The 144,179-nt window shown below is 43.1% G+C and overlaps 1 protein-coding gene across 1 annotated transcript; it reads right to left on the bottom strand.

Moving 5' to 3' along the window:
• Positions 1-55,299: 55,299 nt before the first annotated feature.
• Positions 55,300-114,177, bottom strand: LOC147459863 (uncharacterized protein At1g32220, chloroplastic-like). Its single transcript, XM_086511054.1, has 10 exons — positions 114,020-114,177; positions 95,903-96,020; positions 95,737-95,825; positions 95,469-95,524; positions 95,286-95,341; positions 95,064-95,157; positions 69,426-69,505; positions 56,709-56,751; positions 55,815-55,906; positions 55,300-55,723 (listed from the first exon to the last, which is right to left on the bottom strand). The coding sequence occupies exons 1-10, from the start codon at positions 114,070-114,072 to the stop codon at positions 55,553-55,555; spliced, it is 852 nt and encodes a 283-aa protein (XP_086367180.1). The 5' UTR covers positions 114,073-114,177; the 3' UTR covers positions 55,300-55,552.
• Between the last annotated feature and the right edge of the window lie 30,002 nt (positions 114,178-144,179).

Raw genomic sequence — 144,179 nt, 5'->3', positions numbered from 1 at the left:
TCCAGAGTCTCTCCATATGTTTTAACTTCTTTTTTATTAAAAAAAAGTCAACTAATCTATATCATTCTATGTACTTCTTTAGCTTTAAAAAGTATGAAACAATCTTGCATACAATGTTAAGTTTTGTAACTTCATCTTAAAATATGCTCCAAGGTCGAGCCCTTCAAAACCAGAATCAACTAGGATTATCACTTGATCGATTTTTAGGCCAGATATCAAGAACCACAAGTTCCTGAGTCATCCAATAGTTTGCAACAGGTTATGCATATTCACCATCATTACACCACATTCCATAAAGAATTCCCTTTGAAGCTAAAGTAATAGCTGAACCATCAGCCCAAAGAAGTACCGACCAAAGCCAAAGAAGTATCAGCCAGGAGCCAGAGCCAGCCAGAAAGCATGCCATCTCAAATTTTTCCCAGAAATAGCCAGCTAATGAGTGTAGAGTCTATTCTAGAAAAATGACTAGTCACATCCAGAGACCAGGATTAAAGATCAAAAAATGAGACGTAGACACAGCTAGAAAAAAACTTGCTATTGAAGCATAGATAAAGATCAAATCTCAGTTTGTAAGTCAAGGCCACCAGGCTCCCCCTTGTTATAACATCATAACCTCCTCGTGTAGAAGTATTCAGCAGCAAGCTAAAGGTCAGTTTTTCTGTAGATAAACAGACTCTCCATATCACAACTGTTAAGTATGGAGCCTGATTTACCCTTGTAATTTTCTGTGGTAAAAGCGCACATTTGTAAGGCCCCCATTATGAGGAGAAGCCATCGTGCGTGAAGGAAAATCACTCACCGGAAACCAAAATTTTCACGGACAAGAATCAAGGGCAACTTTAAAGGCCTCGAGGGCGGAGGCCCCCGAGACTTTTTTTTCGCCGGAATATTATGGCCGGACAGCGGCCGGAAAGTGGTCGGAAAACAACCGGTCGGTTGGCCGGTGGCCGGTAGTCAATGGCCGATGGCCGGTGGTCGGAAGTCAATGGCCGGTGGCCGGTGGTCGGAAGTCAATGGCCGGTGACCGATGGCCGAATTCAATGGCCGGTGGCCGAATTCAAAAGCGGACTTGTCTTCTCAAGGGCGGCCACACATGGGCGGATTGGAGGGTCTGATTTGGACTTATTCGCACAAGGGCGGCTACACATGGCTGTCTCTCATAAGAGAGGGCAGCCCTTTTGGCCTATAAAAGGAGGCCATTTCTACACACATTTCATAGTGTGAAGTTGATGCAACAAGGTGAGTGTGAGGTGGTGAGAGTGAAGCAAGGCGGGAGCTCCATTAAGGGTATAATCCCTTTGTAAACTACTTCTTGTTTTGAAGTACTAAAGCCATTGAGTGGCTGCTTTCCCGTGGACGTAGCCCACATTGGGTGAACCATGTATATCGTGTGTAGTCTCTCTCTCTCTCTCTCTCTACTCTATAATCTCGTGTATGTAAATCTATCTCTCTCCATTAAGTAATCTACTCAATTATCTATTTAGCTACGTCTTATTTCCTAACAACAACATCATAACTTGTTAAGGTATTAAAAGCATCAAAACCTGATTAGTAACCATATGTTGGTCAGAATCATAGGATAAGCCAAATCCTAGGTAGAAAAGCATTAAAAACCAGAATATATATGTATATATACAATTTTTATATACTTTTTAAGGCAGCACCACCACCAAAAACCAAATGTAGTGGAATATATACATATGAATATGGTTAAAAAAGGACCAGATCTAAGCCAAACATCCAAGCAACCAGCTGAGGGTCAGATTTCTTGTTTAGTCAAAGCAAATATTCTTCCCCATATCACAATACCCTACCATACTCAGGTAGTAAAGCACCAAAACACTAGATTAGTATCTATATGTTTAAGTATTAGAACCAGATCACTATCAAAAACCAGATCGGTACCAAAGCCAGAATATGTATAAGGTTTACATATATTCTATGGCAGCATCGCCACACCAAGCTTTCAACACCATACCCACCACAAGTAGCATGTTTATGCAAAACACTAATTTTTCATAAGTTTTCATGATAGGCAACTACTACAGAGATTGCATAAATTCTCAAGTAAAGTGAGCAAGACTGGTGCCCAAAAAAACCAGTTTATTTAGTATTTTCAAGTCAAAAAGACCAACAAGAATTCAAATGCTTCCTGTATTGTGTCCAAGCTTCAGTTTAACAACTTTCCTTGAAAAAGGCCTTTCTCACAAAATAGGGCCAAAGTTCAGCCAGTGTTAGGAATCAATCTCATCGGTCTAATTATAGGCATATATCAAAGAGCAGGATTGTCGGATTATTTGGCATGTGTCAGCAACAACATAGGTTAGGTATCTTTATTCATGAGGCAAACAAAACATCTTAGATTTGAAAGCAAAGTCAGTGGGAAAATTCCATTTTTTCTTTTCATTCAATAATTAATAGGGATAGAAAAGATCTCTTTCAATATTTTTAAGGCAAGAAAAACCACTTATAATCACTCAACAGAGCAAGAGATTATCTAAGCATTGTGATTTTGAGTAAAATATACAACTTGTGAGCAGAAGTAATTTCAAAATAATCTCCAAAGTGCCAAAGGAAAGCTAAGTACAATTCCAATGTCAACTTATTCTCTCTTTCCCCTTTTAACAAGTACAATTAAATCGACAGTAACAAGTTGTTTATAATCTTGCAAGGGACAGTATGCAAAAAAAACCCAAATCATAACTGCTTATCTTGTATGCTAAAAAGCAAAAGACAAAAAGAACCCCAAATCTAAGTGAAGGGAGAAGAGCCCTCACCTTGATACAGGGGCAAAGAATGGGTATATGTCAATAAAGAAGCATATCAGCAGTGACACCCAAACGGGTAAGCCAGGTATGGCCACACCATTCAAGCTCCTAGCACATGACCTTCTTTATAGGAGGGCAGGATGATTATACCAAGCGGTGGATGTCACAAAGTCTGTGGCTCGGTTCTTAGATCGAGAAGTGTCGTGAAGCACCATGAGTGAAAGGGGAAGAGTCCCGTCGCGGCAGAGTGTATTCGCTTTATGCCAGAAAGGAAGAAAACCTGTTTTTAACTTCCTTTAAGGGTTAAATATTTTTTAGGGATTTCTCCCATTAAGCCTGTGTTAGTAAATTGGTTTACACTAAACCATACAAACCAAGATAGCAGTGTAAGTAATAATTGGTATCAAGGACCCAATTGGAATCAGCTTGTGAGTAATTTATAAGTGTGGGAACAGACATTGAATAAAAAACCTTGTATCGGATTATGCTAGAAGGAGCAATTAAAGGTTTCTCCTTCAACTAAGCAAACTAAGACAACATAGTAAGCCGGCAACAGGGAATTCAACTTTCAATTTAGTAACTTTAAACTTCAAGGTGGAGAACTTTATGCTAAGAGTAGGCTACTAGTTAACTGCCAATAGTGTGTTGGGTAAAGTGTCACTTATATACCTAGTTTGGGTAGTATTACCAATAGGTTGAGCTAGTGTAACTAGAACTAGCTATTGTGGTCAGATGTTGTGACCAAATGTGTGTGTGTGTGTGTGTGTGCGCGCACGCCTCTATAAGAAATGGTGCAACCTACATTGACAGTGAGACAACTCTATTCTAGCAACCACGAAGCTTATGGACGTACATAGGGAGGGATACAAAAGGCCTTACATTAGGGATTTAATTTAGAAAAGCCGCACCATTGACTTTTCTAAACTGAAGCCATAACCATTTGAATATCACATGCTCCCAAGTCTCGTGAAGGCAATTCATAACATGAACCGTTGCAAACATATTATAACTCTTTACAGATTTACTCTATTGTTAGCTAAATGCGAAGTGGATTTTTTTGTGTTCCTCCTCTTCTACGAGCCCAAGGCTAAGGTGAGACACAAGGATTGCTATCCTTACATTCCTCAGCATAGTTTGGTTATTTATTGTATTTCGGTTTAAGCAATTAACAATCTTATTATGGGTATCTTTTTTTCTTTTTGGCAAATCTCACAATACATGAGAGGTTATAATAATAAGAATAAACCATTACATCAGGACCTATTCAAATCAAGCCATGGCCACACAAATTCCAAACGAGATTGATGACCAAGATTTTCATAAGGAGCCCCAACCTCGCATATATCATATGATCAAAGTCTTGACAGCGAGAGTTGCTCTCTTCCACTCGTCTAAAATCTTGCCTTTTCCAATCCCCATAATAGTTTCCTTGCTTTCTTGGACAATCTCTGAGAAGTTGGAACTCGCCGGTTCTTGGTCTTCCAGATATGATGGAAGAAGAAGAATCTAACAACTTGAGTACATAACAAAAGTGCTCCACTTTTCATCCCTTTCCCTCCTAGAAGTAAATCATTCTGGGAAAAGAGAATCCTCCAAGTCCTTTGGATCCAATTGCAACCCTTACTTGGCAGGCCTCTAATCCACGGGCATTCCTTGAAAAGGTGGGGCAGGTTCTCCCTAGCCGTTTTACAACCTGACCACCTATCTGAGATGATGCCACGAGTTAGGATCTTGTCGCCTGTTGGTGGCAGGGGCCCCCATAACACCTTCCATAGAAAAATCTCCATTGACAAGGGCAATTTTTGGATTCCATATGTTCTTTATAGACACCATCCACCAAGCCTCCAGCCATTGCTTGCCCCAATGTTTGTTGAGGGGGCCAACCAATCCCCCTTGTGCATGAGGACAAGGTAAATGCCCTTATTGTGTGGTTTGAGAAAATGGCAACTCTGTGGCCAACGCTAGGCTTTCCACTCAAAATTGAGTTCATTGAGGGACATTAAGAGATTGTCCAACCTTTCCATAGCTCTGTTAATCAGCAGTCTCCCAATGCCATTAAGGTGAAACTCTGCAGCCACAAGGATGTCTCACAATGTGGTAATCATGATTTTTTTTTTGAATTCGAATGATGTAGTGCGTCTAGCACACACTTAAAGGATGCACTAAAGCTTATGGTTGTCTTTGAGAGCTTTTGCTTGCATAGTGGACTGATTGTGAATGAATCCAAATGGATTGATTGTGAATGAATCCAAAACAAAGGTTATGCTTGTGAAAACCAACCATAAGGAGAAGCCATGCATTGTATACAACAATGAGACACTTGAAGTTATTGAGAGCTTTAAGTACCTTGGACTTGAGTTTTTGGCCAATCCCAAGTGGCATGAATGTGCTATGCATTGTTTGGAAGCCGGAAAGAGAGCATACTATGCATTTGAGAACATGTGTAATGCGGGAAACATCAAGTGTTGGTTCTCAAGAAGTACCTTTTTGACACTGGTGACAACGGTTCTTCTTTATGGAGTTGAAGTGTGGGGTATGAGCATATCAAAGTCTACTTGAAAAGAGTTTGAGAATGTCCAAAAGCATTTTCTTACAAACTTTCTCCAAGTTAAGACGCAAACACCATATATGCTCCTACCGCTTGAGTCGGGGTCTCTTCCAATTGAGGTTATGGGCATGGAAAGGGTTGTGGAGTACATGATAAAGATGCATCAAAACCCCTCACATCGACTTCTTACAATTGCATGGGAAGCAAGAAAAAAAGTTCAAAAGATGCATAAAAGCAAGATCTTGAGCACGGGATGGATGCAAGACATAAAGAAGTGGTTTGGGAGATGGGATGCATTACACTTGCTACATGATGCTTCAATAGACTCTGAAGTGAATGAAGCTTTTCTACAATGCCAATGTATTACGGCTTGGGACGAATCTGGTGGGTCACGCTTCCTACATTACACTACCCATATTTGCCCCAACTATACAAAACCATGTTCTTTGCTAAAAGAGGAAACCGTACTCACCCTTACATGCTTGAGCCTATCTCCTTGTTAGTGATACGTATTATTGGAGCCATTCGACTTAGCTTTCATTCCCTTCGATGAGAGACAGGGCGTTGAGGCAATGCAAAAGAGTCAAATCAATTGTGCACATTATGCTCATTGCAAGTTCAAGAGTGTGAGTACCACACACTACTAGAGTGCTCAGCTTTTGGTCACATATGAACTTTCTTCCCCCACATTTTTAGCCATAACTTAGACCTACAAACTCCCAACCACAGTGTGGGATCTCCATCGAGAATCACTCATTAGCCACACACATACCACATCACAATAACTTTGGTCCCATAGGTCTTATTTGACCTCTGAGGACGATAATAAAATCTCTCTCTCTCTCTCTCTCTCTCTCTCAACACATTGATTATGAGGGTGCTAAGTCCCTCCCCCCCACCCTCAATTCGTTGATCATGTGGGCGCTAACTTAGCGACCACATGATCAAAGTGTAGAGAGAGAGAGAGAGAGAGAGAGAGAGAGAGAGAGAGAGAGAGAGTCCATGGATTGTCTCTTGTTATTTGCTTGTTTCATGTATGCATGTTGTGCTTTGTGAATTTCTAGTTTCGTTTGCTCTAAGATCTTAGTATGTTGTTGAGAAATTTCATCAGCATGTGGTACTTCATGAGAAATGCGAGACAAGGGAGTAGGCAATGAGTATCCATATACAATTTGAAATGGTGACTTTCCCGTGGATGAATAAGGAGTGTTGTTGTATATAAATTGAAGCGAGTGAATGTATGTATCCCAAGTTCTTGGTCTCTCACGAGTGTATATGTTCGTTAAAAATCTAGAACGGTGTTATTGGTTGCTTCGATTTGTCCATTAGTTTTTGAATGAAATGCAAAAGGGAAGTTTATTTGAGTGCCTAAATTTGTGAAAAGTGTCACCCAAAAATCATTGCAAAAACATCTATCTCGATCAGTTATGATAGATTTAGGCATTCCATGCAAAACAAATATATGCTTAAGAAACAATAGAGCCACTTGCTTGATTGAGAGGGTCTCTTACAAGGAAGAAAGTAAGCCTGCTTGCTAGATCTATCTACATTGGTCCAAATCATATCATTTTGTGCACGACTGAGTGGCAATCCACTAATAAAATCCATAGAAATGTGTTGCCAAGGAGAGCCAGGAATAGGTAAAGCACTACAAGAGGTGCTTAAGCTTAGTGACACTCAAAACTCGCGGCGATGTTATGAGCGTCGCTATAGTCGATGCTATAAGTGTTGCTATATAGCAACGCCTATAGCAAAATTCATAGTGTCGACTACAACAATGACGACTGTGTAGGTAAAAATAACCCTAGAGTGCCAAAACTGATATCTGTGCTGAGTTTTAGTGCTCTCGTGTAAACAACGACAAAAACAGGTATATGCCCTCACCTCCCTCTCATTCACACACACACACACACACACACACACACACACACGTGCGTGCGCGCACACGCGAGGAGAGGAGGGAGATCCATGCATGCTCCCTCCCTCTCCTCTCTCTCTCTCTCTCATGTTCCCTTCCCTTCTTTTCTTTCTCCCTCCAACTCACACACACACACATTGAGAGAGAGAGAGAGAGAGAGAGAGAGAGAGAGAGAGAGAGAGAGAGAGAGAGAGAGAGAGAGAGAGAGAGAGAGAGAGAGAGAGAGAGAATGTACACACGCACACACATGTATAAAGAAGCAATGTACACACACAAACACACATACATACATTGAGAGAGAGAGAGAGAGAGAGAGAGAGAGAGAGAGAGAGAGAGAGAGAGATGTGTGCGCGTGTGCATGTGCGTGAATGCATGCGCGTGTGGTGCGGTGCGGTGCATGTGGGAAGGGAAGAAGCACGAGAGTGTGGGTGGAGCAACCTCAGGAAGTGGTGTGAGTGAGGATCTCCTTATTCTTTCTATATGAAATAAGAAGGCTAAGTACACACGGTGGGCGGGTGACTGGACATCGAACGTCCGGCCCCGGGAAAAGGTGCAGCACCTTTACCCCAACAAAATCCCACAATGCACCGATAAGTGAGACCTACTAGCTAAACTACTAGTGTGTACAAGAAACGAGGTGAGAGACTCTCTCAACCTATGCCCACTGGCTCACTCAATCGGTCTACTTGCAGTCATATCAACTCTAGTGGTAGGTGAGCGTGCATATCCATGCTAGAGCCTGCATGAAAATCCCACAGACAACACTGTATGGTCTGCAAAGCTCCACCAAGCATCATGTTAGTGTCAGTCATCGTACGACTGACAATCCCAAGTGCAAATGCTCCCACTGCAACTGCTAGATCGGGCCTCGACACTAACAAGTCGAACATGAGATGCCCAAACACTGACGAAATCTGCACAAACCTGCCTGCACTCGCCTCCCCATCGCTATCTGCATGTACTGCATCATGAAGACTACTCATCGGGTATGGATGTGTCAATGCCGACACTATATGGCTACGTCCTCTCACCCATAGGTGGAACTGTGTAACCTGGCACCAACTCATCAACCTCTAACATGCACATATCAAAAAACACTATGTCTTTCATCTATGTTTGTGTCTCTAGGGAGCATAACTACTCTACCTCTACCTGCACAAGCTCTGACAATGCTTGTTGTCTCTCACTATAGCACTATCGCTCTATCTTTGTCTCTACAGAGTCTACTGGCACATCCTGCACAGCTAAATGCTCTCTCTCATGAGCATGGTGGAGCTCACCCCCACGAAGGAAACACATCTTGTCTCTTGCTCAAAGCATGCCAGCAACAAAATCGAGACTATGCCGTCTTAAACCTCAAACGCATGCATAGGATATACCAAGCCACTATGGGCTCCTATGGCAATCACTAATCAACCGCAATGCATCTGGAAAGACTCCTCTCTAAGGAGTTTCTGACAACCAAATCCGCTAACTATTTCACTGAGATCAAAATCTCTCTCAGTTGAGGAACATAGCACACATGTCATAGCATGTATGATGCACCACTGGACAATGACAAACAAACGTCTCATGCACCCTCTATGCCAAACGCCAAACCATTGACCAAGTGCACACAACCAAATCTCCCACTAGAGAAGGTGTTAAACTAGTCACGATGCATTGTGACGTGGAAAACTGCATCCTCATCTAGCAACCAACGAGGAGAAGTGTCACTCAAAGATATGTCATAAGGAGGAACACTAAAGGCAAACGTGACATCATCGTCACTGACATATGAAGCCACTACTCTAGCATGTGTCAAAACCCTGGGGGATTCACCATGGAAAACTTACCGCACCACGTAAGTGCAGGGGAGTGGGGTTTTTTCAAGTTACATAAGCGTATAAGTTAGGGGCAGGCCCCCAATAATTTATCTCCCAAGCTGAAAATAAGAGAGGGGGGTATCATATTTAAGGGGGGGGGGGGGGGGGACCTGACCTGGATTGATTACTTGTAAAGATTGGTCACCAATGTCCACTAGAACTCGGATGAATTTAGGGGAAGTTTTTTATCATGTCACACATCAAATTTTGTATCAAGCTGGTCATAGGCAAGGGACTGATTTGGAGCAGGTCAAGGGTTGATTTACACCAACTTTGGATGGATCAGAATTGGAGAGTAGCCAGATTGCAAGTTGATCAGGCACATAGTTTGAAAGTCAAACTAAGACACATTGAGGGTACATCTAGTTATCAACAGAAGTGGTTCCTTACTACATTTTTAGTCACTATGCTACACATTCTTTGACTAGTTTTACTCCATTAGATCATGTGAGACATAAATTTTATATGTAAGATAGGGATATGATAGTTTTATTCATTGATTCTTGTATAAGCGTAGAAAGGGGGGTCATATTCCCTAATATGAGTCGTACATAGGGTTTTATCAAAGTTGTCCGCTCGCAGGTGGTGTCTCATTTTGTATATATAGTGAATCCACCGAGTTCAAAGGTCAAAACCTCAGCTGCACCACGCATAGACCTCTCCTGATGTCTTATACGTCTGAAACAGCGGCGCCTAATGTGCCCCGTGTGACCACAATGCCAACAACGCAAGTATCGACAACTACGAGACCGTCGTCTCTCACAAGTCATCATTGTAGACTCAAAACTATGACACATGTCTGCAACCATAAGTCAATGTCAAGAAACCAAACTATGGCGCGAAATCGTGGGAGAAATCTGGCATAGTCTCCTCTGTAAATTGAGTAAAACCTCAAGTACAATCTCTACCATAAACCATGCTAAACTGGCAACAAAGTGGGAGATAACTCGACCTACATAATCATGAAACCATGATCAAACTGCATTAAAATCGATGCTCACATATGCATAAAACCAACTCCACAATTTGCAAACTCTACAAGCACGCAATCTAGGACAAACTGCTCAATTAAGTGTAAAGCGTATAACCATACGCATGTAGAGAGCAAACTAGCTCAAAACGCATCCCACAGAGAAACTGGCTACAAAAATATGCCAAAAAAACCTTGTGAAACGTGTGATTGTCTATTATAGCAACACAAGAATACGCTAACCTCACTCCTGTGAGAGTGGGTACAAGAACACCAAACTGTGTCCAAGCTGACAGGTTTTCCAAGCTGACAAAACCTGTCAAAGTGGGAGTCACGCTCGATCACTAAACCATCAGAGAGAAAACTGCGGATACACATAAAACATGGCGAGAATTTGGAAAAATCCGACAGAGTTTCCCCTGTAAACTAAGTAAAAACTCAAAAAATCTCACCAAATCGCATAAAGACAGACATTCAGTGTCTCAGTAAAACAGATCCACAAATGGTCTACATACGTTTCCAAAAGCCTGGCAAAACAGCTCACTCCTGACTGAGTGGCTCTATGGACGTATACCTATCCAAAAACACTTGTAAACCTGCAAACCTGCTACCTGCGAGCTATACCAATCTCAAGATGTATCCACAAATGCATACATAGCATGAAACTGCAGAAAACCGTTCGAAAAACTCTCTAGAATGCCCCACGCAATTGTACATGAGCACTACATGTGCCACATAAGCTGCAATGGAAAGACTACATAACCTATGAGCAAAACCGTCGGAAAACTGGCACATTCCGGAGCGGGTTTTCCCTTGAGCACGCTCATCTCTTGGACAGGGTTTCCAGTCGATGGGTTAACCGACCGATGTGCCATCCGAATGTGTTGGTGTGTGTTGTTGAAGCCAAAAATTGGAGAACCGTTGGAGCCAAAAACGTTGTGGAGACTACATCAGAGCCAGGTCGCTCCGGATGGGGGCTAGAGGAGAGCCGATGCCACTCTCGTTCGTTTTGTCTTCGGTTAAGTCAAGGTCGAGATGTGCATCACAACCAAATCTGCTTCAAATTGAGTGTGGGAGGGAAGTCGATGGCGAAGCTATGCTAAAGGAGAGTAAGGCCGCTCTTGCTATGTCGAAGCCAAGAAAACGCTCGATGTCGCCTTCCGCCGTCGGGGATGGAAGCGTCGCTACTGTAGCCGCCCTTGGTCGAGGCCACTGCCAAGAATAAATCGCGAATGCGGATCCGAGAAGAATGCCAAAAATGCCTAGGTTGAAGCCGTATGCACGTCGGAGGAGAGCTGATGCACTCTCTCTCTCCCTCCCTTGCTTTATGCCGAAGTCGTCGAAGGATGTTGGGGTGATGCAAGGGCTTATTCGCTCATGTTTGCATACGCCACTTGTGTGTGTGCACGTGCATATGTCGAGCGCTCTGTCTCTCTCGTTATTTGAAACTGGCTCTTCACACTCTTGCCCAAGTGTGTGAACACACCCTTACACACACTCTTCTTCTTCTTCAAAAAAAAAAGGGTTCACTTCTCTACTTACTGTCAAAAACATGTGTGAGGGCACACATTCACAATTTCTGAACAAACTTCAGCCCAGTTGTTTGACTTTGCTTTGCATTTTATTTTCACCAAATTGCAAAGCTTTACTCAAAGCTTCTCCCAAAACCTGCTCACTCACAATCGACTTTGCTTTGCATTTTATTTTCACCAAATTGCAAAGCTTTACTCAAAGCTTCTCCCAAAACGTGCTCACTCACAATCGACTGTATTATTTCCTCCACTTTGCTCTTGACTTTCTTTTCAAACTTTACCTTCAATCCCTAAGCCAAGATTGCTAAGGTGAAATCTCCCTTTTCCTTTCCAAACTTCATGGCCCCATGTCTGCACACACAAAGAACACATAAATTTTCATTTCCATTGCATATGCTCCAACTCTCCTCAAGATTCCATGTCACTTAAGAGGAGTTGCACACACGATGAGAGATCCGCTCTTGGTTGCACCAAATCTCCTCTCAATGCAGTCGATCCTTGCCAGATCTGTGTGAATTGCTTTCGATCTGACGTCGCCAAGCATCAAACTCTGTTGCCACTGAGGGAGCATCATCAATCGCTTGTGAGTGGACGCATGCACGGTGCCGTGCGATGCGTGTGGGGAAGGGGAGAAGCACAAAAGTGTGGATGGAGCAACCTCAAGAAGTGGAGTGAGTGAGGAACTCCTTATTCTTTGTATATGAAAGAATAAGGGTGACTACACATGGTGGACGGGCGGTTGGACACCGGACGTCCGGCCCCGAGCAAAGGTGCAGCGCCTTTACCCCAACAATCGATAAAAGAGAGAGATATAGAATAGAGAGAACGATATATACATATATATATATATATATATATATATATATAGAGAGAGAGAGAGAGAGAGAGAGAGAGAGAGAGAGAGAGAGAACGCGCGAGAGAGATAGAGATACGAGAACGAGAGAGCTAGAGATAGAGAGAATGAGAAATCTATGTTTACGGTTAGGTTTAGCTTTAAGATTAGGGTTTAAATTGTGAATCAAATGGTAGTCGTTTTGGATCTCCTTATCCTTTTATCATTAACATTTTTGAACTTTAATGCAGTTGTGGATCCAGATGAGTTTTATGCTTCCTTGGATCCCAAGCAGAGAAGGTGGTACGACATCCACCACGGAGCCGGCTCACATGCCCATCATTCCACTCCTTCAGAGTCTTCGTCTGCTTCGGAACGATCAACGCGTTCCGGGAGCTTGGTGTCGACTAGACGGACTGCACACTCCTCTAGGCATCGATGCTCTAGTAGTGGAGTCGGCAGTTGTTGTCGAGGAGGTTCCACTGACGCTTCCACACCGCATCGTAGTCGTCAAGGCTCCTTACCTCCCCCTTATTTTCTTGCTCCCAGATTGGCCACAACGTCACCCTCTACTCTAGCTTTTGCACGACCATCGACCACTCTTGGCTACACACCACTCGCTACTCCTTCGGGACTCACCCCACTTGACACTCCTCGCTTTGGAGCCCAGACACCTGCAGTGACACCTAGGTTCAATTGCAACAGGTGAGAGGGCTTGCCGTACCCATCGACATCAGCGGGAAGTTGATCTTGGATGAGGACGGCAAGAAGGTGATTACGCATATGCGCGGTATATGCTCTCAGGTTTTTTGGCATTACATATTAAATACTTGGAATGAACTGTGCAATGAATTGAAAGATAGAGTCGTCGGTATGCTACATGACGAGTTTCCTGTGGCAAATCAGGAAGAGCGCTTCAATGAAGACTTGATGAGGGTGCGGATGTGCAAATATTTCAAGTACAAGTGCTCCGAAGTGCAGAAAGTAATAAAACATGGGTGGAGCAGGCCAGCTTGGCTAACTAAAGAAGATTGGAAGGCTGCAAAGCGAGAAGTGCACGAAAATCTCGACAAGTGGAAGCAACAAAGAAAGGTGTCTAGAGCTCGAGTAGATGTAGGGAGCTTGTACCACTTGGGGAGCTTATGGGCATCATTTGAGGCCAACTTTGTAAGTGTTATTACATTTTTCTCTACATTTAGTAGTTTTGAGTATTTGTAATTTTAAATTTTAACATAGTTTCTCTTTGTATGTCTTGAATAGTGATCGATGACTGGACACGATCCCACACCATATGAGTGCAAGTATGCGGGTAGAAAGTGTTGGAATTAGGGTTGCAGGAAAACACACACATCTTGGAGAAGACGAAGGAAGCTCAAGGCACACAACAGAGAGTATATTACTTAGTGTGCAATGGAAAGATTGATAGCCCTAGAGTGATGGCCGTATATACAATGCACGGGGGAAAAACCTCCTAATAGGGAAAAAATGCCCCGACGGTCCTAGTGTGTTTACACACATCACTACCATATGTATATGGTAGCAAATCCCACCTGGAGTGATGTGGCGAACAAGAGCTGGCACATGAGTAAAGGGAAGTGCCATGCCCTGAGGACATGATCAGTCCACAACGGGGAGTAAGCCCAAAGCTTTGTAGAAAGCTTCGAGCTTCTCACAAGACAATGCCTTTGTGAAAAGATCTGCAAGGTTGTCCTGTGTTGGCACATATGCCAAACCGATCTCTCCTGTTGAGAGCCTCTCCTTGACATAGTGGTAATGCATCTCAATGTGCTTTGTGCGAGCATGAAAAATTGGGTTCCTCGCAATTGCCAATGCGCTCTGACTGTCAGTGTAGATAGTGTTGGCAGTGTCCTGTCCAACACCCAAATCATCCATAAGGCGTCTGAGCCATACACACTCAATCATAGCTGTGAAGATTGCCCTGTACTCAGCCTCACAACTAGAAGTGGCCACAGTAGGTTGCTTCTTGCTCAACCATGATATACATGAACTGCCAAACATGAAACAAAAACCACTTGTGGACACTCGTGTATCAAAACAACCAGCGCAATCTGAGTTTGAAAAAGCATGTAAGTCTGGCGGCAATGATCCCCCCTTGGGATAAAACAAGCCAAGATGTAAAGTGCCACTAAGGTAGTGGAAAATTCTCTTGACAGCCAGCCAATGCTTAGACCTTGGGCTATGCACAAATGTGCTGACCTGTGAGACTGCAAACTGAATATCCGGCCTCGTGTTGCATACATAAATGAGACAACCAACAATAGTTTGGTAAAGAATGACATTAGCAGGATCACCAGCATCATGTAGACTTAACTTCAAACCTGTTTCCATGGGAGTGGCAATAGGTTTGCAATCCTCAAGTCCAAACTTACATAGCAATGTCTCTATGTACATAAACTTTTTTGACACAGGCAATACCACCACCACACTGCTTAAACTGTATGCCCAAGTAATGATGCAGTAGCCCCAAATCTTTCATCTTGAAAGTAGCATTCAAATCAGCCTTCAATTCAACAATATATGCCTCATTGGGACCAATGATCAACAAATCATCCACATAAAGAACAAAAATGAGAAGTACATTGCCCTCACACTTGACATACAATGTGCTTTCTGTTGGACTGTTACGAAAGCCTCGTTTGACACAATGAGTGTCAGCTTTCTCATACCAAGCACCAAGAGATTGCTTCAACCCATACAAAGCCTTCTTACAACTGCACACTTTGTCCTCTTGTCCTTTCTTGAAAAAATTGCGAGGTTGCGTTACATAAACTTCCTCAAATATGTCGCCATTCAAGAAAGCAGTAACAATGTATGATTGATGTTCATCCCAACCAAAATGAGCTACCAATGCACATAGAAAATGCACAATAGTCATACGACAACTGGGAGCAAAAGTCTCTCGATAATCTATGCCTTTTTACTGTGCATAACCCTTTGCAACATGTCGAGCCTTATAGCGATCGATCTCACCATCCGGCTTGCGTTTCAACTTGTAAACCCACTTCGTACCAATGGCCTTTTTGCTAGGAGGCAAATCACATAAAGTCCATGTATCATTTTCTATAAGTGTATCATATTCTGATTGCATGGCAGCCATCCAACTTTTTGAATTATGTGCTTCATCAAAAGATAGAGGTTCAACATCATGTAAGCTAGACAGAGCCAAAGCATAACAATCTGATGTATAAGATGCATATCAAGAGCCTGAACGAGTACGACTAGACAAAGGTGCATCCAATTTACTGTCACGCAATGTATGCACCAACCATTTTGGCATACCTCTAGCCTACTCATTTTCAGGCCTTTCCTCATCAAGTACCTCATGTACATGTGCATCAATGATAGGCTGATCTGTAACATTTTCGAAAACCCCCATAGGCTGTACATTTGCCTCATTGGAATTTACATTCGAACTTCCACCACTGAAAAGAGGCAACAAAGTGTCATAAATGTCCTGTGAGCTTACATTATTGTCTCTAGTACATGACAGCAAGGGCTGAATAGAATCTTCCACAAACACTACATCCCGTGAAACCAAAATACACTTTTTTTTGCGGATGATACAACCTGTAACCTTTGCTTTCAGCACTATAACCAACAAAAATACTTTGACAGCCTTATCATCCAATTTTCTGCGCTGTATTTGTGGCACCAAAGCATATGCCAAACAACCAAAAACACGCATGTGCTCAATAGAAGGCTTTCTATCATGCCATGCTTCATATGGAGTAATAGACTCTGCAAAGCTTTTGTTGGACACCTGTTAAGTATATAAGTGGCACACATGATGGCCTCAAGCCAAAAAGAATGCGGCAAAGCTTGACTTTTGACCATATATCGTGTCGTTTCTCTAAGTGACATGTTTTTCCTCTTAGCAATACCATTTTGTTGAGGCGTATAAGGCACTGTATATTGGTGTTTTATCCCACAACTAGCCAGAAATGCATTGAATTCATGAGACATATACTCCCCCCCTCGATCGGAACGGAGGGTGCCCATAGTACATTTCGAGACATTTTCAGCCATAGCTAGAAATTGTTTGAAGCACATAAAAACTTCACACTTTGCTTTAAGTGGAAATACCCATGCATGCCTTGAGTAATCATCAATGAAAGTCATGAAGTAAAGATAATTTCCCAAGGACGGAGTTTGCATGGGCCCACAAACATCACTATGCACAAGCTGCAACCTGCATGTGGCCCTAATTGAACCATCCTTTGGAAACTTAGAACACTGCATTTTACCCAAATATACAGCCTTCACAAACATGTCTAACAGGTGCTTCAAGAGGCGGCAAAGAAGCAACTATATCAAACACAACAAACTGGCAAAATCTAGATGCCCAAAGCGTGCATGCCACAATTTTGTATCTGAAACAGCCCTTGAATCTACAATTGCATTTGCAAAATTTTGTCCACACTTGTCATACAAAATGAGCTTATACAGCCCACAACACAAAAGGCCAGATGCAACAATATCATCACCAAATTTGAGATCATGAACTGTACATCTGTCATCCACAAATTTGACTACAAGTCCAAGTCTAGCAAGTGCAGATACAGACAAAAGATTCTTCTTGATCCCAGGTACATAAAGTGAATTAACAAGTGTGAAAGAACTGCCAGTTGCAGCAGTAAGCACAATCTTTCCAACTCCCTGAATCGGATAAGAGGCATTGTTGGCACAAGTGACTGAATTCCCATGAGGGACATACTCGAGAGAGGTGAACAATTCATGATGTGAGGTAATGTGCTTTGTAGCACCACTATCGAAATACCACACATGTGAATCTGCAGCAACAACTGACATGCATGCATCATGGACAACAGGATTGTAAGTGCACTCTGCACTAAAAGCCTATTCTGCATCAACATCAGCATCAAAGTCTCCTTTCAAAGAAGACTCAACAATGGCCGCAGTTGTAGTGGAACTAGCACTTGCAGTGGAACCACCCTCTTTCTTCTTAGCCTCTTTGGTCTTCAACTTAGGACACTGCTTGATCAAGTGATCATTAGCTTGACAATAATGGCAATGCATCTTCTTTTTGACCTTATCACCAAACTTTCCAGACGAATTACTGCCAACAGAAGCATTAGGAACATATGCTTTTCCACTCGTAGAAGAACAATAACAAGTGGTTGCATTGCTGTTACCACCCTTTTTTTGAGAAGCAATAAAAGCCTGTTCAACTGCACGCTGTCTAGTCCTGCTTTTTTTTGGAAAGTGACTCTTGTAACAACAATGTGCACAATGCATCAAACTTGACAACTTCAGGATTTCCTTGGGTCATGAGTCTCCAAGTACTAGCCAAAGTCTGGTAAGAATCTAGTAAGGCATCAAGAACAGTGTGCACAAGGGAACTGTCTGAAATGACTTCATTTGCAGGAATAAGTTGCTCATTGATATCCTTGACACCAACAAGAAAAGTGTCCATATCATCTTCCTAATGCATAATCTTTGACTCCACCTCTTTACGCAGCACTGCAAATTTTGCCTCATTGCGGCTAGCATAAAGACAAGCCAAAATATCCCAAACTTGTTTTGCAAATTTCGCTGAATGAATGTGGGGAGTAATGGTGCGCTTTACAGACAACACAATCAATGCATGAGCCTGCACATCCTTTACATCCTAACGAGCTTGTTCTGTCGTAGGCAAAACAACTCCTATAGTAGCGATCCGTGCAGCAAGACCTGCAACATCCTCAACATCTCCTACATCCTTAAGAACCAGGATGTACATTAATGCCATGCAAATATTCCAAATGCCCTTTGACACAAGAACATGTTGCATCATGTAATTGTCCCCATCCAATCTGTCCTCAGCAACAAACATCTTGAACAGATAGGGTAATTGTCCCCATCCATATAGGGTAATTGTCCCCATAGGGTAATTGTCCCCATCCAATCTATCCTCAGCAACAAACATCTTGAACACATCTGTGTTGTTGTCAGCCATGGTAAATGCTGCACCTGATGCCCGAAAAGAGGAGAAATGAAGCGGGAACAACACCTGCTATATAGCACAAACCATAGAAGACTGTAAAACACCTGTTATGCAAAAAAATGGCACAAACCATAGAAGACTGTAAAACACCTGTTATGCAAAAAATGGCACTGATAAAAATTCCACACTAAATGACGAAATAGCCTGTGCAATACTGTCTATAGTGGAAATGGAGGCCGAAACGAGCCCGAATCAGAAATCTGAGTAGAGTGAGCTATACGAGCATGCCCAAAAATTTTGTTGACCTGAAAACTGTGCGCGTATGTCGCACGTGTCAATGCAAGGAACTTGCCGATACACCGTATGCGAGCCACAAATGGCTCCAAGCACACACCAAGCCTAAACTAGTAAGCTCAAAGATGGCGTTGGTGTGTCACTCACCGCTCTACGCTTCCGGTTGTGGAGGATTCCTCGCCACGAAGAAGAGGGAGACACCGCTACGCTGCGCTCAACCGCCTCGCCGCCGTTGTGCCGCCGCAATGCTCGATCGCACACACTCTCACACTCTCTCTCTCTCTCTCTCTCTCTCTCTCTCTCTCTCTCTCTCTCTCTCTCTTTCACCCATACACACACACACACACAAGGAGATGAAGAAGAAGAAGATGGAGATGGAGCAAGAGCACTCTTCAATTGCACAAATGAGAGAATGAGTGATTTTTAGGTTTAGTTGACTTTTTATATGAGCTCGCCCCATTCACACTTGGGCGCCCATGCTTAGCCACCTAATCCCTTGAATGTTCCAGTTAGAGTGCGTCTCTCATCGGCGATCACTCTTACCCTTTTCCTATTGGACGGATAAGCCCGGTACCTGACTCTACCAAGTAAATAATACAACGTCCGTCGTAGGTGATAGGGTGTCCGTGAGCCGTGAGGGTTAACATGCCCCCCTTCCTGATGTAGATTCCGTCCTCGGAAGCTATTGAGTTGAAGCTCGTTCGTCGATGTGGAAGAGCATTTGAGATGAATGTCCTTAGCCTTCTTCAGTCACTGCAAAATCAAACAACATTGGCACAGTAATTGCATTCTCATTAGCAATTAAAAAGCATATGCAGTTGTAGGCAAACAATTTGATTGGTAACAGAATTTTAAACCATTTGTCAGCAATAAACATTAAATTGCAATATAATCAAACGCATAAACAGTTGTAAAGATAAAAATTAAACAAGTCCGGGGTCGCTAATTTAACGGTCGAAAGGCACTAAAGATCGACTATTAATACCATGGGTAAGCTTCTCAATTTTCTCTTGTCAATTAAGTTGTTTAATCGCGAGAGCCAAGTATTTCATGTTCGAGGGCTGACTAGAGGCTATACCTAGAAGACCTTGTAGTTAAGCTACAATAAAAGGAATTTCTCATGAAATCATCGCCTAACTGATTACCTTTTCTTTGACCCCCCAAAAGTCTTTTCCCATTGATTTACTTTTGATGCGTGTGCTTATTTTGTATGCCTTGGGTTTATTGCTTTTCAAGGAAAAGTGCCCACATTGGGAACCTCTAGGGCTCTAGTACCATAGGCGATAAATGTGAGTGAAGTACCAAATCAAGCTGAGGTTTCTCTTCCAGCTTAAGATTTTACATTGTGGCACTTTGATTTTTTTAAATTTTTAACATTTTAATTTTGTCACTTTGGGGGGTCATATAACACCGTTACCCTCCCCAGGCTCATCACACTAGTAAACTCCCTTTATAATACTTAAGCTAAAGGTCAATAGGGACTAAGCCCACTAGAAAGCCCTAGTACATTTCACACAATGCTGCCTAAATCGGATTAAGAACCTAAGTAACCATTGATAATTAGGAAGGCATTCCCCATGGTATTAAGAGAAGATCTCTAACACCTAGCTTGGTCAAACTAGCTTAGTCGGACTACTTGATTTTTAAACCTAGACGAGTGATTATGACAAAAAATTACATTGAATTTAATGTTTGGTGCTAAACAAATGTGCTGAATATTATGATACCAATCACAATCAAAGCAGACAAACATAGATGCAAAAAAGATAAGGGGCAATGCTAATGGACAAGAAACACCTGTTTGTGTTGACGGTCATGCTTGTTTGAAAAGTGGATGAGAGAAAGATTCCATGAAGGTCCAAATCCTAACCACAGCAACACGTTCCTGTACACACTAGGAAACACAAAGAATACCTCTAGGAGGCACATCAGTGGGAAAGGAACTTTGCTAATCACTCAACTCTAAAACAGAAACACTCCTATCGTACTAATTCTACCTACCCTCCATCACTCGAGTGATGAGGATCAAAGGTGTTTGATGACACAGGTTTTTGTTTCAGTGTACCCGATGTGAATGTGTAGGTCTGGGTCAATGTTTTGACTTTACTGTGTATACTCGTTTGGTGATTGCTCTTACTCTTTATTATTTTTGTTTTTTGTGAGTATAAGGCTTTATATATACATTCCCTAAGATTGGGAGATTGAGAGGTCAGGGAGGAAGGTTGAGAGGGGAGTGAGTGAATGATGACTGTCAGCAAACACTCCCCCCTTCCTTCGGTAGATCATACCGTTTGAAATGTGCTCGTCACCCTTTGAAACCAATTGTTCCAGTTGGTAATAGGTGAGGATTTTTGCCAATAGTTTTCTATTATCTTAGGTGCCTCGTTGAGTTGCAAGGGTGGTAAGGTACTCTCCCAGGATCGAACTTGAAGTGGTTCAGCAAGTGATTCTTGAACACTGGGAGGTGTGGATTGCTTTGTAGCTTCATGGAGGTCCACTATTGTAGGTGGAGGCTGTGGAGAAGCTTTTACCTCTATGGATGCCTTATGGGACTCCCCCCTTCCTGAACTAGGTGGAACAACTTGTTCTTTCTTTGGTACCCAAACTAGCTATGGAGCGGGTGTGTAGCATTCTGTGATTTTTTTCTTTCCGCAATCGTCAACTTGTTTTGAAGCTACAGGATTGGGCGCACATGGGTCAGGTGATCGGTAAGAACACAATCTACGTTTTGGCACCCAGATTTGATCATTTCCTTGATAGTAGCCTTGGGCTTCCAATAGTCGTTTAGGAATCCAACACAACGTTTCTTTACATTTCTTGGGGCGAGTGGGACTTTTCTTACGAGGCTTCTGTTTTTTAGTACTAGCTATGGCCGCTAAAGAAGATTTAGGGACCCAATTGTATGTTTTCTTCGTCATATGAGGATGAATCTTCTCAGAAGATATATGCATTGATCGTAGTATATTTAAGGGTACGAGTGGTGGCATTTCATCTCCCTCAGGTGTTACCCAGGTCGTTCCCCTATTTTCCCAAGTGTCTATGGTTGATGCTAGGTGGACCCAATCCACATTGTCCGACTCAGTCATCCCAGGTCGTACATCCATATAAGGAGAATCTTCCCCAACATCAGTGTTCGCTTTACACGTGTAACAATATTGCAATGGGGCTGAGTGAACTGTGGTGTTAGATCTATGATCAATTATGAACCAATTTCCTAGAGGATGTGCTCGACCAGTTACAAGATCCACTCGAATGACAGAATCTTGACTGCAAGTAGGCATGGTTTTTAGACGAGTCATGCACCATTTTTGCTTCCCTCATGAAAGGACATCCTAAGATCATCTCCGATGCCATAGTGTGTTTGGAGAAATCCATAACAATGAATGTAACTCTTATTTTTTGTCCAAAGACCTTGATCTTGAGATCTTCTAGCATCCCAATAGGTTTAACAATAGACCCATTGGCCATCTTCACTACTATAGTTGTGGTCGCAAGGTGAGGTCTTCCCATAGTTTCCCAGCAATTTTTAGTCACAATGCTAACCCCAACACCACCATCAAGGATTCCCTTCACAGTTAATCCCTTAGTAGTGATTGGTATGGTCGCATTGGATTCATCACCCTCAAAGTATTGTCCCAACTTGTTAACAAGTATTTCTATAACAAGGTTCTCATCTAGGTTGGGTTGTGGATCTAAGTGTTCCTCTTCTATTGGCATCTCCCTAGCTCCATCCATCTGCGTAAATTGTGGTAGCACAAACTTTAGTTCTCCATTGAGGAAGGCTCGAAGAGCTGAGACTAGCTCAGGGTCTTTATATAGTTTGGACATGATGGTGGTTCTAACTTCTGAAGACATGAAATCCATCAATTTTGCAATGTTTAACGGCACCTTTTGGACTTCAGTCCCTTGACGTGGGGAAGATGGGATCTCCATTTCTTAGATAGGATCAAGTAGTCCCTCTGTAAACATTCTTTCCATCAAGAAGTGAGTACGCCCACTTTCCCATGACTTTAAGTCACTTTCTTCTTGGATGACACTAGGTATGGCTAAGGGTCTATGGACTTGGTGAGGTTGTTGTTGCGTAGGAAACACGGTGTCTGTAACCTGGATCTGCCTAGGTGCTGGTTCTAGATCCCTTTGGGTATCTTCTACCAAAATCCTTAATTGCTTGACTCGCTCAATCTCCTCTGTAGGGTTTGGATAAGTTCCTATCTTCTTCTTGGATCCTGGCCATTGTGGCTCATGAAGATCTTCCTTGTTGGTTTCTATCTTAGTGGTCATTTTGGTCTCCATGGTTTCTCCTGAATCAGAATCCTCGTCAACGTCATTCATATATACGGGGTCATCACCAACCCCTATGTTGGTCTTTGAACTGGGGTCTGACTTCATTGCTTTTTGCGATCTCTTTCTTCGTGTTTTCTTCTTTTTCTGAGATTGGGCAATTGATGCCGTATCTCTTTCCTCAAGAATATAATTTTGTTTTTGGAGCATCGTGTTACCATATACATGTGGTAGTGATGTGTGTGAACACACTAGGACCGTCGGGGCATTTTTTCCCTCTTTAGGAGGTTTTTTCCCCCGAGCATTGTATATACTCCCATCACTCTAGGGCTATCCATCTTTCCATTGCACACTAAGTAACACACTCTCTATTGTGTGCCTTGAGCTTCCTTCATCTTCTCCAAGATGTGTGTGTTTCTCTTCAACCCTAATTCCAACAATTGGTATCAGAGCAAGTCACGTCCTCCCGGGCTTAGTCGCCAGCTGCTCCAGCACACGCCTGCTCACTTTCTCCGATTTCAGTGAGCTTTGGCGAGCATTCGCAGGTCGACAAAAATATTGGGATAGCTCGAAGAGCTTGGTATGCTCAGAATTTTGATTTGGGCTAATTTCGGCCTCCGTTTCCACTACAGGCAGTACTGCACAAACTATTTCGTCATTTTGTGCAGAATTTCTATCAGTGCCGTTTTCTGCATAACAGGTGCCTTATAGTCTTCTACGGTTTGTGCTATATAGCATAGGTTGTTCCTGCTCCATTTCTCCTATTTTTGGCCAGTTTTCACATCAGGTGTAGCATTTACCATGGCTGACAACAACAACACAGATGTATTCAAGATGTTTGCTGCTGAGGACAGGTTGGATGGGGACAACTACCCTATGTGGGCTTATATGATGCAACATGTTCTTGTGTCAAAAGGTGTCTGGAACATTGTGCAGGGCATTGATGTACGTCCTGGTTCTGAGGATGTAGGCGATGTTGAGGATATTGCAGGTCTTGCTGCAAGGATTGCAGCTGTTAGAGTTGTTTTGCCTACGGCAGAACAAGCTCGTTGGGATGTTAAGGATGCGCAGGCTCATGCATTGATTGCGTTGTCTGTGAAGCGCACCATTGTTCCTCACATCCGTTCAGCAAAATCTGCAAAACAGGCTTGGGATATTCTAGCAGGTCTTTATGCAAGCCGCAATGAGGCTAAAATTGCTTTGCTGTGTAAAGAGCTGGAGTCGAAGATTATGCATGAGGAAGATGATATGGACACTTTCCTTGCTAGTGTCAAGGATATCAATGAGCAGCTTATTTCTGCAGGTGAAGTCATTTCAGACAGTTCCCTTGTGCAGACTGTTCTTGATGCCTTACCAGATTCCTACCAGACTTTTGCTAGTACTTGGAGACTTATGACCCAAGGAAATCCAGAAGTTGTCAAGTTTGATGCATTATGCACATTGCTGTTGCAAGAGTCACTGTCCAGAAAAAACAGGACTAGACAGCGTGCAATTGAACAGGCTTTTATTGCTTCTCAAAGAAAGGGTGGTAACAGTAATGCAGCCACTTCTTATGGTTCTGCTGCGAGTGGCAAAAATTATGTTCCTAATGCTTCTACTGGCAGCACTTCGTCTGGCAATTCTGGTGATAAGTGCAAAAAGAAGATGCGTTGCCATTATTGTAAAGCCAATGATCACTTGATCAAGTCGTGTCCTAAGTTGAAGGCCAAAGAAGCTAAGAAGAAAGAGGGTGGTTCCACTGCAAATGCTGGTTCCACTACAAATGCAGCTATTGTTGAGTCTTCTGTGAAAGGAGACCGTGTTGCTGATGTTGATGCAGAATGGGCTTTTAGCGCAGAGTGCACTTACAATCCTGCTGTCCATGATGCATGCTTGTCAGTTGCTGCAGATTCACATGTGTGGTATTTCGACAGTGGTGCTACAAAGCACATTACCTCACATCGTGAATTGTTTACCTCTCTCGAGTCTGTCCCTCATGGGAATTCAGTCACTTGTGCCAACAATGCCTCTTATCCAGTTTAGGGAGTTGGAAAGATTGTGCTCACTGCTGCTAATGGCAGTTCCTTCACACTTGTTGATGCACTTTATGTACGTGGGATCAAGAAGAATCTCTTGTCTGTATCCGCACTTGCTAGACTTGGACTTGTAGTCAAATTTGTGGATGACAGATGTACAGTTCATGATCTCAGTTTTGGTGATGAAATTGTTGCATCTGGCCTTTTGTGACGTGGGCTGTATAAGCTCACTTTGTATGACAAGTGTGGACAAAATTTTACAAATGCTGTTGCAGATTCAAGGGCTATTTCAGATGCAAAACTTTGGCATGCACGTTTTGGTCATCTGAATTTTGCCAGTTTGTTGCGTTTGTAGAAATCTGATATGGTTGCTTCTTTGCCGCCTCTTGAAGCACCTGTCAAACATGTCTGTGAAGGCTGTATTTTTGGGTAAGATGCAGCGTTCCAAATTTCCAAAGGATGGGTCAGTTCGGGCCACATGCAGGTTGCAGCTTGTGCATAGTGATGTTTGTGGGCCCATGCAAACTCCGTCCTTGGGAAATTACCTGTACTTCGTGACTTTCATTGATGATTACTCCAGGCATGCATGGGTATTTCTGCTTAAAGCGAAGTCCGAAGTTTTTATGTGCTTCAAACAATTTTTGGCTATGGCCATGCACCTTTGTCTAGTCCTACTCGTTCAGGCTCTCGCCATGCATCTTATGCATCAGATTGTTATGCTTTGGCTCTGTCTAGCTTACATGATGTTGAGGAGCCTCTGTCTTTTGATGAAGCACATAATTCAGAAAATTGGATGGCTGCCATGCAATCTGAATATGATGCACTTATAGAAAATGACACATGGACTTTATGTGATTTGCCTCCTGGCAAAAAGGCCATTGGTACGAAGTGGGTTTACAAGTTAAAACGCAAGACGGATGGTGAGATCGATCGCCATATGGCTCTACTTGTTGCAAAGGTTTATGCACAGCAAAAACGCATAGATTATGAAGAGACTTTTGCTCCCACTTGTCGTATGACTACTGTGCGTTTTCTATGTGCATTGGCATCTCATTTTGGTTGGGATGTACATCAATCAGACATTGTTACTGCTGTCTTGAATGGTGACATATTTGAGGAAGTTTATGTAACGCAGCCTCGCGGTTTTGTCATTAAAGGACAAGAGGACAAAGTGTGCAAATGTAACAAGGCTTTGTATGGGTTGAAGCAATCTCCTCGTGCTTGGTATGAGAAAGCTGACACTCATTTGGTCAAAGAAGGCTTTCGTAACAGTCCAACAGAAAGCACATTGTATGTAAAGCGTGAGGGTGATGTATTTCTCATCGTGGTTCTTTATGTTGATGATTTGCTGATCACTGGACCAAATGAGAGACATATTGCTGAATTTAAGGCTGATTTGAATGCTACTTTCAAGATGAAAGATTTGGGGCTGTTGCATCATTACTTGGGTATACAGTTTAAGCAGTGTGATGGTGGTATTGCCTTGTGTCAGAAAAGTTACATAGAGACATTGCTATGTAAGTTTGGACTTGAGGATTGCAAACCTATTGCCACTCCCATGGAAACAGGTTTGAAGTTGAGTCTACATGGTGCTGGTGATCCTGCTGATGTCACTCCTTACCACATTGCTGTTGGCTGCCTCATTTATGTATGCAACACGAGGCCAGATATTCAGTTTGCAGTCTCACAGGTCAGCAGATTTATGCATAGCCCAGGGTCTAAGAATTGGCAGGTTGTCAAGAGGATTTTCCGCTACCTTAGTGGCACTTTACATCTTGGCTTGTTTTATCCCAAGGGGGGATCATTGCCGCCAGACTTACATGCTTTTTCGGACTCAGATTGGGCTGGTTGTTTTGACACGCGAGTGTCCACAAGTGGTTTTTGTTTCATGCTTGGCAGTTCATGTATATCATGGTTGAGCAAGAAGTAACGTACTGTGGCCACTTCGAGTTGTGAGGCTGAGTACAGGGCAGTCTTCACAGCTACGGTTGAGTGTGTATGGCTCAGACGCCTTATGGCTGATTTGGGTGTTGGAGAGGACACTGCCAACACTATCTACACTGACAATCAGAGCGCATTGGCAGTTGCGAGGAACCCAGTTTTTCATGCTCGCACAAAGAACATTGAGGTGCATTACCACTATGTCAGGGAGAGGCTCTCAGCAGGAGAGATCAGCTTGGCTTATGTACCAACACAGGACAACCTTGCAGATCTTTTCACAAAGGCATTGTCTCGTGAGAAGCTTGAAGCTTTCTGCAAAGCTTTGGGCTTACTCCCCTTTGTGGACTGATCCTGTCCTCAGGGCATGGCACTTCCCTTTACTCATGTGCTTGCTCTCGTTCACCGCATCACTCCAGGGGGGATTTGTTACCATATACATGTGGTAGTGATGTGTGTGAACACACTAGGACCGCCGGGGCATTTTTTCCCTCTTTAGGAGGTTTTTCCCCCCGAGCATTGTATATATGCCCATCACTCTAGGGCTATCCATCTTTCCATTTCACACTAAGTAACACACTCTCTATTGTGTGCCTTGAGCTTCCTTCGTCTTCTCCAAGCTGTGTGTGTTTCTCTGCAACCCTAATTCCAACACATCGATCGTGTGAGTACGTTTATTGGTACCACAGGTGTACTTTGTGATGGCTCCTCGGTAACTTCAATCAAGTTTAATGGCGTGATCTTCGGTGCATTTTGATTATTTGGACATTGGGCAATCAAATGATCTATGCCACATCGATTACACATGAGTATCAGTATTGTAGACGTGCTCGCTTGATTGGTTTGCATTAGTGTGGCGTTCTTTTGTAGCCTAATAGGACACTCGGCTACATGATGTGGACCTCCACACTCATAGCATTGAAGAGGTGGTCTCTTAGCAGTGTAATTGATATTTTGGCCTCTTGCCGCAAGAGCAGCTACTTGATATACAGGTTTGACTTGTCCCCAATAGTCCTCCATGTAGTATTGTGGACTTTCTTCAAGCACATCCATCCCATAGCCAATATTAAGATCTATATCTTCCTCATAGCCTTCCAAACAAGAAATAGATGACTCACAACCCACTTGATTCACAAAAGTGATTCTCGGATGTGGTGGTTGTGGTCCTAGCACTGGAGGTGGTAAAGGTGTTGATTGAACAACATTTTGGGCCCTAGGGACCATGTGTTGTGATGTTTGTTCAAGAGGTGGGGCCGGCATCAATGCAGGCACTCGAAGTGTGTCTGTCCATGCTAAGGTTGGTCTATTGGCCATTGCACGCTTAAATACTATGCAGAGTCCTTAGCTTGATGACCATACCTTCCACATGCATTGCAATTCCCATTGAATTTTACTCTAAAAGTAGGGCATTCACTGGTACTATGCGGTCCATAGCATACTGAGCACCATTGTTGCTCCCTTCTTGGATACATATGATTGTTCTGCGGAGCACGATTGTCTCTAAGACTCTCTTGAATAGCCTTGGTGAGATCTGCTAAAGTCATCTAAGATATCTTTGGCTCCTTAGCAATAGGCTTTAGGGTCATTGGCCGATGCCCCGATGCTTGTGAGCTAATAGATTTAGACTCAACAGACACTCTTTCTCCTTGAATCATTAAATTATCCTCCAATTGGATCGCATTGGTGGTGACTGCTTCCCAAGTGGTGATACCTCTAATGACTAAGCCATTGTAGATATCCTCATGTTGTAATCCCCTAATGAATCTATCAAGCAATTGGTTATTGTTGAAGTGCTCATTTGGATTACATCGAGAATTCAAATGCTTCAAGCGACTAATAAAATCTCTCACCGACTCTCCTTCCTCTTGTTGGGCTTTCTAGAGCTGAGAGGCTACACCCCAAAGTACTCCCTCTCGTATGTATTCTTTTAAGAACAGTCTCCTAAGAGTAGGGTAAATCGTTTTTTCTTCCACCCTTAGGGTTCTATACAAATCCCCAGCCTTTCCACTTAAGGTTAGGCTTAAAGCATTGCTCTTATGTAGATCATTGTGTTCTCCTAGAGAATCACATATTTGTTCAAACACTTAGATATGCTTTCTCACATCCCCGTCTCCACTAAATTTTTGTGTGAGCTTGGCTATTTATACTGCCTTTCTTCTAGGCTCTCTATCAGGCGTTTACGCATATTCTCAGCAATAGATCGACCGATAGCTTGAGCAAATGTTGCCAAGTCACCTAAGTGAGTAGGCACCATGGGTGGAGGTGCTCCAGAGACTACATGTGGAGTAGGTATTGGCATCGGGCTTGGCGCATAGGAAGCCCTTGGGTTCCACGTTGGGTACGATGTTGTGCCATGTGGTGGTCCAAAGTTCATATGTGTGGCCCTAGGCATAGCAGACGTCGGATGTGACATGCTAATGCTAGCCGGTATAGTCCCATGAAAATAAGAACTTGGGTGTTGTGGTTGTGGAGCATAGGTAGTTGAAACAATGGGAGGGGTAGGGACTACATGAGTACGAGGACCCATGGGTGTATACGATTGGTACACACTTGTAGGTACTGTTGCAGGCATTGATCTACCATGTAGCGGTGCTTTACTAACAAATGAGGTCCATGGCGTGTTTCTCGGCATGCCCATCATTGGGGTAGGCATGGTAGCCGTGGTGTCATCAAGGAAAAGATGAGCTAGACTTGAAAAGGTAAAGCTATCACTTGTGGGCTTAGATTGCACCGAGACCCCTGGCGAAACAACATACGGGGGATCCATCGGACTTACCGAGGGAGTCTCCATTTGCGAAAAGGTCGGTTGTTTAGCCTTTCTTGTATCCAAGAATCTCATGAGACCCGTTGAAGGCATGTTGATCCCCTTGTTCTATCTCTCTAACTCAATGACCCTATGGATGACCTCACAAACTCTTTGTTGTTGATCCTCCACACTAGTAGCGCCAATTGTGGATTGTAGGACATCTAACCAATCCACGTGATAGGAGTGACCTGTGTATAGGTCGGTCAGAGTTTTCGTTTGTAATTCGTACTCCCAGTTCTCATTTAGGAACACTCCATCTAGGATTGAGGTGCTAGGGGTGTCCTTTGAGCTAGATGCAATGTTGCTTTCTAGGGGTTGGCCCTTAGCGGTTGCTAAGTCATGAGCACTCGATTGCTCTCTTAGCAAGGATATTGACATAGGGGCTTTCGCTTTTAACTCTCTTCGTTGCTCTGCCTTACGTAAGCTCTCGACTTCCTTTTTCCTCGCTGCAAGGATATATCGCTCAACCTCTTGCACTTCGGCAAGGCTTCTACCATCGGGTAATATGACCTCGGAGGGAAATAACTCTGAAGAGTCAGGAGGTGCAGTGAATGAAGTATTCATGTGCACATTCTCTAACGGTATAGGGTTTACGTTGGTCACGAATGGAGAATTTACTTCCCCACCCCCCTCACTTACATCATTAGCTCTATGTTCGGAGCGAGTGGCTCTACTAAAGGTTTCCTTCAGGCAGCTAAGCACGCTTGGCCCGGACCGCGGGCCCATGGCATGCATGTCTTGGCTTGAGCTATCGGGATTAGGCATTGGGAAACCCTCCATGATGTTGTAGTCAGAGGAAGAGTCACTAGCCGCTATGTTCGGGTCTTGGTTTGTACTACCTTGGGTCCCCGCCGAGGGCCCGAAACCTAAAGTAGGTGGATATTGAGAACTCGCGTAAGTCGAAATTCTCTCTAGTTGCTCCGTCTCTAGCACACGACCAGAGCGCAGATGCATGTGCCTTTGGCACCCTACAAGCGTCGGCGAATAACCTCAAAGGTTAACCGCTTACCTTTTTTAGGCGTCCGTTTTCACTCGTGTTTTTTATATATTTAATATTTTTTAATGATCGATTTTTTTGATTAAAGTGTGTGATAGCTCGAAACGAGCGCATCACTTAGAGGGTCGCTATGTGCTTTACATCACAATTTTCGGGCATCTGAAGTTCCGTTGGTCCTCAAAAAATCGATTTTTAGTTACGTGTAAAGTTAAAATTCGTAATTTTAAAAGGCGATTGAGGCCTAGGCCTGAGCGTGACCTTGGGCTTAGGTCTGGGAGATATTCCCGATCTCGGTCCTACCTTTAAAATTTTTTTTTTAAAAAAAAAAAATATTAAAATAAAAAGGATAAGGTCGCCGCGGTCTGTGCGAGAGTACACACACACACTCTATCTACCTACTTCTAACTAATACACCTACTGTTACACACTAACACACTCTATTAGCTCTCACAGATTTACTTCCTACTTACTGTACATTACATTACACAGAAAACTAACAACCTTAATACACAGAGAATAAACATAGTACCTTTGAAAACTCCATTAATAAAGAAAACTAACAACCTTAATACACAGAGAATAAACACAGTACCTTTGAAAACTCCATTAACAAAAAATATACACAGTATAACACAAAATATTTCTTCTCAACACACACCCTCCTTCCTTACCTTTCCTACAATTGAAATTGCACCACAAAAGAAGCACAGAGTGCCATTCAAGCTTAGTGTATGGCATTCCCCGACAACGGCGCCAAAAATGTGTGCGTATGTCGCACGTGTCAATGCAAGGAACTTGCCGATACACCGTGTGCGAGCCACAAATGGCTCCAAGCACACAACAAGCCTAAATTAGTAAGCTCAAAGATGGCATTGGTGTGTCACTCACCGCTCTACGCTTCCTGTCGTGGAGGATTCCTCGCCGCGAAGAAGAGGGAGACGCCGCTACGCCGCGCTCAACCGCCTCGCCGCTGTTGTGCCGCCGCAATGCTTGATCGCACACACTCTCACTCTCTCTCTCTCTCTCTCATGCATACACACACAAGGAGATGAAGAAGAAGAAGACGGAGATGGAGCAAGAGCACTCTTCAATTGCACAAATGAGAGAATTGTGATTTTTAGGTTTAGTTGACTTTTACATGAGCTCGCCCCATTCACACTTAGGCGCCCATGCTTAGCCAACTAATCCCTTGAATGTTCTAGTTAGAGTGCGCCTCTCATTGGAGATCACTCTTACCCTTTTCCTATTGGACCGACAAGCCCGGTACCTGACTCTACCAAGTAAATAATACAACGTCTGTCGTAGGTGATAGGGTGTCCGTGAGCCATGAGGGTTAACACAAACGCTCGCCAAAGCTCATTGAAATCAAAGAAAGTGAGCAGGCGTGTGCTGGAGCTGCTGGCGACTAATCCTGGGAGGACGCAACCTGCTCTGATATTAATTGTTGGAATTAGGGTTGCAAGAAAACACACACAACTTGGAGAAGATGAAGGAAGCTCAAGGCACACAACAGAGAGTATATTACTTAGTGTGCAATGGAAAGATTGATAGCCCTAGAGTGATGGGTGTATATACAATGCATGGGGGGAAGAACCTCTTAAAGAGGAAAAAAATGCCCTGGCGGTCCTAGTGTGTTACACACGTCACTACCACATGTATATGGTAACAGAAAGGGCTTAAACATCCTTCTGGACATAGTGAGGCTTGGTAATTACTTAAATTTATACTCTGAAATTTATTGTATTTTAATAACAAGTTGTTAGATTTTTTATTTTATTTTTGCAGAATCCGACAGTTAGACCATTGACACGTAGTGAGACGTCACATTGGCCGCCGTCAACTAGCACTAGTTTTACTTCTATATAACATGTATTAGGTGGTGACATGTATACGTCAATTTTGTAAATGATTCACAACATGTAATTTAGTTCTACATACTTTCATAATGGCAATGTATTGTAACTCGTACATTTTGATCCAACTTAACAATCAATCAGCATGTTCAAGTTTTTTTCCCATGATTTGTTCATTACTCTATGCTTTTGTCAATTCACTTTTGTTCACTTTTGCATCTCATTTTTGGATGTATTATGTTCAATATGGTTGATTGGGTACAATGCCCTACCACCAAAAGATTTACAATGTCCTACCACCAAAGAAAATTATCCTCAGGCATTGCTATAAGCGTCACTATTTGGGATATGTAATGTTGCTATATTGGGAACCTGCATAGTCACTATGGGCGTCGTTATAGGCATCACTATATAGCGACACTATAGAGACGCTTATAGAGATTCCCATAGCGACGGCCTTAATGATGCCGATGATAAAAATATCCCCATGTATTTTCATCATTAAGGCCGTCACAAGCCTTAAGCACGTCTAGTAGTGAAGGCATCAACAATCCATATTGCTTCATGATGACGTTTGTTTGTTGAAAAACAAAACATTGTGCAACATATGTAACAACATCTTTTCGAAGAGAGAGCCAATAAAATTGAGATTCTAAAATGTGAATAGTTGTGGCAATCCCAGAGCGGCCTATATAAGGTGGTTCATGGTACTCTTTAAGGAAAAGTTAACAAAATGCAATCGATTTTCAAAGAACAAATTCCCATGAAGAGTATTGTGCAAGAACAAATTATGTATGGTTACAAAAGTAAGCAGCGAAGTTAGATTCATGAGCATAAGTATCAACCATGTTTGAAAAAGTTTCAGTAGACACAACATATATGTTATTACTTTAGCATGCACCTTAGTGCATCTTCAACCTTATTTTCATGCCTTGGTTGATACTGAATGAGTGGATGAAACTTTGAATGAATGATGCCCATTTGATGTGACGATCATAGATAGTTGGTTGTGAAAGAAATTGATTGACAAATTTTGATCAAGAATTCATATCCCACCAAGTAATGTTTCCACAATTTCAAAGTGTGCACAACAGTTAGCAATTCTTTGTCATAAGTGCTATAATTGAGCTCATTGGGTTTCAACTTTCTACTTTCATATGCAATGGGATGATTATCGTGCATTAATACATCACCAATACCACATCCACTAGCATCAATTGAAAACAAAGAAGGGTCTTTGGTAATCAAGAATTTGTACGACAAGGGCACGTGAATGCATATTTGAGTGCTTTAAAAGATTTTTAATATTGATCATTCCAAGTGAAAGATGTGTTCTTTTTCAAAAGGTTTTGTTGCCATTATTATTGTTGTTGTGGCTATGTGGAGCCTAGTTCTATGAACTTAAGAAAGGAAAAGATGAAGGTTTAAAATCATTACTTGAACCATTGTTATTTACCTTCCTTTGTCCAAAACCGTTTTGATTGAAATTGCTTGATTGTGGTCGATGTTGTTTGTAATGTTGCATCCATCGTTGTCCATTGGTGCCACATGTAGTATGATTTTTACGTTGTGATGGTGGAAGAGAAGAATAATTCCTTCTGATCAGTTTCCTTTTTAGAGTTGGATCTTTACCGCTCGCAAATTCAGCATTATGAGCTAAAGATCAGTCTAAGAAAAGGTACGTTCATGTGGAAGATTTTAGAGAAACTTGGGGGCCAAGTGGGTTGAGAGTTTTGGTAAATTGAGTCTTGTGGATATGTACACACATTGTAGGAAACTATATGAGCAATCAACTGCTGGGGAGATGTCATTTTATGGTTCACTCCCATGTATGCCCTCTTTTTGTACCATTGAGGATGTGTGCGGAGGGCTCCAAACTTATGACCCAATTGTGATTGGAGTACTAATTGGGTCAACCCTTTGCATAAAGGAGGGTATGTGAAGAATATAAATAAATATCAGACTATAATGACTGGGTCTCTTATGGCAAAGTTGTTTGGGTGCATGATGGAGATAAAATTGAGTGATTGGGTTGAAAAAATGGCAAGCGTGCAAAAGGACAAGCGGGTTTTTGTCGATGCCATAGCACCATTGGTCATCTTGTCACTCTTCATGTTCTCATGGAGGAAAGTGGATTGGAAGGCAAGTGATTGTATTGTTGCTTTGTGAAATTTAAGGAAGCATTTGATATGATTCTATGTAACAATTTGTGGAGAAGGATGGAAGAACTCCAAGTGCCAAGTGATTTTATGCTTGTGGTTTTTCAAATCTATGAGAAGATGATGTGTCAATTGCGCATGGAAGAGGAATTTCAAAAATTTATGCAAGCACTATTGGGGTTAAACAAGGATGTCGGTTGTCACCAACTCTCTTTGGTCAATGCATAGATCAATTGGAACAAATGGTATTTGAATTTATACAAGAAGAAGGCATTGAAGAAGTCACTATTTGTAATGTGGTAATCATGCTTTTGTTGTATGCGGATGATGTAGTGCTTCTAGCACACACTTTAGAGAATGCAGAAAAGCTTATGGTTTTCCTCAAGAGCTTTTGCTTACATAGTGGGCTGATTGTGAATGAATCCAAAACAAACGTTATGCTTGTGAAAACCAACCATAAGGAGAAGCCATGCATTGTGTACAACAATGAGATACTTGAAGTTGTTGAGAGATTTAAGTACCTTGGCATTGAGATTTTGGCCAATCACACGTGGTATGGATGTGCTATGCATCGGTTGGAAGCCAGAAAGAGAGCATACTGTGCATTTGAGAACATGTGTAATGCGAAAATCATCAAGTGTTGGGTTCTCAAGAAGTACCTTTTTTACACATTGGTGACAACGGCTCTTCTTTATGGAGTTGAAGTGTGGGGTAGGAGAATCTCAAAGTCTACTTGGAAAGAGTTTGAGAATGCCCAAAAGCGTTTTCTTACAAACTTTCTCCAAGTTAAGACACAAACATTGTATATGCTCCTATTGCTTGAGTCGAGATATCTTCCAATTGAGGTTATGGACATGGAAAGGGTTGTGGAGTACATGATAAAGATCCGTCAAAGCCCCTCACATCGACTTCCTACAATTGCATGGGAAGCAAGCAAAAAGTTCAAAAGATGCATAAAAGTAAGGTCTTGAGCACGGGATGGATGCAAGACATAAAGAAGTGGTTTGGGAGATGGGATGCATTACACTTGCTACATGATGCTTCAATAGACTCTGAAGGAATGAAGCTTTTTTACCCAATTTATTACGCTTGGGATGAATCCGATGGGTCACGCTTCCTACATTACACCACCCATATTGCCCCCAACTATACGAAACCATGTTCTGTGCAAAAAGAGGAAATCGTACTCATTGTTACATGCTTGACCCTATTCCCTTGTGAGCGATATGTACTATTGCAGCTATTTGGATTAGCTCCCACTCCCTTCAATGCGAGATAAGGCATTAGGGCAATGAAAAAGAGTCAAATCAATTCTCACATTATGCTCACTGCAAGTTTGAGTACCACACACTACTAGAGTTCTTAGCTTTTGGTCACATCCGAACTTGCTTCCTCACATTTTTAGCCATGACTTAGACCTACACAATTTCCTCTCCTAGCCACAGTCTAGGCTCTCCCTTGCAACTCTTATCACCACAATTTTGGAGCATCAAGAATTGCTCACCGGCCGCACACATACTAGAAGCAATCTCCTCGTGCTTGGTATGAGAAATCCGACACTCATTTGGTCAAACGAGGCTTTTGTAACGGTCCAACAAAAGGCACATTTTATGTCAAGTGTGAGGGCGATGTACTTCTCATTGTTGTTCTTTATGTGGATGGTTTGTTGACCACTGGTCCCAATGAGGCACATATTATTGAATTTAAGGCTGACTTGAATGCTACTTTCAAGATGAAAGATTTGGGGTTGTTGCATCATTACTTGGGTGTACAGTTTAAGCAGTGTGATGGTGGTATTACCTTGTGTCAAAAAAGTTACATAGAGACATTGCTCTGCCTGTCTCACTTAACTACACTGCAATGCGTATGATACCCCTACAAGGGGTCTCTCTCCCTCTCAACTCCCTGTATGATAGCAAGAGTGGCCATAGAGGCGGCTTGGGAGGCAATAGCTACTGAGTACTTGATCGTGGGCGTCTTCACCTTGAATAGCCTGGAGGTGCTATATAAGGTGAGGGTACTCTGGCCCCTCACTTAGTCTATGGGTTTATTTTCCTCGGCGTGTGTATTTCAAGGAGAGATGTGAGGGCTTTTTTTTTGCTAAGCAACTATGGAAATTGTTGAGCTACCATCTCAGGTCGGTACTCACCTTGATACATGATGACATATATTAATGGTTTTTTTGTGCTAAAACGTGCAGTTACCCAATTGATGGTATCTAGTTTTTTTCCTTTTGATATTTTTTTGCGGCTCCATCACTAGGCAATTGAAGATGGCTTGTAGTACATAATTGTTTGATGATCATATTGATTACTTTTTTTTTGCTATTTCAGGGTAATTAGTTTCTGGCTTTTTTAGCTTGTACAAGTGCCTGTAAATAATTTTTGATGAAGGTATTTTGATAAACCATACAATTGCTGCTTGATGTGGAAATATTTGGATAAAAAATGGGGGATCTTATACGTGATAATGTCGTTTGTCTGGCCTAGTGTTGGGACTGTTTTCCACTATATCAGATGCATGAAAATATTTGCATACTACTGCGTACTGTAAAGGGGTTTAGTTTCTTGTGAACAAAAGGTTGGTGTTTTAAGCTTGTACGATGCCTATAACTCATTTTGGATGTTTTGGGAACCAATGCACAACCAATATAGTGGTGCTTTAATGTGGCAATACTCGGACAGTGAAAAATGGGGGACCTTATTCTTGATACTGTCGTTTTCCTGACCTAGAGTCGGGGCTGTTGGGACTCTGCATCAGACACATGGAAATTTTTGCATACTACTGCGTAGTGTAAAGGGGTGTTGTCCTCCTTCATGCCACTTTTGGGATTGTTACATTTACAAAAAGTCTAACGTATTAGGTTATATCGCATGAAGTTGACATAACTGGTAACATACATGGGTTTTTTCTCTTTACTAATCTTCTTAACTTAGGCTCTTTTAGTGTTTTTTCTCATTAAACTTACAAATTCTGGTAGGTTGATATTCGTAAAATGATTATGAGATTGCTGATTTGGCTTGAGAAAAGTCGAGAGTTTTTCAAAACAAGTGGAAGATATCTATTGAGGACACTTTATGGCTTCATGGTACTTAGTAAAGCTAGTGAAATCGGAGCCTAACAAAATTGGCAAAGTTGTTTTGGTATTGGTACATATCTCAAGCTGATAATTAGGTTACTTTATGCTTTATGGTACTTAGGAATTTGGGCCTAACAAATTGGCAAAACAATATCTAAAAAACTAACCTATGGGTTAAAGTAGGACACTTGGATCAAAAGGGGTAATGGCCTTTTGATCAAAATGATATATATTAAATATCTAAAGGTCTTTCAAAACATTGGGCTATAATGAGACCATACAATTACTGACATTAAATGAGATAAATAACCCGTTTTTTTACTAAAAAGAATTAAAAGACATGAACATTTTGGACAGTGGTTTTAAGTTAAAAAGGATTGTAAGTTGGACATGGATAATAACTGATATAGTCCATTGACACCTGTAATACACATCCAAGGCTAACGAATCTGTTGTCTTGTTTGGATGAATGCCAGTGAGGACTCTATCCTTTCTTGGAGTTTTTTTTGGCTGAAAGCTATTGTCTATTAGATATTATACCTGCTATTACCACTTGAAAAGTAACTCTTTATTGGATCACTATCATCATATACTAGAATGAGGCTTCATTCTCATATGCCATGTACAAAGATAATTCTAAGACTGAGTTGTTTTTGTACTAATTTTTGCCTTTTCTCTGAAGCCAGCTGTCTTTTAAATGTAAAAGTTCATTTATGCTTTATTATATAACTTAAAACACACACACACACACACACACACACACACAAATAAATGTGTGTGTGTGTAAATAAATAAATAAATATATAAAAGAGAGAGAGAGAGAGAGAGAGAGAGAGAGAGTTGTAAGCTACAAACAAAAACATATATTTGTGCATCAAGTAAAAGTTTTCTTTGTGTTCTTTTGTAATTGATTTTACTTGCAAATTGTGCTTTTTCTTATGATTATGTTCAACATTAATTTAAATGTGTGTGTGTGTGTGTGTGTGTGTGAATAAATAAATATATAAGAGAGAGAGAGAGAGAGAGAGAGAGAGAGAGAGAGAGAGAGTTGTAAGCTACAAACAAAAACATATATTTGTGCATCAAGTAAAAGTTTTCTTTGTGTTCTTTTGTAATTGATTTTACTTGCAAATTGTGCTTTTTCTTATGATTATGTTCAACATTAACTAAAATTCTTCAATTGAGGTTCAAAGTTTGGCATATAATACTACTTTTGGTTAGTTGCATCGATAAAGCCTAAACTCATTGCTTTCTATTTTCTATTATTTTCACTCAAGTACGTAGACTTTTGTTTGGGTGTGTTGTTGCTTAAGAAATATGCTTGGCACTATCGTTGTCCTTGATGCATGGTCATATTTCTCCAAGGTTTGTTGACAAATGAGACGTTGGGATAGATTTTAAAGTCCTCTAGAATATGTATACTCCTACTTGACACAGTTGGTGTCAGTTGCCTCTACCTAGGGTTATATCAAGGCCTCTTCCATTCCTCTTTGTGTCGTACTTATCTCTCTCGTTATCTTCCTGTTACTCTCCTTATTTTCATGTATCCTTTGTATTAGTTACATTATAATGATTTAGTCACTCATTCTAATGTGAGTTGTCTCTTGTCTCTTCTAAATGGTATCAAAGCGGCTATGATCAATGCTCACATAAAACTGGTATTTAGTGTATTTTTGAAGCACAAAAAGTGAAAATTCTCGATTAGTTTTGAGGGTCATCTTGAAGGATGCTAGCTAAATTTGGAAGATTTTAGTGTAAAACCCAGTAAAAACCCTAAAATTTTCTTTGCCTTTTTTCCATTTGTTCTTACAAAATTTTATGCTGAACATTGGGTATGGTAATATAATATTATCCATTTTGTATCTATCTCATGCTATTTTTCCATTGTGTTATCTCTTACACAAGCCTATTATAGATAGTCCTTATTTACAAGCAATTATCTATCTTAAGAATGGTCTATACTACGATTACATTATAGATATACTTTTCTATCCTCATAAAAAATAAGATCCTCAAGTATTTTCCCAAAGGAGCTAGCTTTGGTTGGTTGAGTACTCGTCCCAATGATCGGGTCACGGGTTTGAGTGCAGCAAAGCGACCTTGGTGGCGCTCATGGACGATTTATGACAGCTTGCACGAGAAAGTGCGATTTGCTAACCACACTTTCTTAATAAGAAAAGCCATCATTTTCTCTTCTTGAGCGCTCAAACTACAGAGAAGAGGTCCGCAAATCACAAGAAGTTTTGGACAGATTCTCACAATAATTCCCACATTATGACTTAACTCAACATCATGACTTCTGTGAGGGAGGCAGGACATACCTAGCTAGGTACGATTGGGGGCAGGGGACCGTCGGCCCTCTACTACGGTCCCCTGCCAGTAGGGGGCTGACGGTCCGTACCCCCAATCGTACCTAGCTAGGTATGTGGTGCCTCCCCAGCAGAAGCTCATGATGTTATGCATTATATGAAAAACACTGAAAAAGGCTCCCTTTTCCTACATGAAAAAATTTCTAAATCTGCCTGTGAATCATTAGCTTATTTCCTTGGGATGCTATTTCAAGGCCGCCTCCCATGAAGGCACTCACGCCGTTGCTGCTTCTGCTTATTGAGCTCCCATTGCACACAAGCTATCCTCTGTTGGCTTTGTCAACCAAGACAAATCAAGGCACGTTCTATACTAACGCTATCACCTCCTAGTGCCAAAGTTCTTGAAAAGCTACGCTCACAAACCATTTTGTTTCTAAAAACTTTTTACTATTAGAGGTCTTTTGAGGGGTAGAGCACACCATGGCTAGCATTGGAGTCTAGAACTCTTTTTAGAGGTCTTTTGAGGGGCAGAGCACACCAGGGCTAGCATTGGAGTCTCTATTATATCAGCATTGAAACATTCTCAGGTACTTGCTTGGAAGACACCAAGATGCCAGTGGCCTAAAAATGTTCGTAGCGATCTAGCTCGCCATTCAAATTGGGTAGACAAGAACCGATATACATTGGCTCTTATTGGCCTTGGCTTGGAAGACAATTTGCTTCATCATTTGGATTTTAACCAAGACAACCACAAACGGCTTGGTTACATTGTCGAACAATGTTTCAAAAAATGGGCAAAATAACGAGAGAAGCATTATGATAATCTTATTCCCAAACCAAAGATGCCGATCCATTATACAATATAGATGGAACAAGCAACGATTGGTACTATTGAGTCACCTTATGGTGAGAATTCTTGAGATTTTTAGGTCCTTCTAGATCTTAAAAAAATAAATATTTTTTCCTTACATTGCACAAATAGTTTAAAGGTTTCTTTTTTATTTTCATTTTTACCTTTACCCTGCATACAAAGCATCTAGTCCACAAAGGGTTTTGATATGTGGCAAGACCTCCCTTTGCATTCTCTTAATTATTCCTTCATCCTTATGGTATACAACCTAAATAACCCCGGGGGGTAAATTATCGATCTTTTGGTTGAAGGGGAGGGGGGAATGTTGCGGTCTTTTTTTAAGGGCATGTGTCTTTCTAACCTCCAAACCATGGAGCCATGCATGGTATTCCCTTGAGCCATGTTGGACCACCACTAAACCTTTCATTTTTTTAAAACCTTCTTTCCCCTCTTTTCAGTGGTTTTATTCCCAGTTCCTCAAGAGTCATCCCATAGATTTGATTCACCTATTAGATGAAGGGGGTCATTGTTGGCATAGGTCTTAACTTCTTTGACTCAGAACTTACTCTACATTACGTATGCTCCTACTTACCGAATCAATGATTTCACTGCCTTACTTTTCTCTATCCTTTGTATCAATTTCATTATGATAATTTAGCAATTCATTCTAACTTGAGTCGCCTCTTATCTCTCTCATGTTTCCTACATGAGATGGTCTGAATTTTGTTTGTGATGCTCACATTTGGTGAAGCCTCGACACGTAGTTGTACCTTTAACTAACTATTTCGTCGTTAGAGCTTGAGCATGAGTAATTACTCTCAACATTCTCTATTATCCTCACTTTGACACATGGCCGTACTAGGTGTATGACTACTGAAATGAAAAAGGCATATGCTTGCAAAACAACAATCATTTCTCATACTCAAGACATTCCTGCACTACTAGAATAAGTGTGGCAAGTGAAATAGGAATTGTATGGGCAGAGTGGGTTCCATCAGTTGGTTTCCATACGATCATAGATGTAAATGTGTCAAAGGTACAAGCCAAAGGTAGATACACCAAGAGTATTCTAAAGGTCGATGTAGGTCATATTTCTAGAATAGATCAAGGATAATCTGGATCACAAAAGATGGCATACATGAACTCTTTCAAAAAAGGAGCTATAATTGGTGTAACTGATAGACGAATGATATTGAAGGCAAAGAAGGATCACGATAGATCCAATTGTTTGTCTTCAAGGACTTCATCAAATGGTTTCAAAGAAGGATCATGGAAAATCCTATACGGATCATCCAAATTTCATTGCTTGTCTGCAAATACTGAGTGGTGCACTCTATGGTATGTGCATGAATAGGGAAAGGCTAGAGGGTAGAACTTTATGCCAAGAATGAATTGGCATACACACCTCACGTTTGCGATCTATACCTTGAGCCTTTGGTTTTGGAGCTTCTAGGAAAAAATCTCCAATCAAGTTGTTCCAATAGTCGATCTGGTGCATTGCTTGGTGCATAGTGGGGACAATGCACTCCCTTGTTAACATATCGATAGATGTATGAACATAGTACTCATAATTACTTCTTTAGGCACACCTGAGGTCCTAAACTAACTGTGAGACTTCTATGGAAGATAAAAGTTTACAACATATTATCTCGAGATAACTAATCCACCATTGGTACATCTTAATGAGTTTGACGTGAAATGTCAAAACATAGTTGATGAGACCTAGTAAGTAGGGTGGATTAACATTATTAGCATTCATTAAGCATTAGGTTAATGATCACACACACACACACACACACACACACACACACACACACACACACACACACACACACACACACACACACACTTACTTATCAATGCATCAACAACTTATGCAAAGTAGAGACTAGATTAACTTGAATACAATGGAGGATTATATAGCCAAAGAGGGAGCTTGGGAGATGAGATATGTGCTGATATCAGAGCATCCACTTGCATGGGGCACTAGATAGGTGTGTGTGTGTGTGTGTGTGTGTGAGAGAGAGAGAGAGAGAGAGAGAGAGAGAGAGAGAGAGAGAGAGAGAGAGAGAGAGAGAGAGAGAGAGAGAGAGAGAGAGAGAGGTTTATGGCATATGAGAGAGATATGGGTCAAAAGGATCATCTAGTGTGATCCATGTACCTTTTATGACTCATGATGGGTATCATATCATGGATAAAATATATGCCTCATGAGAGTGTAAGAGGGCAATCCCATGGCTTGAATTTACCCATACAAACTCCGCCTTAAACCTAGTCATGGGGAATACTCTAAAAAATGATTCATCTAGTCTCATTGTGATTCATTGATACATCATGGCTAGTTCTCTATGGATTTATATGCTCATGGTTCACAAGGTGATCACTTGTCTTTTTTCTAGGATCAAACCTAGAGTACATCATCATAATCGAGATAGTGCTCAATGTAATGTCATGATCCACAAGTGGTAGAAGTAGAAGGTTCATTAAGGTAGTCATGGTTGCCATCTTCTTCTTGCATAGATGATTCATATTTTGCCTTTGTATCTTGGATTGAAAGTTATCTCACTTGGTCATTGATCTCCTTCTTGGTCTTTCATGAAGCATCTGAAAGGTGGACATCCTGTTTTCTTACAAACTGCATGGGTTGAGCATGAAGCAGTCTTTTGTAGCATGATTGCTTCTCCCACACTTCTTGCATTTGTTGGATGAAGCTCCTCCAATGTCCTTCTTTGGGTCCTTATTCTTCTCATGGTCTTGAAGTGAATTGAGGGTGTATTCCAAGCTAGGTACTGGATCCTTCTCCATGAGGGATGTCACTATTTGTTCAAATGTACTATTAGGCACAACTTTGAGAAGAATGGCTAATTTATCTTCATCGTAAATATGGCATTGAATATAAGTAAATTGAGTACAAATTCTTTTCATCCTATTAACTAAAGATGCTATATCTTCTCGTGGTTCCATTGTGAGTGCATAAAGTTGCATTTTGAGTGTGATTTTGGAGTGTTGTTCTAGGGTTTAACAAGCTTCTTGCAAAATTTTGCACTCATCTGAATCGTGAATGCAGTTATTGTTGACAGACGTAAGAAGGATGATATACGCCTGTTTGTCTCTCTCTTGATACCTAGCGGTGGCTGCCATGGTCTCTATCCTTTCAATCTCCCCTAGATGCTTCACAACTCCCCAAAATTTTTCTTCATAAGGTAACCTTTTACTTTAGCTTGCTAGGTATTGAAACATTGGCCATCAAAACACATGTTAAAATTCAGGAGGTCTTACCAAGGAAAGGTTTACCTTGACAATATCTAACCCGTTACAATTTTTGGGGCACAAAAACTAGGGAACTATGATAGTGGCCTAATGATGATGCTCCCCCTTGAGCAAAGCTTTGGGATTTTACAATGAAAAATCTTTGATCCTCTGCAACCCCTCTTAATGAGATTGAAAATTAAAGAAAAATTTCAAGGGCTAAAGAAAAATCAATTTTAACAAATAAGAAAGATGGCTCTGTTGAGCTATCTGCACAAAACCGAGAGGGTCTCAAGCTTGACGAGTTGTGCTTGGCCTTGAGTTGCAGACGGCGGTCCTTGTGCTATAATTGGTCTCTTTACAACTTGATGCCTTTCCTCCTTGGTAGAGTGGCCATGGGTGGTAGCACAACACAATAGCCTTTGGGTGACGTGAGCATTGGAAATGAGGCATTGGCTATAGGTTGCAGGCAACAAATGGAAATGGAGTAGCATTAGGATTAGGGTGATGAAGATGCGCATGAGCCTTTGGGCCTTCACAAGGTGGAATGTGGTGTGCCATAAGGGATTTGAGCCAACGTAGGGTGGCGGTTTTGATGAGGGTGCATAGAGAGTGGCCGAGGAGAGGAAAAGGGCTAAGAGCGAGTGTGAGGTGCTCCTTCCTCGTGTTTGCATGATTTCGTGCAACTATGATTGAGGTTCATGGGTTGTCGACGATGGAGTGGCAAGCTCTCCGTTTGAGCACACGGGGACTATCACTTGAAATAGCAATAAGCCACCATGCATATTGACTTTGGGTATAATAGAAGCCACTTCAATTGAATGAACATCATGTGACTAAAAAAGAGACTTGGTCGATTTGCTCCAAAAAAAGCTAGGCACAAAAAACAAACAATGCTATTCTAGTGTCCCTCTTATGAGTTTAGCCTAGGGTAGTGGCACAAAGCATGAAAACAATGTACATGTCCAATCACTAAACTCATTGAAGGGAGTATCAAAATGAAAATGCATTAGAAAGTATGATTTTGATCAAGTGGTGAGAGTGGAGAGCGTCACTAGATCTAGCGGAGAGAAATGCCTACCTAACTACAAGGTCTATCACAAGCTCTGATACCACATGATAAGACCTAGAAATTGAGGTGGATTAACATTAGTAGCATTCATTAAGCATAAGGTTTATGACACACACACACACACACACACACACACACACACACACACACACACACACACACACACACACACACACACACACATACATGTCACTTTCATATGTGGCTTACTGTTTTGAGAATGGATACTTGTTGATATTTAACACTATATGGATGGTAGGTATAAGTTGAAAAGGCTTTAAGCAGGACATGGATAACAACTAATAGGTTTGTTGACACCTGTAATATGTATTCAAGGCTAAAAAATATGTTGTTGTCTTGTTTTTATGGATGTAGGTGAGGACTCTATCTTTACTTAGGATCTTTTTGGCTAAGCTGTTGTCCATCACTGTTGAACATGGCCTCTTTCACTTCAGAATAAGCTATTCTTGACAATCTTATGTACAAAACACTAGAATGATACCTCATTCTCACTATGATGTACGAAAATGAATCAAAAACCGAGTTGTTTTTGTGCTAATCATTGTTCGTTGTCTAAAGCCAATTGTCTTTTGAACTGTTATGTTTTTTTATGTATAAGTCTAAAAACAACAAAACACACACACACACATTTCACCACCTGTTGGTAGCTTTTTTAAGTATCAAATTAAACTTTCCAAGCTTAGTTCACACTTGCTGGTACACACACACATACACACACACACACATTCCACCACTTGCTGGTAGCCTTTTAAGCTGATATCAAATTGAGGTGTATTATGCCATTAGTCGACACTCTAGGTTCTATTTGAGGGGACCCACAACTTTTTGTTGCTAGACATGGCATACGACCATTAGAAGGGTATGATGGTTACAGGGCATGAGTAATATAATTACTTACTACTGTCATTTACCATGTCGTGAGGCGCTTGGGTTAACCTACTTTGCCAAATGACATCGCGGGCGGCTACTCTTCCACATTTTCCCAGGGGGAGCTCGATCTACTCAGTATACGCTACAGGCAATGAGCCATGAGTGAGGGCGGCCGTCCTTCTTCTATTTAAAGAGGTGAGGGCGCATTCTGCCCCTCACTTAGTCCTACATGTGTTTTACTTGCATTAAGAGTGAGGACTGTGTGTTTTTTCACCTCTGTTGCACCAAGCATGGAGCTCACAACTCAGCCAACTCAGGTTGGTCACTAAGCTTAGCATCAATAATCTCGTTACTGTCATTCTTTTATTATTAAATGGTAAAGCGCTGTTTTATAAAAATGCCTGTACTTAGCAAATGATGTACTTAAATAGTCGGGATGGCTATACTTAGCATGGCATGATATAACTAGTTGGACCTCTGTTTGGTTGGCTCAGTTTGACAGTAAAAAGCATTACTAAGGGGTTGTTCCTCATTCTTCAGCCTGGTAAGGATCACTAGGGTGGTCGGCTTTGACTGGCATTACATGGTAAAGGTGTTTTTTTTTGGGAGCATTACTATGGTACTGTTACTGGTCTTTTTTTACCGAAGCTGGTCATTATTCAACTGCAGGTACATAAATTTTTTTTTTTTAAAAAAAAGGGTTTTCGTACCCGATATTCACTATTTTTTTACTGTTGATGACGGCACTTAAGCAAAAATCTGAAAAACTTTTACGGCATAATCTTCCGCTTAGCCTGATGAAATAAAACCACCGTGTGGTTGGCCTTGACAAAATATGGCACTTCTGAGGATTAATGTTCCTTGCTGCTTAAACCAGGTAAAATCCATCATATCGGTTGGCTGAGTCTATATGGTAAGGGCTGGATGGCCTAAGCAAGCATACGATAATAATACCGCTACTGCTTACGATGGCGCTACATTGTACGTGGATTGGGGGTTAGCCGATTGGCTTGTGGCATCTAGCTATACCTTATTGTTTACTAGTCTTTTTTGGACTTGGCAAATATACCAGTTGCTCTCTGCCACTTAGCGCATTAATTACTGTTGAAAAGCGGGGGTGTTTTCCCAATTATGTAACCGACTTTTTGAAAAAAGTTCAATCAGGGGATTGTTCTGGGCGAGATCCTCACCGGATGCGTACTACTGCTAGACTTGGTGGTTTTTTGATGCTATATTGTTTCAGCAGTCCTATAAACAAGGCAAAATTTTATAAAAAAGCACATAGAAAACACACACACTTAATTTTTTACACTTGGTCTAGCTAGATATTGTGGTTATATCTAAAGATCTCTGCTAATTGGCTTGTTCATAAGAGAATGAAGGTAAGTAACATTTGAGGAAGGAAAATGGCATAAAACCTAATTAGGGTTAAACTTTATTTGTAAATAACAAAAAAACTTGTTGATTATTCTTAAAGGAAATGCCATTTATACTGCTTTTGCTTTATAGCAAAGTGAATATGAAACTTCATCAATGGAGCTGGTTCTAAAGGTAGTATGACCTTCTAAAATACCTTACACTTTGGGGTGATAAAATAAATACTTTGAACTAAGGCTTGAAGGTTTTAAAAGAAAACTTGTTAAAGATGGACATGGATAACAACTGGTATAGTCCACTTGATACCTGTAAAACACATTCAAAGCTAACATATCTGTTGTCTTGTTTAGATGGATGCAGGTAAGGACTCTATCTTATCTTTGGAGGTTTTTTTTTGGCTTTAAGCAGTTGTCCTTACATGATTACACATACACTTATGACAAGGGAAGTACTTATGATATCTGTATACTGGAATGAAACTTCATTCATATAAACATTGTACAAAGATGATTCTAAGATTGAGTTATTTTTGTACTTATCATTTCTTCTCTCTTGATCCAACTGTCTTTTGAATGTAAAAAGTTCAATTATGTCTTATTATTTATGGTAAAACAACTATACACACGTCCTAAACATAAGGTTTTTCATTTTATGGGGAAATCGGGACGCTGGCTTTAGATGATATTTATGAAGCATAGATCTAAGTGGGACCCACAGTCTATAAACCCTTGACCGGTTGATTGGTGTTAGGTGGCCCTTCATAGACTATGTTTCTGGTCTCCTGCTCATGGCTATCATAGTCTCTGACTTTGCCGGATTGCAGGCCCAGTCCACATGACTAATATATATTTCTATGTTTATATATTTCCTTTCAGGATCACAAACACTTCAGAATGACAGCCCGCATGAAAGTAAAACACAACCTGAAGAATCATACAAGGATTCTAGAGTAGATTAAGTTTCACCTAAAAGACCATACTCCTAAAAAAGACTTAGGTGCTAGAACCCGACCTTTTTTTTACCAAGAAAGGCCAAATATTGTATTACTTACTACACTAAGTAGTCATAACCTCATTAACTTTTTTGTATATTGCAGACCCTTGCTCTCTCTCAAGGTTTGGAATTATCCTCTGGATCCCTCTCTGTGGCTACATCTCTTGTCCTCAGATGTATTAGCAGCCTGGATGCTTCTCAACTAATTTATGACTCGACTGTTACCGCAGACAAAAAGATGTCTATCTTACATATGTTATCCTTTAATGATTGGGTCAAAATTTTGGCTACCTTGGATAAGGATTAAAAAGAGGGTGCTAATTTGATTTCCCAATACACAACACAACTTCCTATACTCTCTTTACAATATCAGCAAGAGCTTGCCTTGTTCTCGTCCTCTCGGGTTGATCTGTCCAACTTTTTGAAGAAACTATGCGGCCTCATTCCCACCTGTAAGTACCCCTACCCCGACTATCCCTCGAACAAGTGACATCTTTTGTAGGGATAGTGCTACTCTGGAAGCCGTCAAAGAATTTCAGAGCAATCTCTGCTCCCTCAATGACTCTAACCTCTTAGAAATGGTACCAAAAATCTCTAAAGTCTTTCTTTTCCTATCTGTTAGGCACAAATTGAATCCTTTGGGGTAGACCATCAGCTATGGGTCTTACCTAACAAAGCTTTTTTAGCACCTATTCTAAGTGAAACCTGAGTTTACCTTGCTAACCTCCCTGCCTCTACCATTGAAGACTGCAGACTCAAAATTTTGAAAGGTGGACAGTTCCTTGATAAAGGGAACTCATAAAAGCCCCCTTCAATCTCAACCTCATCGATCATTCCAAGTGCCCTTCCAATATAGGCCTCTACATTCGAACAAAGGGAAACATGGAGTTTGCCAAAAGCAACCCTGACTTCTACACAGAATCCATTTGGAATGTTTTTTGTCCCTATATTAAATGTGCCTGCAAGTTTCTTGACCCTAAAGCTTCATGAGAATCCAGCATCATGTGGTTCGATCATGCCATATGGTTTATTCTCAACCATCTAGACCTACTCTTCCCGGAGAAACCAGTGGACTTTCATTTCTCCCTTATTTGCTCTTGGTTAGGTGTCCAAGAAAAACAGATAGTAATCGCTCAGATTGCTTTTAACATCTTTCGTGGGCTAATGCTGGATATTGTGAAGGAACTAAAGTCTGATGAACCTGGGATCTATCTAACCACTTATGCCAATTACAAAGGTGTAAAGACTATCACTAGCTTACTCAAACCTTATATTGATGAAGATGACTCCCCTTCTTTATAAAGACCCAATTCTCTTGCTACCCCGAACTCTTTTACTTCTTTTCTGACACCTAGCTCGTCTTCTAATCGAGGGAAATCTTGTAGCTACACTAGAGGAAGAGGTAGAAACACACCAATCAGGAACCTTCTTGAATTGTAATTATTGATGAAATTGTAGGTTGTTGTGAGCCCATGTGGACGGAACTTTCTCAACAAAAAAGTTCCAAGCTAGGACCTTATTTACGTACACTGTCTCTTTCAGAATGAGCTTCTCGATTGGATACATCCTAAAACACTTTTTTGTGAGTGCTTCAACCTACTTTTTGGCAATCACACACTACTAGACAATGTACTTATCGGATGGAAATATCAAAAACCTGTTAAAAATTTGGTCTACAGTAATGATTTTCTTCGACATAACTCAATCCCTAAATGCATCTGCAATCAGTTTATCACATTTTGCAAAGACTTTGATACATATGGTATGCATGTTTATACTTGTGATCTTACCATCATTGAAAATAACAAAGTCCGCAACCTACTAATGACCAAGCGTGGAATGGATCCTCCCTGCTGGTGCTACTGAGTTCATTAGTCGGATGTGCTTCACGATTTAAATGAGGTGAGGGTTGCTCTATGCCCCTCACTTAACCTTGTCCTTTGCGTATTGTGTGTGTATGTGAAAGAGAGTATTTTTGAGGGCATCCTCTTCTGGGCTGTCTGTTGTACAACTATGGAATTGGTGGAACATGGGGATACTTCTTAGGTTGGTACCTTCCCGGAAACATCTCATTTTTTTTTGTTTTTCAAGCATAGGATCTGCTCTCGCTTGGGTGGCGATGTGATGTACACATTGAGTTGGGCACTCTCTTTTTCTCATTGCGCTGCACCGTCTAGTTTTTATATGTGGGAAGTTAATACACCATGGTTTGCAGGAACTCATTTGTTTCCTGTGCAATTGTGATTGTGACTGGGATGTTTTGATATAATGTTTTATTAAGCCATGTGCAGGAGACCAGTCCATTCAACTCACAATAATATTCATCGACTGGTTCTCTCTGGCTTTTTACTATATTAGGTGACTTTCTTTCATATGTTGTGTTGTACGCCAGGCAATGGCAGTGACTATCTGTAGGAGGGTTAAAAACACCCGGGGTTGCCTTTTGAGGCTCCTGCAAAATTACTGAAATATGCCGCGTGCTGGAAGCTATTTGCTCGTTATGATTGATAACTGGTTACGTCACAGATTTTGGCTTGGTTTAAAAAGCATGTTGCATGAGTTGGTAAGGGGAGACTCAGTATGATATACCCTTGATGTTTGCAGGCTATATACCCTTGATGTTTGCAGGCTAAAACTATTGTGTAGGCATCATTAGGTACTCCCTGCCCAAATGGCGTCAGTCTTGTGTACTTTGGGTTTTTTGACTGGGGTGTTTGCTTACTATATGTGTCGTTCTCTTACTATGGGTGGCTTTTGTTGCATTTGATATCGGGTTACGATTGGGTTGCTAGCGTAATGATAATGTCGTCTTTTGGGTTATTGTATGGTCCATCATACTACAGGTTTTTTTCACATTAGGCATGGCGACAGTACACTTGTTGATACAATCTCTGTTTTTTGAGGGGGGATACCTCTTATTCAATCTAGTCTAGATGATTTGTTTTGGCTTGATATGCTTAGCTGAATTTGGTACCTAAACCAAACGAGAAACATATGTGGTTCTTCTTGAGAGGGGCGTATCTAATGCTGAAGATTAGGCTACTATGGTTTGCCACATGGCTTTTTGGTTGAGAGGCGGTAAGAGGGATACCATGTACACTTGATTGAGGTGATCTAGGAGAGTTGTTTAACTGATTTTGCTACATTAAGAAAGTGCAAGACAACCTTGCAAAAAGTTTATGGTGCTATAAGACTTGCAAAATGACTCTGGGATGATAATGGTATTAGGACACTTGGATCGGAAGGGGTGGTGGCCTTCCCATCACAATGATATGTATGTTAATATCTATTTATGGTCTAATAAAAATAGGGCTATATAAAAACCTTACATATAGCTATTACCATAATTCAAAAGGATAATAACTTTTTACAAGAATTAGAAAGAACTTAAAAAAACACACCTTGTACTTTACAAAATTGGAATACATGTACACTTTAAACATTTGTTTTAAGTTAAAAAAGTTGTAAGTTGGACATGGATAACAACTAATATACTCCGTTGCACCACCTGTAAAACCCATTCAAAGCTAACATATTTGTTGTCTTGTTTGGATGGATGCAGGTGAGGACTCTATCCTTTCTTGGATTTTTTTTTGCTTAAAGAAAATGTTTTCCCTTGACATACCACGATCTTGCCATTTCATGGAACATGCATTTTGGATCGACCATTGTACTTCTACACTAGGATGAGACCTCATTCTTATAGTTCCAAGACTGAGTTATTTTTGTACTAATCATTGTCACTTGTCTAAAGCTAGCTATATTTTGAACTAAAATGTTTATTTATGTTTTATTATATAGGTAAAGCAACTATACACACGTCCTATACATAAGGCTTTCCTAGTTCTCTGGGAAACCAAGACATTGACTTTAGGATTTTTCTTGAATTATAGTGCTAAGTTGGACCCACTGTCTATAATTCCTGTTTAGGTTGGTTGGTGTTAGGCGGTCCTTCTTAAACTATAATTTTGGATACCTGCTCACAGCTATCATAGTCTTTTTGACTTGACCTGTTTAAGGGTTACAGGTCCATCCTACAATATTAACCTAAACTTTGTATAAACTTTCAAGATCACACACACTATAAATTGACTGCTCGCATGAGGGTAATCCACGACCCGAAGAAGCATACAAGAGTTTTAGAACAAATTAGATTTTACTTAAAAGACCATCCTCCTAAAAAATCCTTGGCTATTAGAACTAGACCTTTTCTTACTAGAAAGGTTAAGAGCATTGTAACCTCTTACCCTAAGTAATCTCTTGCTAACTGGGCATTTGTCTATTGCAGACCCTTGCCCTTTCACAAGGCCTAGAATTAACTTCTGAACCTCTCTCTGTAGCAACCTCCCTTGTCCTCAGATGTATAAGTAACTTGGATGCTTCTCCACTTATTTAAATCGACCTTAGCTACAGATAAAAAGGCTTATGTCTTGCACATGCTTTCTTTAATGATTGGGTCAAAATCTTGGTAACTTTAGACAAGGACAATGCTGCTCTGGAAGCTGTCAAGGAATTTCAAAACAACCTCTGCTCCCTCAGTGATTCTAACCTTTTAAAAATTGTGCCCCAAGTGTCTAAAGTTTTTCCTTTTTTACCTATTAGACAAATTGAAGTTGAGTCCTTTGGTGTGGACCATCAGCTCTAGGTCCTCCCCAACAAAGTTTTTGGCACCGATCCTTAGCGAAACTTGGGTTTATTTGGCTAATCTACCATCATCCACGGTTGAAGATTGCAGACTTAAAATCTTGAAAGGAGAGCAGTTTTTGGAAAAGGAGAACTCATCAAAGCCCCCTTCAACCTTAACTTTGTTAACCATTCTAAGTGCTCCTCTATTGCAGGGTTATACGTTCGTAGAAAAGGTAACATGGAGTTTGCCAAAAGCAATCCTAACTTCTACACTAAATCTAATTGGAATGTATACCGACTATCTAAAATGTGCCTGCAAATTTCTTGACCCCAAAGCCTCATGTGATTTGACCATGCTATCTGGTATATCCTTAACCATCTTGATCAACTCTTCCCTGAGAAATCGATGGAATTTCAATTATCCCTTATATGCTCATGGTTGGGGGGCCATGCCAAACAACTGGTGGTTGCTCAAATTGCTTTTAACATTTTTCGTAGGCTAATGCTTGATATCCATATCACTCAATGCTACAAAAATATATCCCTGAATGGGGAATCGGGGTTGAAGAATGATTGAGAAAGCATTTAAGCATGATAATGAAAAATGAATTTTCTAGATCTCCCTCACTAATAACCCAAGATGGATTAAGAAATCCCACTCACCTCACCTCTTCCACTTTAATGAGGAAAAATTGGTGAATTACATTACTTTAATTCTTGACAACTGTTCTATCATCTTCGCAGGCCAATGTTTTAACCAAAGCCTAAGCATCCCTATGGGTTTTTCATGCTCATCCCTTATGTGTAATTTACAATTAACCTTCTTTGAATACAAATGGTTTCTCAAAACCATGAAAGATAAGGATAACTGTCATAATCTCTCCCTATTTAAGCATACTTACAGATACATGGATGACATTCTAAGCATGAACAATGGACCTTTTTCGACGGAGATTAACCTTATAGGTGAGGGTTTTCCCTCACTTAGCGGACTTGTTTACTTTCAATCTGTGGTTGTATTATAGTGTATGCATTATTTGAGTGGCGAGGTTCAATCTCTGGCTTCATCTCAGGTAGGGTATTTTTTGTTTGGTGTAAAGATTTGAGGATGATATCTTTTACATGATAGCATGGATGTCTTCTCTAAATATAAGGGCTATGAATGTATGACATGAGTATGCCTAAGATGTTGGGTGCCCACTTGTCTGGAATGGTTATTCTAGATAGAGAGGTTGTACTGTGGAGAGAGTCGTGGAAAACATGGTTAAGATTCGCCAAAACCCTTCACATCAACTTCCACGAATTGCATGAAAAGCAAGCACAAACATCTAAATAACACACAAAAGCAAAATATTAAGTTTAGGTAGGACGCACAACCTAAAGAAGTGCTTTCAAAGATGGGACGCATTACACTTGCTCCATGATGCCTCAATAGACTCCAAAGCAAATGAGGCTTTTTTACAGCTCAAATGTCTTCTGGCTGAAAATTAAAGTTCTCTGTCTTCGACCGCCTAGCTAATAGTGCAAGTGGGCTACATGTGCAAGTTGTTGTCGGGAGGATTGCTACCATAAGTACTTGCAAGAACACACCACGAATTTCTGCCGGCACACAGCACTGTCAGCTGCCTGAGTGCACTTTGCACAATCAGTTATGTGAAGGGGGTTATGTAGAGGTCCGAACTAATCTAATGGCTGCTTACACATGCGAAGTCCCATGAACAAGCAACCTGTACAAAATCCCCTAAGCTGACCTAATCTATAGTTTGACTTTGATCCATAGCGGCACATGCACGTGGCGCGTCAAACCCATCTGCACATGATACATTGAACAGGCAACCTGTACAAAATCCCCTAAGATGACATAATCTATGGTTTGACTTTGATCCATAGCAGCATGTGCACGTGGACGTCATATGCACATGACACATTGGTTAAGTCAACCCATGACTACAATATTTTGGCATGTGCACCGCTCCCTCTAGTCAAAAGAGAAATTATTTATTGTGCCTATGAAGCCATCCTTTTTTTGCAAATGAAAGAAATTAACTGTTAAGAGAGAGCCCTACCCATAATTGAGCAAATCAAAGTAGGCATTATTGAAAAGTTCCAATAGACAGGGAAAGGAAGTGACAAATACTTCATACTCCTTCAAGATCACTGTTTTGAAACCATGTCAATAATGTCATCATTTATGGTATTATAATGCTGACATACGGCTAGAAACGAAGATCTTAACTCTGAATTTTAAGCGTTATCTTGTCTTTCTTAACCCCTTTCAGAATCTGAAAATTATAAATCTACAAATAGAAATGCTTAACAAAAGAAACAAACTCAAGAAAGGATTTCGCTATATGGAGACTATCTGTCACCTGTCTCCCAGTCTATTGATGCCCCAAACATCTAAGACTCCAGGAGGCACTGCATGGTCAGTCGCAGCCCGCACTGCAGCTTTCGCAACTGATGTAGCCTTTACTGGAGGAACAAACAGCGGGCCAATCACTGGAATTTGTGTGGCACTTTTGGCATACGTCAGCGCCTGCCAACAGATATAACAGGCCTTTTATCACTCTTTATCAACACTCCCAAGGACTGGACTCAAGGTCTTGAGACATTTAAGGCATACTTACTGTTTCAAGCGGACTACCCAAAACACCGAGAGGAATCTTGATTTTTCCAACCTGCCGGTCTCCGTAAATAAATCCAGGTCGCAATATTATACCTAAGGTAAAATGCATTGGAAAGTCATTAAGCTAGCCAACATATGACTCTAGACTGAACATTCAATACATCATATTACAACACCTACTCTGAGCACTCTTCATTAATTCTTTTATTAGACAATCATTGTGTCATCTAAGATCACGTTATTCCAACAAAGTTTTGTGTTAAAGAGGAATGCGAATTCAACTCTTAAGAGCTTAATTAAAGACCAAATTCTTTCATTTAGAAGCCAATTTCGTCCAATCCAAGCAAAAATAGCATAGCAAAACTTTACGCATCAATCACAAACAAAATTATGTCTGTGCATGGGAAAGAGACACAAAATGAAGGTTGGTAATGATAGTGAGGTTTTACTGTTGACTCAAGGTCAAATGGTAATTTGAGTTTAGTGTTATAGGAGTCTCCACCCAACATGGCTAGCCATCACAAGGTGACCACACTCTAAAAGCAGCCATTCTTTTCAAGACTTTCAGTTTTGGCACTGCAAAACCTTGTGATTCGTATCTTTCCATCTTATGAGCAAGATGGTTTACCACAGATAAAGTGGTGGTTGAATACAAACTGAGCAAATTAATTAGCCTCAAAAACAATCTCGTACATCTTTGAAATAAGTGACTGGTGCTGGTTTCTAAAATCTTTTAATCTCTAAACTTAAGTTGACCTTGACTTTTGAATGTTGTATCAATGGTCCATAAAGAAATACAACTTTTTAACAAGAACCTAAAATCAGAAAATAGCAACTGTATCTGTTTTCAATGGCCTAAGAATAACATAAGCTTCTCAAAACAAGTATTGCCTACCTCCATATGGAAATTTGATTTGTAATGCATCCTCAGCGGCTTTCTGGAGTGAAATACAGATGCAGTCAGTCTTCACACCTCTTTTAACAGAACAAAGCAAAGCAAATCTTATATTTACTAAATCCAGCATAGGGTTATGGCATGCCTATCCACCTTTCCTACCTACCTCTCTATCTATCTAGCTACCTATCAATCTATCCATCCATCCCTCTGTTAAGAGTATTCAGCACTCCTGCTACTTCACCTTGGTCTAGGGCCTACTTGTATGGCTAGCGCATATCCTTGGCATGGGCAAAAATGGGCTCAGAACATAAAACGGGCGGCCAGACAAAGATGCAGCCTAAATGCTAAATAGTGGGTGCCCTTCGTGACAGAGCTCCATCTCCACCACCCCCCACCCCCTCCCAAAAAAATAAATAAATTGTAGGTTTAGCTCCCATGGATCACCTATTCACAGGCTCCCTAAGAGGTTTCTACCACTGAACTGTGAACAGAGTGTAGTGTATCTGCAGAAAATCCGACTCCCTAAGAGGTTTCTACCACTGAACTGTGAACAGAGTGTAGTGTATCTGCAGAAAATCCGACTCCAATGGAGACTTCATCAAAATCAATCATAAACAGAATGTCACCTCCAAATGTTGCACCTGATGTAACTTGGAGAAGCCAATAAATGGTGACCTAGTGGGAATGTCCGCCACAATAGCGGCTTATCAGACTCTGGAACTGGATGGTTCAAATCAACCAGTCTTCAGGTTGCAACCATTGAGCACCATGCAATAGAGGGTGATACTCCTGAATGAAGCACATAGCTCGAAGAGTAAGAGTGTTAACACCATCAGACGGTGCTCTCAACACCACACCCAGACTCCTACCGATCTCTAAAATATGTGGCTAGAACTCTACTAGTAAACCTAACAATCTAATTGTAACAATGAAAATTGCCCAAGCTAGCAAGATCCATCACCCACTCCAAATGACAAGATAGCAATTAGCTCTACCAAAGTCGAGGGAATTCGGTTCATCATCTCTACTAGCCTGTTCTGATGTCTCAATTTGAATTTGAAATGAACACTCGGAGAGGATCTCCAAGCTACATGGACCGCCTAAAGACGCGTCGGGAGCGAACCACATAACCATAGCCACCATCTGACAACACCCCCATGCTAGGGCCACCGTCCGAGGACATAGGCATGCACTTGTAAGATGAAACGTTCCATAGCACTAGGCCTCACCTCCTCAAGGTGTCCTCACGCACTCCTAGCCTCATGGGCTAACCATTGGCACTCTCCTAGCGGGGGTCGATGACTACAAATGAGGCCTTGGTCTCCCTTTTGTAAAAGTGACCGGCCACATTGGTCAGGTTCACACTACATCCGCCCGGATACCGAACACCCATCCCGACCTCGTGTGCTTGCTCACGCTCGAGCTCCATAGCTGCCCTTCTTTCTTCACAATCTCTATCCATGGCGGCACAATGTGTCACGTGACACATCCCAACCCTATGTGTCCGTGGACAAGCTACACCACAGCAGGGTTCAGTCAGTCCGATCAAGTTAGATTAGAAACGATCTTGCACTTTTGTGAGTCTATTCGTAGACAGTGCATGCCAAGTCACTTAGCATAGATGCATATCCTCCGGTTGCACACAGCATGATCATCAAAATTCCCATTAGAATCCATTCGCATCAGTTAGGGGAATTTTCCAGTGCATTTACCCTATTTTCCTATTTATTGGTTATTTTCACTTATTATTTTTAAGTGACTTTCCAACAAAAGTAGGTAGGGCAATTTTGCTAAGTTTCTATATAGGCAAACCCAAGTTAGCACTGAATGGCGGAAGAGGCAACAGGAGCACCTTGCTCAACAGGCAACTTCTCAGCAAGACCAACCCCCGCGTCTACTCTAGCGTTTTCTCCACAGAAGACCTAGCGTTTTTGCATCAGATCAGCCTTGGTGATTTGTGCACAGAAGATCAGCCCCAGCGTCACGACACGGCAGATCAGCCTAGCGTTTTTGCATTTGCAGAACCCCGGCGACAGAAGGACCAATTTCAGCCCCTGGCGTTTTTGGATTTCAACAGCAAATTAAGACCGGCATTATTCACCTAAAGTGTAGCATATTCAGCCCGTAAAGACCATCAGTTTTCAGCCCTAAGAAACCTCATTTTTCAGCCAAGAAAACGCAGCCAAAACAGTCATTTTCAGCCACCGAAACAGTCCTGAAATTCAGCGATTAGAAGATCTCAGTTTCAGCCATCATCGTCGTCGTCGTCGTCATCGTCGTCGTCATCAGCATAGACCAAGTTGCATAGTCCATTGCATACGCATTGTACACCTTTGTGCAATCAAAGTAGGCCACTCTCGCCGACGAGAGTGGGGCCTTCGGAGGAGGGTTTTACAACCTCTCGGGTGTCGTATCTCTTCTCTCTCCTTCTCTCAGTCTCATTCACTTGCACACAATATCCACTCACTTTGTTCGTGATCATAGCACTCTCCATAAGACGGAAAGCTCTCTCTTTCCCTAAGAACTAAAAGGAACCTTGAGCAATAAAGATCACTAATCTTGAGAAAATACAACATTCATTCCGCTGCACCTAACATTGGTATCAGAGCTTTGGAAGTGTTCTGCATTACTCAAGGAAAGACCCTCAAGACTCCAGAACCACAAGAATTTTTTTGCTTCTTGTGATCGATTGAACCCAAGTTTACTTGGGCATGGCGATTCCTAATTGTGTTTTGTTGAAGAGTGACAGGAATCCCAAGAAAGAAGGGCTTGTCCAACCTCCCCTTGCGTCTCTTTTCACTCATTGAGAGCGGACCGTGCACTTAGCGGCCGGCCAATCGACGTGAGATGGGAAAAAGCAACCTTGGTGTGAACGCAAGGCCACCAAGGGGTGCGCCCGTAGAAAGGAGTAGAACTCGAGTGAAGAGAAGATCCTTCTCCAACGCGATTTGCAAGCGTAAGAACACCTCAAGAACATCAAGAACCCAGGATTCTCACGAATCAAGGACCTCAAGAACCTCAAGAACCTCAAGAACCCAAGTTCCTCGTGAACTTAAGAACCCAAGACCTGCAAGAACCCAAGTTCCTCGTGGACTTAAGAACCCAAGACCCCCAAGAACCCACAAGAACCCACGACTTCAGAATGATCATCACTCGAAGCGGAATGGATACTTCGCTTGGAAGTGATGAGCATGAGAGAGCCTAGAGACGACGAAGAATATTCCCCACCAAGAGGTTTTTCCAACCCTTCCCCATCTACGACAAAGATTGCACTAACTCCTATGGAGGAGTTGGACCAAGAAAGAGAAGCAGAAAGAAAAGCCTACGAAGAAGATATGGCAGCCATCGAGCGTAAGTACCAAGAAAGAAGGGCAGTCATAGAAGCAGAATTTTATCGCGAGAACAAAGCACAAATGCAAGAGTTATTGCGACTCTTTTCTCAAGCTCAAGCACAGATGCAACAGAATCGGGAAAAGAAGACTCTCTCAGTCTCTTCTTCTCCAAAGCATGACACACAAGATTTGCATGATTGTGTGAAGCATGATGATGATTTGATTGACCATGACTTACATGATGATAAGCATGATGATTTGAATGATAAGCATGATGATTTGGATGACAATGACAAGCATGATGATTTGCATGATCAAGATGTGATTTCTCACAAGCATGATGATTTGCATGATCAAGATGTGATTTCTCACAAGCATGATGAGTTGCATGAAGAAGATGTGATTGTTCACAAGGATGATGTGTTAGTTGATGCTTTTTCTAGCGAAGCTAACCTCGTTGTAGATTTGATCAATCACCAAGAATCGATCTTGGCTTTCGAGTCGAGGTCCACAGATCCCCCACAAGACGATTCGATAGATCCCGAAGAAGCGATCTTGGTTCTTGAGCCTTGGTCCAAAGAACCATCACAGGAAGTATTATGTGTTCGCATGATTGATACGCACGCATTGTTCGAGTGTTTCATTCGTGAAGGTTTCCTGTATTTTAGTCAGTATCCTTATGTGATCCCTTTTACTAGGCATCACATATTGTATGTTGAGCACGTTTCCCTCATGGATGAGCACGAATGTATGCGGATTGTTCATGAAAAGTTGAAAAGTTTATATGTAAGGAAGTCACATTTCATGTCTCTTCCTTGGCATGACACAGTTTCCGAATGAGCACATGATAATATGAGCACAAAGCATAGGCATTTCCATTGTGATTTGCCACAGTTGATTGATTTCGATCAAACAGAAAAGATTCGATCGCATTGTTTGAATGTGTTCGATGAACGGGTTGTCACTCCGTCTATTTGTTCATCTACATTGCATGCACAGTCTTTGAGAAAGACAAGATTTTTTTCCTTCAGTTTACATGGAATGGGTATGTTCATGGTTTTGTGTTGGAGATGGTTTCAGGAATTTTCAGCCATGGAGATTCTTGAAGACGAAAGAAGCAAGATACTCGACGAAGTTGACGCAAGAAAGGAGATTCAGAAGACTTTGTGTCGCTTTCGGCGCAGCCCAAAGAAGCAAGCGTTGCAGACCTTTATGAAGTTCAAGTACCGCTCGACCCACACAGCAGAGTGGGCCGGCGAAGAGTCCCTTCTAGGATTCCGGATGTTGTTGCGATCTTCCTCGACGCCATACAGTTCGGTACCAGTACCTCACTTTGAAAAGGAGGGGATGTCACGTGACACATCCCAACCCTATGTGTCCGTGGACAAGCTACACCACAGCAGGGTTCAGTTAATCCGATCAAGTTAGATTAGCAGTGATCTTGCACTTTTGTGAGTCTATTCGTAGACAGTGCATGCCCAGTCACTTAGCATAGATGCATATCCTCCGATTGCACACAGCATGATCATCGAAATTCCCATCAGAATCCATTCGCATCACTTAGGGGAATTTCCAGTGCATTTACCCTATTTTCCTATTTATTGGTTATTTTCACTTATTATTTTTAAGTGACTTTCCAACAAAAGTAGGTAGGGCAATTTTGCTAAGTTTCTATATAGGCAAACCCAAGTTAGCACTGAATGGCGGAAGAGGCAGCAGGAGCACCTTGCTCAACAGGCAACTTCTCAGCAAGACCAACCCCCACGACTACTCTGGCGTTTTCTCCACAGAAGACCTAGCGTTTTTGCATCAGATCAGCCTTGGCGATTTGTGCACAGCAGATCAGCCCCGGCGTCATCACGACACAGCAGATCAGCCTAGCGTTTTTGCATTTGCGGAACCCCGGCGACAGAAGGACCAATTTCAGCCCCTGGCGTTTTTGGATTTCAACAGCAAATTAAGACCGGCATTATTCACCTAAAGTGTAGCAGATTCAGCCCGTAAAGACCGTCAGTTTTCAGCCCTAAGAAACCTCATTTTTCAGCCAAGAAAACGCAGCCAAAACAGTCATTTTCAGCCACCGAAACAGTCCCGAAATTCAGCGATTAGAAGATCTCAGATTTCAGCCATCGTCGTCGTCGTCACCGTCGTCGTCATCGGCATAGACCAAGTTGCATAGTCCATTGCATACGCATTGTACACCTTTGTGCAATCAAAGTAGACCACTCTCGCCGACGAGAGTGGGGCCTTCGGAGGAGGGTTTTACAACCTCTCGGGTGTCGTATCTCTTCTCTCTCCTTCTCTCAGTCTCATTCACTTGCACGCACAATATCCACTCACTTTGTTCGTGATCATAGCACTCTCCATAAGACGGAAAGCTCTCTCTTTCCCTAAGAACTAAAAGGAACCTTGAGCAATAAAGATCACTAATCTTGAGAAAATACAACATTCATTCCGCTGCACCTAACACAATGAGCCTCTTGTTGTAGCATCATCTCCATCATTGACTTCCATCATCGACTTGACCAAAGTCTCCATAGAGCATGGTGCAATCCATGGCATAGATGGGGATGGAGGAGGTGTCACAAATTGCTGACGTGTCAAGCCACTGAAGAACGGTGCCAACCTGCAGATCTCGGCCGAGGAGCCTAACCCTAGAAGAAGTTTTACCAACTTGCGGGACCTCGTCCGATGGGGCCCAAGTGACCTAACGTATTGAATAAAGCAGGACCACACACACACACACGCACTATTGCGTAGCAATTGATGATGTGGCAAGCTAGTACGTACACCTGAATTTTGCGTTGACATGTTGAAGTGGCAACTTGTACGGATTTCTGGATTTTGCGCTGACTGTGTTGACGTGACACTTGTACGGATTTTCGTGATTTTTGTTGGGTAGCTTTTAGCGTCAGTTTTTGAGGCCAGATGCTTTTGAGTTTAAAGCTTTTCAAATAACTGCTTTTCATGGCCAAAGGGCTTTAAATATGAGCCAATGACTCATTCTCTGGTATGCTCCCGCATGGAGGTGCAGAGTCTAGAGTACCGGCATTGTACTGAGTTCAAGCAATATAAAGAATTCCCAAAGGGGTGCCAAGGTTTGGGGCCAGTGCTCTCTTGGGGTGGATTCCGCTACTCCCCGTCTCGTGTGTCGCGATCTCTTTCAGATCAGTTGTTATTTGAAGTGCTTAAAGTTGTTCAATCTGTTCTTTTCCGTTGGCACGTGGTGCCCGTCCCCGTGACAGGAGGATTGGGGAACAATCCTCCTGGTGTAGAGACTTCTTCGCCTCCAACTCCACTCTCATCACCTTCACGCAAAGTATCCATTCCGCTTTTGGTGATGACCATGCACTGAGTAGTAGATTACTTGGGTTCTTGGGTACGTCGGTTCTTGGAATACTTGGGTACTTGGCTTGCAATCTGCGTTTAAGAAGGCTTTTCTCTTACCCAAACTCAACTCCTTCTTGCGGGTGCAGTGTGCACCCTTGGCGGCCTTACGCTCACACCAAGGTTCCTTTTTCCCACCTCAAGTCGATTGGCCTACCGCTAAGTGCAAGGTCCACTCTCAATGAGTAGAAAAGAGGAACGAGGGGAGGATAGACAAGCCCTTCTTTTTTGGGTTACCTGCCACTCTTCAAAAACACAGATTAGGGATCGACACGCCCAAGTGGTCTTTGGTTATGTGCGATCACAAGCCAAAAAAAATTTTGTGGTTCTTTGTGCTTCTTTCCTTGAGTGATGATACCGAACATTGCCAAAGAGCTTTGATACCAATGTAATCTGCAGCAGGTACCGCTTGGTGCTTCTGCTCCCTTGGTGTCTTCTGGCTTCATCTAGTGCCCAAGTGCCCCCTTATATAGGTGCCAGAGCCTGGGTCGAGCAACCTTCCAAATAACCCCACGACCTGGAATTTTAAGGGTCATTTTCTTAATAAAATGTGTTGTAAGAGGTGGTTCACGCGCAATCGAGCAAAGAGGTTCTGTGCGGTGAAAATGCTTATGCTTGATGCAAGGTATTGACGCTAGTGCTAATGGGTTGTGCAATCAGAGGGTATGCAACTACTCAAGTGCCTGAACATGCACGTCTTGCGTACAGACTCACAAAGGTGCCAAAACACTCTCTAGGCTACCTAAACCCTAGAAGTAGGCACAACTTGTCCACCTGCACATAGGATTAGATGTGCACGTGACATCACATCACGCGCAATCGAGCAAAGAGGTTCTGTGCGGTGAAAATGCTTATGCTTGATGCAAGGTATTGACGCTAGTGCTAATGGGTTGTGCAATCAGAGGGTATGCAACTACTCAAGTGCCTGAACATGCACGTCTTGCGTACAGACTCACAAAGATGCCAAAACACTCTCTAGGCTACCTAAACCCTAGAAGTAGGCACAACTTGTCCACCTGCACATAGGATTAGATGTGCACGTGACATGTGATGTCACGTGCACATCTAACCCTATGTGTACGTGGACAAGCTACTTCATGACATGGGTTCAGTTGAGTTAGATTAGGAACTGCTTTGGCACTTTTGTGAGTCTGTTTGCCAACCGTGCATGTCCAGGCACTTAGATTAGATGCATATCCTCTGGTTGCACACAGCATGATCATCAGATTTTCATGAGAACCCATCACGAGCATTTTTACAGTGCATAGAACTATTTTCCCTATTTTTGACATTTTCACTTATTATTTTTAAGTGACTTTTGTTGGGAAACTGGGTAGGGCAAATTCACTAAGCCAATACATAAGAAACCTAGCGCTAGCACTTTTCGGCAAAAGAGGCAGCAGGAACCAAGGTTCAACAGGCACCTTCTCAGCAAGACCCCAAAGACACCTAGCGTTTTTGCAACAAGACCCCTAGCGTTCTCTGCATCAACAGTTAGCGTTTTAGCAAGAACCAGCCCTGGCGTTTTGCACAGCAAATCAGCCTGACAGCAGCAATACAACAGATCCATAGCGTTTTTGCATCAAAGCCAAATTCAGCCCTAGCGTTTTTGCATCAGCCTGGCCTCTCAACGTTTTGCAGATTCACTGCAACGGACCACCACAAGCACCAGCGTTTTCAGTTTTCAGCATTTAGAAACAGTAGAACAAGTCCCGAACCTCACAAATCTCACCTTCCCGTAGCAGATCCTCACCGCACGGTCAGATTTAGCGTAGTTTGCATTTTCAGCCCGGAAAACGCAGATTTCAGCATCTGCGTTTTCAGCACGTCGTCATTGCATCATCGTCATCGACATAGAGTCAGAATTCAGCAAATAAATATTTGCAGATTTCAGCCCGTCTCGTCGTCGTCCTCATCGTCAGCAAGTCCAAGCATTGTAGAGATTTGTGCAATCAATGGTAGACCGCTCTCGCCATAGAGAGTGGGGCCTTCGGAGGAGGCTTTTGACAACATTCTGGTGTCGTATTCTTCTCTCTCTATCTCTCAGTCTCAGCACCTTCATTCACAGTGTTTACCACTTTGTTTGTGTCCATTGCACTCTCTCACTAAAGGAACAAAAGGCTCTCCCTTCCGTAAGTAAAAGGAACCCTTGAGCACAGTTCGGAGCACGCATCTTGAGCAAAGTTCAACATCCACTTCCGCTGCACCTTACATCGGTATCAGAGCTTTGGCAGTGTTTTGTATCACTCAAGGAAAGAACCACACGAATTTTTTTTGCTTGTTGCGGTCGCACGTAACCCAAGTCCTCTTGGGCATGTCGATTCCTAATCGTGTTTTTGAGGAGTGACAGGAAACCCAAGAAAGAAGGGCTTGTCCAGCCTCCCCTTGTGCCTCTTTTCACTCATTTGAGAGCGGACCGTGCACTTAGCGGCCGGCCAATCGACGTGAGGTGGGAAAAAGCAACCTTGGTGTGAGCGCAAGGCCGCCAAGGGGTGCACCCGCAAGAAAAAGAGAAGAGCTCGGGTAAGAGAAGATCCTTCTCTAACACAGATTGCAAGCTGAAGAAGAACCTCAAGAACCTTAAGAACTCAAGAACCTCAAGAACTCAAGAACCCAAGACCCACAAGAACCCAAGTTCCTCGTGAACTTCAAAACCCAAGACTTCAGTGTACGGTCATTACCCGAAGCGGAATGGATACTTCGCATGAAGGTGATGAGCATGGAAGTGGAGAAGAAGAATTTTCCCCACCAAGCGGTTTTTCCAACCCTCTCCTTTCTCCATCTACGCCAAGAATTGCACTAACTCCTATGGAGGCTATGATGATGGACAGGAAGTTAGAACGCGAAGCAAGAAAAGCAGAAAGAAAGGTAGAACACAAAGAAAGAATGGCAACCATAGAGCGTAAGCGCGAGCAAGCACGCTTGGCGGCCAAAGCAATACGAGTAGAAATGGATCGCGAGCACCAAGAAAGAAAAGCAGAATTGGCTCGCGAGTGCAAAGAAAGCCGGTTAGCCTTTGAGCGTGAGTGCGAGCAAGCGTGCTTGGCGGCCGAAGACAGAAGGGTAGCCTTGGAGCGTGAGCATGAGCAAGCGCGCTTGGCAGCCGAACAGAGAAACCGACACATGCAAGAGTTGTTGCGACTCTTTTCTATTGTGCAGGCGCAGTTTGAACAGAATCAGGAGAAGGAAACTCTCTCAGTCTCTTCTTTTCCAAAGCACGGCACACATGATGTGCATGATAATGATAAGCATGATGATTTGCATGATCAAGATGTGATTTCTCACGAGTATGATGATTTGTATGATCAAAATGTGATTACTCACAAGCAGGATGATTTCCATGACAAAGATGTGATTGTTCACAAGGATGATGGTTTAATTGATACTTTGTCTAGTAAAGCTAACCTCATTGCAGATTCGATAGATCACAAAGTACCGATCTTGGCTCTCGAGTGGAGTTCCAAAGAACCCCCACGGGAAGTATTATGTGTTTGAATGATTAGTCAACACGCATTGTTCGAGTGTTTCATTCGTGATGCTTTCCTGTATTTTAGTCACCGTCCTTATGTGCTCGCTTTTCATAGGCATGATATATTGTATGATGAACACGATTCACACATGAATGAGCACGGATGTATGCGGATTACTCATGAAAAGATGAAATGTTTGCCCCCAAGGAATTCACATTCCATGTCTCTTCCTTGGCATGACACAGTATCCGAAAGAGCACAAGAAAGATTGAGCATCAAGCATCGGCATTTCCATTGTGTTTTGCCACAGTTGATTGATTTAGATCGGAAAGTCGAGATTCGACCCCATTGTTTGCATGCGTTTGATGAACGGTTTGGCACTCCGTCACTTTGTTCATCTGCATTGCATGCACAGTTTTTTCAAAGGAATAGTATTTTTCCAGTCACTTTACATGGAATGGGTATGTTCATGTTTTTGTGTTGAAAGTGGTTTCACAGGTAAACGCATGACTATAGATGAAGTTGAAGCATTGAAGGAGCCACAGATGACTTTGTGTCGCTTTTGGTGCGGCCCAAAGAAGCAAGCATTCCAAACCTTTATGAAGTTCAAGTATCGCATGACCCACACATTAGAGTGGGCCAGCGAAGAGTCCTTTCCAGGATTCCAGACCCTGTTCGCGATCTCCCTCGACGCCATATAGTTCGGTACCAGTACCTCACTTTGAAAAGGAGGGGATATCACGTGCACATCTAACCCTATGTGTACGTGGACAAGCTACTTCATGACATAGGTTCAGTTCAATTAGATTAGGAAGTGTTCTGACACTTTTGTGACTCTGTTCGCAGACCGTGCATGTCCAAGCACTTAGATTAGATGCATATCCTCTGGTTGCACACAACATGATCATCAGATTTTCATCAGAACCCATCGGGAGCATTTTTACAGTGCATAGACCTATTTTTCCTATTTGTGACATTTTCCACCTATTATTTTTAAGTGACTTTTGTTGGAAAACTAGGTAGGGCAAATTCACTAAGCCAATACGGGCATCAATCGAAGAAGCGAGCTCGCTGCTGCTGATAACCCCCCCCTCTCTCGCGTCGCCTCATCATCCCCCCCCCCCCCCCCCCCCCCCCCCTTCCCTGTGCTGCACAGCGCGCTGACCCTCAGTGTGCTGCCCTGCAACCCAGCACCGAGCCATAGGTGTACATGTGATCCTTCCTACAACCAAGCCCACTTTGATACCATGAAACAAACACTTGGAGAGGATCTCCAAGCTACACGGACTGCCTATAGACATGCGTCGGACGAACCACTCAACCATAGCCACTATCCGGCAGCACCCCCGTGTTGGGACAGCATTCGAGGACGTAGGCGTGCCCTTGTAAGACCGAGCATCCCATACCACCCAGCCCCACTCCTAACCTCATGGGTTAATCACTGGCACTCTACCAGTGGGGGTCGATGACTACAAAAGAGGCCTTGGTCTCCCTTTTATAAAAGTGACCAGCCACACTCGCTGGGTTCACACTACGTCCGCCCGGACACGGAACGCCCATCCCGCTAGTTTCTTAGACCAGATCCCCTCTCCTGCAAGCGGGACATAACAGAATCCTACAGCAGTCTCTAACCAACAAAGGGAGCATCACAATTTTGGGAATTAGCCTTTCAACAAAAGCAACCTAGAGGTAGTCCTTCGCCTCTCTACTTAAGAGTCGATATCCACCACCTTGCAATGAAACCGCTGAATTGTGAATGAAGCAAAGTGTATCAAATGTGATCTTCATGGACGCACCATCATAATTCATCATAAAGAGACCTCTAAAATGTGCAGCACCTGATGCAATTTAGGGGCGTGAGTGAATGATAGCCCAGTGAAATTCCCTGCACCAATAGTGATGGACCAGAGTCTGGAACCCAGCCGCTCGATCAGCCAAAACAAGCTGCAACTGTTAAAGCCCAAAAAAAGAGGCAAGCCCCCCAAAAGCGGAACAGCAGATACAGCCAAATCTTCACCCATAGGAAGAAGGGTAAGAGGATGGGTAGTACTGGAAAGGGGCGGGGGGGGGGGGGGGGCCAGGGGGGACTACGTCTAACAAAGGCTACTATATTGGCAAGGGTATCTACACAAACAGGGCAACTGGAGGCTGGCCAAGTAAGAACACATTGGCTGGCAGCTAGGACGAAGAGGATGAGGCTAGATCAAACCTTAAAACTGTCCAGCCAAGCCATATGTTGTGGTCAAGGTCTCATAGGCTCTTATATAAGGCTACTTCACAGGTTGAGAAAAAAGCTTCCTGAAAAGCTTCTCACCCTCAAGTAACAACCTTCATCCAAGCCAGCTTCCTACATTTGTCTACAGAAGAGCATGCACAGCGGGTATGGCCTTCATTATGAACCAATTCATAACAATTTTTAGCAGGAAAAACTCATTAAAGCTAGACATGACTCGTACAAACTCATATAAAAACCATACAGATGTTATCTATATAAACGATCGTACTAGCATGACATGCGCACCAACCTTTCCCTCATAGTAGCCACGCAAGATAAATGATGGGAAGCCGAAATCCAAAGCAGATACATAAACAAACCGCTTAACTCCTGCAAATGCAGTAAAGATTTAGCATTACAAAGGTACATGAGTTATTATCAGGAAGGCAATCAGAAACATAGAGGTAAAAAAAGATAACAAAGTCCTTCACAATGTTCCTACCACCACTATAGACAATTCTGTTTAACTCTCTTATTGACTTCTGAATGTTAGCACAACTCAAAGTAAATTTTCAATAACCACTTATCAAGACGACTTCCAATTTTTTTCTTCATTCAAGCTAAAGCTCTGATTGTGACTGTTGATATAACAGCCACCCACTCCAAAAAAGTCATGCAAATAAAACAGATTAAACTCATGCCACAACAGACATTCCTACTTGACCCAAGATCTCAACTGCAAACGAGCACTAAAACATACATCAGGGAACGTGAAAAAATGCCCAAAGTTAGGCACTTAGGTGACAGTAATTTCTCTGTACATTGCCAATGGTGGACTTTACTTTTGACACTATATCTCAGCAATGTTCTACTAAAGGACATCACATCCTTGTGTTTTTGGTGATACAACTGATATTGCTCTGAGTTTGTCTAAAATTGCTTAAACTCTAGCAACAGATTGAGCTCACAGCTGTTGCTGCTGCTGCAAATTCATTGGCACCCCTGCCTTGCTCCCCCTGCTCTCCTCCCCTCACATCCGTCCCGCATGCATACCCCCCCACCCCCCCAAGACACGACACATCCAGTACTTGTACAAAGACGACAGTCACAGAGCACGAGCCCAGACAAACTTCGTGAACATTCTTCAAATCAAGCCAATAACGAATAGTCTCAGTTTTGGCCAAGTCCATCTTTACCGAGACGATATGTCCCATGAAGTGTATCTCAGGGAAGAAAAATTCGCACCAATTTATGCTTCCGCAGTGCCTGTAAAACTCTCTGAAAATTCCAAAAGTCGTCTTGTAGACATCTCCAGGAGCAATTCAGATCTGATGATAACCACTCTTCCTATCAATTTGGCAAGTAGAACCCTGAAGTCTCTCGAGTATATCATCGATCCTCGTAATGTGGAAATCTGTTCTGGTTCATTCTTTCTTTATTTTGGCCTAGGCTAACTCTGTTAGGTGGCTCGTTCGGTGGTGTACTCCCAAGAATCAATCATGTGATATCTTCAGGACGTGAAGGAGGCAACTCGCCCGGTACGCCTTCAGAGAAACAGCAGCCTCAGCTTGCAAAAAATCTTGTCGTTCCTTTTCGAGGTCAAACATATTCGACCTCCCAGTTTTTTTTTTTCCCCATCAAGTACAATCTCTTTGTCGCTTTCTAAGCCCAATAGTCAACGACGGTGTTGTTCTTGTGGTACCAAGGGATTCCTAGGAGGACATCACACCCTTCCAAAGGCATGATATAAAAGTCCTTGTGCCCTAAATACCCCTGACAATGCAAATGAAGTTTGCCAATGACATTTAGTGCAGGATGAGGCGCTCGCTGCTGCTCACGTCCCCCCAACACGCACGGCACTTGCAACCCCCTCCCCTCTCACCATCGCTCACACCTCCCCCCTCCTTTCTCACGCTGCACGCTACCCTGCCTGCTGCCCTGCCTGCGTGCTGCCCCCTCGCCCCAGCCCTTCCCCTCGCGCTCCCGTGCTCCTCCACCCCCGCTCCAACCCTCCCCCTGCCGCGCTGCTCCCTCGCCTCCTCCCCCCTCGCGCTGCCCATCCCGCTCACTTCCTCCTCCCCCCTCGCGCTACCCCTCCTGCTCAATTCCATCCCTCCTTGTTCCGTTCGCTGGCTCCCATCCCCCTGAAGGCGCCTCTCGACTTGCTTCGAAGGGATTGACCTCCTGACATTGCTTGTTGGGATTTCCTCAGAGAGCCATCTCCTTTCGTCTTGCGTTCCATCAGAGCAGCATACACAGATGGAGGCTCATGCTCCACCCCAGAGGGGCTCTCAAGAAGCCCCCTCGCCCGACCCTGCAGAGCCCACCATCCGACTTGCTCTTTCACCGACAGAGCACAGCACAGGTGGAGCACCTCCAGGCGACCTCCATCATCTGCAAGATCATCGGCACCCGCCCTAGCAGAGGAGAGGTGCGTGATCTTCTCCTGGCCCGCCTTTAAGCAGAGGTGGGCAAGATACTCGACATTCAGCTTCTTGGGCGTGGCTATTACCAAATAAAGTTTGAGACTCCCGAGATGGCGTCCAAGGTCATTGCGATGAGCCCCTTGGCCATCCGAGCAATTCGAGCTCATTTTTTATAGTGGCACCATGGTTTCAACCCAGCTACCGACGTGCTTGTTGAGGAGGCAGACCTTCCCATCTCAGTCTGCTTCCCCGGCCTGAGGAGGGAGTACCTTTCGTTACTATCTAGGATAGGCTCAGAGATTGGGACTGTTCTGGAGACACCTCGCACGGCAGCCTCCGTAGCTACCAAGGCAGCTGGCATTCCCACAGTACGTGTTCTAGTTCGAGACACCCACACCCTCTCGAAGGTCATTCTACTACCTAGAGTGAGTGGTGGTTGGCTCCGCCAGAGAGTGGAGTATTCGGGCCTCCCGAATTAGTGTTTCATTTGTCGTAAGATGGGCCATCTTGCGAAGACCTATCCACGGAGGAGGCCTCGAGCTTCACCTCAAGCTCAGCCCGAGCCTCTTAGGCCTGGCCAGCAGCAGCAGACAAAGCCACAGGGTACTCAGGCAGACTCATCCTCCGAGCCTGGAGTTCAAGCAAAGGAGGACTGGCAGCAGGTTCGTGGTCGACGTCGACAGGGGCCCACCAAGCCACCCTTGCCCACCGGGTGGTTGCCAGGCTCCAGGCCAACAGTAGTGGGTTCCCACAGGGAACCGTTTCGACCCTCTTCAGCAGGATGAGGTCCCAGCTCCACCCTCCACTTCAGCCTCACCTTCGACACCCTGCCCCCCCCCCCCTCCCCCCCCTCTGCCTCCACCTCGCCCCTCTCCTTCTGCCGGTCCCTGCACCCCCAATCCTCCTCCTCCCACCAATCCCCCTCCTTCCACATCTCCTCCCGTTCCTACCCCGCAGCCGACCCATGGGGTAGGACCTTCCTAGGCTGCTAGAAGATCTCTTGGCATCGCTTTTGCCACGAGTCGCTTGGCGAGAGAGGGACAATCCTTGTGTACCCCCCTTTTGGTGCACATTTCTCCCTTTGCAACAGTTCCTCATGGACTGACGTGCTTCGACATTCATTGTAGGTGGGATTTCTTTGCCTACGACTTCACGCGGTTTCTCGGCGACTCTTCACCAGACTTTGAGGTAGCTTGTTTCAGAGTTCATGTATTTGTTCCTTGCAGCCACATGGATAGAGGCCGTGGACTCTACAGTTGGCTTCTCTTTTCCCTTATGTGGCAAGGATCAGGCTGAGTGGACCCTGGACTCACTGATGGAGTGGTTGCAGGCATAGGCCCTCGAGTTTTCTCACCATACGAGAGACCCGGTACAGACCTTGTGGCTGTTGGCCAAGTTTTCAGTGACACCTCCAGACTCGACAGGATGTAGACACATTGTGGTACACTTCTTTGCTGACACGCAGAGCCCATCGTGCTATGTATATATATGAGGATTCTTGAACAGAGGAGGTTGCCCTGCGTATGGCGCGCTCTTCTTGGGCCTGGGCTAGATAATCTTTGCAGTCACGCCTATGTCGCGGACGCTCGGATGCGGATTACTCCCCATCCAGGGCGGCCTCGAAGATAGCACGGTTAGCTACTGTTGCAGCATCAGTTCTCTCTCGTTCCCCATGAGGATTGTCTCATTGAATGTGCAGGGATTAGGTGGGCCCCAGTGATTCTTGAACAGAGGAGGTTGCCTTGCGTATGGCGCGCTCTTCTTGGGCCTGGGCTAGACAATCTTTGCAGTCACACCTATGTCGCGGACGCTCGGATGCGGATTACTCCCCATCCAGGCCGGCCTTGAAGATAGCACGGTTAGCTACTATTGCAGCATCAGTTCTCTCTCGTTCCCCATGAGGATTGTCTCATGGAATGTGCAGGGATTAGGTGGGCCCCAGTGATTCTTGAACAGAGGAGGTTGCCCTGCGTATGGCGCGCTCTTCTTGGGCCTGGGCTAGACAATCTTTGCAGTCACGCCTATGTCGCGGACGCTCGGATGCGGATTACTCCCCATCCAGGCCGGCCTCGAAGATAGCACGGTTAGCTACTGTTGCAGCATCAGTTCTCTCTCGTTCCCCATGAGGATTGTCTCATGGAATGTGCAGGGATTAGGTGGGCCCCAGTTTCAGCACCAGCGAGGTCGATTGCGTCAGGAGCTTCAACGATGCCTTGTGAGCGGAGAGATTGACATTCTTATGCTGCAGGAGCATCATCTTTGTGAGAGCCGCATTAGATGATGTGGCTAGCTTTTGCATGGGCGATTTGAGACATTTTGGTCAGCTGCACTTGGACTTGGTGATATATAGGGAGGGGTATGTATAACTATTGCGGACTCTTGGTAGCAGGCCATTGTGGGCAGAGGTATGATTGTGCCAGGCAGGGCTCAGTGGATTACTATGCAAGTTCAGGGTTGCCTCTTGGGTTTCCTGAACATTTATGCGCCCAATCTGGCAAGTGCACGTGCAGAGTTTTGGTCTCACATTGTAGAGTCTCTGCCGCATGCAGAGCAAAGGTGCATTGGGGGTGACTTCAACATGTTGGAGGACCCCTCAGACATGATTGGTGGTGGCCATGCTACTGTGCACAAAGCTGTATTGGCAGCCTGGGAGAGGCTATGTATGACCTTGAGGGTTTTAGGTGTTTGGCAGCACTCTAGCTTTGTGAGGCCCCCAAACAGCTTGGCCTTGTCTCGCTCGGACTGGAGAGTGGGAGGAGTGAATCTATCTCGGATAGATCGCTTATACGCTAGTGACCACACCTGTGACTTGGGAGGGTCGGTTTGCATCTTGGCTAGGACATCTTTTTCGGACCATGCACAAGTGATTCTCATGGTTACAGATAGACAGAGGAGGGGGAGCACGATGCTCATATCCCTGAGAGAATCTTCTTGGACTTAGAGCTCAGAGAGCGAGTGGTGGCTCTTTGGACAGAGGGCTTGGACACACAGGACTTTCCTTCTGACAGAGTGGCCTCTAGACTTGCTCAGCTTAGTCATTTCTTTCTCCAGGAGTCTACGACCCGCCTGGCTGCAGCGAGGGAGGAGGAGCAGCGTGAGTGGTGGCTCTTTGGACAGAGGGCTTGGACACACAGGACTTTCCTGCTTACAGAGTGGCCTCTAGACTTGCTCAGCTTAGTCATTTCTTTCTCCAGGAGTCTACGAGCCGCCTGGCTGCAGCGAGGGAGGAGGAGCAGCGTCTCCGTCGGGGCGTTGCTTCCTTGCAGGAGCAGTACCCAGACAGTCCTTGGTTGGAGGAGCACTTGCAGCAGCCTCGCCAGGAGCTTGCCAGCATAGAGAAGAGGTGTCACGAGTTTGCTTTTTATCGACAGGCATCTCAGTGGACCCAAGTGGGTGACACAGTGACTGGGTCGTTCTTTGAGGTAGTGGGACCCTGTCATGCGCACACCAGTGTCAGCCAGTTGAGGAGACCTGATGAGTCAATTGCTTTAGAGCCAGAGGATATGCGTGCAATTGCCACTGACTTCTACCGTGACTGGCTGTTAACAAAGCCTCGGTCAGAGAGCAAGTTTGGGCATAGATGCCTTGTCTTGTGACTGAGGAGATGCGTCAAAGACTTGAGTTGCCTGTCTAGCTAGAGGAGCTCCATGTGGCCCTCAGAGCACTTCCCCATGGTGGCTGTCCCAGGGAGGATGGTTTGAGTCCCAGATTTTTCTTGGAGTACTCGGACTTGTTGGGCACAGACCTTTGCAGTGCTTTTCAGTATATCTTGCACACAGGAGAGATGCCTGACAGCACAAGTGAGGGCTTGATCTACCTCATTCCTAAGGAGGGAGGCTCCTTGGATGAGATTCAACAGTGGCAACCCATCACTATCCTTAACTCAGCATAAAAAATTCTAGCCAAGGCTTTGAGCTTGAGGATTCAGCCACTTCTAGAGAGCATTATACATGGAACCCAAACAGGTTTTGTCAAGGAGCGCAGTATCTGTCACGTGACACATCCAACCCTATGTATCCATGGACAAGCTACAGCATGATCAGGGTTCAGTCAGTCCAGTCGATCTAGATTAGAAGTGATCTGGCACTTTTGTGTCTCTATTCGTAGACCGTGCATGCCCAGTCACTTAGTGTGGATGCATATCCTCTGGTTGCACACAACATGATCATAAGCATTCCCATTAGAATCAGTCAGGGAAATTTTCCAATGCATTTAGCCTATTTTACCTATTTTTGGCATTTTTCACTTATTAATTTAAGTGACTTTCCAACAAAAGTAGGTAGGGCAAATTGGATAAGAAAATATATAAGCAAACCAAAGTTAGCACTAAATGGCAGAAGAGGCAACAGGAGCCAAGTTTAGCAGGCAACTTCTTAGCAAGATCAAGCCTTGGTGGATTCCCTCCAAGCAGCAGATCCCCCCCATCCTAGCGTTTCTTCATCAGCTATAGCCTGGCGTTTTTGCACCAGCACACCATCGCCAGCAAGTCCCAGTAGATAGCGTTTTTGCCTTAGCATCATCGTCACAGAAACCCCATCAGCTAGCGTTTTTGCAGAGCTCCAACCCTAGCGTTTTTGGATCCCAATGTTTGCAGATTTCAGCCTTTGCAGTCTTCAGCCCTGGCGATTTTCAGTAGTAGAAAGACCATTCATCAAGTTCAGCCCCTAAAGAGTAGCAGATTCAGCCCGGATAGACCATCAGTTTTCAGCCCTTACGAACCTCAGTTTTCAGCCCTAAACCTGCAGAATTTCAGCGACAAAGACCTACAGAAACAGCCCCCAAAATCAGCGTTTTTGGACTAGCCGCAGATTTCAGCCCATAGCGTTTTTGGACAGCAGATAAAAGATTGCAGATTTCAGCCCTTTGGTCGGTCTCGTCGTCACCGTCGTCATCGCCGACATAGCCTAGACTTGCATGAGTCACATGCATACAGTTTGTACTAGTTTGTGCAATCATAAGGAGACCACTCTCGCCGACGAGAGTGGGGCCTTCGGAGGATGGTTTTACAACGTCTCTGGTGTCGTATCTCTCTTCTCTCTCTATCTCTCAGTCTCATACACTTGCATGCACAGTGTCCATTCACTTTGTTTGTGATCATAGCATTCTCTCATTAAGAACAGAAGGCTCTCCCTTCCATAAGAACAAAAGGAACCTTTAGCACAGTTCGGAGCACTCATCTTGAGCAAAGTTCAAACATTCATTCCGTTGCACCTAACATTGGTATCAGAGCTTTGGCAGTGTTCTGTATCACTCAAGGAAAGAACTAGAAGAATCACAAGATTTTTTCTGCTTGTTGCGGTCGCACGAACCCAAGTTCGCTTGGGCGTGTCGATTCCTAATTGTGTTTTTGAAGAGTGACAGGAATCCCAAGAAAGAAGGGCTTGTCCAACCTCCCCTTGTGCCTCTTTTCACTCATTGCGAGCGGAGCGTGCACTTAGCGGCCGGCCAATCGACATGAGGTGGGAAAAAGCAACCTTGGTGTGAGCGCAAGGCCGCCAAGGGGTGTGCCCGCAAAAAGGAGAAGAACTCGGGTGAAGAGAAGATCCTTCTCAAACACAGATTCCAAGCGAAAGAAAACCCTCAAGAACCTCAAGAACCCAAGAACCCAAGTTCCTCGTAAACTTAATAAGAACCCAAGACCACAAGAACCCACGACTTCAGAATGGTCATCACTCGAAGCGGAATGGATACTTCGCTTAGAGGTGATGAGCATGAGAGAGGAGAAGAAGAATTTTCCCCACCAGGAAGTTTTTCTGACCCTCCCCCTTCCCCATCTACATCAAGGATTGCACTAACTCCTATGGAGGCTTTGGGCCAGATGTTTATGGAAAGGAAGTTAGAACGCGAAGCAAAACATGTAGAAAGAATGGCAGAAATGGAACGCAGACAGGCAAAAGACAAAGCAGAAAGAGAAGCAGAAAGAAAGACAAGAGTAGCAGAAAGAGAAGCAAAAAGAAAGGCAAGACAAGAACAGAGAGACCGACACATGCAGGAGTCCTTGCGACTCTTTCCTCACGTGCCGGCACAGATGCAAGAGATTCAGGAGACGGAGACTCTCTCAGTCTCTTCTTCTCCCAAGCATGACACACCACGATTTGCATGATTATGAGAAGCATGATGATCTGAATGACAATGATGATTTGGATGATAATGATGAGCATGATGATTTGCATGATCAAGATGTGATTCCTCACAAGCATGATGAGTTGCGTGAAGAAGACGTGATTGTTCACAAGGATGATGAGTTAATTGATGCTTTTTCTAGCGAAGCTAGCCTCGTTGCAGATTCGATCAATCACGAAGGATCGATCTTGGCTCTCGAGCTCAGGTCCAAAGAACCCCCTCAGGAAGAACCGATCTTGGCTCAAGCCTAGGTCCAAAGAACCCTCACAGAAAGTATTATGTGTTCGCATCATTGATACGCACGCATTGTTTGAGTGTTTCATTCGTGATTGTTTCCTGTATTTTAGTCAGCGTCTTTATGTGATCCCTTTTCCTAGGCATGACATATTGTACATTGAGCACGTTTCACTCATGAATGAGCACGGATGTATGCGGATTGTTCATGAAAAGCTGAAAAGTATGCATTCAAGGAAGTCACATTCCATGTCTCTTCCTTGGCATGACACATTGGTGGAAAGAGCACATGACAATATGTGCACCAAGCATGGGCATTTCTGTTGTGAATTGCCAAAGTTGATTGCTCTAGATCATAAGAGAAAGATTCGATCTCATTATTTGCGTGTGTGTGGTGAACGGTTTGGCACTCCGTCTCTATGTTCATCTACATTGCATGCACAGTCTTTGAGGAAGACAAGATTTTTTCCAGTCACTTTACATGGAATAGGTATGTTCATGGTTTTGTATTGGAAGTGGTTTCAGGAATTTTCAGCCATAGAGGTTCTTGAAGAAAGAAGCATGACTCTTGACGAAGTTGAAGCATTGAAGGAGCCATAGAAAACTGTGTCGCTTTCGGCGCGGCCCAAAGAAGCAAGCTTTGCAGATCTTTATGAAGTTCAAGTACCGCACGACCCACACATCAGAGTGGGCTGGCGACGAGTCCCTTCCAGGATTCCGGATGCTATTGGCGATCTCCCTCGACGCCATACAGTTCGGTACCGGTACCTCACTTTGAAAAGGAGGGGGATGTCACGTGACACATCCAACCCTATGTGTCCGTGGACAAGCTACAACATGATCAAGGTTCAGTCAGTCCAGTCAGTCTAGATTAGAAGTGATCTGGCACTTTTGTGTGTCTACTCGTAGACCGTGCATGACCAGTCACTTAGTGTAGATGCATATCCTCTGGTTGCACACAGCATGATCATAAGCATTCCCATCAGAATCAGTCAGGGGAATTTTCCAGTGCATTTAGCCTATTTTACCTATTTTTGGCATTTTTCACTTATTAATTTAAGTGACTTTCCAACAAAAGTAGGTAGGGCAAATTGGGTAAGAAAATATATAAGCAAACCAAAGTTAGCACTAAATGGCAGAAGAGGCAACAGGAGCAAAGCTCAGCATGCAACTTCTCAACAAGACCAAGCCTTGGTGGACTCCCTCTAAGCAACAGATCCCCCCATCCTAGTGTTTCTTCATCAGCTATAGCGTGGCGTTTTTGCACCAACACACCATCGCCAGCAAGTCCCAGCACATAGCGTTTTTGCCTTAGCATCATCGCCACAGAAATCCCATCAACTAGCGTTTTTTGCAGAGCTTCAACCCTAGCGTTTTGGGATCCCAGCGTTTGCAATCTTCAGCCCTGGCGATTTTCAGCAGTAGAAAGACCATCAAGTTCAGTCCCTAAAGAGTAGCAGATTCAGCCCGGATAGACCATCAGTTTTCAGCCCTTAAGAACCTCAATTTTCAGCCCTAAACCTGCAGAATTTCAGCGACAAAGACCTACAGAAACAGCCCCCAAAATCAGCGTTTTTGGACTAGCCGCAGATTTCAGCCCATAGCGTTTTTGGACAGCAGATAAAAGATTGCAGATTTCAGCCCTTAGGTCGGTCTCGCCGTCACCGTCGTCATCGCCGACATAGCCTAGACTTGCATCAGTCACATGCATACAGTTTGTACCAGTTTGTGCAATCATAAGTAGACCACTCTCGCCGACGAGAGTGGGGCCTTCGGAGGAGGGTTTTACAAAATCTCTGGTGTCGTATCTCTCTTCTCTCTCTATCTCTCAGTCTCATACACTTGCATGCATAGTGTCCATTCACTTTGTTTGTGATCATAGCATTCTCTCATTAAGAACAGAAGGCTCTCCCTTCCATAAGAACAAAAGGAACCTTGAGCACACTTCGGAGCACTCATCTTGAGCAAAGTTCAAACATTCATTCTGTTGCACCTAACAGTATCCTTGACATCTTTAATTTTTGGGAGGCGTCGGCCCTCGCTTGCCTCCGAGGTGAGGATCTGGTGATACTTCTCGACTTTGAGAAGGCCTACGACAGAGTGGATTGGGACTTCTTGGAAAGTAGTCTACATAGGATGGGCTTCTCAGATGCTTGGATGAGAGGTGTCAGCTCTCTACAGACGTGCACACAGTCAGGTGCTTTTGGCAGGTGGTAGAGGAGACCGTTTTATGCGCACACGCTTGGTCACACAGGGCTGCCCTCTAGCCCCCTTCCTCTTTCTATTCTATGCTGAGGCGATGAGCAGATTATTGGTTTCACAACAGTTTGGTTTACGTGGCTTAGCGCTCCCTATTCGGGACGATGAGCTACTGGATGCTGAGTTTGCACATGACTCAGCTTTGTACTTGGAGGGCCAGGAGGCAAACCTGCACAAATGTGAGCAAGCTCTAGAGACCAACCTGGGTCCAGCACACGTGTGAGCGACGTTTTGTAGGTTGGCAGTGCTCCTACACCTAATTGGCTGCCAGGTGAGGGTTTTAGATGGATTTCCCCAAGGACTACAATTCACTACTTGGGTTGTCAGGTTGGCCTAGGCTTGTCCCCTGAGCAGCAAATTGCTCCCCTCCTCTTGTCCCTTAGGAGGAAGTTGCTACATCGGAGTTCGGCACGACTCTCTTTGGCAAGCAGAGTTGTAGTGGCCAACCAAGCGTTGTTGGCTACTATGTGGTACATTACATCTTGTTGGATCTTTTCGAGCTCCTGCATCAGCCAGGTAGAGAGGCTGACTAGGAATTTTCTTTGGTCAGGATGCAACACTTGGATAGCCCAGGCCAAAGTAGCATGGCAGATCATCACTCTACCTTGTTCTCAAGGGGGGTTGGGGATCATTGACCCAACACAGCAGAGTAGAGCCCTTCTTGGGAAGTTTGTTGTCAAAGGACTGCTTCCAGCGGAGAAGCCTTGGAAGAATTTTTTGCTTCAGCGGCTTCGAGCTCGAGCGCCTCACGCAGGAGGCCCTTATAGACCTTCCATCATATGGATCTTTACAGAGATGCGCAGAGTTGGTCTAAGCGGAGACTGGAGGATTGTTTTGCTGTGAGCCTACTTCGCTCTTGGGAGCAGCTGTGCAGAGAGGCCTCGAGCAGCACCAGCCCACCTGCACGGAGGAGCGCTTGAGACAGCCCCTTGTTTGGAACCCCATGGTCAACACTTAGAGAGGCCACTTGGTTGGTAGTAGGCCTCATGTTTCTTGGGGTTCCATGGCAGAGGGTCTAGCACGCACTCTAGGTGACTGGCTTTAGTTCTCAAGTTTGCTAGAGAAGTTACAGCGCATCCAGCTGCAAGGCATGAGGGGGGTGCAGAGCATGTGTTAGGACATCACAGAGGCAGTACCCGCTGAGTGACTCACACCTCTAGAGGCAGCGGCTCCCAGATGAATGGGGGCCTTCACGCGACTGGAGGTCCTCGTCGCAATTCGAGCTTGCTCAGAGACTGTACCCTCCATGTTCTTCAAGATCCAAGGCGAGGGTCAACTACACAGAGTCTCAGTAGAGGCTCCACAAGTTGCAGAGTGTTGTTTTTAGAGGATCCGAGTACTTGGCATCAGCGGGAGGACTTGTATCATCGATCCTGACCCAGCAGCTCTTGACACACGCCATTGGAAGCTTTGGACTTGGGAGAGATGTCCATTGGCACGAGTGCAGTGGGATCCTGGAGAGTGGTTTTGGAGGGCCCCTTTCTCCTTAGCCGACGATCCAGGGGTCCCTTTCTTTCAGTACACTGTTCGACTGGGACATCACATACTAGCAGCACAGAGAGGCTCGTCCTATTGCAACACCTCATTGGCAGGAGGAGGGTCTCACAGCGGAGTTCTTGTCAGTTTTTTGGGCGAGGTTGTGGGACGCCAGACAACTGCAGCGAGTCACGTTGTTCCAGTGGCTGGTTGCACATAGAGCTACAGCAGTGGGGAGTTGGCTAGTACATAGTGGCCTTTCGACAACATGTGCAGCTTGTGACCATCCTTTGGAGAGTCAGCGTCAACTGTCTGTGGGACTGCTCTATGGCAGAGCAGGTTTGGCTTCGGGTCCTTCGGTTGATGTAGCGCAGATAGTGTGTCGTGCTCTCTACAGTGGGTGCTCCTCAGTGCAATGTGCGTGACAACCTCACTCAAAACAGGCTGAAAACAGGAAACAATAGACAACAACTCTCACAGACACAACAGCAACAGTAGACCACGACAACTGACTCGACTATCTCAAAGAACTGATACAGACTCTGGCGTGGCAGCACACTCAGCTCCAGCCTAGGACTCTCAGGTACAATGGGGGTGTCGAGGCTCAAATGTGCGGGGATGGTGAAGACGTGCTCTGTGTACAGACTCACTCTAAATGACTACATAAAGATAATCCCCAAAATGACCCAAACGACTACTCATATGCACCACCATAGAGAGCCACCAACGGCTCATAAATGTCAGCCATCTAAGTCTATCCCGAAACTGAGTGGTGGTGACCTGGCCACGATGTCCACTAGGCCACCGTCCGTATCCTGCCACGTGTCGTTGTCCAGCCGAGAGTGTCCGTCCAGTGTGAACCAGACCCGACCAACTGTACCAACTGTATGTCCTCTGAAAGTGAAAGTGACACTGTAGCCCTGCTACAGGTTGCCCGCCACGAAACCACTCACCGTCTCGGTGAGAGAACCGGCTGAACTGTAATAATAAATGACTACTGTATTGACATGGTGAAAAGACCGTCACTCATCATCCCAGAGAAAGAGTAGTCGCTATAGCTGCACTCGAAGGATCGGTCTCCGGAGGTGGAGCCATCAAATCAATGATTGAACTTCGTTGTAGGGACTGCTGAGCTGGTAGAGGCTGCTGGGCTCTATCCATAACCTGGCCCCCCTGTGAAAGGAGCCGCCAGCTGCTGCACGGCAGAGGGTAACACCTGTCCGGAAGTGAACTGAGGACGACGAGTGACACAGCCATGGTGGTGAGCCCCAGCAACACCATCGCAGTAAGGAGCACTATGCATGTGGGACGATGAGGACTGAAATCCGTGAGGGTACTGTGGACTGTAGTACTGAACTGGATGCTGAGGCTGTGTGTATAGTCCCGTGAAGTGCTGAGAAGGACTTGCAGTCTACAATGGTGGTCCGGATCCAGTCCATCCAAACCCTCCCTGAGCCTGAGCCTGAGCCTGAGCCTGAGCCCGGCGGTCTCCATGTAGAAGCATTTCCCTAAACATTTGTACCTGTGCCCGAAGGTCTTCAATGATGTCCGACTTTATCTTCAAAGATTGTTGTAGCGCAGATATCGTAGCATCCCGATCCAAGATGGCACTTTCGGCCACCTTCAGAGATCCCGCCATAGTTGCATATATGGCAGAGTGGCGCTGGTGCGTAGCAGCTAACTGTTCCGCTCCAAGCTCTATGGTAGCGATGGCATTCCTGGAGTCTTGTAATACTTTCTCCGAAAGATGTACCAGAGAAGTAGAGTCGGCCACCCCTGATGATGTCCCAAGTGGCACAAGTGGGTCACTACGAGGAGGCACTACTGGTCGAGTAGGAGCTGAGACAGGATCTGAGATGGTAGTTGCCGGTGGAGTCAGATGCATATGGGTGAAGACAAGGGAAGAAGGTAGAGGAATCTCCGAGGGAGAAGCCGCCAATTTGTCGTGAAATTCGGGAGTCGACACTGGTGGCGAGAGAGGGGTGGTAGACAGAGACCGCCGCGGAAGATGTGTGACTTTAGTCTGTTGGCTCTCCGATATTGGCAAGGAGATTAGAGATTCTGCTGCATCTTTGGCCACCTTTGCTTTTATCTTCTTTTTCTTGTGGATTGCAAGATCCGCATGAATGTTTAGTGATTTCCTTTTCCCTTGCACACATTGCGTATCATCATCTACTTCGTCTGGTGTAACAGGAATACTGACAACCCATGCCAAGAGAGGGGCTGCAAAGCATTTGAAGCTGAGCTGTACAGATCTCACCTGGGTCCGAAATCTTTTTGCTCGAGACTGTAAAGATGAGAAAAGGATCTAGTGAAATCCACAGGGTTGGGCATGTAGCAAACAGTAAAGACCGTCCCAGTGAGATACTGTAGTGGGCAGTTCACATTTCCCTTTATTTTCTTTGGCATCTCTAGCAAGAAAGTAGTACCTAAAGATTGCCAAGATCTGTTTATTTCTTTCATAGTTCCGATGATTTGTACTGAGCATTTCCTCGCATGACTGAATTGTGGCCTCCTTAGAAATCTGAGAGAAGGTTCTAGTGGCAGGCTTCACAGCTGGGAAGGTTTTCATACCCATAGCATGGCCCAGCCTTGTAGCGGTGAGTTTATGACCTCTGACCTTGGGAAAGTTCTTCAAAAGATCATGAATCATCTCTATAGGAACAGTGGTTGGGAGATCTTCGGCCAGTGCTATGAGACCCATAGTTTGTAGCTGGTCCTTGGAGAGTATTTGGCTAAGAGACGGCCGAGGTGGCTGTAGATAAACGGCCAAGGAGAATGGTGTGCGACTTTTAGATGCAACCGGCCGAGCAATTTCCTCATTGGATGACTTCCTGATTAAGTGTCTTTTTACCTGTTGTTCTTAAGTTTGTTTCTTTCGATGCATCCGACTCAAAGACAGCTTCTGACTCTGACTCCGAAGTTGGGGATGCCTTATAACTTTCATCGCTTGCATCACTTGAGGTGAAGTCATCCACATCATCCACATCTTGGCTGTTAGTTCCCGAATCCTCCTCCTCTTCAGCAAAACTCTCCTGCGGAGGTGGTGGCTTCTTGATTGCTTTTCTTGAGGGTTTGTTACTACCTGCCATGATAACTGTAGTTTCTTCTTGAACTACTGATGTGCACATCTCGTGCAGAAAGACCCAATAGAGAGCAGAAGAACTTCAGACACTGTCAGGTTTTGAATAACCGAAAACTGGACTAGAGATGGCCCAGCGACTTGGTTCGAATTTCGAGCAGTTGGACGAATTTGGAAGTTTCCAAATTGGGAACGGTGAGTGATAGTGAGCGAAATTGCAAAGCACGCCTGATTGGGTGGATATGAGAGGATTGCCAATTTGGGGAAAGGGTTGAAATATGAGAGTGCAGGGCTAAGGGACGAGTTTGAAAAAAACTAGGGTACGAATTGGGGGGAAGTTTGACTAATTGGTAGAGGGTGTAATTTGGGCAGTGCTTAAGTCCGGCTGCACTGGCGAATTTCGGCAGGGGGCGAAAAAGGCAGTAGGGACGATTTGGCGAATTTCGGCAGGGGCAAAAAAGGCAGCAGGGACGAATTTGGCCAAAGGAAAGGAGACGAATTTTGATAGGGCAGAGAAGGGCGAATTGGAGAAAGGGAAGGGGAGGGACGAATAAGGAGGGGAGGGGGTCGAATTGGGCAGGAGAAGGCAGGAGAGGGGCGAATTCTGGAAGGGAGGGGGTCGAATTGGGCAGAGGCGAATTTGGGAAGGGAGGGGGTCGAATTGGGCAGAGGGCGAATTTGGGAAGGGATGGGGTCGAATTGGGCAGGAGAAGGTGCGAATTGGGTGGGGCAAGAGAGACGAATTGGGAGGGCATAGGGGGCGAATTGGGAGGGGAGAGAGGGACGAATTGGGAACTAGGGGAGGGTTCGAATTGGTAGGAGAAAGCAGGAGAGGGGCGAATTTCTGGAAGGGACTAATTCAGCATGGGCGAATTTGGGAGGGAAGGGTGGCGAATTTGGAGAGAGTAGAGGAGGGCGAATTTAAGAGATAGGAGAGGAGGGCCAATTTAAGAGATAGGGGAGGGAGACTAATTGGAGAAATGGGATGATTGGCAGCCAATGCTGAAGACGAAATTTTGAGGCTGTGCCCCTCCGGTGAGGATACCATACATCACTTTGCACACTTTGCAAAGAGGCATACAACAAAGAGTTTACCGCTGCTTGATTGCCCAAGCATGTCCTTGAATTTTGCCCATTGTGACCACAGTGGGAACAATGCCCAGCCATGTTCGAGGAAGGCCAAGCAAGGCTAAGAACTTACTTACCAAATCTTTACTGACAAGCTACTTATATGTGGCAGACCTTGAGAGAAGCTAGTAACCTTAAAGAAAATATCACAAAAGAGACTAGGAGCTTAACTGGAAATACCTTAGTGCTAATGTCAAATAACACTAATGATAGAACAATTAGAGAAAGAGTGATTGGATTGTAAGACGTTGAAGACAATACCCAATTACCGAGACTGAGTGGGAAATGATACTTAGACTGAAAGATGGAAGCTTCTACAAACCTAGCAGAGATTAAGACATAACAGAACTCCCGTTCTGGTGGAAAGGTAGTTGGGAGGAGAGAGATTGAATATTTGAACCTACAGATGGCGAAATCGCTGCAGATTGCTTACTCAGAGTAATAGCACTTGATTCTGGAGCCATTTACCAGAGGCAATGGAACACCATCCAAAGTTACTAACTGGATTGCTCCTTGTGGCAAAATTTCCTGCACCCTGAATGGCCCTTGCCAGGCTGGAACCAATTTTTTAGCCTTTTTCAGATACTTAGCATGATAAAGTAGCACCAGTGCTCCTTGCGTTATTTGCGGCTTTCGGAGATGGCGATCATGCCATGCTTTGCGACGAAGCTGCTCTGCTTCCAGAGCCCGGGAAGCCAAACTTCGGCTTTCCTCCAAAAGGTAAAGATGAGAGACAGATGTTGACCCCAAATCTCCATTGGCACGCAGACTACCCACTCGCGGAGATCCTGAATTGAACTCGAAGGGTGCTATCGCTTCCAAACCGAAGGCTAATTGAAATGGGGTGTGATTGGTTGTGGCTTTGAAAGAAGTGCGGTATGCCCAAAGGGTGCCGTGGATAGCTTGACCCCAAGTCGCAGGATGCAGATGACATGCTTTCCACAGAAGTGCTATCAGAACCTTATTAGTGCTCTCTGCCTGCCCATTTGCTCTAGGGTAATAGGAACAAGATTTTCGATGAAAAATCTTGTAGTTGGTCAGCAAGATTGAAATTGTTTCATTCATAAAATGACTACCCCTATCACTGGTGATTTCCAAGGGACACCCAAATCTGCACAAAATATTTTCGTAGAGAAACTTGGCTACAGTAGTGCCAGTGCAATCCGTTGTTGCCAGTACCTCTGCCCACTTTGTTGCATAATCTGTAGCCACTAGTAGATACTTCCGATTGCCTGGTTGGGCGGAGAGAGTAATTGGACCCACAAAATCAATGCCCCATCTCTCAAAGGGCTGCCATGCCATAGAGACCTGCAAGGGACGGTTTGACTGCTTGCTTGGTTTGGGGCCACAGCGCTGACATACATCAGATACTTTGACATAGGCAATTGCATCTCGAAAAATATAGGGCCACCATAAGCCACACTGGAGAATCTTCTGAGCAGTAATATGACCAAGGTAATGGCCACCAGTGGGACCACTATGGACATCCTCCAAAATAAACTCCACTTTATGAGGGGAGACACACCGCCTCAGAACACCATCCTGTCCTGACTTGTATAGCTGGCCTCCAATTAGTGTGAATGGCCTTGCCTTCAACAATAGTCGTCGTTTCTGCAGTGGAGAAGCGTTCTCTGGGTACACGCCAGTAGAAAGTAGATGCAAAACATCGCCGTACCATTCTGGAGTGGTATCCACCTTAAAGAGGCTGCTATCTGGAAAGTCGTCTGCAATCCCTGTTGCTTCTTCACCTGTGTGAATGCGAGAGAGGTGGTCGGCAAGGACATGATGTTTGCCGGGCCTGAGTACCACTTCAAAATCAAATTCTTGAAATAGTAGTAGCCATCGCCATACTCGACCTGCAACTTGCTGCTTGTTGAGCAGATAGCGCATTGCATGGTGATCAGTAATAACTGTGAAGTGGACCCCTAATAAATAATGCCGAAATTTTTGCAGAGCATACACAATAGCTAAGCCTTCCCTTTCTGTGGTGCTATAGTTGCGTTCTGCCTTGGTGAGTAGGCGACTTGCATGGTGAACAAGGCAATCTAGGTTGTACTCCTTACTAGGCTGAGTCAGCACAGCACCCACAACCAATTGACTGGCATCAGTATGTACATGAAAAGGGAGAGACCAATCGGGAGCTACTAGGATAGGCGCTTCAGTGAGGCGTTTTTTGAGATATGCAAAAGCTTTAGCCTCTGCATTCGACCATTGAAAGGGAACAGTAGCACTGGTTAGGCGTGTTAGGGGTTGAGCCACCTGCGCATACATGCGTATAAACCTGCGATGATAGCCTGTGTGACCAACAAAGCTCTGCACCCCTTTTGGATTGATGGGAGGTGGTAACTTCAAGATTGCCACAATCTTCTCTGGGTCAGGTGCTAAACCTTTAGCAGACACCACATGGCCTAGCAGTGTGCCCTCAGTGACCAAAAAATGACATTTGATAGGATTCAGCTTTAGGCGCGCCTCTCTGCACCGGAGGAAGACAGCAGAGAGCTGAGCGAGGTGTTCCTCTAGATTTTCCACTGGGGTTGAACATTGAGCACCTGAGAAGGTCGAAAAATCGTCCATGAAGATGCGAAGATGATCCGTAAGCAAAGGACAAAAGATGAGATATACTGCCCGATTGAAAGAAGGTGGAGCGTTTTTCAACCCAAAAGACATCCTAGTATAGATAAAAATACCCCAGGGAGTCACAAAGGCCGTTTTCAGCTGATCACCTGGATGGATGCCCAACTGATTGTATCCACTAAACCCATCCATGAAACTGTACAAAACATGCCCTGCTACGTCCTCGAGCACACGCTCAGTGAAAGGTGTGGGGAAACCATCTGGAATAGTTACCTTATTCAGCGCACGATAATCTACGCACACACGAATTTTATTTGATTGCTTCTTAGGCGCTATCACCATGGGTGATAACCACTCAGAGTGCTCCATAGGTACAATGATTCTGCCTCTTGCATTTTTTCGAGCCCTGACTTGACAGCCTCTGCATACTTTGGGTTGAGCTTATAAGCTCGGCCTCTGGCAGGCTTAGCCCCTTCAACCAGAGGGATAGTGTGGAGACCCAATTCTGGTGGGATCCCTTCCAAATCCTTGTAGGACCAAGCAAAAACATCCTTAAAAGAGTGAATAAAAGAAACTACCTGATTAAGTAATGCGGGATGCTCCCATAACCAAGCTACTAAGAGGACGTACTGAGGGTCATCAGGGTTGCCAGGATCAGGGGGTGTAACAGTGGAGGGTACTTCAGAAGTTGAGAACTGAGCTGCCTCTTGGAGCCTCGAGACTTCATGTGCTAGTGTTTGATCGATTGGAAACTCCGCATACTCTTCTTGTAACCATCCTGGTGGAAGCTCCTCGAAGGGTAAATCTTCAGACATAGGCATAACCGAGTGCTTTGGAGGGGGCGGGGAGTCCGACCTGAGAGATGTTAGAGGGAGGGGGAAATCATTGGCGAGTTCATGCAGAGGAGATTTTTTCCCCCTTCGGTGATGTGTTATAGGTTCCCCGAGGCCGAGGGCTTCCGTAGGAGGATCATCTGAATCATGAGAATTTAGGGCTGACACACTTACTTGTTGGACTGGTCCACTGTCTGCTATAGGACTACTTTCTGCTGTAGGGCTTGGGACATTTATGTCCGCCAGAGGAGTTAGGAGAGAGAGTGTTACCGGCACAGGTGAGTTTTGAATAGAAACAACTAGTATGACATCGAGGCGGTAGCTTCCAACCACTGCAACAAGTCTTCGTCAGACCCGTCAGGTGGGATGGGCTGCTCAGGGTCAGGGTTGGACTGTACTGACAATGAGCTGTGATGAACCACTGGATCCATACCTCCTTCGAGCCGAATTGGTTGCATGGGGGAGCCAGGAGTATGTATCCACATGGCGTCGTTTCCCCAATCATGCAGTGCCTTAGTATGCCGCAACCATGGTCTACCAATCAGCAACGGAAATCCTCCCCCCACCTGAGGAAGACTGACCACCATAAAATCTAAGCTAAATGTGAAGCCTTGTACCATCAGCGGCACCTTCTCTACTATGCCCACCGGGTAGACTATCCTCTGGTCTGCCAATGTAACAATGAATGAAGCAGGGCGGGTAGGCTGCAGGCCTAAGGCCAACATAGTAAATTCTGGCATCAGATTGATTCCAGATCCACCGTCCACTATGACCCCTGAGAATTGATGCCCAAGAATAGACACAGTGAGACCAGGACTTTTGTAGTCGGTGAGTGGAGGAGCTGGATATGAAATCATATAGGACTCCAAGGGCTGCACAGGTAGGTGCCCGCCACTAGGCCCTGCACCCGGGCACAGAGACTGGATGATGGAAAGGGTGTCACTTCTAAGATTTGCATCAAGTCGAAGCATGTCGTACAGTGACACTTGCTGAAAAGTGTTTTTTAAGATAGACTCTGTTGTGGGCTTGTTTCCTTTGATGAGATCTTGCTCTGGTATCTTGACCTTCTGCAAGTCCTCTACTGCTTCCATGAAAGCACCATCAATATCTGATAGAAGCGAGGTAGGTTGGCTTTTGACACTACCTGCTGGTTTGTCAGCTACTACTGGAGTTTGACTCATTTGAGTGATAGGAGATGGAAAGATTGGACCGCTAGGGAGGCTGAGGCCAAGAGCAGCTCTTTGTGCCCGTGTGAGCACACTAGCCGGCTCTTCCACTTGCTTCAACCCATCTCGAGAGGCAACTACAAGCGTGGAAGGCGGGGCCTGTGGAATGGAGTTTACTGTGATGAGGTTAAGCTTTGGGAATGTAAACTCTTGTTGGTTCTGGCTTGTGCTTGCAGATGTGGATGCTCGTTGTTTTGGGCAATCCTTACTATAGTGATCCTTATCTTCAGGGCAATGTCGGCAAGGAGGGGACCCTTCTGGTAAGGGACATTTGCTCTAATAGTGTCCATACTCCCCGCACCTGTAGCACAAAATTGGCCTATTTGAGGGACGAGGTGGTCTCGGCCCTTGCTGCATGTGACCGGATGCTGACGTGTAGAAGCTTTGGGGAACTGAAGGAGTACTAGCATGATAAAAGCTGGGGGATGTAAAGTTGTTGTGCATACCTTGCATCGGAGGTGTTGTCAGCAGAGGTGGCATCGGGTTTTGATGGCTATACGGTGACACCATGTTTGATGCAGGTGCTAGCCCTTGTTGGAGAGATGGACCTAGACTTTGTTGTATCTACCGTAATCCCTTGATATAATAGCAATCCTCGTCTTCATGCCCAGACTTCTCGCAGAAGTGGCAATAAGCTCGAAGGGGACAGTCTTGGGGAGGATGTCCTGGAGAGAGACACGAGCTGCACCATACCATAGCTTTAGTCTCCTGTTGAGACCGAAGCTCTTCTAGCTCTCTCTTGATTTGATCCAAAGCCTCTAGATGTGGGGGTTTCTCCTGGCGAAGAGAGATATTTTTCTCCTCTTGCAGAGCGCGTTGTAGTTTTAGGGCTTCAAGTTCTCTACGCAAAGAAGTCAATGGATCAGCAGTACTTTCCGAAAACACAGAGGGGGTCTCTATGTGAGAGGAGTTGTTGAACAGCTTCCTAGCCCCCTCTATCCTAGTAGCAGCTGCGATGAACTCCTCCAAAGTGGCGTCGGGTCGGAGACTCTCTCGAAGTTTTTGCTGCGATGTTTTGGGAAGCGCCTTCTCCACCCACTTCTTAACCATGAATTCACCGGGTTGCTGGGGAAGTTTGGCAACCAGAGACTTGGTCTTGGTCATAAGCTCTGCAAAAGTCTCCTCTGGTTGGAGCACCATGTTGGCCAACTCATCCAACACCTTCTCCTGGTAGTCACCTGGCCTGAAAGTTGCACAGAACTGTTGTCTTAAGGCTGCCCAAGTTGCAAAATGATTTTCTGCAAACTGGTTGTACCATTTGTCTCCTAAGCCATCCAAGGTGGATGGAAAGAGTACCAAATAAGCATCTTCCCTCTTAAGACCACGACCCCTACAGAGAGATACAAACCACCTTGCATGGTCATCAGCATCTTCTGAAGAGAGTCCTTTGAATGTAGGGAACTTGATGTTTACCTTGGCCAAAACGCTAGCCAACGGCTCCATGGCCCCTTGCTGAGCCTGTTGCTCAATAGCCTGCTGTAGCAGAATAGGAGAGAGCTTTACTGGAGAAGGTGATCTAGAAGATGTGGAACAGGATGGAGGAATGGGTGATGTCGTATGTGGAGGTATGGGTGACGAGGTTGATGGACTTCTACTAGGTAATAAGGGTCGTCTTCTATTGTAGTACTTCAAAGGGCTCATTAGTGCGCTTTGACACTCGACTAACCGCCTTGTATGTGTCATGCAGTGACCACCAATCCATCCGAACCTTGGGCAAGAAAACCTGTACTGGTTGAAGACAGGTCTAGACTTAGGTTGGACCAAGGACAAGGAGAGACTAGACCAGGGACGAGGATAGATTGGACCAGGCTAGAGAGACCAGACCAATTAGACCAGGGTGAGATAGGACCAGACCAGATGGACTTAGACCAGGGACGAGGACAGATTGGACCAGGCTAGAGAGATCGGACCAATTGGACCAGGGCGAGAGAGGACCAGCCCAAAAGGACCAGGGCCGAGAGAGGAACAGACCACCAGGCTACACAATGCCGGGCAAAGTAGACGAAGCTAGTTAAACCCAACTAGCTTCCAGATTTGCACTTCACAGAGAGTGAGACTTCAGTTGAGGTCCCACCGTGATCGCCAAAATGAGAGCACCTGTAGCGCAGATAGTGTGTCGTGCTCTCTACAGTGGGTGCTCCTCAGTGCAATGTGCGTGACAACCTCACTCAAAACAGGCTGAAAACAGGAAACAATAGACAACAACTCTCACAGACACAACAACAACAGTAGACCACAACAACTGACTCGACTATCTCAAAGAACTGATACAGACTCTGGCGTGGCAGCACACTCAGCTCCAGCCCAGGACTCTCAGGTACAATGGGGGTGTCGAGGCTCAGATGTGCGGGGATGGTGAAGACGTGCTCTGTGTACAAACTCACTCTAAACGACTACATAAAGATAATCCCCAAAATGACCCAAACAACTACTCATATGCACCACCATAGAGAGCCACCAACGGCTCATAAATGTCATCCATCTAAGTCTATCCCGAAACTGAGTGGTGGTGACCTGGCCACGATGTCCACTAGGCCACCATCTTCATCCTGCCACGTGTCATTGTCCAGCCGAGAGTGTCCGTCCAGTGTGAACCAGACCGGACCAACTGTACCAACTGTATGTCCTGTGAAAGTGAAAGTGACATTGTAGCCCTGCTACAGTTGATGCCAACTCTCTCCACAGCACGGCAGTACACTTGGAGGGCAGCTGCTTGGTCCACTCACGGGCCCTGCACTACAGTTTGAGCTATCCTCCACCAGCAGGATGATAGTGATACAAGGGGGTCGACCTACACTCCAGCCTGCTACAGAGCTTACTCCATAGGAGTGGTGCAGTGCGAGAGAAGTGTGTTGGGAGCTCGTCTGTGGCCTGACACTCTCGTTCATCTGGCGGGCCCGCTACTTCGCCTTGTGCCACCAACGGAGACTATTCGAGATTTTTAGCTGGAGCTGTTCCATACTCTCAGGGGACAATTCGAGAGACTTCAGGGCAACTCTGACCGCATGCGTTCCTTTGACTCACGCCATGGGCCTTTCTTCACCATGGTCCGGGATGTGCTCAGATGGCACTACCGTCCACCTGTGTGGCTTTTCCCTCCTCCCATCTCCTGATTTAGCCCTCATTGTACATATGTTGTTTTTTCATTGAGAGAGTTTTTTCTAGTAGAGGTGGTTGTAGCCCTATGGGCAGTTTCATTAACTAATAGAAGGATCTTTTTCTCCGAAAAAAAAGTTTGCCAATGACAGGTGTAATGGCAACATCCCGTCTGGGTGCCGCTAGAACTACCTTTGCCTGTGGCCTTAGCCTATCAAGCGTAATTCCAAGTCGAGCCGCCAATGAAGTTGGCCTTGGCTCCTTCATCAAAGAAAATGAGGGCTTCCTGATCTTTCACTTTGCCCCATGCACTTCCCGCGCCAAATTTCAACTTTTCTTTTGCCTGCCCACCTAAAGGTGTTATCTTTGTCAGATTCTCCGAGAGAACCCATGAGTAATCTGGAATTCTTTGTGTCTTATGCCCTGTGAGACAGAGCGATGAAGACGGGAGCGTGCCCGATGCACAATGTACGAAGGGTGGGAGTGGCTAATAAGTTCGGGGTCGGGACACGAAGATTCTTTCACAAAAACCTGCGTGTGCTACAAAAAGGATCAGATCCTCCATAGAAGAAGAATCTTTCTATGCTCTGATACCACTCTAACCCGCTTGGACACTCCAAACTTGAAAATCAATAGCAACACACAAATAGATACTTCAAAATTACTGAACTTCAATTAAAAGAAAGAGAGAGTCGACATGGCCCGGCGTAGTTCCGTGCCCAGATGTATTGGCCCCAAAGTTTGGCGCCCCTTTCGGTATTTATTTTTCATTAATCATTGCAAAATACAAATCCCGAGGGACCTCTGCTCTCAAACTCCACGTCAAGATGCCCTCAGAGTGAAGCCCTAGGGGCTCTTATAAAGTTTACAAGTGGGATGCCAAAAACAGAGCCCCAAAAGCTTCAAACTCAAAAGCAAATAGTCCCCAAAAGCATCTGGTCTAAAATCTGCCCCAAAAAGCATGCAGCGCATATTACGGAAATTCATACAGGCTGCCACATCAGCATGTCAGCGCGTTATGCGGAAATCCGTACTGGTGCCATTTGGCACCCTGCCGTACAGTCTGCCACGTCATCAGCTTGTGACACTAGTAGGAAGGATCTTAGGACCTAAGTCCTGGAGTTCTCGCACCATTTGAGTGACCTGAGGGTGACACACTTGCTAAAGACCTTCTGGCCTTTCGCATGTTTCTACTTATTAGTTCCAGATGGTTCAAGCTTGCATCATCTGGCTCCTCGCTTTATTGTTGGCCAAGTTTAAATTGGACAAACAGGAAAGTGTTACCACGTTGATGCACCAAAAATAGACATGTATAGCAGCTTCAAACACTTTTCAAGGCTTGCCACTTAAATGTGTCTTCCCAGCTAGAACAACCCTTCCCTCCATATATACTTGTGGTGGAACGAACACTATGACTCAACTATACCATATAGGACTTAGTTATATTAAGGATTTATAGTAATTTGTTATATTAAGAATTCACGTCAGAACCTGAATCATGGGCTGCATTAATTGCTGCTATGTTGGCATCTCCATTCAATTTCCGCATTGTCTCATTAGATCCAAACCCTCCAACACAAGAAATCTGCCTGCCAAGGCAATGTTAGAATGTGCCAGACATCAATGCACATAGAGAAAGAAGTATCATGTATGACACATGATTAGATGATCATGAAAAGAGGCTAATCAAACAATTGGCTTGCCAAAGCATACCACTGCAGATGCCTCCTTCAGAACATCTTTCCACTTGTCTGGTTCAAACAAGCTTCCTGTAAACACCAATAACACATGAATAACTTTCAACAGTTGCAGAAAAATCATTAAATGAAGCCTGTACAAAAACATCAGAAGACATTATCACATGTAATTCACTGTTAATATCACGAAGAGTCATACCCTGAATCCACGTGACATCAAAAGTCCAACTCTCCTGTAGCTTCGGTCTTCCCGATCTGCAAAGCCCATGGATGGACCACTACATTAGGCAAAGACACAGCAATACAATTTGCAATAACTGTTTTTCCTATTTTGTAAATCCACCTGCAAATTGAGCAAGTTCTTTCCAAAACTACAAAAAAATTTGGCTTGATGACCTCCAGAGTAAGGTGCTTAAAAATGCCTGTTTATTATGAGTTAAAGATTATTTATCTATCTAAGCAAATACCTGCTCAGACTCATGACAGGAAGACCTCTCTGCAGAGCCTCCTTACAAATGTGTGTACCCACAAAACCAGTCCCGCCCAAAACAAGCAACTGGATGAACAGATAAACCATTCAGTAAAAAGTATTTCTTGAGTAGAGAGCGCATCATGAAAGGAAACAAAATGTACCTTGTTTCGTTCTGTAGGATGTACATTTGCAGCTGGATCCCCTCCTGATGCTCTTGGAGCTGCAGGGGACTCTGAAGTTGTACAGAAATGGGCCGACTGCATGCCCATAAATGAGGAGCTGTAACAATCAATATAACAAAGCTCCAGTATAACGTTTTTTGTCTACTGTTTGGTCCTTGAAAACCAACTTAAGCACCCTTACTTCTGCAAAATTGCTAAAGATGCAAACAAAGCGCATTTTCTCATCATTATCATTTCAAAAAGATTCCAAAAACTTAGAAAATGGTGGGGCATCACCAAAAAGTCCCCACAAAGGAGACTGCAGTCCGCTAAACCCTATTCTTTTCTGGTGCTAGATTGATAGACCTTTGCAAGAGAAACCTATGCAGGGTGATATGACTGGAGCAAGATAGAGCAGCTCTTGGTAATCTCCTGTGTCATTTCCACCCATCCAATGTGAAACCCGAAGCTTGACAGCCTCTTCCAGGGTGTTTCAGAATCTGCTGAATAGGAAGCCAACCCAGGTATGCATACTACATAGATCTAAAGATTGTCATGGTGATCTGCATCTAACTTTCGATTAAAGGACTCCTACCTGCACTTGCTGCTGCCTTTGTATCAATGATCTGCATGTCAGTGCTGTCTCTCACACGCATGCGCCTTTACGCTGCCCTGCACCTGCCGCAGCCTGCTCGCTACCCTTTCCTTCACTGTGCAGCCCCCACTCCTGCCAATGGTCATCCATAACCCACCCACATAACATGCTACCTGCTGCCGCCCATCTGCTGTAACCGGCTTGTTCAATCCAAAAAGGGCGGTAGACTTTACTTCAAACCTTGATTTAGCTTTCACCCATTATTAGTCGTCTATTTTACCTGTACTTTCAAGACACAACAAAGGGGAGAGGGATACAGGCTGCTAGATTGCACCTGTATGAGTAGACCGACACCAGATTGGCCCCTGACTTAGGCGCCCCTTTCGGTATTTCTTTATTGTTCAAAAGAGGGAATAAACGCTGTGGTTCCCTACAAGCTGCCCCGCACAAACTCGGCTGAATTTCCATTGTTCCAGCCCGATTTCGGCAGCATAACTGTACTAGAACCCTTCACGGTCAGTATTCCCACGCATTAAATGACTTTCCCGACGCATACGGGCACTTTGCAAAACCTGGCGAGAATTTGCAGCACACTGAATTCTCTGTTTTCAGCCCTGAAAATGCGCCAGATCACCTGTACAGCGGTCCCCTTGCGTCCCCGAACCTCCTGGGGGTATTAGGGTCCGTTTAGGGCCAAAACCCTAAACCTGCAAAAATACACAGCAGGCTGTAATTCACGGTTTCGGGCTCCGTTTCGCGTGCCGGTCGCATCCGTAGCAAGTCCTCGAGCTCCCGCACTTGTAGGGCTACTTGCCCTTTGAATCGGACGAGATTTCTGGCGTGAAACCTCTCCGAATTCACCTGTACCTGCGGGGGATTAGCCGCTAGCTAATCCAGTACCTGTGCAAGAGGCTCTTGCCTCGGCAATCGCGCATGAACCCACACAACTGTACATTGGTCAAATGAAGAGCCCACTAGAGGGGCATAACATACTGCCAAAGGGGAGAGAGAGGGCAGTGCGTAGCGTGCGGGGCATCACTCCTAGCACCGCACTGTGCATAAGAGGGAAAGCAAGCACTCCATAGCTCTTAACCTGTGACAAAAACTGAAAATGAGGCTCTCCCCCTCCTAAATTCAGCGCCACTTCTTGTTGCATGAGGCAAGTGCACCAGAAGGTGCCACTCGGCACATTCATAAGCATTTTCCCGTTTCGGGGTTGCCGTCTAAAAATATCCCAACTGGTTGCCCAGTTGACTACACGGCAGAGTAAGAAAATGTTCCCCTTGTCATTCCGGAGGTAATGACGTCAACACATTTTCAGGTCCCAAAATAGCAGTTCCCTAAATTTTAGGAGATGCTGCCATTGTATCTTTCTAGGTCATCCGACCCTCTTTGTACACTGCGGCCACATCCAGAACTGAAATGTAGCCTCTGTAGCAAAGGATTCCACTTTGGCTAGTCAATGACCCCACTTGGCTAACCATAGTCCTTGTCCAACCTTAGTGCTCTCTTGCCCTCAGGCCTGGACTCCCTCTGGACAGTTCCACACTAGCTATGCAATGCAGGGCAGTTAGATTTTCCGAGGGGTGTTTCCAAAAAGTGAAAGTAAATAGATAATAAGAAAGAAATCAACAAAAAGGATAGAAAGTAGTCACACGCTGGTGACATCTGCTGTGAGTGGGCGGGCTGTCTCACGCACTCAGGTCATGGTCTTCCCATCCAAAGCTATTTGCCACTGTCATTGGCATCCCGTCGCACCTGTGTGTCCTCACCTAAGTTCGAGCTCCAGTCCCCTTTCCTATTATGCACACACTTGTGCATGCATGCACTTCCATTTTCCTCATTTTGGCGGCTCCTCGACTCCACCATCTAATCGCGGCAAAGTTTTGTGCTTTCGTTCATCTAATTCGGGTCGGTCCCCACGCAATGTGGTACCAGTCTTGCTTTCATCTTTCCTTTTCTGCGCTCGGCTACTGCTCTGTAACTTTCTGGCTTATCTTCTAGTGGTCCTCTGGTTCGTCTTCTGTTCAAGAGTTCTGTCCGGCTCTTCCTGTGAGCACAGGCTCCGCTTTTCTACACTCGTCTGTCCTTTCAACTTTCCTCCCGACCTAAGAGGAGAAGCAATGGCCTCACGTCATCTCGAGTAAATCTCATCAATCGGATAATTCTTCAGGTGTTTCGCAAGTCTTGGGTCTCTAGAGTACTTGATCAATCTTTTCACATGTGTCAACCTACAGTTGACACTTGTACTACGCTCTGGCAAAATTTTCCACTAAGGATTTGTCCAAATCTTCATTCCCATATACACAAAATATGGGAAACACCCTAAAACATATACAATGAGATCACGAGGAAAAATTCCATACAAACCACAGGATACATCAAGGTATAAAATACTCTAATGCAAAAGTGTTGATGGAGCTCTTTGGCTGTAAAAGACCTACAAAAATTTGCCAAAATCTCTATTTGCCTCTAGAAATATAGCGAAACCAACATGTCTAGGCTAGCTACCTGACTGATATAAAGTATCCACTGTAAGAAACCTCCTATAGCTAGATGTTGTACCCCAAAAAAAGGATGCAAACTATAGCACAACCACTGCAAGAGAGGCAGAAGGAACCCATTTGTCATCCGCCACAAAAGCCAAGGGAAGGTACCAGGATGCACATCTCTCTGATCAAACTAACTTTCACAAGGTGTTACTAAATTGACTCTCAAACAAATCTACAAACTGTTTGATATCCATGTAGTAGCTGGCCTCAACCATGGTCTGCTCCTATATGATAACAAAGATACCTTGCCTCGTCCAAAAGATATCCTCATGTAAAACTCGCACTCTGAATCTGATCATTGGTGCACTTTCTAGTCCCAGAATGATCTAACCTCCTCCTGACAACTATAGGAAAAGCATGTCGACACTATGTGTACCACTCCTCAAAGAAACATCTGGAAACTCCATGGGTCCCATTTTGCTTGAGAGCTCACCGACCCTCTTTCAATCGATCAAGGTACTACAAGGGCATAAAGCGATCCTTGAGCTTGACTTGGAAATCGTCCCAACTGTAAGACAGTGGTTCGCCATCCACAACAATGCTTAAGGTGCACGGCCAATTGTGCCTCTTGCCAAGCTTGATACCAATTAATGGCATCCCTAACAAATACATACTCGCTGTCGAAACTTTATTGCTTGTAACAGACTTGGACACTCCAAGTCAAGAATCAATCGCGACAGCACCAAATAACCACTTCAAAACAATTCAAAGATCACAATAGATTTGCAATGGCCCGGCGAAGTTCCGTGCCTAGAGATATTGGCCCCAAAGACTGGCACCCCTTTCGGTTTTCTTTATGTATTAATCAATCATCAAAGTACAAGAGAGCGGTTAGGGTTTCACTCTCAGACTCTACGTCCAGATGCTCTGAGAAGTGAGGCCCTCACCACATATTTAAATGTTACAAGGGATGCCCAAAAGCAGAGCTCCAAAAGCTTGAAAGCAAAAGCAGATTCTCTCTCTCTCTCTCAATGAGAGTAAAAATGAAGCAATTCAACTCTCTCTCTCTCTCTCTCTCTCATCCAATTCTTTTCGTAGCAAAAAGCCAAAAGCTTGGATTTTGCATCGCTTAAAAACATTTAAAAATTTTTTTTTTTTCCACCTCCGCGATTTCGGGAAATTAGGGTTTCTGGCAGAAATTAGGGTTTACAGGAATTTTAGAGTTTCTGGCAGAAATTAGGGTTTCTGCTGTCGGTAGCCACGTCATCACTTTGTGACATACCCCCCTCTTGAAAGCATTGTAATCGACCGTGATTATGCCTGCAAAACTGACAAAAGCCATAAACCGTCTTAGTAGACACTGACTGTTAGTACCTACGTACTAGGGTACCAAATCGATAGTCACATCACACAACATCACTAGACATCACAGGACATCACATGACATTCAACATTCATTCCGATCTTAGACCATGATTTATCGGCAATGTAGCTAGCAATCACATCTAGGTCCAATCGGGACCTCATCCATGTCCGATTGACTAACCCCTATTGCAACCATGTCTATTCGAGATCAATCAGACCAAAATGCTGCAGTCATTTCGTCTATCAATTCCTGCACTCAAAAGAAGTCGAGAACAAATCAGTATCATTATCAGGAATTCCATTTCATAAAGTCATCCAACAGAATACTGTCAGCTCTCAGTATCCCTGAAGCTCAAAGAGACATCAGTGACTTTAGTATCAAAATCAAGGCATCTGTTGACAAAGGAGCGGAGTAACTCCCCTCTTGTGCATCCCACTGCACCAGAGCTGAATTTCCGGGTTCCGTTTGGAGTAGACTATGCTAAACCAAAGCATCGAGGTAAAGTTTCACAATCCGAGGAGTATCTGCTAGGTCCTCCTCCTCCATCCACTTCGCATCAAATGCAGGAAAGTTCTTGAACTTAACCAAGAACCACCTTCGGACTTTCCCTTTCTTCATATCCGTATGTGCCAAAATCTGTTCAAGAACAAGAATCTCCTTGTTTTCTTCCACTGCAGGTTGCTCATCAGGCTCCCCATCATCAGGCATATCACCCTTAACAGGTTTCAAGAGACTCACATGCAATGCATTGTGAATCCTCCAAGTATCTGGTAGTTTCAATCGGAAGGAGATATCATTTATCTTTTCAGTAATCTGGAAAGGTCCGTAGTATCGCATACTAAGCTTTGGAAAAAGCCTCTCCTTTCCCTTTTTCTTTCTTAGGCGTGCCTTCTCAAAACGTAAGAGCACCCAATCATCCTCCTTCAATTTCAAGTCGCGACAATTGCGATCCGCTGCCTTTTTCAGTCGTTCTTGAGAATCCTGCAAAGTCTCGCGAACCTTGGCAAAAGTCGTATCCAAATCTCGCGAATATTCATCCGCTTCAAATATCTAAATCTTTCGTGCTCAGGAAGGATGGAACCTTCGCAGCACTTTCAACAATCTCAAATGGCGTCTTCCCCGTCGAAGAGTGTATCGTGTTATTGTAGGCAAATTCCACCAAAGGTAAGTTCTTTTCCCATTGAGTCTTCTGATCCGAGATACAAGACTTCAATAAATCTAAAACCAATGAATTGGCAATCTCAGATTGCCCGTCAGTTTGCAAGTGGAACGATGACGAGAACTGCAACCGCGTGCCAATGTTCTCCCAAATTGCCTTCCAAAACAAACTCATAAATCTGGGGTCTCTGTCGGAGACAATTGTCTCAGACATGCCATGTAATCGGAAAATCATCGTGATCATTCTGTGTTCTCGGGAGATCAAAAATGAAATCCATTGTAATACTTTCCCAGGGGTGGGTGGGTATGGGTAAAGGCTGTAACAATCCCTGTGCCTTATGCCTGTCAAACATGAACTTCTGGCATACTGCGCACAAACTCTTCCACATCCTTTTTGAGTTTCGCCCAAAAGAAGTCTCTCTCTACCCCTTTCATGGTGATAGCAATGCCGCGGTGACCCGTAAAAAGGTGGACAGCGGCATTCAGTCATAACCTTTTCCCTCAATGGCTGTGTAACGCACAACATGGTTTTTCTCATCAAGTAGCCTTCCCGAAGGGAGTATCCTGCTATTGTCTCCCCATCATGTATCCGTGTGAAAATATCTGCAAAATCTGTATCTGTGGCATATTGATCGACCATATCCTCGAAGCTCCTATGATGTATCATGGAAATAGCCAGCACCAACGGCTTCCAAGACAAAGCATCTGCCACCACATTCTTCTGTCCCTGCTCATGGACAATCTGGAAGTGAAACTGTGCCAAGATGTTCGCCCACCGCATCTGCTTTTCCGAAAGCTTCTTCTGTGACAAGAAGTAGCGCAAACTCTGATGGTCTGTAAAGACAGTAATATCCGCTCTGAGTAGGTAATGCCGCCGCTGAGTAAGAGTATGGATAACCGCCAAAAGCTCTTTCTCATAAATATGTGCTGTAATCTCCGGCCTAGAGAAAAATCGGCTCTCGTAAGCAATGACATGGCCTTCTTGCATCAAGATTGCACCCAGACTACGACCACAAGCATCACAATATACTTCAAAGACTTCTACAAGTCCGGCAAAGTCAAATCTGGTCGTGTAGTCAATTTCTTGTTCAATGTCTGAAAGGCAATCACCTCTGTGGATCCCCACGAGAAAGGGACTCCTTTCTGTATCAAGATATGCAAAGCGGAAGCAGCGGTTCATAGAAAGTTTGCAGAGCAAAGGGGGACAATCACGTATAGTCTCTATCTTGGCCGAATCCACTTGCACTCCTACTGCTGAGACAAAGTGTCCCAAAAAGTCTCTGAGGCAGATGATCTCTGTGTTCTGCCTCATTCTTGGAGAAACAATGATATCATCAAAGAAAGTGCCAACAAATAGCCTGTACTCTCGAAGAATCCCGTCCATCATCCGGTTAAATGTCGCAGGAGCATTGGTTAAGCCAAAAGGCATCACCAAAAACTCAAATAATCCAAAAGGTAGTCCGGAAGGCTGTCTTGTAGACGTCTCCCGTCGCGATTCGGATCTGATGATATGCACTCTTCATATCAATCCTGCTAAAGCACGAGGATCCCTATAACCTGTCGAGTATATCATCGATCCTAAGAATTGGAAATCTGAGAGCTTCTATAATTGATGCACATTCTCCAAGATCCGTCTTTCTTCAAATCCAACAACAGTGGAGAGCAATACGGTGAAGTACTATGCTGGACAAGACCCTTTTCCAAGAGGTCTTTCACTCGGTTCATAATCTTTTCATTCTGTACTCGGCTCACACAGTAAGGTGGCCGGTTCAGTGGCGTGCTTCCAGGTATCAGGTCAATGGTCTGATCTTCAGGCCCTCTGAAAAGCAATCGGCATGAGTGTGGAGAAAAATCTTGGCGTTCTTTTGATTAGGTCAAAACATATTCAACCTTTATCCATCGTTCAGTTCTGTCCCAGAAGCATGAGTAAAGAAACTGAAGTTCATCAAGTACAATCTATGAGCCCTTCATTTATCAAAGTCGCTTTCTCGGCCCGGTAGTCAACCACGGCGTAGTTCTTGTGGTACCAAGGGATCCTGAGTAGAACGTCACTCGCGTGCCCTGAACACCCCTGTCATTGCAAACAAGTTTGCCAATGCTCAGTGTAATGGCAACATCCCATCCGGGTGCCAGTCAAACTACCTCCGCCTGTGGCGTCAGTCTGTCGGGTGTAATTCCAAATCGAGCCGCCAATTCCAAGTGAAAAGAAGTTGGCCTTGGCTCCTTCAAAAGAGCTTCCTGATCCTTCACTTTGCCCCAAAAACGGCAAAGTTTGTACTTTCATTCATTAGATTCGGTGCAGGTCCCACGCCATGTGGTACCACTTCTGCTTTTCTATCTGCCTTTTCTACCACGTTCCTCAGTTGCTCTCGAGCTCTCAGGCATGTCGTCGTCTTTATCATTCTGTTCTTTCTGTGCCTTTTTAGGGCACTTCGCAGAGATGTGTCCATGTTCCCCACATCCAAAGCACTTCCCCTCCTTGATGAATCGAGCTCGCTCCTGAGGAGTAAGCTTGGGTCGTGCATCCTTTTTCTCTGGGTTGCTCTTTTTCTTTCTACTTTCATTCCCAGAAGTCTGTTCGGCTCGTTGCGTCATGGCCTCATCTGTGGGGTAGGTCAGACTACCAGAGTGAATGGCAAAGCCCCGCTTTGCATGACTCATCAACTCCTGAATAGAAGCTGACTTCTGTTCCAAGCAGTGATCTCGGATCTCTGTAGGTAGACCCAAGGTGAACCGCTCAATCTGTTCGCTAAACGAGATCTTGTTGAATGAAGAGGCGGGTAGAAAAGAGCTCCAGAATCCTTCACAGTAAGCATTGATTGTATCTTTCTTGGTCATCCGAAGATGGTTCCAAGCAGCTCGTACATCTCGTTCATATTCTTGCGTCAACCAAGAAGAAATAAAAATCTTTTTAAATTTCAGCCAGTGGCTACCTTCCTTAAACTCTCAGACTTTCTTGCTTTTATCTTCGAGAAAGTCATACTGGTTGGCTTTGTAAAAATTCTTCTTGTTCGCATAAAAGTTTCCGTCATCGGAATCTGAGCTGTCTGGACTCTGTAGACGAGTCCTCAGTAGAACTGTCAGTCTCTAGCGAGATTTAGCCTTCTTTGCCTTTTTCTTGCCCTTTCCGAAGCTTTGTTTCTTGCTTCGCTTTTTACCTTTTCTGTCTTCTTCGCTCGAATCTGAAGAGCTAGAAGAACTGTTAGACGAAGAAGAAGAAGAAGAAGAAGAACTGGGTACTCCTTCAAATCGAACACGCTTCTTCTGTTTCTTTGCCTTGTCGAATGTCGACTGACGACCCAAATATCCCGGGAAGTCAGTGCCTTTCTTCTGCTTTTTGCCATGCTTTTTGGCTTTCTTTTGCACGTCCAATCCGTGCATCAACCACCTCTTGTAATTCCTTCTCTGTATACTGTTTGTGATCAAAAGGATTCTTGAGAGCGGGTTTCAGGGGTGGTGTACTGGTCTTCTACCATTGTGCATGCACTTCCTGAAGGGGATCGGGGAGAACCACAGACGGAGAGTGAGAGAGAGAGAAGGAGACACACACACGATGTGGGTGGGGAGACTCAAAAGAGTGAGCAGCCCCCTATACACTTATGCTATGTATAAGGTATACAAGTCAGTGGGCGCCCAGACTCTGGGCGGCCAGGCAAGGCACAGACGCCTATACCCCAACAACCTCCCACTTAAAGGCGACTGTGCCTTTAAGCAAGGGAACCTAGTCTAAAGACTACAAAAGGCGAGAGAAAACCGCTCTCAACCGATGCCCACTGGCTGGCTGTGATTGTGTGCATCCGGCTGTCTTGCTCCCGTGTAAGTCCATACACCACCAGACGTACCGCACACGTACTGCAAGTATGTACGCAATACCTGCATATCTCCCTCGTGCACTATGCCATCATCAGTCAACAAACGACTGACAACCCCAACTGCAAATGCTCCCACTGCAGCTGCGATATCCGGTCTCAAGATCAACATCTCATACATGAGACCACCGAATGCCGATGCAATGCTAGCGGGCCTTGCTAGCTCTACGGAGCATGCATCAACATATATATCCCTGGCAATAGGCATCTCTGACTGACAAGGCGTGTCAGCCACATGCATCTCCTGACTGTCCGCAAAAGACGCATCACCCTGTCGTGCAACCTCAGAGCAAACCAGCTGCTCTAGGTGTCTGCTGGAAGACATATCCTGCACAACTATATCCCCATGCTCACTGTCGAGCATAGAAAGGAATGACTGCATAATCGCTGACATCTCAGCCTCCTCTGTAATCATCCACTGTAAACATGACCACTCAATCTGCTGTGACTCACTAGAGCTCTCATGCTCTAACTCCGTATGCATAGACTCTTGCACAACGTCCTCCTGTCGTGACTCACTAGAGCAAGACCGCTCTACCCGTCTATCCTGCATAGAAGTATCTTGCACAACTGACTCTCTGCTTTGCTCAGTCACTAGCAAAGCATGCATGTCCGACTCTATCACCTCTCTGTGTGACTGCTCAAGTCGTGCCCCAACTGTGTGCACAACGAGCTCACTACTCTGCACTCCATGCAAAGTACCCTGCAACCCATGAGCAAAAGAGACTCGCCTGCTCTCTCGCTCTCTACCTGGCTGCATGATCACAGAGACAACACCGTCTCTCGCCTGATCCACATGCAATGGGTAACCTGTACCACTCCTGGCACCTCTCGCAATCACTAGCGAACCCAAATGCATCACAAAAGATCGCTCAAGCAGCGATACCCGACATCCACTATCCCGTAACTATCTGAGTGAGATCAAATCCCGTCTCAGATCTGGCACATAACGCACATGACGCAGGGTAAATCTCATACCACTCGGCAAGGACAAACATACGTCTCCTGCACCCTCAATGTCATACACAGCACCATCAGCCATGTGCACACAACCAAGTCTCCCACGAGAAAACGTGCTAAACCACTCACGATGCGACGTGACATGGAAAGTAGCATCTGAATCTAGTAACCAATGTGAAGACAATGTGCAATCCGATATGCAATTCGTAGACATAAGATCGTATGAAGACAAGCTAGATGTAAATGTGACATCGCCGTCACAAGCATACTCAGTAACCACCGTACTGATCTCACTAGCATCTGTCATGCCCAAATCTGCATCACGCATCTGTCACCTCCATTGTCTCAAACGCTTGAAACATCGACGCCTAATGTGCCCTCTATGTCCACAATGCCAACATGTCAAGTCTCTATGCCGTCGAGACTTGCGTGTGGGACCAATCTCTCCCATGGACATAGAAATGGGACTAGACTCCCCTGTCGACATGGATGTCGCGTACATAGCATGTAAACTCTGCCATAAAGCATGAGTTGTAGTCTCCCTCGAGACCTGCCAGTCAACAGACTCAACCAGATGCAAACGAATCGTAGACATTGCTAACTCATCAAGATCCTGCCAATCATCATCACGCATAGACTTGGGCTTCGCCAATAAACCACGCAAGGGTTTATCCTGCCCCAAATCCGCCAATGCAACAAGCATATGCTCCTTCCAAGCAACAAAATCTACACCATCAAACTGTGTTAGACCATAACGTTGGAAGTCAAATGAAAAATCAGCCATAATGCTCGCAAAAGAGCAATCAACAATGAGTAGCAAATGTCAACCAAATCAGCCCTAAACTGGCTCGAATCGCATCAACAAAAGTCTGCAAATATGGCTCAAAACCTGATGCAAAGTTGCACCAATAACCGTGCAAAACCTTGCACAAAATCACAAGTCAATATGACTCAATGTCGCATAAATATCTGACAAAATTTTGGTAGAGTCTCCTTTGTAACTGGAGCAAAATCTCAACAGTAAACCTCAAAGAGACAATAATATATGCCACAATGGCCAATCAGGGAATAAACTCGACCGGAATCACCTCACACAGTCATACATATGAGCATACCCGCTCTTGCCGGAGTACCACTCAACGGCACCTCAAATGACATACATGTGAGTGATGATTGCTGCCAAAATACCTTTCAATCGATGACCAAATGTCTGCCAGATAACTATAGCAACATTTCGCAAAACCTTGCAAGATCTGTCGCTATGCACAATGCAAAATACAGCACACAAGGGCATACACAAGTGACTCCAAACTCCAACCAAATGATGACTGAAAATCACCCGTCAAAGTGGGAGTAAACTCAACCACTAAACTGTCAAAGAGCAACCTACGGATACGTAGAAGCTATGGCGAGAACCTAGATAAAATCCAACAGAGTTTCTTCTATAAATTAAGCCAAATCTCAAATAATCTCAGCCATAAACGAATACACAAATCCATATATGGCATACATAAACCGCCAAGACCATGGCAACATAGCTCACTCTTGCATGAGTGGCTCTCTTGACAAATGCATATCCAAAAACCTGTGTACACCTATGAATTTGCTGGTTGCTGCAGAAAATACTCCGTGTGTGTGAGATATACCAAAAACAGTGTTTTTGGGACCCGAAAGTGCACAAATAAACCTGTTGCTGTACCTGCTGTAATTCAAAGCATAATTTCAGCAAATAGACATCACCATCGCGTCCGGAGCGTGCCAAAACCCTGACCTAGACTCCTTGATCATGTAGATCTGACTCTGTATGACGGAGCTACGCAAAAAACTGCGTTTTAGAGCACGAAAATGGCAAAAACGAGCTGCACACAGTCTTGAACCTGCTCCTGCTCCACTCTGCATGATGCAATGTCCTCTCAATGCAAGCTCCAACGCAAGAGCTCTACCACAACAGCATCCAAGCACTCGAATGTCAAGCTCTCCTCCGCCGAGCACTTCTCTAACGAGCTTCACTGAGCTCAAAAGCTCCTCTCACCAAGGAAGCCGCAACCGCCTCCTCGACCAAGCTTGACCACACCAAGCTCCTAAGCTCCAAAGACAATGCTCCTCAAGCTAAAATCGCTCTCTGTGAAACTCCGCGATCGAACTCCACCGTCGAGAGCGAGCGAGCTATCGCCTCGAAGCTCTCAAAGCCGTCGTGCTCTCCGCGGTCACCATAGCTCTGATACCAATTGAAGGGGATCGGGGAGCACCACAGACGGAGAGTGAGAGAGAGAGGAGGAGACACACACACGATGTGGGTGGGGAGACTCAAAAGAGTGAGCAGTCCCCTATACACTTATGCTATGTATAAGGTATACAAGTCAGTGGGCGCCCAGACTCTGGGCGGCCGGGCAAGGCACAGACGCCTATACCCCAACACTTCCTGAAAAGAAGTCTCGCTCATATATTTTGCCAATTTCGGATCCTTCGCAAAATTGAGCATCATCTTTGTTGCATCGCCGATCAATTGACGACGCTTATCTCTCTTTGCTCCGCCAAAGTAGGCCGAGGCGGGCCATACTCTCTGTCTGAATCTTCGTTGTGATCCCTGCCCGCATCTCCAGATGCAGAGGGAGTCGACTGGTCCTTGCGTGAAGCCATAGGTGCCGCGGAAAAAAAATTGGGGATCGGATTTCCCGTAGAAGAGAAATCGGCCGTGCTCTGATACCACTATAACAGACTTGGACACTCCAAGTCAAGAATCAATAATCGCGACAACACCAAATAACCACTTCAAAACAATTCACAGATCACAATAGATTTGCAATGGCCCGGCGGAGTTCCGTGCCTAGAGATATTGGCCCCAAAGACTGGCGCCCCTTTCGGTATTTCTTTATGTATTAAACAATCATCAAAGTATAAGAGAGCGGTTAGGGTTTCACTCTCAGACTCTGCGTCCAAATGCTCTGAGAAGTGAGGCTCTCACCGCATATTTAAATGTTACAAAGCAGAGCCCCAAAAGCTTGAAAGCAAAAGCACATTATGTCTCTCTCAATGAGAGTAAAAATAAAGCAATTCAACTCTCTCTCTCTCATCCAATTCTTTTCGTAGCAAAAAGCCAAAAGCTGGGATTTTGCGTCGCTCAAAAATAATTTTTTTAAAAATTATTTTTATTTTTATTTTTTTTCCACCTCTGTGATGTTAGGTGCAGCGGAATGATTGTTTGCCCCTTGCTCAAGATGAGTGCTCCGAACTGTGCTCAAGGTTCCTTTTGTTCTTATGGAAGGTAGAGCCTTCCGTTCTTAATGAGAGAATGCTATGATCACAAACAAAGTGAATGGACACTGTGCGTGCAAGTGTACGAGACTGAGAGATAGAGAGAGAAGAGAGATACGACACCAAAGACGTAAAACTATTGTCCGAAGGCCCCACTCTCGTCGGCAAGAGTGGTCTACTTATGATTGCACAATCTGGTACAATGGTGATGCATGAGACTGATGCAATTCTAGGCTATGTCTGCGATGACGACGGTGATGACTAAGTCGACCTAAGGGCTGAAATCTGCAATCTTGCTACTACTGTCCAAAAACGCTATGGGCTGAAATCTGCTAATCTTCTATCTGCTGAATTCTGACTCTATGTCGATGGCAACGATGCGATGACGACGCGCTGAAAATGCAGATGCTGAAATCTGCGTTTCCGGGCTGAAACTGTAAACCTTACAGAAACTGACCGTGCGGCGAGGAACTGCTGCGGGAAGGTGAGATCTGCGAGGTTCGGGAATTGATCAGCGGGTACTAACTACTGAAAACTGAAAACGCTGATGTTCCTTGACTTTCCGTCGCGGTAAAGGTGCAAAACGCTGGAGCTGATCAGCAACAAAAAACGCTAGGGCTGAATTTTGGTCCTTCTGTCGCCGGGATTCTGCAAATGCAAAAACGCTAGGCTGATCTGCTGTGTCTAACTGTTGCCGGGTTGATCTGCCATGCAAAACGCTGGGGCTGATCTGCAATGGAGAAAACGCCAGGCTGTCCTTGGCTGAAAACGCTAAGTCTCCTGCCAGGGGTGTTCTGCTGAGAAGTTGCCTGTTGAGCGTGGAGCTCCTTCTACCATTTAGTGCTAACTTGGGTTTGCTTATATATTTTCTTAGCAAAATTGCCCTACCTACTTTTGTTGGGAAGTCACTTAAATTAATAAGTGAAAAATATCAAAAATAGGGAAAATAGGCTAAAATCACTCGAAAATTCCCCCGACTCATTCTGATGGATTCTGATGAGAATCCTTATGATCATGCTGTGTGCAACCAAAGGATATGCATCTACACTAAGTGACTGGGCATGCATGGTCTACGAATAGACTCACAAAAGTGCCAGATCACTTCTAAATCTAGACTGACTGGACTGACTGAACCCTGATCATGCTGTGGCTTGTCCACAGACACATAGGATTGGATGTGTCACGTGACATGCGATTTTCGAAAATTAGGGTTTTTGACAAAAATTAGGGTTTGCAGGAATTTTAGGGCTTCTAGTAGAAATTAGGGTTTTTGCTGTCGGTAGCCACGTCATCACTTTGTGACATTGCTACTGTTCTTCTTGTTAATGGCAAAGTAAGCGTTAAACTGATGCAACCAAGAGTAAATCACAAATGCATCCATCTTACCATCATACTTACTAAAAGTCAACTTTTCAGTGACTGAGTTGAGTCGTCGTCTCTATATGCTCTATGTGATGACTCATTGGCCTCTTTGGGTGGATCGCCCTTTGAAGAAAACTTGAAAGACCAATGGATGCATCCATTGGTCTCTTAGGGCCTCACACTCTAGCTCCATAGCTACCCTCTTTTCTTTCGCCACTATGTGTTGAGCTTCGCGTTCCCGTTCACGCTCTCGCTCCATAGCTACCCTCTTTCCTTCAGTAGATAAACAAAGAACTTTGCGTTCCCTCTCTACAGCCATTCTTTCCCTTTTGACTATGGCTTGTGGAGCCTTCTGCTATAGCATCACTTTCCCTTGCAACTACGGCTCACTGAATCTCTTGTTGTAGCATCATCTCAATCATTGACATCATCAAAGCTATCACAAATTGATGACCTGGCAGTGCTAGGACGCAAACACACATGCTGACTGCTGGCGTGGCAGCAAGCCCGGAAAAACACGACGTGATTTGCGCTGACAGACAGTCCGTACAGTTTTCGTAAAACGCGTTGATGACGAGGCAGTCAGTACGATTTGCGGAAACTACGCTCGCTGTTTTTAGTGGGCAGATTTTGAGCAAAGCTTTTGGATTATATTTGCTTTTGAGTTTGAGATTTTGGGGCTTTGCTTTTGGGCATCCCTTGTAACAATAAAAAGGTCTTTTGGGCCTCATTACTCAGAGCATCTGGACGTAGAGTCTAGAGTGTGAGTTCCCAAGGACTTCCTTGTACTTTGCACACAGATAAATATAAAAAGAAATACCGAAAGGGGCACCAGTCTTTGGGGCCAATACCTCTGGGCACAGAACTACTCCAGGCCGTGTCGTGTGAATTAAAGTTGTGAAGTATTTTAAGTGATTCTTCCTCGTGCTGCAACAGATTCTAGACTTGGGGTGTCCAAGTTTCTTACAGTGGTATCAGAGCACCGCCAATTTCTCTTCTACCGGGCAATTCGATCCTTTTCTTGCGACACTTATGGATTCCACCAAGAATCAGTCGACTTCTTTTGCATCAGCTAATGCGGGGAGAGATCACGCAGAAGATTTTAATGATTTAACAAAGGAAGAGTAAGGGGCACCTCGGCCTACTCAGTACGAACTTCAAGAGATGGAACGTCGACAACAGGTTGACGAGTGTAGAAAGCAGATGATTAAGTTTGCGAAGAATCCTCAGTTTGCAAAATTTGTCTCAGCAATCAATCGCAGAAGTGCACACCCAGTGGCAGAAAGCCACAAAACCACCCATCAAACAGGCAATCAAGAAACCTCCCTGCCCATCCCACAGGCATTGCAATTCCCATTGAATTTTACTCTAAACATAGGACATTCACTGGTACTATGCGGACCATTGCAAACTGAGCACCATTGTTGCTCCCTTCTTGGATACATATGATTGTTTTGTGGAGCACGATTATCTCTAAGACTCTCTTGAATGGCCTTGGTGAGATCTGTTAAAGTCATCTCAGATAACTTTGGTTCCTTAGCAATAGGCTTTGGGGTCATTGGTTGATGCCCCGATGCTTGCGAGCTAATAGATTTAGGCTCAACAGACACTCTTTCTCCTTGAATCATTAAATTATCCACCAATTGGATCGCATTGGTGGTAATTGCTTCCCAAGTGGTGATACCTCTAAGGACTAGGCCATTGTAGATATCCTCATGTCATAATCCCCTAATGAATCTATCAAGCACTTGGTTATTATTGAAGATCTCATCGTAAATAAAGGAGTTAGGTGCCTTGGGGCCACAATGTGGTGTAAAGGGATGTTGAAAATGAACGGGCATGGATTGGGGACATGATCAAAAGCACAATGGCAACACAAATAGTAAGCAAACCACCTTTTGATGAGGGCCAATTGCTAACATTTAACTTGTCCAAATTTCTCCTTGGCCTATGTGCTCTTTGTTTATTAGTACCGTTTCCGATGAGCATACAATAGATATTCTCAACATTGTCTATGTTCTGCTACATATACCACACCCTCTACAAAGAAGGATAAAAAAAACTGATGGAAATCCACAATAAAAAATGCTCGGCTTGCTTTGTTCAAGGCACTCAACGAGAAAAAGTGGCCTTAGAAGCCAAGTGGCCCAAAACTTCTTGATGCACTAATCAGAAAAAATGTCCACTTCTAAATTTAAAGTGAAATAAAACTAAGCATTAAAACTTCTTTAAGTTTGCAGAACTTTGTCTTTAAGAGGCCTCACCACCATGCCAAAGCATTGCCTCAAAGAAAATTCATGAACTTGGAGCTTTCTAACTATATGGAGACGTTCTCTCTGTCACTCTCTTATACCCCAGCATGCTCGCCTACTGTTTGACAGTTTCAATGGAACACCTACTTCATAGGGGGAAGCTGGACATAATTTTCTCCGACACAAATAGAGTGAAATCTTGTTCTACATCTAGTCTTTGGAGTTAAATGCCAAAGCCAAATGCTTATGTAGAAAGTGCTACCTTTTGTCGACCTCACAGCCTAGCTAGTTGAGATTATGTACCATGTGATCTCGCCCTGGTATGGATTACTGAGTTTGTTCCCAAAATAATTGTTGCCTATGGACATGGTGATCTTGTGCACACAGTTTATCGTATGTAGCCAAGATTGCTAATGTTCTCTCTCTCTCTCTCTCTCTCTCTCTCTCTCTCTCTCTCTCTCTCTCTCTCTCTCTCTCTCTCTCTCTGTGTGTGTGTGTGTGTGTATGTGTGGATAGTTTCCCACGACGTTAAAAATTCTCTTCCTCTTCTTCTTCTCTCAAAAAAAAAAAAACACACACACACACTTCTAACCAAATAAACTGAAGTCGTGGGTCTTATCAAGCTACACCAAGCAGATCCCCATGAACTGACCCACACATTTACCTTTCGGTCCACTGGCTTTATTTGCCAGTGTGGTTGCCCTTATTTCATACGGGAGCCAAATAGAAGAACATGAAATGTACTCTGACGTTTGAAATGAAGACCATGAAGACACGTGAAACTCTTCAGCAAAAAGTGTCAGATTACCTGCTTTTCTGACGGCAGGCTAAGTGCCTACTGTGTCTGAAAATACTCGACATGGCCACCTCTCTTGGACAAAGAAGAGCCTTAAAAAGCTTACAGCGGGCTTCCACGTTGCTTAACGTTGTTAATTCTCTCTCGTATATACGTATACAAGCACATTCATGTATGTGTACACAACATTTCACATTTATCAATGTATTTAAATGCATAAGTGTGCACTATGTATGATTGCGATTTGTGAACAACCTGCTCTTCCCATCCTACCTCTTCTCGATATATAGGATCAAGCCACAGTGCCAACTTCCCATTAGACTCTATCCGACTACCCTTGGCTTTACATTACTCCCTCTTTGGAGACGCGTTGTCGTCCTTGAAAACAAAAGTGGGATGTTTTTTCTTAAAAACACTAATGTTTTCTCTCTTGAAGTATACCATGATAGTCAAGAATATGTTTTGGGTGATGCGGTTGAGTGGAAAGTTTAATGAAATTAATAGGAACATCTTGAATAACGATATTGTTGTCCCTATGTAAGTGTTTTACATAAACAGCTAACATAAAAAAAGTTGGATGAATACGGCACTGTGTAGACCAAATTTTACTCACTTGAATATTGGAAATGGATCACAAAACCTAAGAGGTAACCAGATGGTGGATGACAAGTTTTCATACTTCCTAAAGGTTTTGGAATATGTAAGAATACCTCTTCTTGACTTTCCATGAAAGTGACTTGCTGACATGTCTCATCAAAATGCTTCTTCTATGTTCGAGTAACTTCGTATACGATCTTGGATAAAGTCCTTGACTGGTTGAATTTTCTCACTAGCCAACCCCATCATAATTGGTGATTTAGGTTGAAAATCGTAAATAAGCATAAAGGGACTAAACCTAGTCTTACCATATCCTCTAGTACCAAATTAACACGTTCAGTTTGGCCCTTCGTCTTGGATGATACACAATACTGATATTGAGTTGTGTTCTCAATCATTTAAACACAACCCTCAAAAGTGACTATTAAATTAGGGATCACGATCACTAACATAATACTGATGGGCAATCCATATAACCTATATAGATTGTTTGCAAACATCTTGGTGAACTCTGGAGTTTTGATGGTGGACTTGGTTGAAATAAACTTACAAAGTTTAGTCAACCTATCTACAATCACCCATATTCAGTCATGTTCTCCTACGGTGGTTGGTAGACCATAACAAAATCCACAAAGATATTGCACTTGTTGTGACTAGAAAGCTTCATAAGTTGTTCAATGCAAGACTGTGCATGCCGCTACAAATATGCCTTTGCTAAGCATTAGGGTCCATAACATCGAATGTTGGCTTCCTGAAATCTTCCCAACATTTTCAACACAAATTTTATTGATTAAATCAAATTAAATTTAGAAAAAAATGAGTGATTGAATTTTTCAACACACAAAGAGAAAAACGTTAACAAGAATCAAAACACAAGACACCATATTGGGTACCAACCATCCCCCTCAATCAAGACAATTGAGTATTTGCTCTCCGCCTCTTTATTCATCTCATGGAGTATGAATGTCATAAAATCTAATATCTAACCGACCCAAATGATTTTCTCATATTAAACTAATCATGTAATGTGGGAGAATAGACGGGGACAAGGGTTAGAATATAGACATGTCCTTACGAGTCTATCTCAACACGGGGCCAAAGGTAAAGGGGTACAAATGAGAGATGATATGCCAAAGAGCAAGGCTAGCTAATGGAGCTTAAAGACCTTAGGGTCAGCTTTGTTAAAGACCTCCACCAATGGTTAGTGTTAAAAGTCCTTTGACCTTAGGTAAGCTAGGGCTGAGCTTGAGGTGGGAACCCTATCCCAGTTTGAGGTGGAGGTGCTTGTCGTGCTTATTGACTAAAATGCTTGAGGTGCTAGTAGTGCTTGCCGACTAGGGAGCTTGAGGTGCTTTGTCGTGCTTGCTGACTAAAGTGCTTGTCTTCCAAAAGTCAACAAAATCCCTACAAAGGAGGGGGTGAGCCCTAAAGCTAGGGAGATGAGAGAGAACACACACACAAGGTAAGCCTAAGCCTCAAGAGGCCGCAAGGACACATCTCATGCCCCTACCCATGTTGCCCTCAAGGTGTGCTTGAATCCTATTGGATAGGCTTAAAAGGGGTCCAATGAGCATTCATATTAATTAAATAATTATCTAAGCAATTATCAAGCCTCTCTCCCTCAAATGGAAAAGAAGGACATGTGTCCAAAACCTACCCTTGTTGCTTGATATGCCTCTTGCATGTGATTGGCTAGGCCTAGAGTGGTCCAATGAGCTTCAAGCATGAGCTACAAGGGGGGGGGTCGACCAAAGCAAGCAAGGGGTGTGCTTGGGGGGTATACTCCCTCACTCTCTCTCTCTCTCTCTCTCTCTCTCTCTCTCTCTCTCTCTCTCTCTCTCTCGTTTTCTCTCATTCTTCACTTGGTGAAGTGCAAGAACTCCATCTCCTTCTCCAAGCTTGTTGAGAAGTTGAGAGCTTACACCAACACTCTTGGCTATGGAATGCAAATCCAACCAAGAGCCATGCTTCAATGCTTAAGCTTGCCGTCTTCTCCATCTTCATTACTATGCTATTATGTATGCTAGCAAGAAGAGTGATGATAAGTGAGGAACTATTCTTTTTCCTATGAATGTTTCTTCTTCCTCTTCCCTACCCTCATTCCCCAATAGCAGTCTCCACCTTTGAAGGTGTTTGAGGCCTTGGGACTGAGGCTGGGGATAGTTAATGCTCTTTACAAAGTCTATGTTATGTTCATGATGCATGAAGCTTTCCATCTTCATTGCATCACCCAACTCACAAGGAACACAAGTATTGTATTGTACCAAGTCTCTCTTGATGGGAGAACCTAAATACAAAAGCCTATTGGATGGAGACCGTTGGATGGGGACCGGCTCCACATAAATCCGGTCCTCAATTGTTGTCAAGTTCTCTAAACTCTCTCTCTTGCAAAAGTATTGTTCATGCCAAGTTAATTAAGTACTATGATTATGTTGCTATTATCAATTAAGTTCACCCTCTATATTCTCGAAGTAGTCTCACAAAAATTCTCTCTTTAATTCTCCTAATTCCGCTATTCTCAAAGTTCATAGGCCATTTCCATTACATTGGTATCATAGCTATTGGTTTCTCTTTTCTTGCTTAAGAAGAGAGGTCCTTAAGTTGTCCATGAAAGGTTGGGCCTGTTTATTGCAATAGGGTAAGTGGGACAGGGATCTATTATCCTAGTTGAGAATTCGAGGTACACCGTTGGGAACTATAGTCTTAATAATGGAGCCTCTCGGGGCTTGCCTTTGGCTTTACCATTATTGAGCTACGAGCAAGCTCAACAGGAACCATATTCAACCAAGCAATGTTAGACCCTCTCCACTAGTCTTTGCAATCAATAGTGTCTAAACCACAGGTGTGGCAGCTTGAGAGCTGGTTTTCAAAGATAAAGAAGAGTAGCGACTAAGGTTTTTGAGTGTACCAAAGCACAAAGTAATCTATACATAAGTAGAATTAGCATGGCTGACAATAAACCAAGAGAGTAGAATGAACGTTTAATTTTGCACATGAAGGTGCTAATGATGATGCCCCCATGTTTGTCAATTATCTTGTTACTAGGTTGAAGTAAGCTATGGGCAACCCTGCTTTGCAAGCCGAAGTTACTCAACAACTTCGTGCTTATGGGATTTCCCTTCCTCTCCAAGAAGAGAGAGACCTTAGGAGGCCTATTGATGAGACTCCCAAAAAAAGATTCTCTCCCATACGAGAGGAGGAATCCAAAGAACGAGAAATTAATGAATCCCTAAGTTCCTCTGAAGATGTGGCTCCATCAAGACGACAGTCTAGATGATCGCCAACTCCTCCCAAGAGGAAATGGTCAACCCACAGTCCTTCCCCTCGTCACTGCGAAAGAGAAGAGAGGAAACAAGGGAAGAAAAGGGCAAGAAAGAGGTCACCCTCTTCTCCTTCTTCTTAAACTTCCTCCTCTTTCGACAAAAGTTATGGCTATTCTCCTAGATAATACAAGAGGGGAGGACATCGCAAATCTTACCTTGCATGGCGAAGGTCACAAAAGTTCAAAGAGGGAGGAAAGTGTATCTCTTTTCTCACCTATGATGGCACCTTTGGTGTTATCGACAAAGTATTGGCCTTCATCCAACAATTGATACAGCCATTGGAGGGATTCACGAAGTCCTCCAAGCTATGCCATGTAGCTATGCACTTTCAAAAATCGGCTCGTCAATGGTGGGCTAGTCTTCGTGGCAACGGCAAAGCCCCAAAGACATGGAAAACTCTACAAGTTTCCATCATGAAGCAATTCCTTGCAAGTGATGCAAAGGACAAAGTGCTTACCGAATGGTGGAGTTTGAAGCTTCTCTCCCATGAGTCTATCCACAAATACGTAGACAAGTTTTGGGATTTATATCTCAAGGCTATTGTCTTTAAAAAGATAGACTTCACCAAGCAAAAGCAACAATTCTTTGTGGGATTACCTAAAGAGATGGCCGAGTACGTCAACTCCCAACGGCCTGGTTCTATCACCGAAGTAATCCACCACACCATGGTTGCTTCCTGCATCAATTTCCAACAAGGGGCTAGACGCAATGTCAAGCCCATGGAAAACAAAGACAAAAATGATGCAAAGGGAAAAACTAATGCCCAAAATTCTTCCCAAGGCAATTCCAACAACAACAACAACAACAATCGATCCAAGGAGAAGAGAGTTTACAAAGGTAAAAACAAACTCTTTCCTAAAGAGCTTGAAGCTTTTCGCAAGGACCAAAAATGTTTTAAGTGTGGGGAGCAAGGACATGCTATCTGCCCCAAGAAAAATGTCCGCAATGAGACACTAGAGCTTCCACTATCAAAGCTCCAAAAGAGGATGCTCATTGCAAAGAATCACCTCTCTCCTATGCCTGTGGAAAGGTAAGGGAACATGATGCCTTCATCTTGTTTGACCCTGGCTCTACTCACAAATTCATATCAACGGAGTTGGCCACCAAGTTGGGCATTCAAGCTTTTAAGATACGAGATACTGATTTCTTGAAACTTACAGAAATATATATACAGAAGAGCATTATTTTTTCAAACTTGAAAAAAACTTACAGATTTAAAAAGAAAAGGGTACATTATATTCCTAACAAAATTCACAGATAAGGGGTTTTACAAACATGTCTTGAACGCACATGATATGGTATTTTTACACATAGTGAAACCCCCAAGGAAAGATGGTACATACCGTATGTGTGTGGACAAGTCTTCAGAACTTGTGTTCGTACAACGTTTGGTCTTAATGAATATCTAGTCATGCCTTTTGGCTTGAATAATGCACTAGCCACGTTCAATTGATTAATGGAAAAAATATTTAGACCCTACCGCAAGTTCACTGGAGTGTTCTTTGATGATATCATCATCTACTCCAAGTCATCGGAGGAACACAAGCAACATCTCCAAGTGATTTTTCAAGCACTAAGGGAGAACAAGTTTTTTCTCAATCAAAAGAAAAGCAAATTTTTCCTTCAAGAGATTCAATACTTAGGTCATATTATCTCTCAAGATGGTATCCAAATGGATCCGTCAAAGTTGGAGGTAATAAAAGCATGGCCTAGTCCAAGGAATCTACATGAGCTAAGAAGCTTTATTGGTATGTGTGCATACTATAGATTCTTCATAGCAAAATTCTCTGAAATAACAGCACCATTACATGACTTAACAAAGAAGAACGTTAAGTATTCATGGATTGCTAAGGAGCAAAATGCTTTTGACAAGCTCAAAGAGAAGCTTACCTCCCAACTAGTCCTCATGCTTCCGGATCTCTCAAAGCCAATTGAGTTCCAATGTGATGCTTGTGGTGATTGCCTTGGAGCAGTCTTGCTTCAAGAAGGGCATGCCATAGCATACGAGAGCCAAAGGCTCAATACAAATGAACGGGTCTTAGGCATTTATGAGAAAGAGCTTTTAGCTGTTCTACATGCCCTAGACACATGGAAGCACTATCTATTGGGGACTCCATTTATTCTACAAACCGACCACCAAAGTCTCAAGTACTTCATGATGCAAACAAAGTTTTCCGACAAACAAATGAGGTGGGCAAATTTCCTTTTGCAATTTTATTTTCATATTGCTCACATTGCTGGTAAGCACAATCAAGTGGCCAATGCACTTTCACAACGATCAAAAGTTAAGTGTCTATAGCAACTCACAATTATCTATCTTCTATGATAGATGAGTCTGCTACTAACCCCAACTTTAAAGACATAATGTCATCCGTTGCTTTGGGGAAGAAAGAAGAACCATTCACCTTGCAGGATGGTTATCTTCTCCATGGCAATCGGCTATGTGTTAGTCACTCTCTTTGTGAGAAAGTCATGTATGAATCCCATGCTTCTCCCTATGCGGGGCATCAAGGGATTCAACCTACTCTTCGCGTGGTAGAGACATGTTTTTATTGGCCTACCATGAAAGTAGACATACAAGAGTATGTTTCCAAATGTGTGGTGTGCCAAAAGACCAAGTATGATAGGAGGAAGCAACTTGGATTACTCCAATCATTGCCAATTCCTAATTCACCATGGGAGAGCATATCCATGGATTTTATCTTTGGAATCCAAGTCTATCCATGGGAATACAAGAAGATGGACGATAGTAGACAGGTTTAGCAAACAAGCACATTTTATACCTGTCAAAAAGACTATCAAGGCACACCAAATGGTAACTCTCTTCATATCCAAATCTTTAAACACCATGGCTTGCCAACATCAATAGTGTCGGATAGAGATCCTCGAATGACCAGTAATTTTTGGAAGGGTCTCTTTGAGAATCTAGGTACACGACTAAATTTCTCTTCGGCCTATCACCCACAAACGGATGGCCAAAGTGAAATAGCCAACCTTAGGATTCTCGATCCACTCAAGACTTATGTTACAAAAGTAGATCAATGTTCCCAATGGGAGAAGTACTTACCCCTTGTAGAGTATGCATAAAATAACACTGTCCATACTACTACAGGGAAGACTCCTTGTGAAATCATTGAGGGAAGACCTAAAAGTCCCTTGATACTTAAGGTACATGGGAAGATCTTTGCCACTGATGAGTATAGCAAGACCTACAAGAATCTTTTCAAAAGATTAAGGAGGCTATATCCATCTCCCAACAAAGGCAAAAGGTTGTTGTTGACAAGCACCTTAACCTTCAAGGAAAATGATTGGGTCCTACTCAAGTTTCCCAAGGCTTGATTGAGGCAAATTACGGGTAAAAACCTATAGGCCACCAAAAGTATTATGCTGAATTAGCAAAAAGATACTATGGTACGTTTCAAATCTTAAAGCCAATCAATGAGACGGATTACCAACTCAAGTTGGTCAACTATTCGCTTATACACAATGCTTTTCATGTAAGCCTACTTAAGCCTTACAAAGGAGAGCCACCAATGGAGCCAATAATTGAGGATCCACCAGAGATCGAAGATCAAGAAGGGGTGCTGCAACCCGAAGCGATTCTTTGACATGAAGACAAGGTACTAAGACATGGTAAGATTATCCGGTGATATCTTATTAAATTTAAAAACTATCCCTTTGAAGGTGCGAGATGGATGCAAGGAAGCCATCTTAAGGGTAGTATGAACCTTGTCAATGCTTACAATGCTACACTACAGTAAGCAAATGTAAATATTTTCTGAATGAAAAATGCTTTTGTCTTATAAGACTGAATTCTCTTTTTATTGTGCACAAAATTAAATAGTATGCATGCTTTCAATCATGTTTGTGATGACGACGTCTCTCAAACACCAAGTGGAATTTGTCACTCTACTTTGAGAGAATGAAATGAATTAAAGAGCAGACATGCTTGCGGCAGCTATGAAATGGATTAAAGAGCAGACATGCTTGCGGCAGCTATGTCTCCCAAGCACCAAATGGATAAGTCATCCATCTTGGAATGATGTTGTAGGGTAAAAAGGGATCCTCTACCCATTAAGAAACATTGACTAAATGACTAAGGCTTGATCTCTTCTACCTCATAGTCGAGGATGACTATGATTTCAAGAGAGAGGTAATGTCATAAAATCTAATATCCAACCAACCCAAACGATTTTCTCATATTAAACTGATCATTTAATGTGGGAGAATAGACGAGGACAAGGGTTAGAATATAGACATGTGCTTAAGGGTCTATCTCAATACGGGGCCAAAGGTAAATGGGTCCAAATGAGACATGATCTATCAAAGATAGCTCAAGGCTAGCTAATGGAGCATAAAGACCTTAGGGTTAGCTTCGTTAAAGACCTCCAATGGTTAGTCTTCAAAGTCCTTTGACCTTAGGTAAGCTAGGGTTGAGATTGAAGTGGAAACCCTGCCCAAGCTTGAGGTGCTTGTCGTGCTTGATGACTAATATGCTTGAGGTACTTGTCATGCTTGATGACTAAGATTCTTGAAGTGCTTGTCATGCTTGCTGACTAAGATGCTTGAGGTGCTTGTGGGAACACTACCCAAGCTTGAGGTGCTTTGACGTGCTTGCTGACTAAGGTGCTTGTCTTCTAAAAGTCAACAAAATCCCTACAAAGGGGGGGGCGAGCCCTAAAGCTAGGGAGATGAGAGAGAACACACACACAAGGTAAGCCTAAGCCTCAAGAGGCCGCAAGGACACATCTCATGCCCCTACCCATGTTGCCCTCAAGGTGTGCTTGAATCCTATTGGATAGGCTTAAAAGGGGTCCAATGAGAATTTATATTAATTAAATAATTATCTAAGCAATTATCAAGCCTCTCTCCCTCAAATGGGAAAGAAGGACATGTGTCCAAAACCTACCCTTGTTGCTTGATATGCCTCTTGCATGTGATTGGCTAGGCCTAGAGTGGTCCAATGAGCTTCAAGCATGAGCTACAAGGGGGGGGGTCGACCAAAGCAAGCAAGGGGTGTGCTTGGGGGGTATACTCCCTCACTCTCTCTCTCTCTCTCTCTCTCTCTCTCTCTCTCTCTCTCTCTCTCTCTCTCTCATTCTTCACTTGGTGAAGTAAAAGAACTCCATCTCCTTCTCCAAGCTTGTTGAGAAGTTGAGAGCCTACACCAACACTCTTGGCTATGGAATGCAAATCCAACCAATATCCATGCTTCAATGCTTAACCTTGCAATCTTCTCCATCTTCATTACTATGCTATTATGTATGCTAGCAAGAAGAGTGATGCTAAGTGAGGAACTATTTCTTTCTCCTATGAATGTTTCTTCTTCCTCTTCCCTACCCTCATTCCCGGCTAGCTCCCTCCACCTTTGAAGGTGTTTGAGGCCTTGGGACGGAGGCTGGGGATAGTTAATGCTTTTTACAAAGTCTATGTTATGCTCATGATGCATGAAGCTTTCCATCTTCATTGCATCACCTAGGTCACAAGGAACACAAAGATCGTATTGCACCAAGTCTCTCTCTTGATGGGAGAACCTATAATATAAAAGCCTATTGGAGGGGGACCGGCCCCACATAAATCTGGTCCTCAATTGTTGTCAAGTTCTCTAAACTCTCTCTCTTGCAAAAGTATTGTTTATGCCAAGTTAATTAAGTACTATGATTATGTTGCTATCATCAATTAAGTTCACCCTCTATGTTCTCGAAGTAGTCTCACAAAAATGATCTCTTTAATTCTCCTAGTTTCTCTATTCTCAAAGTTCATAGGCCATTTCAATTACATTAGTATTAGAGCTATTGGTTTCTCTTTGCTTGCTTAAGAAGAGAGGTCCTTAAGTTGTTCATGAAAGGTTGGGCCTATTTATTGCAATAGGGTAAGTGGGACAGGGATCTATTATCTTGGTTGAGAAGGACTTAGTTCGAGGTACACCGTTGGGAACTATAGACTTAATAATTTAGCCTCTCGAGGCTTGCCTTTGGCTTTACCATTATTGAGCTACAAGCAAGCTCAACAGGAACCATAATCAACCGAGCAATGTTAGACCCTCTCCACTAGTCTTTGCAATCATTAATGTCTAAACCACAGGTGTGGCTGCTTGAGGACTGGTTTTCAAAGGTAAAGAAGAGTAGAGACTGCACAAAGTAATCTATACACAAGTATAAATAGCATGGCTGACAATAACCAAGAGAGTAGAATGAACATTGATAACTTTGATTTTGCCCCCATGTTTGTCAATTATCTTGTTACTAGTTTGTAGCAAGCTATGGGCAACCCTGCTTTGCAAGCCGAAGTTACGCAACAACTTCGCGCTTATAGGATTTCCCTTCCTCTCCAAGAGGAGAGAGAGCTTAGGAGGCCTCTTGATGAGACCCCCGAAAGAAGACTCTCTCCCATACGAAAGGAGGAATCCAAAGAACGAGAAAGTCACAAGGATTTTAGGCATGAGGATTTTATAATCTTCTTCTAAAAAGGGTGGATCATCAATTATAGAGAGTGATGAAGAAGACTTATGTGAAATGTGTTGTGAATTTGCCAAGATTCAGGGAGAGATAATCAAAAGTAATTAGCATTAATACATTTATTGATTTTAAAGGGACCATTAAATTGTGGTGCTAACTTGACTATAGGATTGGTCTATACGCTCTTAAGGCGTCTCTTTTCAATGAGGGGCATCACAAAATCTCCCTATTATAATCCCATGGGTTATCTTTTTTTATTTGCTTGTTTCAGGCATGCATGTTGTGCTTTGTGAATTTCTAGTTTTGCTTGCTCCAAGATTTGGGTGTGTTGTCTAGCAATTTCGTCAGTATGTGGTATTTTATGAAAAATTACGAAACAAAGGAGTAGGCAATAAGTACCCATATACAATTTGAACTGGCGATTTTTATGTAGATTTATGATGAGTGTTTTTGTATGCAATTGAAGCAAGTGAATGTATGTGTCCCAAGTTCCTAGCCTCTCACGAGTATATGTTTGTAAAAGATCTAGAATGGTGCTATTGGTCACTTCTATCTGTCCATTAGATTTTGGATGAAATGCAGAAGTGAACTCTATTTGAGTGCCTAAATTTTTGAAAAGTGTCACCCAAAAATCATTGCTAAAATCTCTATCTCGATCATGTATGATAGATTTAGGCATTCCATGAAAAACAAAAATATGCTTAAGAAACAATTAAGCCACTTGCTTAGCTGAGAGGGTCTTCTTACAAGGTAGAAAGTAAGCCTGCTTACTAAATCTATCTACAATGGTCCAAATCATATCGTTCTTTGCACGAGTGAGTAGCAATCCAATAATAAAATCCATAAAAATGTGTTGCTAAGGGAAGTTAAGAATAGTTACATAAAGGCATCAACAAACCATATTGCTTACCATGAGGACGCTTGATTCATTAACAAACAAAACATTGTGCAACATATGTAACAACATTTTTCAAAGGGAGAGCCATAAAATTGAGATTCTACTGTGTCAATAGTTGTGTCCTATATAAGGTGGTTCATGACACTCTTTAAGGACAAGTTGACGAAATGTAATGGTTACACACAATCGCTTTTGAAAGAACAAATACCTATCATGAAAAGAGTATTGTGCGTGAACAAAAGATGTATGGTTACAAAAGTAAGCATAAATGTCAGCAAAATTAGAGTCATGAGCTAAAGTATCAAATATTTTTGCAAAAATTTCAGCAGAGACAACAAAAAGGTTATTAATCGATGGCATGCGACTTACTGCAACCCTAGTTGATATTGCATATGAGGATAAAAAATTTGAATGGATGATGGCCACTTAATATGACAATGAGATATAGTTGGTTGTGAAAGCAAATGACGAGTGCTTTGTTGATCAATTTTAATCAAGAATTCTCCCATCAAGTAATGTTTCCACAATTTTAAAGCATGCACAACAACTAGCAATTCTTTGTCATAAGTGATATAAGTGAGCTCATTGGGTTTCAACTTTCTACTTTCATATACATTGGGATGAATATCTTGCATTAATACAACACCAATATCACACCCACTAGCATCAATTGTAACAAAAAAGAAGGGTCTTTTGAAATTAGGAATTTATAAGACAGGGACATGTGTGAGTGCATATTTGAGTGTCTCAAAAGATTTTTGATGTTCGTCATTCCAGGTGAAAGATGTATTCTTTTCCAAAAGGTTTGTGAGTGGTAAATCCAAGTATGAAAATTTTCAAATTAATTTTTTGTAATAACTACACAAACCAAGAAAAGAATGAATCTCATGAATAGATTGTGATCTAGGCCATTCCTTGATGCATTGAATCTTCTTAGGATCCACACGGATTCCTTTGTTGCCAGAGAGAATGTGACCTAAATATTCAATCTCAGTTTGGAAGGATAAGTTTTTGTTGGGATTCAAATAAAGTAGGTTTTTATGTAACAATTTAAAAACCAAATCTAAATGTGTATGGTGGTCTCTTTCATTTTTACTTAAAACCAAAATGTCAATACAATCTTGATGCTTCAAAACGATGGCATTCATCATGCATAAAAATATAGCAGGTGCATTTGTTAACCCAAAATGCATTACAAGGAATCCATATCGACCAAATTTTGTTCAAAATGCAGTTTTACGAACATCACTTTCCATCATACGCACTTGATGATATCGAGATTTAAGACCTATCATAAAGAAAATAGATGCACCACTTAATTTATCAAGTCAGTCATCGACACGAGGAATAGGAAAACAATTCCTTTATCGTAATTTTATCAAGTATGTTATAGTCAATGCACAAACAATAAGTACCGTTCTTCGTTTTGACTAAGAGAACTGGTGAATCAAAAGGTAACTACTCAGATTAATTAAACCACGCTCTAATAATTCCTCCAATTTGATGTTAAATTTCTCTTTGTACAATTTGATTTTGACGATACGGTGCTCAACAAGGTGGTGTACTCCTTGGAATCAACTCTATTGTGTGCTCTTCCACTCTAGAAGGAGGTAATCCTGAATTGAGATCTTCAGCAAAAATTTCTTTATTTCATTAAAAAGTTCTTTTGAGAAGGAGACAATTGGTCTTCGTGTGTTTCAATTTCATCGATTAGAACCAAAAATTGTTTGTTATCTTTTTGAGCTAACCTTTTAGCTTGAGTGTGACTAAGAAGAGGTTTTGGTTCTAGATTTTGGTTAGCTTGTAATGTGAAACATTTTTCATTATGAGTAACAATTAGTGTATGCTTATCATAGTCAATCTTTGTATTAAAATGATTTCTTCAAGCCATACTCAAAATTAATATGTGTTTTGTAATGGTGCTACTAGGAAATCTTGTGATTCAACAAAGTATCATAATTGGTATTGCAAGTATTTTACGATACACACAATTTATTTTGGTTCCTTGAAAAGCTTCTTTTAGTCATATGCAATTCAACTTTTGTGCAACACATGTAGAAATGAAATCATGTGTACTCCCATCATCATGTAATAACTTAAAAACATCATCACCAGTGTTAACTTGAATACTAAAAGACTATGTAGCTGAGAATGTTAGGAAATAAGACGTAGCTAAATAGATAATTGAGTAGATTACTTAATGGAGAGAGACAGATTTACATACACGAGATTATAGAGTAGAGTAGAGAGAGAGAGAGAGAGAGAGAGAGAGAGAGAGAGAGAGAGAGAGAGAGAGAGACACACGATATACGTGGTTCACCCAATGTGGGCTACGTCCACGGGAAAGCAACCACTCAATGGCTTTAGTACTTCAAAACAAGAAGTAATTTACAAAGGGATTATACCCTTAATGGAGCTCCCGCCTTGCTTCACTCTCACCACCTCACACTCACCTTGTTGCATCAACTTCACACTATGAAATGTGTGTAGAAATGGCCTCCTTTTATAGGCCAAAAGGGCTGCCCTCTCTTATGAGAGACAGCCATGTGTAGCCGCCCTTGTGCGAATAAGTCCAAATCGGACCCTCCAATCCGCCCATGTGTGGCCGCCCTTGAGAAGACAAGTCCGCTTTTAAATTCGGCCACCGGCCACCGGCCATTGACTTCCGACCACCGGCCATTGGCCATTGACTACCGGCCACCGGCCAACCGACCGGTTGTTTTCCGACCACTTTTCGGCCGCCGTCCGGCCATAATATTCCGGCGAAAAAAAAAAGCCTCGGGGGCCTCCGTCCCCGAGGCCTCTAAAGTTGCCCTTGATTCTTGTCCGTGAAAATTTTGGTTTCCGGTGAGTGATTTTCCTTCACGCACGATGGCTTCTCCTCATAATGGGGGCCTTACAAATGTGCGCTTTTACCACAGAAAATTACAAGGGTAAATCGGGCTCCATACTTAACAATCTCCCACTTGAAGACTGATCTCCAAACCAAACCTGTGACTGCTTTCCATTCTGGCTTCTTATCCTTGAATGCCGATTGAAGATGAGCAAAAGCTCAACTTCTCCTTGTTGACCACCTTTGTAAACATGTCTGCAGGATTTTCACTTGTATGCACCTTTTCTAGCTTTAGCTGTCCCTCTTCCAAAAGAGTGCGTATGAAGTGATATCTCACCTCAATGTGCTTTGTCTTTGAATGAAAGGCTGAGTTCTTCGCAAGATGGATAGCGCTTTGGCTATCAGTGTACAAGACACAATTGTCTTGTTTGATTCCAAGCTCTTCTAAGAATCTGTGAAGCCACAGAATTTCTTTGCTTGCCTCCGTCATTGCTACATACTCTGCTTCCGTGGTAGAAAGTGAAACCACTTTCTGCAGCTTTGAAGCCCAGCTTACTGCTGTGCCTCCAACCGTGAACACATAGCCAGTAGTGCTCCTTCGAGTATCTTTGTCACCTGCCATATCTGCATCAGCATACCCTTCTAAAAAAATATCAGTTCCTCCAAAATACAAAGCATTTGTTGTTGTCCCTTTTAGATACCTAAGTATCCACTTCACAGCTTGCCAATGCTCTTTACCTGGGTTGTCCATGAACCTACTCACAACTCCCACTGCATGTGCAATGTCTGGCCTTGTCCAGACCATAGCATACATTAGAGAACCTACCGCTGCAGCATATGGAACTTTAGACATACAGGCTATCTCCTCTTGTGTCTTTGGACACATATCCTTCGTTAGTTTAAAATGACCAGACAAAGGTGTAGAAACCGGTTTTGCATTTTGCATTGCAAACCTTTCTAGTACCTTCTTGATGTAATCTTCTTGAGATAGCTTTATTGTCTTCTTCATCCTTTCCCTTGATATTTTCATACCAAGTATCCTCTTTGCAGCAGCTAAATCTTTCATTGAAAAAGATTTGGACAGCTCCTCTTTTAGGTCTTTGATGTCCTGCATGTTAGCACTTGCAATCAACATGTCATCAACATACAACATTAGGATGATGAATTTCCCATCTCCCAAATTCTTCGTGTAGATGCAGTGATCCGAGTTGCATCTTGTGAATCCATGATCCAACATCCATCGATCAAACTTCAAGTACCATTGTCTTGATGCTTGCTTTAAACCATACAAGCTCTTCTTTAATCTGCAAACCATTTTCTCCTTACCTTTTACTTCATACCCCTTTGGTTGAAGCATGTAGATTTCCTCCTCTAAGTCACCGTGAGGGAATGCCGTATTTACATCCATTTGCTCGAGATTTAGATCATGAGCAGCCACAAGGCTTAAGACAAGCCTAATTGAGTTCATTTTTACAACAGGAGAAAATATTTCATTGAAGTCAATACCTTTCTTTTGAGAAAAACCTTTTACCACAAGCCTAGACTTGTACCTTTTCTTCCCACCTTCTTCTTCCTTTAGCTTGTACACCCATTTGTTTTGAAGTGCCCGCTTACCTTTAGGCAACTCAACCAACTCCTATGTTTGGTTGCGATGTAGTGAGTCCATCTCCACTTGCATGCTCTTCGTCCATTCTTCTTTGGATTCATGTTGCATAGCTTCTTCATATGATTCGGGCTCTCCAGAATCTGAGATCAAGAGATGGTTGAAGGAAGGAACAAACCTTTCTGGAGGTCTACTTGCTCTTGTAGATCTTCGGGGAATAGGTTGAGGCTCCTCATTTGGTTGACGTTGTTGCACATTGTCACCGTTTGCAGTCCTTGAGTCTTCACCGTCCTCAAGCTCCATGTACTCATCACCTGTTTCTTTTGTTTGTTTTCTTTCCAAGTAATCTTTGTACATATTTTGTTCGTTAAAAATTACATCCCTACTTCTTAAGATTTTACCATCTTCAGGATTCCATAGGCGATACCCAAAGTCTCCTTCTCCATAGCCAATGAAGAAACACTTTTTGGACTTTGCATCTAACTTTGATCTTAGGCTTCTATCTATGTGCATGAAATCCTCACACCCAAACACTTTGAGAAATGCATAATTCACCGGTTTATCTGTCCATGCCTCTTCTGGAACTCCCCCATCCAATGCCATTGAGGGTGACCGATTGATTAAGTACACAGACGTACTTACAGCTTCTGCCCAAAGCTCAAGCGGTAGGCCTGCATGTAGCCGCATGCTTCGTGCTCGTTCCATGATTGTCCTGTTCATCCTTTCCGAAATCCCATTTTGTTGAGGTGTCCTTGGGGTTGTCCTTTGCCTCCGAATGCCATTGCTAGCACAAAAGCTTTCAAAAGCTTGGTTGCAATATTCGCCTCCATTGTCGGATCTGAGGCATTTAACCTTGGTACTTGTTTCATTCTCCACAAAGACTTTCCACCTTTGAAATATGGAAAATACATCAGATTTATTCTTCATGACATAAACCCATGTTTTTCTAGTCGCATCGTCTATGAATGTTACATAGTACAATGAGCCACCAAGTGATGGTGTACTTGCAGGACCCCAAACATCAGAATGAACCAACTCAAGTTTTTCAAATTTTCTTTCATTTCCTGATTTTTGAAATTTTACCCTCTTTTGTTTACCATAAACACAATCTTCACAGAACTCTAAGTCCACTTCTTTCAAACCTGGTAGAAGCTTCTTTGTTTGAAGGTTTTGCATTCCTTTGGCACTCATATGCCCAAGTCGGTAGTGCCACACCGCACTGTCAACTTCTATAGTTGCTGCACAAGCTGAAGGTTGCGTGCTAACAGTACACAAGTAAAGTGTACCGATTTTTTCACCCTTGGCAACCACCAAAGATCCCTTTGAGATCTTCCACCGTTTGTTTTCGAATGCAATGTTGTGACCTTCATCGTCCAATTGTCCTGTAGAGATCAAATTTTTGCGAAGAGAAGGAACATGCCTAACATCTTTAAGCTTCCATTCATTTCCGTTAGCAGTTTTGACAGAAACTGTACCTTTGCCGACAATCTCACAAGCTTCATCATCTCCCAAGTATACATACCCAAAATTACCTTTGGTGTAGTCTTGGAAATGTTGCTTGTGTGGTGTCGCATGGAATGAAGCCCCGAAATCTACTATCCAGGAATTAGACACATTGTCTAATGAGAGAATTAGAGCATCTTGCTCTACTTTACCTGCCACATTGGCCTTCGATGTTGGCTTGTTGTCTTGAGACTCTGTCTCCTTCTTCTTCTTGGACCAGCAATCCTTCTTGACGTGGCCTTTCTTGCCGCAGTTCTAACATTCAAGAACTGACTTTGTGCGTGACTTGCTCCGCCTTGAGCGATCACGACCCTTTTGGTTTTTGAACCTCTCCTTAAGCCTTCCTCTTGTTTCCACTGATAGTGCAGCACTTGATGATTCTCCTGTGCTTCTCCTTCGCATTTCCTCGCTTAGGAGAACACCCACAACATCATCAAACTTAAGAGTATTTGTGCCAGAGATAGAATTACTTACAGCCATCAGAAGGCTGTCCCAACTATCCGGTAGAGATGATGATATAAGGAGAGCTCGCACTTCGTCATCGAAATTGATTTTCACTGATCGAAGTTGACTTATGTTTGTGTTAAAGTTATTTAGGTGTTCTGCAACTGAACCATTCTCTGCCATCTTTAGATTGAACAAGCGCTTCATAAGAAATACCTTATTGGATGCCGATGGTTTCTCGTAGAAGTCGTCAAGTGACTTCATCAAGTCCTCCGTGGTCTTCATCTCCGGAACATTGAAGGCCACCGTTGACGCCAAGCTTAACCGGATTGTTCCCAGTGCCTTTCGATCAAGGACAATCCATGCTTCATTTGCCATTGTTGCGGGCTTCTTCGCAAGACCGCCTAGTGGCAAATAGAGGTCCTTCTGGTAGAGATAGTGTTCAATCTGCATCTTCCAATGTTGGTAGTTTTTGCCGTTGAACTTCTCAATCTTGAGCTTCCCTTCCTCCGCCATAACTCCCACTCAATTCAAGGAATCCTTTCCTTGAGATAATTTAGCTACGAGCAAACCTTGCTCTAATACCAGTTGTTAGGAAATAAGACGTAGCTAAATAGATAATTGAGTAGATTACTTAATGGAGAGAGACAGATTTACATACACGAGATTATAGAGTAGAGAGAGAGAGAGAGAGAGAGAGAGAGAGACAGAGAGAGAGAGAGAGAGTACACACGATATACGTGGTTCACCCAATGTGGGCTACGTCCACGGGAAAGCAGCCACTCAATGGCTTTAGTACTTCAAAATAAGAAGTAATTTACAAAGGGATTATACCCTTAATGGAGCTCCCGCCTTGCTTCACTCTCACCACCTCACACTCACCTTGTTGCATCAACTTCACACTATGAAATGTGTGTAGAAATGGCCTCCTTTTATAGGCCAAAAGGGCTGTCCTCTCTTATGAGAGACAGCCATGTGTAGCTGCCCTTGTGCGAATAAGTCCAAATCGGACCCTCCAATCCGGCCATGTGTGGCCGCCCTTGAGAAGACAAGTCCGCTTTTGAATTCGGCCACCGGCCACTGTCCATTGACTTCCGACCACCGGCCATCGGCCATTGACTACCGGCCACCGGCCAACCGACCGGTTGTTTTCCGGCCGCCGTCCGGCCATAATATTCCGGCGGAAAATAAAAGTCTCGGGGCCTCCGCCCCGAGGCCTCTAAAGTTGCCCCTGATTCTTGTCTGTGAAAATTTTGGTTTCCGATGAGCGATTTTCCTTCACGCACGATGGCTTCTCCTCATAATGGGGGCCTTACAAATGTGCGCTTTTACCACTGAAAATTACAAGGGTAAATCGGGCTCCATACTTAACAGAGAAGTAGGAGTATATGTGTGATCTTGGTAGTATGAGCTACCTTGAGGTTCTTGATTGCTATCTTCACAAGTGTTGAAAATGTTGACATCCATCTCCATGTTGTGCACTTGATGGTTGTTATCTTCTTCAATGCCCTCAATAAAGTGTGAGGAATGTGTTGACTTGCTTTCAGGACACTTGTTAGTTGTATGTCCTATCTTGTGACAAGTGTAGCAAACAACAGTCTTCCCATCAAATTTTCCATTATTCTTGTTGTTGATGTGACTATGTGGAGCCTTGTTTTATGAGTTCAAGAAAGAAAAAGAAGAAGGTTTAAAAACATTCCTTGAACCATTGTTATTTACCTTCCTTTATCCAAAACCATTTTGATTGGAATTGCTTGATTGTGATCGATGTTGATTGTAATATTGAGTCTATTGTTGTCCATTGGTGTTGTTGATCCTTGGTTGAGGTGTAGTACGACTTGTACATTGTGGTGGTGGACGAGAAGAGTAACTCTTTCTTATTGGGTGTCCTTTTGGAGTTAGATCTTTATGAGCTAATTTCATCCCAATGTATGAGGATGATATTTACTGACCTCAGCATGCAAAGCATACTCCAAACCAACAATATATTTGCGTTTGAAAGTAGAGCGAGAAAGTTTTTCTACATTTTTAAGAGTAAGTAAAATTTGTCAAAATCTATTTGTATATTGTGTAATAGTTTTCCATGTCCTGAATTGAAGAGTATCCCATGTATGGGCTTTCTCTTTGTCTTGAGAAGGGAGAAAATACTTCATTATCATTCTTTGAAATTTCTTCCAAGTTTGTGGTCATTTGTGTTGTTTTTGAGTCACATTTCACCAAAGAGAAGCACGTTCTATCATTTGGTTTACTTCACACTTGATTTTTTCTTGTTTGTTTGCTAAACTTTTCTCCTTGAAAGTAGTCATTCAAGGATGATATCCAAGAGAGAAGCATATGAGCATCCTTTCTTCCATCATACTTTATAAAAGTAAATGTCTTTTTAGATATCTTGCTTTGTTTTGTTTTGGCTTCAGCATACAACATATGCTTAATCACTTTGATAAGCCGCTTGTCTTTATTTTCATCTTCATGATTGCGCTTGTGGGAACTCTACTATTGTAACTTCTCAAGCTTTTCTTGAAGTAGAGTACATAAAGTGTGTTCTTTTTTAAGCTCTTCAAAAAGAACATCGATTTTTTGATCCATAACAAGAGAATCTCGGGTGGTCATAGCTAGTTAACTCAAGCAAAAGGAAAGTTAAAATATAGATGTAAACCCAAAATATATGTGATAATTAAATTGAAAGAAGAAAAAAGATTATAAGAAAAAGGATAAGATTACATTTGTGTATGTTGAATGAGCAGAAAAATTCCAATAAGACCTCCAATGATTATGCAAAGCCTTTGAACAATCCAAACTGTTAGATAGAAGCAATTGAGAGAGTGCATTTTGGTTTCATTGATGATTTTAAGTACTTTGATTGACTTTGAAGCTAATTTTCAACACTTTGTGATTGTCTCTTGAGAGTGTAAGTGATGCATGAATTGCCTTTGTTGCCTTTCTTCAATTTCTTCAATCATTTTCTTTGAAGTAGGTTGCTCATAGTTGTGATTGAAACTATTGAGACAAGGAAACTTGCTATTCTTGTATCTTTAGCAAAGAAAGAGCCTTCCAAAAGCGATCTTCTTGAGAGTCTTTGTGCCAAAAATTATTTAATTTGCCCACAAGAAGCACTATTCTTTGCTTCTACACATTGTATGGATCATTTTCAAAGCTTTGATGCCACTGTTGGCTTCTTGAAAGCTTCCCAACACTTTCACACAACTTTGATTGATTAAATCAAAATAAATCAAACAAAATTTGATTGATTGAATAATCACGACGCACAAAGAGAGTAACATAAGCAAGAATCAAAACACAAGACACCATACTAGGTATCAACCATTCCCTCAATCAAAATGATTGAGAATTTGCCTGCCGCCTCTTATTCATCTCATGGAGCATGAATTACATTAGTATAAATATATGAAAGATAAGCGAGCAAGAGCTGTGAAATCAAGAGAGTGTATGCCATGATTAATAGAGAAATTTAGCATAAAAGAGGGCAAAAATGTATCTTTTACAACTTTGCTTTGATGGAGATTTTGATGGCTTCTTTGACTTCAAAAGGGGGATAAAACACCACGTCACGTGCAGAGTCAAGAAGTTGATTCCTACTACAAATTTGTGGTGTAAATTGTTCAATATGCAATGTAACTTGTGTACGATTAAGCTTGTGAATCAGATTTTGATGGTTAAATCATGGTGTCATTGACCATTCACACCAATCCTAGCTTTGGACAACATTCCTCAAGTGTATAAACAAGGAGTCTTATCTAAGGGAACAAGGTTTCTCCACTAAATGCTAGTTTAAATATCTAGTTTCTATTCATTAATATGAAATTTTAGTGTTTACCTCACAAGTCAAGGAAATGGCTAAACCAATAGAAGCAAAGATTTTGGTGATGCACTTGTACCTCATTTGTTTACAAGTGCCCTTTTATCAAGTTTTCTCTTCACGATAAACATAAAATTTAGTTTGGATTCATTTTTAAATATGCTTTAGATGAGTTTTACGAGTTTTACCTTCACATATAGGTACTTTTTGTACTTGATAATTATCACATTTATTGACATCACCATATGAGATATATTACACATGTGGAGAATAGGAGTCTCTAGGAACGACATTGGTACCTTCTTTTCTAATAATATGTCACGACAAAGTCCCTATGGGTTAGTCAAAGCTGTTTCTTAGACCACTTCTAACATGTGGTAATGGAAACAATTTCAGTGGTCATTTTTTTTGGTTATCTAGTAAGACTTGTAATGTCACAAGAAATTGGAAGTGTATTCACCACTAGATATTTTAGGATAATCATATTCACACCAAGACAAAGGAGTGAAACCTTCTATCCCAAGTTTAGAAGAGTGGAATCTTATTCACAGCTTCCTCAAAAAGATAAGTGTGGTATCCATGACTATTAAATAGTTTTTGCCTTTTCGTTGCTCTAGTGTAAGCTTCAAGCTAGCAGACATGGCAATATAGAGCTCCTTGAGCAAGTCAGCCATGCCATGCATATATGTTTTCCTGTTTTATTCTTTGTGCATGTGTAGCACAAAACTTTATACATGGGTTTAGCTCGTAATTGCACTACAATCATGCAGTTAAACAAAGAAAGAGACTTCTTGTAGATATGCATCACGGAGAAGTTGCTATGATTTAGGCTCCTAGCTTGAAGGGTTCTCATGCATCGAAAGAATCATAAGACCTTCAATGACCTAAGTATCACAACAATTAAAGAAAAGTTGAACTAATTGAACCAAAGAGAGTTGTACCCGCTCTTGGAGCAAAGAAAAGTTGATAGGCTCTTAGCCAAAAGTGCAATGAGTAACTTGATGCATGTGCTGGTATTAGATCCAAGTACAAGAATATGTTCTTTCAAGTAGCCTTGCTCTCCCAAAAAAAAACTCGGTGTGACATTACTAATAGTAAAATATATTAAAGGGAAGTTCTAGATAATGGAAATCAACTCATGAGTAAGGGAATCACCATGTGTGTTGCTAAACAAACTCTTCAAAAAAAAACATGAAAAAAGGAAATTTTACGAAGCCCTTACTACATGCTTTGTATATGCAAGTATTGATGCATTGTATTCATAGAACTAGAAAGATACGTACCTAAATTGCTACTTGCAGATCGCAAATTGTAGCTTCTTAAATGCATCTTTTGAAGTCTTACTAATCAACATTGGGTAAATCTTTCTTTCGATGTGGTCCCAAACAAATAAAACATAGTTTTTTAATTTTTGCCTTTTTAAATTCTATGGATGTCAATCTCTTCTTTGCCATGTTGACGAAGATCGTCACAGTCAAAGTAGAGGTAATTTGCTACTAATTGATATCTTGACTTGGCAAAATGCTTGATAACGCTACCCCTTGGCTAATTGGAATCATAGTATTTGGTACCCACTTTGTGATAAAAGAGGTTAACAATTTTGTAAGTGTATCAACATGCTCAGATAGTAAATAGACGTGTTCTACCATCTTATGGAAACGGGATTTGAAGGCCCAAAAATTGCGTAGAGAAAGGTAGACCATTGTCATCTTCCAAAATATCAAACACATTCTGGAGAGGAGAAATGGATAGACGTGTGTTGATTTCAAAATATAAAAGATGATATTTTGGAGAATCCGGGCCATGTTAATGAGGAAAGGACGAATACTTGGTATAAAAACCGCCTTGTAAAGCCTTTTTCGAGTTTTTGAAGTGATTGCAAATGGGCAACCATAGATTGTGGAAGTTGATTTGGCCGTGCAAAATCAAAGCCCAATATGAGAAACTTGTTGAAAGCAATCCCGATGTTATTGCCGATTCTAAAAATGCTTGGCTTAATGGCAACTAATGTAACCTTGCTAATTTCAAAACAGTCGTACTAATCTTTGACTCCCTAAGTGGGTGCGATGAGAAGATCAAAGTCTGAGATGAAGGCCGAAAGGATGTTTCCAAAACCAAACTTGATGCCGAATTTGAAGGTATGGTTGTATGTATCGTACTCAACCATGGAAAGAATCTTTAGAGGTTGATGGAAATAATTGGAAATTTACCGTAAATTTTCTATCAATAAAGAATTAGCTAAGTTCAAGACCTTGCCGTAATCTTTTTGAGGGGAGGGTTTTGCCTACCTTGCTTTGCCTTTTTGCGGGGAAACATGCCTTTAGCTACCCCAAGAATCCCCAAAACTTAATTTTGATGGACTCAGTATAAAAAGAAGGTTCAGCCATGGCTGCCATGGAATGCAATAGAGTATGAGAGAGAGAGAGAGAGAGAGAGAGAGAGAGAGAGAGAGAGAGAGAGAGAGACTGAACAAAGCTTGCATCCTTGGGGCATGATGTTGAAGTGGGATTTCAGCTATAGGATGACGTGCATCGAATGAGCCCAACTAGGACAACTTTTGTGCAGGTTGAAAACATTGGAGTTGTGTGTGCTAGAGGCATTGCACACAGTCAAGCTTCAAGCTTCCTCATCTTCTCTATGGCCCTACTCTCTTGCGTGCATGCAATACCTCATGGAGGGCTACTCTTGACAAGTCCTCAACGCTCTATGCTCTAATACCAGTGAAAGGCCAAGCGTAGACTGGGGAACAACCTGCTCCTCCCATCCTACCTCTTCCCTATACATAGGGTAATGCCACTGTGCCATGTTCCCATTGGGCCCTGCGGCGAGCGACTGGCTACCCTTAGCCTTACATCATGGGGGTTACCACGTTCATTCCATGACACCTATTAGCAAACCCAAACATAAGGATTTGTATTCTAGAATCTTAAACTTCAAAACTATTGAGCAAGATGTCTTGAAATTTGAGACAATCTTGCATAAAGGCATAAAATTTACAAAAAATACTATGCTACCTAATTGTGATCATAGGTTTGAAGTGAAGATATGTGTTAAGAAATTGTCTGTTCTCCATGACCTTGGCTCATGCTTTGTGGTTTAACAGCTAGAAATATGAAAATAAGATAGCTAGGCTTGTAAATATTTTTACTTAATTGTTGACCTATGTTAGTGGTTTAATTAACTGTTAGATTTATGTGTGAGGAAAGGATGGAGGCTTGCGATGCAAAAGTGTTTCGGTGTTCATTTCCATTTATGCATTAATGGCTTTGAAATTATTGATTTTTCCTAGGCTTAGAGGGTTATTATTTGGACTAGGCTTAGAGGGTTATTAGTATGAACCACCTCTTGTAGTGTGTAGATGTCAATGCTCATGCAAAAAACAAGCAAAGTCTTCGTAAATGAGGTCTATTTTGGGACAATGTGACTTTAAATATATTCATATCAAATACTCAAGGAGAAACAATGTGACATGCACCTTGAGGGCTATGATGGCTCAAATACTCAAGGAGCAACAGTGTACCGTGCAGACTATCCCAGGATTTGTGAGAGAAGGGTGGAGCTTGCGTACATGACAACACACTTCAGGTTCTTCTGCTATTATCACCTTAACGTCGCAGTCCTCCAAAGGCTCCTTCATTCAAACCATCGTCTCCATTTCTCTTGGTGCATACCTCGAAATAAGAAGAACAAAAGCGTAGTATGGGTGATGCTCTTCGTGCTCTATAAGCATGGGACACTCCATGAAATGGTCCCGTGCCAGCGCGGGACCATTTCATGGAGTGTCCCATCAATATTAATTCTAGAACACCTATGGCTCACCTTTAAAAAAAATTTAAGATTCTCTAGCTGGGATTTCTTTCTCAGGTTTCTTACCATGACAAGAACAACATAGCCTTGTGTAGGCATGCAGAGGGGTAACCAGCGGGGCGCAATACGCAAAAATGTAGAGATGGCGCCGAGGGCCTTCAGTAAGCATGCGAAGCGACAACCACTAGCTTTGTAGGGATCTCATGACAAAAGAGATATAGAAAGGAGGATGAAAGGAGAGAGACGAGGGAAAAGCCAAAGTGATAGACATTCAATCTATAGCGCCATCAAAACCCGGTACCATTAGAATAAAACGTGCCCTCATTAAAATCTTCGTCGATTCTCTTTGTATCCCTGGTATTTGAATGCTCTTCATCCTTCCACAAAACAATACTAAGAAAATGTGTTCCTCTCTATTAGAATCATTGTTGGAACCCATGTGTGCTACAAAAAACTAGATTCGATCCTTTATAGGATAATAATCATCTGAACTTTATACCACTGTAACCGGCTTGGACACCCAAGTGAAATCGATAACAACACACATGTAAAAACTGAAACAAACTAAATACTTGAACTTAAGAGAGAGAAAAAAGCTGATGTGACGCGATAAAGTTCTGCTTTTAGATGCATTGGCCCCAAAGTTTGGCACCCTTTTTGGTACTTCTTTCTTTATTGATAATCATAGAGTACAATTACCGAAGGGAGTGCATATCCAACCTACAACCATGCAATGACTTGTTAGATACCCTTCCTCAAGGCACTTATAAAGGCTCCATCACAAAAGCAAGGCCATCCAAAAGCAGTCATAAAAATGGCTTACATCTAATGTATAGTCCTACCACGTTAGCTGTTGAAAAACGATGTCATAATTGCAAAGTATTTGCCACATCAACATCTTTGAAAAAAAAAACCACGTCATCTTATTTTTGTATGACCTTTGGTTATCTTGTTAGCCAATCTTGCCACATCATCAAATTTGTGACAAACAACATATTTACCTTTATTGGTATTTAACTGGAGTTTTCTAGCCTTAGATTAAAACCAATATGTCATTCTTATGGTGCCAAGGCATCCCTAAGAGCACATCATACCCCTCAAGTGGCATGGTGTGGAAGTCCTTGTGCCCTATGTAACATTGACAATGCCAACAAAGCTTGACATGATAGGTATTACTATGAATTTATGCCCTAGTCCCACTAATATTGCACCCAATTGTAGTCCCATGCTATGTATAGAATAAAATTGGCCTTGGCTTTGTGTGCAAAGAATATCAAGTCTTCTTGATCTTGTACCTTCCTCGATGCTCAACAAAGCTTGATACTCTCATCTTTGGGGTCCTTGGGCATCCCCATGAAGTCTACTATTGGTCCTAATTTCAACAATGTCCCTTCGTTGCCCCTCATTTTTCTATTAATTTTGATGTTTTTGACTTGTCTTTCGGATTTTACTCCACCTAAGGATACTTTACCAAAATGCGCCCCCTACTTCACCACATCCATAATTCTTTCCTTGCTTAAAGAATTCTTCCTTTTTCTTTAGTAGACATCTGAGGAACTGTGGGCTTCTTTCTTTGTACAATTTTCTTACCCTTCTTCTTTCCTTTGGAAGTCTCTTTCACCTATTTGAAATGTTGAGGAGCGTGTCAATAGAAAATAGTCGTCCAAAGCATGGTCCATGGGGTATTGATGTCGTAAAACCTCTACTTCAAGCAATAACTATGTAGTTTATCTAGTAAGCCACAACAATAGGGTTGCATCTATTCTTTTAGAAAAACCTTCTTGAAAGAAGCTATCAGTAGAAATATATCCCAAAATCTTCAAGTAGAAAGTGTGTCTTCCTCTATCATCTAGTGATCTCCCTAAGCTTGGCATGAAAAATTATAACAGGATAAGTGGAACTGTGTGTACCAAAAATGGGCTCCAAAATGGAGCCACATTAAGGCCAAAAAGTGAATAATGTAGCCACGACAACTTCAACTCTTGACACCACCAATAGAGGACATTTAATTTAGAATATGTACCTATTTGACCTCATAACACTCATTAGAGAATTAAGCAACAAGTGTTTCTTATTGGGGGTAGTACATGTATGTATTGGAGCTTCTACCCTATATATTTTGTGGAAACTATACTTGAACCTACTTAGTTACATGAGGAATGTGGGTGCAAGCGATGGCTACACCTCAAAGCTTGCATGTATGAGCCAAAAATAGGTATGGAAAGTTGCATCTTATTGCAACTTTAGTGTACCTTTGCATATCTATGTGAGTGGCACAAAAATGACTTGGGAGTGCATGACACCTTTGACACAAGAGATGTAGGGCCGTACAACAAGCATAATGCAAGTATAGCCAAAAAGTATTTGAAACTTAGCTTGGTATGGGGTTTTATATTTGAAAAATCCACGTCACAAGTTAAGACACCCACTTTGAATTGAGGGTACTACATTGAAGATGATTGTGCTGCTACTCTTGCACTCTCAATTTGCTCCCATGTAAGATCGTATCAATAAGTTTTGTCAAGTCAAACTTTGGCCAGGCCTCATCACATGCAAAGAACTCTTTCACACCCTTATTTTTCAATTGAGAAATATGAGGAGGAACACCTTCAAATTCCTCTCTCTTGTCAAAAGAATACTAGAGATGTACTGGGTCACTAAATATAAAAAATCAAAAGTATCATTGTTTTCATTCTTTTATATTGTAGGGAATTTCTTTTCAACATCAGAAGGTGACCACAACTAAATTTTTGGTTTTGATTTTTTAACACAAGTAAAAGGTGATTTGCACAATATATTTCCCTTCGTCACAAAATGTATCATGCTTTGTTTTGTGTTTGTGTTCTTTTGCTGGGAAGTTTTGGTATTCACTACATTCATTTCATAGAATGCCAGGTATGTAAATTTCTTAGGATGGATGGTCGTCGAATGGGCCCAAGACAAACTTTTGAATAATAATGTTGTGAAACAGGTCAAGCAAAGTGCAACTTGGGGAACCACGATGAGGCTTTGGGAGAAATTGAATCAAACAAAGACATGCTTATCAATTTCATGGCCATCATTGAGGTCTTGTTTTCATAGCAATGAGATTGTGATTGAGGTGTTATTGTTAACTAAGGCTCTATTCTTTTTGAGTTCATATCAATTTTTTATGATTTTCTTTCCATCTTGCTACTATTCTAAGGATAAACCTAAGGAGGCTATGCTAACAAACCTCTGTTACCTTTAGGCTCTCTATCTTTAGTAGGATCTAAGCTTATAACATGCAAGAATTGAGTCTTCTTGATCCTTTCTCTCGATCATTCTCGTAGTTCTTGACATAGAGATTCAATAGAAATCCTTTTGTCATAATGAAAGATGCCTTATTGCATTGGCTTCCCTGTATATCTTTAAGGAGTTACCAAGATAAGAAGGCTTGTTGGTGTTTCTTGTGATAAAAGAATGTCAATTTTTGGGTGGTATATCTATTTATTCTAGACACTATGTGTGAAAGGCCTTTGCAATATCACCCTCTAACCAATGCAAATTTATAATTGTCTAGTCACAAACTTTGTTAAAGCATGTCTAGGATTGTTATAGTTTGTAGTAGTTTTTCCATATTTTCCTTCAAATATTTGAGACTACTGATATTTTTTTACGACCCCATATTTGAGAGAATCCAGTCACAAATAGTGCAAGATAGTCTAGGAAAACTATTTGAGAAAATTTTGTTGAGAGGAGGTTGATTCACGTTTTGCCTATCTATCCATTGTTGTCTTGGTCAGAGAGACCCCCCATCCTCTTCATTTTGGACATTGCTTTTAAAAAGCACTTATGAATCCACACAATTATTATGTGCTTCTAGTAATGTCAAGCTTGTAAAATGATCCAAAGTTTAGTGACAGCTTCCTTATTGTTTCATATGTAGAGAAGAAGCTTCTATTTGTCGGAAAAAAAATTCTTCACATGAACCATAGATTTATGAGCACAAGAGCATGTAAAAGAGTGCCGTGTTGAGCATAGTGGTCAACATGATCTTCATGTGAAGAAAAAATTTCTTCAGCCATAGATTCATGGGCACAAGAGCATGCAAAATAGTGCCATGTCAAGCATAGGGGTCAAAATCAGTCATAAATGGGTTTTTAATAATTGAACTATGTGCGGACGGAGAAGCCTATTGCAATTTAAATGTAGATTATGTTTTGCAAGGTTTAAAGATACATTATTTTATGTAAATGGCTTTTTGTAGCAGCCAGAAGGATTGAGTAACCAGTCTAGATGTCAACCACATTTAGTAAGGCTGAAGGATGTATCTTCCTAAATGCCTTTTTCCATTTGGGGACATCAAAGGTGCTCAAAATAGTAGAACCTTGGCCTTGTGAACATTTTTTGCTTCTTGAGTGGCTCTAATAGAGCATCATAGCATATGCTACGAGGTCGTATTCTCCTCCTCGCAATGTCATTTCTTTGTATGCCATGGCTAGGAGATTTTATGTCATAAAATCTAATATCTAATATCTAACCAACCCAAATGATTTTCTCTTATTAAATTGATCACTTAATGTGGGAGAATAAACGGGAACAAGTGTTAAGATATAGACATGTGCTTATAGATCTATCTCAACACGGGGCCAATGGTAAAGGGGCCCAAATGAGAGATGGTCTATCAAAGAGCAAGGGTAACAAATGGAGCATAAGACCTTGGGGTTAGCTTCATTGAAGACCTCCAATAATGTGTGTAAAAGGCCTTTGACCTTAGGTAAGCTAGGGCTGAGCTTGAGGCGCGGGAACCCGACCCAACTTGAGGTGCTTGTCCTGCTTGTCATGCTTGATGACTAAGGTGCTTGAGGTGATTGATGATTGAGGTGCTTAAGATGCTTGAGGTGCTTAATTATTGAGATGCTTGAGGT

The sequence above is a fragment of the Adiantum capillus-veneris genome, chromosome 4 (assembly GCF_014529385.1).
Source record: "Adiantum capillus-veneris isolate H3 chromosome 4, ASM1452938v2, whole genome shotgun sequence".
Taxonomy (NCBI): Eukaryota; Viridiplantae; Streptophyta; class Polypodiopsida; order Polypodiales; family Pteridaceae; genus Adiantum; species Adiantum capillus-veneris.
This window is presented reverse-complemented; position numbering and strand designations above follow the sequence as displayed.

Excerpts from the sequence above, each read along its gene's own strand:
- LOC147459863 (XM_086511054.1), bottom strand. The coding sequence starts at position 114,072 with ATGTCGAGTATTTTCAGACACAGTAGGCACTTAGCCTGCCGTCAGAAA. Across the intron at positions 56,752-69,425 it reads GTGGCTACTATGAGGGAAAG|AAAGCCGCTGAGGATGCATT; the intron begins GTTGGTGCGCAT and ends ATTTCACTCCAG. Across the intron at positions 55,907-56,708 it reads AATCAAATTTCCATATGGAG|GTATAATATTGCGACCTGGA; the intron begins GTAGGCAATACT and ends ATTTTACCTTAG.